General features: G+C 42.9%; 1 protein-coding gene and 1 pseudogene across 1 annotated transcript; both read left to right on the forward strand.

Moving 5' to 3' along the window:
- The first annotated feature begins 5,345 nt into the window (after nucleotides 1-5,345).
- Nucleotides 5,346-55,457, forward strand: LOC147462395 (polyadenylate-binding protein 2-like). Its single transcript, XM_086483803.1, has 8 exons — nucleotides 5,346-5,500; nucleotides 5,601-5,732; nucleotides 54,137-54,239; nucleotides 54,339-54,409; nucleotides 54,516-54,619; nucleotides 54,688-54,775; nucleotides 54,859-54,980; nucleotides 55,061-55,457. The coding sequence occupies exons 2-8, from the start codon at nucleotides 5,613-5,615 to the stop codon at nucleotides 55,107-55,109; spliced, it is 657 nt and encodes a 218-aa protein (XP_086339929.1). The 5' UTR covers nucleotides 5,346-5,500; nucleotides 5,601-5,612; the 3' UTR covers nucleotides 55,110-55,457.
- A 27,496-nt stretch (nucleotides 55,458-82,953) lies between these two features.
- On the forward strand, nucleotides 82,954-84,210 carry LOC147462396 (uncharacterized; annotated as a pseudogene).
- Nucleotides 84,211-144,179: the final 59,969 nt, after the last annotated feature.

The raw sequence follows: 144,179 nt of genomic DNA on the forward strand, positions 1-144,179 counted from the left end.
GAACTTACATTCGTATTTCCACCACTGAAAAGAGGCAACAAAGTGTCATAAATGTCCTGTGAGCTTACATTACTGTCTCTAGTACATGACAGCAAGGGTTGAACAGAATCTTCCACAAACACTACATCCCGTGAAACCAAAATACGTTTTGTTTGCGGATGATACAACCTGTAACCTTTGCTTTCAGCACTATAACCAACAAAAATACATTTGACAGCCTTATCATCCAATTTTCTGCGCTGCACTTGTGGCACCAAAGCATATGCCAAACAGCCAACAACACGCATGTGCTCAATAGAAGGTTTTCTATCATGCCATGCTTCATATGGAGTAATAGACTGCAAAGCTTTCGTAGGACACCTGTTAAGTACATAAGTGGCACACATGATGGCCTCAAGCCAAAAAGAATGCGGCAAAGCTTGACTTTTGACCATACATCGTGCCATTTCCGTTAGTAACCTGTTTTTCCTCTCAGCAACACCATTTTGCTGAGGTGTATAAGGCAATGTACATTGGTGTTTTATCCCACGACTAGCCAGAAATGCATTAAATTCATGAGACATATACTCCCCCCCTCGATCAGAACGGAGGGTGCCCATAGTACATTTTGAGACATTTTCAGCCATAGCCAAAAATTGTTTGAAGCACATAAAAACTTCGGACTTTGCTTTAAGCGGAAATACCCATGCATGCCTGGAGTAATCATCAATGAAAGTCACGAAGTACAGGTAATTGCCCAAGGACGGAGTTTGCATGGGCCCACAAACATCACTATGCACAAGTTGCAACCTGCATGTGGCCCTAACTGAACCATCCTTTGGAAACTTAGAACGCTGCATTTTACCCAGAATACAACCTTCACAAACATGTTTGATAGGTGCTTCAAGAGGCGGCAAAGAAGCAACCATATCAGATTTCTGCAAACGCAGCAAACTGGCAAAATTCAGATGACCAAAACGTGCATGCCAAAGTTTTGCATCTGAAATAGCCCTTGAATCTGCAACAGCATTTGCAAAATTTTGTCCACACTTGTCATACAAAGTGAGCTTATACAGCCCACGGCACAAAAGCCCAGATGCAACAATTTCATCACCAAAACTGAGATCATGAACTGTACATCTGTCATCCACAAATTTGACTACAAGTCCAAGTCTAGCAAGTGCGGATACAGACAATAGATTCTTCTTGATCCCAGGTACATAAAGTGCATCAACAAGTGTGAAGGAACTGCCATTAGCAGCAGTGAGCACAATCTTTCCAACTCCCTGAACTGGATAAGAGGCGTTGTTGGCACAAGTGACTGAATTCCCATGAGGGACAGACTCGAGAGAGGTAAACAATTCACGATGTGAGGTAATGTGCTTTGTAGCACCACTGTCGAAATACCACACATGTGAATCTGCAGCAACTGACAAGCATGCATCATGGACAGCAGGATTGTAAGTGCACTCTGCGCTAAAAGCCCATTCTGCATCAACATCAGCATCACAATCTCCTTTCACAGAAGACTCAACAATGGCTGCATTTGTAGTGGAACCAGCATTTGCAGTGGAACCACCCTCTTTCTTCTTAGCCTCTTTGGCCTTCAACTTAGGACACGACTTGATCAAGTGATCATTGGCTTTACAATAATGGCAACGCATTTTCTTTTTGCCCTTATCACCAGAATTGCCAGACGAAGTGCTGCCAGCAGAAGCATTAGGAACAGAAATTTTGCCACTCGCAGCAGAACCATAAGAAGTGGCTGCATTACTGTTACCACCCTTTCTTTGAGAAGCAATAAAAGCCTGTTCAACTGCACGCTGCCTAGTCCTGTTTTTTCTAGAAAGTGACTCTTGCAATAGCAATGTGCATAATGCATCAAACTTGACAACTTCAGGATTTCCTTGGGTCATCAGTCTCCAAGTACTAGCAAAAGTCTGGTAGGAATCTGGTAAGGCATCAAGAACAGTCTGCACAAGGGAACTGTCAGAAATGACTTCACCTGCAGAAATGAGTTGCTCATTGATATCCTTGACACTAGCAAGGAAAGTGTCCATATCATCTTCCTCATGCATAATCTTCGACTCTAGCTCTTTACGCAGCAAAGCAATTTTAGCCTCATTGCGGCTTGCATAAAGACCTGCTAGAATATCCCAAGCCTGTTTTGCAGATTTTGCTGAACGGATGTGAGGAATAATGGTGCGCTTCACAGACAACGCAATCAATGCATGAGCCTGCGCATCCTTAACATCCCAACGAGCTTGTTCTGCTGTAGGCAAAACAACTCTAACAGCTGCAATCCTTGCAGCAAGACCTGCAACATCCTCAATATCGCCTACATCTTCAGAACCAGGACGTACATCAATGCCCTGCACAATGTTCCAGACACCTTTTGACACAAGAACGTGTTGCATCATATAAGCCCACATAGGGTAGTTGTCCCCATCCAACCTGTCCTCAGCAGCAAACATCTTGAACACATCTGTGTTGTTGTTGTCAGCCATGGTAAATGCTGCACCTGATGTGAAAACTGCCCGAAAATAGGAGAAATGGAGCGGGAACAACTTGTGCTATATAGCACAAAACGTAGAAGACTATAAGGCACCTGTTATGCAGAAAACAGCACTGACAGAAAATCTGCACAAAATGACGAAATAGCCTGTGCAGTACTGCCCGTAGTGGAAACGGAGGCCGAAATGAGCCCAAATCAAAATTCTGAGCAGACGACCTGCGAACGCTTGCCAAAGCTCACTGAAATCGGAGAAAGTGAGCAGGCGTGTGCTGGAGCAGCTGGCGACTAAGCCCGGGAGGACGTGACCTGCTCTGATACCAATTGTTGGAATTAGGGTTGCAGAGAAACACACACAGCTTGGAGAAGACGAAGGAAGCTCAAGGCACACAATAGAGAGTGTATTACTTAGTGTGCAATGGAAAAAATAGATAGCCCTAGAGTGATGGGCGTATATACAATGCACGGGGGAAAAAACCTCCTAAAGAGGGAAAAAATGCCCCGGCGGTCCTAGTGTGTTCACACACATCACTACCACATGTATATGGTAACAAATACACACACACACACACACAAGCTCCCTTTACACAAAGGGAATGAGGGACACATGTTAGCTCCCTAGGCCAGATGCCCACAAGGTGTACCCAATTCCTATTGGATGGCCTTGGAGGTGGACCAATGAGAATTAGGCTAGAGTAAATCTAGTTTAATTAATTTAAAAAACACTTAATAAAAGAACCAATGAGAATTAAGTCCTCTAGAAGACTATTGGACAGTCTTCCAAGGGGTCCAATGAGCATTCAACAGCCCAATGGCTTGCCTGATTCCTATTGGCCAGGAGGCAAAGGGGTCCAATGAGAGTTTAGTTGAATTATTAAATTACCTAAAGCTCTCACAAAAGGGGAAAGGGGGACACATGTCAGAAGGCTATCACTTATGATGCTTAATTGTTTTTGGCTAGTCCTAGGGAGGTCCAATGGGAGGATAGCAAGAGCAAATAGCAAGAGGGGTCGCCCAAAGGAGAGAGGGGGCTGATTTTTGGAAGGCATTATCACACACACACACTCTCACACAGTCTATGTGAGAAGCAAGAAAAAGACTATCTCTTCCCAAGCTTTAATGGAGAGCTCATCACCTACTCCAAGATTGTGAAATAGAAGCCTACATCGACACACTCTTGGCATGTGGATGCAAATCCAACCAAGAGCCAAGCTCCAATGCATGCTCATCTCCTCTACCAAGCTAATTACTAAGCTAAGCTATGCTAATATGAGTGATTATGTGAGGAGATGTACATCTTTCTCGTAAGATACTCCTTCTTCCTCTCAATCTACTCTCATACCCTGCTAGCTCTCACCATCTTTGAAGGTGTGTGAGGTCTTGGGTCTGAGACCGGGGATAATTGATGTTGTGTTTGCTAAGTGTTTTGCTTAGTGCATGAAGCTTTCATCTTCATTGCACTAGCTAGTCTTGAAGGAACACAAAGAATTGTATTGTACAATGTCTCTCTTGATGGGAGAAACCATAATACAAAGCCTTTTGGAGGGGGGACCGGCTCCATGCAAATCTGGTCCTCAACTGTTGTCAATAGCTTAATTTCTCTCTCTTTTGAAAGTATTGTTTATGCTATCTAACTAGGTGTTATGCTTTTTGTTGCTCTCTCCACCCAAGCACTCTTGTAATTCTCATTAGGAATCTATTCTAATGAAATGCCCACTATATTCATGTTAATTTCCGCTACACACAAGTTTTTAGGCCATTAAATGTTACACACTGGACCTTCAAACTCAAATATCTTGGGCTTTGTAGCTCTGTTTGATGAGCCGTTTAGACCTGTTCCTTCAACACTTCAAGCTCTACACTTTTAGGCAAAAAGATTGCACCTTGACCCTCATTTATTTGCCACCCAAATCAGCCCCTTTTGGAGCTCTTCTTGGCCTATAAACCCCATCAGCCATACACATCCGCTGCTACCTGTTTGCCCAGGATCTTTGTAGCTACTCTGGCCCTTTGCCCTACATCTGCTAGCCTGCACATACCTGCCCATATCATCTTCTATGTCAACCAACTTTGTCTGCACCAACGTCTATCAAATTTGCTTGGGACGCCCTAAAGGCCATCCCCAATGGCGAAGCAACATATGGAAAACAATGGTTCAAGCAAGTTGTCAATACAACGGTGGAAATGTATGGCCTTTATCGAATGCGCATGGAGCTAAAATACACTTGTTACAAAGCTCGAATGAAAAGGGAAAATTTGCCATCAATTGTTGGAAGAGAACTGGATCATCGTAGAGGAGGATGAAGAGAAATTGAAGGAGCAGGTAGGGCATGCTCTAAGTGATTGATGTATTGAAATTGTACTAATATGCTTAGCTAGAAGACAATTCTTTTGATCACATTTGTTGTATAAGGTATATATCTTCTATATCTTCTATACTACAAGATGGTGCATTGTAAACTCTAAGAATGACACATCTAGCATAAGTAAAATAACGTTGTAAATTAACATGTATATGAACACATTCATTCATAAACAATTTTTAATCTATTGCATCATGTGACATAATGTCTATAGGAAAGTGTTGATGTGGGCAATGTTATAATATCAAAGGGTCTTGAGACTATTGAGGCATCGTGGAATAATTAAAAGACTTCAACACTTGAGTACAATTTTGTCCCTCTTCAACAGGTGTGATGAGAGCACACTGAAACACGCCTTGGGTGATATTGAATCGTTTAGTTATCTGCCAAAATTGCATTCTAACATTCACTTCTGTTTTAATTGCAGAATTTTGATAGTTTTAGAACCCTAAATTACTGATTAGGATCGTACCACATTAACCTTGTAAGAATATATGAATGACTGACAACCCTAGAATATTTAAAGGACACGCTTTTGGTTACCCGGAGTTAAAAAAGGAGAAGCAAGCGACCTCTGATTACAAGGATAACTTTTCCGCAGGCTAGGGTTTTTCGCGACTCAGGGATTCTTGCGTATTCCGTGGAGGTTTGTCCTTTGTAATTGCAATGGGCTGTGTATGTAATCGGGCACTGAAGGTTGTTTGTATGCATTTTCTGTAATATTTATCTTCTGGGCCTACACACAGCCTTGAAAAAGAATGGACGACGAGCATGAAGTGTACGGCGGAGAGATTCCTGACGATGCAGAGGACGCGGACATGGATGCCCATCATGAGGAGGGGATCGACAAGGGCGGGTCTGATGATTTTGCTGCTCAGGTTGGGCATCTTTTTGGGCTGTGTGTGGTCATTTTAAATATCACAGTCTATGTTCACATATCTGTAGATACACTGTTTTTGCCTCTTAAGGGAAAAGTTTTTTTTTTAATATGGCACCATGAGATTCTCAAGAACACTTAGACAACAATTTATTAAACATGAATTTATCAAGGCCTGCAAGCAATTTTACCTTGATGCTGGTGAAGGTTATTATTAGAAGCTTACTGATATGAACCACAAGAAACGACATTATTTGTTGGCATGCACCTATTATCAAGGTTTTGGCTTGTTATATAGAACTAAAATAAGGTCATAGATAATGATTATTTTACTAGAGTTAAACAAAACTTTGACTCACAATCATGAGTCTATCATAATCTTCTTTGTCTGGCTACAGTATGTGTCGACACTTGCCACTCTAGTGCAGACTAGTCATTTGAAACGTCATTTGAAACCTTACATGTAGGAAATGAGCGTGGAAGAGTTGACACACTGCCTAATCTCTAGAGTGCCAGAACCTACCTAGATTCCAGCTTGGTGCTATAATCCATGGAGTTGTGGACTGCACCTCTATGCTGCCAAAATTTGGTGATGGTTTTCATCTTTTGTTTCCAGCCAATCATGACTGACTTAGAGAACTTTCATTGAAAATTTGCATGTGCAGGTGTGTAGCCATATTTAAAGGTGTTCCACCCGCCATTAGTAAATAGGTTGCCATGCTTTGGGCACCCTTTTTTTGCATAACGGAGTGTGTGCAAACATACTGATTTACAAGTGAATGTTTATGTTTTACCCCCATCTTGTCAAAACAAGTTTGTCCTTATGTAGACTTGGAGTCATGACAAAAACTCAGTATGCTGAACTTTGTGTTGATATATGCTCATGTGTGTGTGCGACGTGCGTATGTGGTGTATGTTGTGTTGGGAGCATATGTATGTATTTCTACCATTAGTCCCCTGTCGGATGTATCCTCCACACATGACATGACACAAGCCAGACTCATGCATAACGATTGTAGAGAGCGGACATGAGACTCACCTCACGTGATAGGCTATTTTGGCATCCACTGGGGATTACATTGTACTCAGTAATATACAGCCCTCACTTTTTCCGAGAGAGAGAGAGAGAGAGAGAGAGAGAGAGAGAGAGAGAGAGAGAGAGAGAGAGAGAGAGAGAGAGAGAGAGAGAGAGAGAGAGAGAGAGAGAGTCGACACGAAACGGTGGAGTTTCGTTCGGTCAGAGCTTCTGGGTGTGAGTGCTTTTGGATCAGATGTTGTTGGGACTCTGCTTTTGGGCATCCCTTGTAAGTTTATAAGTACCCAGAGAGCCTCACTTTAGAGTGTATCTAGACGTAGTCCCAGAGAAGAGGACCCTCGGGGAGTTGTACCTTGGCGAATGTTGCACGACGGGCACCACGTGCCAATAGAGAAGAATAGACTGAACAGACTTTTAGCACTTCATTAACAATTGAAGAGAGAGAGAGAGAGAGAGAGAGAGAGAGAGAGAGAGAGAGAGAGAGAGAGAGAGAGAGAGAGAGAGAGAGAGAGAGAGAGAGAGATGACATGCGACATGGAGTGGCGGAATTCCACCCTAGAGAGTATTGGCCCTAAACCTTGGCGCCCCTTTCGGTATTTCTTTATATTGCATCAAGACAGTATAAGCTAGTACTCCAGACTCCGTACCTTCTCCAGGAAGCATGCCATATAATGAGCCCTAACCCCATATTTAAAGGCCCTAGGTCCCAAAAGCAGTTTACAGTATAAAGCCTTCAAACTCAAAAGCATCTGGTGCAAAAGCAAAGCCAAAAAGTTGTCAGTGTAAATCACGAAAATCCGTACAGCCTGCCACGTCATCAGCCAACGCAAAATGCGGAAATCCGTACAGCCTGCCACGTCATCATGTCAGCGCAATTTTTGGAAATCTTCCAGGTCATCAATTTGTGTGTGTGTGTGTGCAGACCCTGCTTTATTTTAATCCTTTGTCACTTGGCGCCCCATCGAACGGGGTCCCCATAAGTTGGTAAGACTTCTTCTGTTACTCGTTCTTCTTAGGGTTTAGGCCCCTTGGCCCACATCTGCAAGTTGGCTCCATTCTTTAGGCTTTGACACGTCAGCAGTTTGTTACAGCGAAGTAATAATAAAGAAATACGAAAAGGGGTGCCCAAAAGCCTTGCACAAAATCTATCAAAACCAGCCGCGCAGATCGTGGAAATCCGTACAAGAGTGTCACGTGTCAGCCAACCAGCACAATTTATGGAAATGAGCCCAGAGTTCAAGCTTTTGACTTTTCAGGTTTTAGGCCCCTCGGTCTGTGCTCCATAAGCTGGGTAGGGTTAGTTTTTATTAAAAACCCTAACCCCTTCTCCTTCAGCCTCTCAGCTATACTTTGTAGGTTTAGATCTTCTTGTGCTCTCGGCTAGTTCTTTCCAATTGTGTCACGTGACACATCCAACCCTATGTGTCCGTGGACAAGCTACAGCATGACCAGGGTTCAATTCAGTCAAGTCAGTCTAGAATAGGAAGTGATTTGGCACTTTTGTGAGTCTGTTTGCAGATGGTGTATGTCCAGACACACTTAGAGTATCCTCTGGTTGCACACAACATGATCATTAGATTACCATCAAAACATCAGGAGCATTTTTACAATGCATAGACCTATTTTCCCTATTTTTTGACATTTTTCACTTATTATTTTAAGTGACTTTTGTTGGAAACTAGGTAGGGCAATTTTGCTAAGATAACATATAAGCAAACCAGAGCTAGCACTTTCTGGCAGAAGAGGCAGCAAGAGCATTGCTCAACATGCCAATTCTCAAGCAAGACCAACACAAGGACCTGGCATTTTCACCCAAAACTCCTAGCGTTTTCAGCCCTTGGAGACTTGGCGATTTCAGCCACAGATTAGAGATTCCCTCATTCATGCTAGCGTTTTGGACAACCTCAGGCCAGTGTTTTCAGCAAGGGATTTACAGCAGCTATTCCACAGCAGTTTGATAGCGTTTTCAGTAGCGATTCTACATCAGTTTGACAGGGTTTTCAGCAGCAGCATATCAGCGTTTTGCATTAGCAAATTCAACGGTTGAAGCCTTCCAGATTCAGCGTTTTTCATAGACAGCAGCCAACGTTTTTAGACATCATAACTTCAACGACTCCAGTAGCAGGAACAGTAGCAGATCAGCACCGTCGTCCTCGGCATATCAGTACTTAGATTCATTGCAGATTTCAGCCCCTTAGCATTCTTAGATTCAACTCGTCTCGTCGTCGTCGACATCGTCGGCAAGTCCAAAGCATTGTATCAGGTTGTGCAATCAATAGCATAGACCACTCGTGCCATCGAGAGTGGGGCCCTTGGAGGAGGGTTTGACAGCGTTGTCTTCTAGATAGGTGTAAATGTACATGTCTCCCTCAAGTGGGAACAATGTATTTGTTAGCAATGCCATCTTATATACCCATCATTTTGAATCCTTATGGACAACTAGGTAGCATTGATTGGCGTACACTCTCCTAGCAAGAAGATGTGTGTAGGTAGGATATTCCCTCATCCATTTTTGTGTTGCACTAGGTGCTAAGAGTGAAATTGGCTCTTCTCTCTCTCTCTCTCTCTCTCTCTCTCAGTCTAAGCACCTGCATTCACAGTGTTTGTTTGTGTCCATTGCACTCTCTCACTAAAGGAACGGAAGGCTCTCCCTTCCGTAAGTAAAAGGAACCTTGAGCACAGTTCGGAGCACTCATCTTGAGCAAAGTTCAACATTCACTTCCGTTGCACCTTACATTGGTATCAGAGCTTTGGCAGTGTTCTGTATCACTAAAGGAAAGAACCACAAGAATTTTTTTTGCTTGTTGCGGTCGCACGTAATCCAAGTTCTCTTGGGCGTTTCGGTTCCTAATCTTGTTTTTGAAGAGTGACAGGAAACCCAAGAAAGAAGGGCTTGTCCAGCCTCCCCTTGTGCCTCTTTTCACTCATTGAGAGCGGACCGTGCACTTAGCGGCCGGCCAATCGACGTGAGGTGGGAAAAAGCAACCTTGGTGTGAGCGCAAGGCCGCCAAGGGGTGTGCCCGCGGAAAAGAGTAGAACTCGGGTGAAGAGAAGATCCTTCTCTAACACAAATTGCAAGCGAAAGAAGAACCTCAAGAACCTCACGAACCTCAAGACCGTCAAGAACCCCAAGAACCAAGACCCCCAAGAACCTAAGTTCCTCGTGAACTTAAGAACCCAAGACCACAAGAACCCACAAGAACTCAAGACTTCAGTGGATGGTCATCACTCGAAGCGGAATGGATACTTCGCTTGGGAGGTGATGAGCCTGAGAGAGGCGAAGAAGAATTTCCCCACCAGGAGGTTTTTCCAACCCTCCCCAGGAGGTTTTTCCAACCCTCCCCTTCCCCATCTACGCCAAGGATTGCACTAACTCCTATGGAGGAGTTGGAATAGATGTTTATGGACAACAAGTTAGAACGCAAAGTAAGAAGAGCAGAAAGAAAGGCAGAAATTGATCGTAAGTACCAAGAAAGAATGGCAGCCATAGCGCATGAGGGCGAGTACTCACGCTTGGAAGCCAAAGTAAGACAAGCCGAATTTGATCGTGAGCGCGAAGAAAGAGAAGCATAATTTGATCGCGAGAACAAAGCAAGACAAGCAATGAACGACCGGCACATGAAAGAGATGTTGCGACTCTTTTCTCAAGTTCAGGCACAGATGCAAGAGATTCGGGAAAAGGAGACTCTCGGTCTTTTCTTCTCCAAAGCATAATGATTTGAATGATAATGACAAGCATGATGAATTGCATGATAATGATGAGCATGATGATTTGCGTGATCAAGATGTAGTTTCTCACAAGTATGATGATTTGTATGATCAAGACGTGATTGTTCACAAGGATGATGGTTTAGTTGATGCTTTTTCTAGCGAAGCTAACCTCGTTGCCGATTTGATCAAACACGACGAACCGATCTTGGTTCTCGAGCCTAGGTCCAAAGAACCCTTGCAGGAAGTACTATGTGTTCGAATGATTAGTAAGCACGCATTGTTCGAGTGTTTCATTCGTGATGGTTTCCTGTATTTTAGTCAGCGTCTTATGTGATCCCTTTCCAAAGGCATGACATATTGTAAGGTGCAGCGGAATGAATGTTGTATTTTCTCAAGATTAGTGATCTTTATTGCTCAAGGTTCCTTTTAGTTCTTAGGGAAAGAGAGCTTTTCGTCTTATGGAGAGTGCTATGATCACGAACAAAGTGAGTGGATATTGTGCGTGCAAGTGAATGAGACTGAGAGAAGAGATACGACACCCGAGAGGTTGTAAAAGCCCCACTCTCGTCGGCGAGAGTGGTCTACTTTGATTGCACAAAGGTGTACAATGCGTATGCAATGGACTGACGCAATGGGACTATGCCGATGACGACAATGACGGTGGTGACGACGACGATTTAATGGCTGAAATCTGGGATCTTCTAATCGCTGAATTTCGGGACTGTTTCGGTGGCTGAAAATGACTGTTTTGGCTGCGTTTTTATGGCTGAAAATGGGGGAACATCTGCAACCATCTTGGGGCTGATCTGCTACTGACCATAGGGCTGAAATCGCTATGTATCTGCTGCTGGTTTGGGCTGAGAATCAAAAACGCTGGCTGGATCTGTCTCTTGCCAAAAACGCCTAATGGGCTGAAATAGCAAAAACGCTAATGTTGATGAATCTCTGGCGATGGCAACAATCTGCTAACGCTATGGTGCTGAGGGTGATGGTGATGACTGCCAATTTGGAAAAACGCCAAGTAAAGGTGCTTAATGGCGAGGGACTGCTATGGAAGGAAAAAGGCTGAGGATGAGAACTTGCCTGGCGAGGATGGGATCCAAAAACGTTGGGGGTGCTGGGGGGTACTGCTGAGAAGTTGCCTGTTGAGCGGGAAGCTCCTGTTGTCTCTTCTGCTAGAAAGTGCTAACTTGGGTTTGCTCATATATTAACTTAGCAAAATTGCCTTACCTACTTTTGTTGGAAAGTCACTTAAAAATAATAAGTGAAAATAACCAAAAATAGGAAAATAGACTAAATGCACTGGAAAATTACTCTAACTGATGCTAAAATTCCGATGATCATGCTGTGTGCAACCGGAGGATATGCATCTATGCTAAGTGACTGGGCATGCACGGTCTACGAATAGACTCACAAAAGTGCCAGATCACTACTAATCTAGACTTGACTGAACTGACTGAACCCTGCTGTGGTGTAGCTTGTCCACGGACACATAGGGTTGGGATGTGTCACGTGACACATTGTACGTTGAGCACGATTCACTCATGAATGAGCACGGATGTATGCGGATGATTCATGAAAAGCTGCAAAGTATGCATTCAAGGAAGTCACATTCCATGTCTCTTCCTTGGCACGACTGTAGAAAGAGCACAAGAAGGAATGAGCATCAAGCATCGGCATTTCCATTGTGATATGCCACAATTGATTGATTTAGATTTGAAAGACGAGTTTGGATTTCATGTTTTGCATGTGTTTGATGTACGATTTGGCACTCCGTCTCTTTGTTCATCTACATTGCATACACAGTCTTTTAGGAAGAGTATATTTTTTCCAATCACTTTACATGGAATGGGTATGTTCATGTTTTTGTGTTGGAAGTGGATTCAGGAATTTTCATCCTCGGAGATTCTTGAAGAAGGTGGACCTACGTCTATAGACAAAGTTGAAGCATGGAAGGAGCTACAACAGACTTTGTCGCTTTCGGCGCGGCCCATAGAAGCAAGCGTTGCAGACCTTTATGAAGTTCAAGTATCTCATGACCCACGTATCAGAGTAAACCGGCGAAGAGTCCTTTCCAGGATTCCAGACGTTGCTGGCGATCTCCCTCGACGCCCTACAGTTCGGTACCAATACCTCACTTGAAAAGGACGGGATGTCACGTGACACATCCAACCCTATGTGTCCGTGGACAAGCTACAACATGACCAGGGTTCAGTTCAGTCAAGTTAGTCTAGAATAGGAAGTGATTTGGCACTTTTGTGAGTCTGTTCGCAGACCGTGCATGTCCAGACACTTAGAGTAGATGCATATCCTCTGGTTGCACGCATCATGATCATCAGATTACCATCAGAACCCATCAGGAGCATTTTTCAATGCATAGACCTATTTTCCCTATTTTTTGACATTTCACTTATTATTTTTTTTTTCGACACACCAGAGGGCCCACAGGGGGAGGTGCTTATCCCTTCCAAATATTAGCCATGCTACATGGTCGGGCAAGGGCCGCGTACCATCGGGCAAGAGCCACGCGTAGGCATCACCATGGCCACCTAATTGATGCACCACATGCTGGGAACGACGGAGAGAACTCGTAGCAACCAGCTAGGAACCTCCTCCTCGGGTGACCCACCCCAGGAGGAGGATGCACTCGAGTGTCCAAGGGCAAGAGCCCTAGCAACGTGAACACCAGGTGAGCACAAGGTGTCCCTCTAGAGTGTGACCCAACAGGGGATTTGAACCCACAACCCGTAGGTTGAGAGGCCAAAGCCTTACCGTTAGACCAACTCTTTGGGGACCATTTCACTTATTATTTTAAGTGACTTGTGTTGGAAACTAGGTAGGGCAATTTTGCTAAGATAATATATAAGCAAACCAAAGCTAGCACTTTCTGGCAGAAGAGGCAGTAGGAGCATTGCTCAACAGGCCAATTCTCAAGCAAGACCAACACAAGGACCACGCGTTTTCACCCATATCTCCTAGCATTTTCAGCCCTTGGAGACTTGGCGATTTCAGCCACAGATCAGAGATTCCCTCATGCATGCTAGCGTTTTGGACAACCTCAGGCCAGCGTTTTCAGCAAGGGATTTACGGCAGCGATTCTACAGCAGTTTCAACAGCGATTCTACAACAGTTTGACAGCATTTTCAGCAGCAGCATATCAGCGTTTTGCATCAGCAAATTCAGCGGTTGAAGCCTTCCAGATTCAGCGTTTTTCATAGACAGCAGCCAACGTTTTTAGACAGCATAACTTCAGCCACTCCAGCTGAAACCGCCCCACAGAGCACTTTGCAAAGGTATCCTGTAACGGGGATTAGCACTTAAGTACACACGGCTCGGAAGCTAGAATGCTCCGAGCAGACGCCAACAACTTGTAGGCCCCAAAATTGGCGCCCCTTTCGGTATTTCTTTATTCTTTAATAGAGGGAATAAAACCTATGATCTCCTACGAGCTGCCCCGCACAATCTAGGCTAAGAAACACTTGTTCTGGCCCGATTTCGGCAGCATAACTGTACTAGGACGCTTCTGTTGGGTGCAACGGAATGATTGTTTGCGCTTTTGCTCAAGATGAGTGCTCCGAACTGTGCTCAAGGTTCCTTTTATTCTTATGGAAGGTAGAGCTTTCCGTTCTTAATGAGAGAATGCTATGATCACAAACAAAGTGAATGGACACTGTGCGTGCAAGTGTATGAGACTGAGAGATACAGAGAGAAGAGAGATACGACACCAGAGACGTTGTAAAACCCTCCTCCAAAGGCCCCACTCTCGTCGGCGAGAGTGGTCTACTTATGATTGCACAAAGTGGTACAATACGTATGCAATGGACTGATGCAACTTGGGACTATGCCGATGACGACGACGGTGATGACGACGACGACTTTAGGGCTGAAACCTGTGATCTTCTAACTGCTGAATTTCGGGACTGTTTCAGTGGCTGAAAATGACTGTTTTGGCTGCGTTTTCGAGGGCTGAAAATGGGGGTTCTTTTGCATCCAATGGGGCTGAATCTGTTGCTCTGCTATAGGCTGAAAACGCTGCTGTCCTGATGTCGCTAAGGCTGAAAAACCAAAAACGCTGATGCTTGCTGAGCGTTAGTAAAAACGCTGGGCCTTTGTGGATGATTGGCTGAAAATCAGAAACGCTAGGGCTGCCTGTTGATGATGGCGATCATGCAATGGAGGGAAACGCTAGGACCTTGTGATGCTGACTGACGATGGTCTGCAAAAACGCTACACAAGCTGTGGTGATGGCGATGATGCACTGAGAAAAACGCTAGGGCTAATGTTTGCGGCGAGGATGGAGGAACCAAAACGCCAAGGATCTGCTGAGGGTTCTGCTGAGAAGGTGCCTGTTGAGCATGTGCTCTTGCTGCCTCTTCTCCAAATAGTGCTAGCTCTAGTTTGCTTATATACAAACTTAGCAAAATTGCCCTACCTACTTTTGTTGGAAAGTCACTTAAAAATAATAAGTGAAAAATGTCAAAAATAGGGAAAATATGCTAAAATCACTGGAAAATTCCCCTAACTGATTCTGATGGATTCTGATGGGAATACTAATGATCATGCTGTGTGCAACTAGAGGATATGCATCGACACTAAGTGACTTGGCATGCACGGTCTACGAATAGACTCACAAAAGTGCAAGATCACTTCTAAATCTAGACTGATTGGATTGATTGAACCCTTGTCGTGCTGTAGCTTGTCCACTGACACATAGGGTTGGATGTGTCACGTGACAGCTTCACAGTTAGTATCCCCACGCAATAGATGACTTTCCCAACGCATACGGACACTTTGCAAAACCTGGCGAGAATCTGTAGCACGCTGAATTCTCTGTTTTCTGACCCGAAAATGCGCCAGTTCACCTGTACAGCGGTCCCCTTGCGTCCCCGAATCTCCTGGGGGTATTAGGGTCCGTTTAGGGCCGAAACCCTAAACCTGCAAAAATACACAGCAGGCTGTAATTCCCTGTTTTGGGCTCCGTTTCGCATGCCGATCGCATCTGTAGCCTGTAGGGCTACTTTCCCTTTGAATCGGACGAGATTTCTCACATGAAACCTCTCCGAATTCACCTGTATTTGTGGGGGATTAGCCGCTAGCTAATCGAGTACTTGTGCAAGAGGCTCTTGCCTCGGCAATCGCGCATGAACCCACATAACTGTACATTGGTCAAATGAAAAGCCCACTAGAGGGGCATAACATATTGCTCATAGGGGGGAGAGAGAACAGTGTGTTGCGTGTAGGGCATCACTCCTGGCACCGTACTGTACATAAGAGGGAAAGGAAGCACTCCCTAGCTCTTAACCTGTGAGACAAAGAGCAAATGAGGCCTCTTCCCAGCTAAAAAATCAGTGCCCTTTTTTTTGTAGGAGGAAAGTGCATGAAAAATTGACACTTGGCGCATTTACAAGCATTTTCCCGTTTCGGGCTCGTCGCTTAAAAATCTCCCGACTGGTCGCCTAGTTGACTTCGTGGCAGAGTTGTAAAGTGTTCCCCTAGTCATACCGAAGGTAATGACGCGAACACATTTCGTGGCCCAAAATAGCAGTTCCCTAAATTTTAGGAAATGATTCTGTTGGGCTCCTTGTGGTCATCTGACCATCTATCCTCATTGGGACCGTATCCAAAAGTGCAATGTGGCCCAACTGTCGGACACTTTCTGTTGGTAGTCACACCTTGACTTTAGGCCTTTATTGAGTTCACTTCCTAGTATCCACCAACTTGCTAAGTGCGACGGGGGGACTTATATGATCTTGCTCTGAGCCTAGACATCCTCTTACCATACGAATTCCAGTGCCGACCACTACCCACCGTTCACATTGGCCATGCAATGTCCGACCATTTGCTACTTCAAAAAGAGGGTCTCAAAAATAAAACAAAACCCATTGGAAAGAGACCAACAACTAAAGTTAGCAGTTGCCACGTCCTCGTGACATAGTTAACAGTTGCCACGTCCCCGTGACATACCCCCCTGTTGAAATCACAAACGTCCTCGATTGCATACCATAAATACACGCCCCTGATGATCTTGTGCTATCAACACTCTTTTATCATCGCATGTATCCACAAGAAAGGTCGTAACACATGGATACAAATGGCTTAATGAGACCTTCATACTTTTGTCATTTCCATCTATTACACTGAATTCATATGTACATTTGATGTACTAGCTCTATCATTACCCCTCCTTTACACACGTTGGGTTGGGGCATAAGTTGGATGTAACCCAAAGGCTTCAAGGTAAAGCTGCAATACATTTGGTGACTCTGACAGTTCATGCTCTTCCATCGACTTTGCATCCATAGGCGGATAGTTCTTGAACTTCACCAAATAGCGTCTGGCAACTTGTCCTTTAACTTTTTCTGTCCTTATGTGCCAAAACTTGCTCAGGTACCAGGATCTCATCAAGTTCCTCAACTTCTGGCTGATCCTCATCTGACATATCTTCTGGCACATCACCCACGAAGGGTCTTAGAAGACTCACGTGAAACGCATTATGAATCTTCCATGCATCAAGCAATTTCAGCCTGTAAGCCACATCACTGATCTTGTCAAGCACTTGAAAAGACCCATAGTAACGCATACTGAGCTTAGGAAACAACCATTCCTTGCCCTTCATTTTCTTTAATCTTGCCTTTTCGATCCTTAACAGAACCCAATCACCAGGTGATAACAGCAATTTACGACGGTGACGATCAACGGCCTTTTTCTGCTTTGCCTGAGTCTTCTCGAAGGCAACTTTAATTTTCTTATACATCTCATCCATGTTCTCAACATATCGATCTGTCTCAAAGATCTTGTCCTTTGTATGCAAAATGGGAGGAACTTTTTTGCCGCCTTGAACAATCTCAAAAGGTGCTTTGCCAGTAGACGAATGCACCGTATTATTGTACGCATACTTAAGCATAGGCAAATACTGTTCCCACTTGCCTTTATTATCTGACACATAGCATTTCAACAGATCTAAGACAGTAGAATTAGCCTCTTCTGACTGTCCTTCAGTTTGTGGATGAAACAAAGATGAGAACTCGAGCGTAGTGCCCATGTTCTCAAACAATCCTCTCCAGAACAAACTGGTCATGCGAGGATCACGATCACTGAAAATCGATTGTGGCATACCATGAAACTTAAACACAGTGTACATGAACAAGCGTGCCATCTGATCAAATTTTATCTTCTTCCTGACAGGGATAAAATGGGCCTGCTTGATGAACCTGTAAATAATGGTCCATATACCATCATTCCCTGTTGGCGTTCTTGGAAGATCAAAGATAAAGTCCATAGCAATGCTTTCCCATGGCTTATCCAGAATTGGCAGTGGTTGTAACAACCCTGGTGCCTTTTGCCTATCAAACTTGACCTTTTGGCAAACTATGCATGCTCGCACAAAGGCATCCACATCTCTCCTCAAGGTAGGCCAGTAGAAGAATGTCTCTACTGCTTTAACTGTGGCATAATGCCACGATGCCCTGCATACGGTGGGACATGACTCTCTTCCATGACCTTATGTCGCAGTGGCCTAGTGACACAAAGTCTGCCATGCATCATCATAAACCCATCTCTGAGGAGGTAGTGCTCGTGATGTTGCCCTTCTTGTAACCGTTCAAAGATCCTTCATCAGCAGTATAGTGTTCCTTCATGTCATCTAGCTCATGATGATAAGGAATTGTCACAGCTGAAATTTGTGGCTTTCTTGATAACGCATCAGCCACAACATTCTTCTTGCCTTCCACATGCATAATCTGGAAGTGGAACATGGAAAGAATGTTTGCCGACTGCATATGCTTTTCGGATAACTTTGATTGTGTCAAGAAGTATCGCAAGGTCTGATGATCTGCTTGGACAACAAAATCAGCAGCTAAGAGGTAGTGCTTCCAACTAGAAAGCGCATGAATCACGGCCAAGAGCTCTTTCTCATAGACTTCCATAGTCCTCTCTGGCTCTTGCAAAATTCGGCTTTCATAAGCTACTACCCGTCTATCTTGCATTAGCATTGCTCCGATGCTACTGCCACACGCATCACACTGGACCACAAATGATTTCGTGAGATTTGGCAAAACAATAACTGGATCTCAAGTCAACTTTTCCTTTAAGAGACTAAAAGCTGAAATCTTTTTTTGGGTCCATCTGAAAGTGACCTCTTTCTTTTGCAAAGCGTGAAGAGGCGATGCTATCTCTGCAAAATTTTTGATAAACCTTCTATAGTAGGAACACAATCCCAAGAAGCTTTCAAGTCTGGCCATGTCTTGATAGCTTCGACCTTTGCGGGATCCATTCTAACACCATCCTTTGAGACTATGTGGCCAAGAAAGTGGATCTCTTCGAGGAAGAATTCACTTTTCTTAGGATTGACAAGTAACCTGTGGCTGCGTAGCTCTTCGAACACAATGGTCAAGTGACGCCTATGCTCCTCTTCATTCTTCGAATACACTATCATGTCATTGAAGAACGTCCCAACAAACTGTTGATGCGAGTGGAAAATCCGGTCCATCATTTTGTTGAACGTGGCAGGAGCATTTGTTAGCCCAAACGGCATCACTAGAAACTCATAAAGACCAAATGTCGTTCTAAACGCAGTCTTGTGCACATCCTCTGGCCTTATACGAATCTGATGGTACCCACTCTTAAGGGCTATCCTGCTGAAAATTGCAGCATCCTCTAAACGATCGAGAATATCATCAATTCTAGGAATAGGAAACCTATTCTTGATGGTATTCTTATTCAACGCAGAGTAATCAATACACATGCGCCATGAGCCATGGCCCATTCTTCTTCTGCACTAGGAGCACTGGGGAGCAAAAGGGTGAAGAAGTAGGCTGAATCAGCCCCTTCTCTAATAACTCCTCAACTTGGCCCATAATCTCTTTTTGCTGCGCCGCACTAACCCTGTAGGGAGGTCTATTTGGTGGGCTACACCTTGGCACCAAATCTATCCGATGGTCCTCAGGTCTTTGGCGGCAATTGCGGCGGTAATGAATCAGAAAACGGTCACTAAACTTTTGCAAAAATGCTGACCTTTCTTTATCTAACACAGATGAATTTGACTGATCACTATCTGAGACATCACGTGCAAAAATCAAGTACACAGAAAGATGATTCTTTATTATAGAAGTGATAGCAGAAGCAGATACAATAGGGACTGACTCTCCTTTAAGCTTTACATCCAAGATGTGAGTTTTGCCCCTATGATGTACAACGATCTTTTTGTTGTAGGCATCCAAGACTCCATGCACTCGGAACAGCCACGGGATCACCAACAAGGCGTCACAACCTGCCAGCGGCATGATGTAGAACTCTTCTGTATCCACATACGACTGAATATCTTGATGCAGTTTTCCAATGATGGGAGTAACACACTATGAGTAGCTAGGACATGCCAACCGTGCCTCTGTTGTGTACCCCATCTCTTCAGCTCTGATGCCTAGCTTCATAGCTAACTCTGGTGAGATAAAGTTGGCTTTGGCACCTGGATCAAAGAAGATGAGTGCCGTCTGATCCCTAACTTTACCCCATGCCCTGCATAACTCACTGCCATCTGTGCTGGGTCTGTTACCCACCATGTTTGGCACTAAACCTGCCGTGGGTTTAGGCTTCTTGCCTTTTTGGTCTTCTTTATCCTCTGAGTCAGCTGGTCTTTTCCTTTGTGGACAATTAGTAGCAAAGTGACCAGGCTGCTCGCATATAAAGCATTTGTTCTTAGCCATTAGGACCTTCTTTTCCTTGAGCGACTTGCGCACAAAAGGCTTGCTTTTCTGTTTCTTTGCCTACGCTCCAGAAGTCCTGGCTGAATCCTTGTCTTTGGTGGCCTTTTCTGACCCCTGTGACGCATCAGGAGCCGTTTTCACAAAGGGCTTCTTCGCTGAATTTTTCTTTTGCTGCCCTCCTTTCTCATTATTGGGAAACCCACTGTTCTCTCCTTTCAACAAGGCAAGACCAGTGTTCGGAACTTCTATAAGCTGAGTGAGGGTAGCCACTTTGTTCTTGGTACAGTAATCGCGAAGCCCTTTAGGTAGCCCACACCAGTACTTCTCTATCTGCTCTGTCAATGGCACAAATCTGTAGGAGGTCCTTGAGAGTAACGCTTTACAAAACCTCCTATTGTACTCCAGCAAGCTCTTGCACGAAGCTGGAGTAAGCTGGTGCCAATCTGTCATGACGTCGGCTTCAAATTCATTTGACAGCCAAGCAGATGCAAACATTTGCTTGAAGTAAACCCAAGTGGTGGGTGCGTGTCCTTGCATTAACAATGTCGTCCACCATGTGAGCGCATCGTCCTTTAAGAAAGTGGCAGCTTTCCTGACTTTTGAGGCCTCTGTAAAATTCCCTCCCGCATAAGCTTTATCAAACTGTTGGAGGAAGGTAAGAGCCTTCGTCTTATCCTCGAAACCACTGAAGGTACTGAGCTTTACAGTTGCACCACCTTCTTTGTAAGCCTTTGGCTTCTCTAGTGCCCCCAAGTTGTCATAAGGGATGGTCTGCAACATGGGCACTGTAGTAGACATGATCGACACATCTTGACCATTGACATTTTGCGTCAGAGGTGCAATATCTAGGTGCTGTCCAGAAAAACCAGCCATACCAAAATGACCCTGTGGCACCCCAAACTGGCCGTGGTTGCAGTGAAAACCTTGCTGCATGCCGATACTACCATACATGGGGTTTGGCATGATGCCTTGCATACCCCCGAACACTGTTCTTGGCATGTACGGTTGACTTCCAGGCGCATAACCAACCATACTTTGGAACACTGATCCATCCCCGAAATACCCAGGATGTACCGTGGGTGGTGGAAAAACTGGGTGCATAGCCTGGTATCCAGTTCCCTGTCCATTCAAGACAGCATGTTGGCTCTGAAAGGTGGCGGGCTGAACTGGCATAGTCTGTGGAATAGGCGCTCTAGCCACCTGTTCAAGGATGGGAGGAACCTGTTTTGGAGCCCCTGACTCCGCAACATGCGAGTGTTCCCTATCCTCCTGAGCTGCATGAAGTACCCCTCAACAAGCTCCATACGCGGCGTAGGTTGCCTATTTTGTTGTTGCACTGGTGGCGCTTGCAAGAACTCCATAAACCTTGCATTGTGCACCAGCTGCGAAAAGACATTCATCGCGGCAACTAACTGAGTCTTGAACGCATCATCCTCAGGTTGCCCAGTCATAAAGCCCTGTACTACTGGAGGGACATTCACATTGACAGGAGGTACAGACTGACGTGGCCGTGAGCTCTCGCCAATCTCGAAAACCATAGGGATCTCTTGCCTGTCCTTTGAAGAGGAACCCTCTTCCATAATGCCCTTCCCCTTGTCGGCCATAGTGTAATCCCGCGTTCCTGCACTCTGTGTCTTTACCCAAAACAATCCAGGCTCACTCTTTAAGGAAAAAGTGATTGATGTCCCAGCAACGGAACCATGAAACCGGCCCGTGGGGCAGTAGGCGTTGGCTTTCACCCGAAATTCTTTACTTTAGACACACACAGAGCACTTTGCAAAGGTATCGTGTAACGGGGATTAACACCTAAGTACACACATGGCTCGGAAGCTAGAATGCTCCGAGCAGACGTCAACAACCTGTAGGCCCAAAATTGGTGCCCCTTTCGGTATTTCTTTATTCTTTAACAGAGGGAATAAAACCTGTGATCTCCTACGAGCTGCCCCGCACAATCTAGGCTAAGAAACACCTGTTCTGGCCCGATTTCGACAGCATAATTGTATAGGACGCTTCTCAATCAGTATCCCCACGCAATAGATGACTTTCCCGACGCATACAGACACTTTGCAAAACCTGGCGAGAATCTGCAGCACGCTGAATTCTCTGTTTTTTGCCCCGAAAATGCGCCAGTTCACCTGTACAGTGGTCCCCTCGCGTCCCCGAACCTCCTGGGGGTATTAGGGTTTGTTTAGGGCCGAAACCCTTAACCTGCAAAAATATACAGCAGGCTGTAATTCCTTGTTTTGGGCTCCGTTTCGCGTGCTGATCGCATCTGTAGCAAGACCTCGAGCTCCTGCACCTGTAGGGCTACTTGCCCTTTGAATCGGACGAGATTTCTCACGTGAAACCTCTCCGAATTCACCTGTACCTGCGGGGGATTAGCCGCTAGCTAATCCAGTACCTGTGCAAGAGGCTCTTGCCTCGGCAATCGCGCATCAACCCACATAACTGTACATTGGTCAAATGAAAAACCTAGTAGAGGGGCATAACATACTGCTCATAGGGGAGAGAGAGAGAGTAGTGTGTAGCGTGTAGGGAATCACTCCTGGCACCGTACTATACATAAGAGGGAAAGGAAGCACTCCATAGCTCTTAACCTGTGACAGAGCAAATGAGGCCTCTTCCCAACTTAAAAATCAGCGCCCTTTTTCTTGTAGGAGGAAAGTGCATGAAAAATTGACATTTGGCGCATTTACAAGCATTTTCCCGTTTCGGGTTCGCCGCTTAAAAATCTCCCGATTGGTCGCCCAGTTGACTTCGCGGCAGAGTTGTAAAGTGTTCCCCTAGTCGTACCGGAGGTAATGACGCGAACACATTTTGTGGCCCAAAATAGCAGTTCCCTAAATTTTAGGAAATGATTCCGTTGGGCTCCGTGTGGTCATCTGACCATCTATCCTCATTGGGACCGCATCCAAAAGTGCAATGTGGCCCAATTGTCGGACACTTTCTGTTGGTAGTCACACCTTGACTTTAGGCCTTTATTGAGTTCACTTCCTAGTATCCACCAACTTGCTAAGTGCGACGGGAGGACCTATATGATCTTGCTCTGAGCCTAGACATCCTCTTACCATACGAATTCCAGTGTCTACCACTACCCATATGGGGGTGAAACTACCGTTCACATTGGCCATGCAATGTCCGACCGTTTGCTACTTCAAGAAGAGGGTCTCAAAAATAAAACAAAACTCATTGGAAAGAAACCAACAACTAAAGTTACCAGTTGCCACGTCCTCGTGACATAGTTAAAAGTTGCCACGTCCCCGTGACACCACGAGGAGGAACAGTAGCAAATCAGCACCGTCGTCCTCGGCATAGCAGTACTTAGATTCATTGCAGAGTTTAGCCCCTTAGCATTCTCAGATTCAGCCCGTCTCGTCGTCGACATCGTTGGCAAGTCCAAAGCATCGTATCAGATTGTGCAATCAATAGCATAGACCACTCTCGCCCCTGAGAGTGGGGCCCTTGGAGAAGGGTTTGACAACTTCCCGGTGTCGTATTCTCTTCTCTCTATCTCTCAGTCTTAGCACCTTCATTCATAGTGTTCACTACTTTGTTTGTGTCCATTGCACTCTCTCACTAAAGGAACGGAAGGCTCTCCCTTCCGTAAGTAAAAGGAACCTTGAGCACAATTCAGAGCACTCATCTTGAGCAAAGTTTAACATTCACTTCCGTTGCACCTTACAAGTTGGACACACCATGTCATCACTATATGACATACCCCCCTCTTGAAAGGATTGTAATCGCTCTCGATAACTTGCAAAGCAACGAAAGGTGAAACAAACTTGGACACTCGAAGTCAAGATTCTAGTATTCTACAGCGACATAGCAAAGATTCACTTCAAAACAGTTCACAGTTCACAATTGATTCGACACGCCCTGACGAGTTCCGTGCCTAGAGATATTGGCCTCAAAGACTGGCGTCCCTTTCGGTATTTCTTTTTGTATTAATTTGTGTTCAAAGTACAAGAGAGCGGGAGGGTTCTCACTCTCAGACTCTGCGGCCAGATGCTCTGAGTTGAGAGATCCTGCCCACGTATTTAAAGGTTACATGGGATGCCCAAAAGCAAAGCCCCAAAAGCTCTCACTGAAAAGCCTTGCAAAAATAAATCAATTTGACTCAAAAGTTGCCAAAAATAAGTCACTCAATTCAGCCAGCGTAGAACTGCATTTTTTTTTTGTTTTTTTTGCAGAGCTTTTTCCACGTCAGCTTGTTGTCGCTTTTTCCCGCCGCAATTCACGGTAGTCCGTACGGCACTGCCACGTCAGCACATGAGCGGAATTTTCGGGGTATTGGTAGCTGGGGTGTGTGTGTGTATCTGTTGCCCACTCAAGGTGTGTCCAAGGACTAGCCACGCCACCAATTTGTGACTTATCCCCCTCTTGAAAGCATTGTAATCGCCCTCGATTACGCCTGCAAAAGAGACAGAGGCCATAAACTGTCTTAGCAGACACTGACTGTTAGTACCGACGCACTAGGAACAACACATCTAGCACATGTACCAATCGACAATCACATCATAGTACATCTCTTGACATCATAGGACATCACATGACAAATCACATTCAAAAATCATTCTAATCTCAGACCATGATTAATCGGCAATGTATTTAGCAATCGCATCTAGATCCAGTCGGGACCTCTGAGATGTCCGATTGACTAATCCTTATTGCAATCATGTCTATAGAGTTTTATTAGATCGAAATGCTGCAATCATTTCGTCTATCAGTTCCTGCACTCAAACAAGTCAAGTACAAGTCAATCAGTATTGTTTTCATTATTGGGAATTCCAGTTCATAAAGTCATACAGCAGAATATTGTCAGCTCAACAGTATCCTTGAAACCCAAAGGGACATCAATGACTCTATATCAAATCAAGGTATCGGGGCAATCTGTCGACAAAGGAGTGGAGTAACTCCCCTCTTGTGCATACCCACTGCTCTAGATTCGCCCATGCTGAAGTCGGGGTTCTATCGGAGTAGACTATGCTAAACCGAATGCTTCAAGGTAAAGGTTCACAATTTGAGGAGTATCTGCCAAGTCCTCCTCCTCAATGCGGGATAGTTCTTGAATTTAATCAAGAACCGCCTTGTCACTTTACCTTTTATCTTTTTATCTTTATATGCCAGTATCTGTTTGCTTTCCTCCACTCCGGGTTGCTCATCTAGCTCCCCATCATCGGGCACATCGCCTTTAAAAGGCTTCAGGAGACTCACATAAAAAGCATTGTGAATCCTCCAAGTATTGGACAGCTTCAGTCTAAAGGAGACATCATATATCTTTTCTTTCATTTAGAAAGGTCCATAGTATCTTATGCTAAGCTTTGGAAAAAGCCGCTCCTTTCCCTTTTTCTTTCTCAGGCGTGCCTTCTCAAAACGTAAGAGCACCCAATCGTTCTCCTTTAATTTCAAATCGCGACGATGTTGATCTGCTGCCTTTTTGTGTCCTTCTTGAACTTGAACACTCCAAGTCAAGATTCTACAGCGACACAACAAAGATTTACTTCAAAACAGTTCACATTTCGCAATTGATTCGACATGGCCTGACAGAGTTCCTGCCTAGAGATATTGGCCCCAAAGACTGGCGTCCCTTTCGGTATTTGTTTTTGTATTAATCTGTGTTCAAAGTACAAGAGAGTGGGAGGGTTCTCACTCTTAGACTCTGCGTCCAAATGCTCCGAGTTGTGAGACCTTGCCCACGCATTTAAAGGTTACAAGGGATGCCCAAAAGCAGAGCCCCAAAAGCTCTCATTGAAAAGCCTTGCAAAAATAAAGCAATTTGACTCAAAGTTGCCAAAAATCAGCCACGCAATTCAGTCAGCGTAGAACTGCTTTTTTTTTTGTATAGCTTTTGCCACGTCAGCCTGTTGTCGCTTTTCCCCGTTGCAATTCACGGGAGTTCGTACGGTACTGCCACGTCAGCACGTCAACAGAATTTCCGGGGTACAGCCAACCAGGGGGTGTGTGTGGATCTGCTGCCCACTCAAGGTGTGTCCAAGGGCCAACCACGTCACCAATTTGTGACAAAAGGACAAAACTTTCTTCAGTAGACACTGTCTCCAGAGTCCAGACCATGTTGATCTTTTCACGGATGTTTTGATCTACTATATCTTGTAACTATGAGATTCATATGTAAGGTGCAACGGAATGAATGTTTGAACTTGGTTCAAGTTGAGTGCTCCGAACTGTGCTCAAGGTTCCTTTTGTTCTTATGGAAGGTAGAGCCTTCCGTTCTTAATGAGAGAGTGTTATGATCACAAACAAAGTGAATGGACACTGTGCGTGCAAGTGTATGAGACTGAGAGATAGAGAGAGAAGAGAAATACGACACCAGAGACGTTGTAAAACCCTCCTCCGAAGGCCCCACTCTCGTTGGCGAGAGTGGTCTACTTATGATTGCACAAACTCGTACAAACTGAATGCATGTGACTGTTGCAAGTCTAGGCTATCGACGACGACGACGGGGATGACGACACCGACCTAAGGGCTGAAATCTTTTATCTGTTGTCCAAAAACGCTATGGGCTGAAATCTGCTACAAATCCAAAAATGCTGGTTTTGGGGCTGATTCGGCTGAGATTTGTCGCTGAAATTCTGCAGGTCTTAGGGCTGAAAACTGATGTTCTTTAGGGCTGAAACTGCAGGTTCTGTAGGGCTGAATCCGATCTTGCTTTATTGCTGGAAAATGTCAGGCAATAGGGAGGGCGATCTGGTTTGAAAAACGCTAGGGCTTCAGTTTGGAAACGCTAGGTGCTGGGAGTGTGTGGGCGATGATCTCTTGATGCAAAAATGCCAAGGGCTACTGTGCTAGGGCGATGATGCTTAATGAGAAAAACACTAGGTGCTGAGTCCTTGCTTGGAGTGGAGACCACCAAGTTCTTGCTTGAGAAGTTGCCTGTTGAGCTTGGCTCTTGTTGCCTCTTCTGCCAATTAGTGCTAGTCTAGGTTTGCATGTATACAAACTTACTCAATTTGCGCTACCTACTTTCCAACAAGAGTCACTTAAAAATAATAAGTGAAAAATGTTAAAAATAGGTAAAATAGGCTAAATGCACTGGAAAATTCCCCTGAAGGATTCTGATGGGAATGCTTATGATCATGTTGTGTGCAACCAAAGGATATGCATCTACACTAAGTGTCTGGGCATGCACGGTCTGCGAACAGACTCACAAAAGTGCCAGATCACTTCTAAATCTAGACTGACTGGACTGATTGAACCCTTGTCATGCTGTAGCTTGTCCATGGACACATAGGGTTGGATGTGTCACGTGACATCCCCTCCTTTTCAAAGTGAGGTACTGGTACCGAACTGTATGGCGTCGAGGGAGATCGCTAACAACATCCGGAATCCTGAAAGGGACTCTTCGCCGGCCCACTCTGATGTGTGGGTCGTGCGGTACTTGAACTTCATAAAGGTCTGCAACGTTTGCTTCTCTGGGCCGCGCCGAAAGCGAGACAAAGTCTTCTGTGGCTCCTTCGATGCTTCAACTTCGTCTAGAGTCATGCTTCGTCCGTCTTCAAGAATCTCCATGGCTGAAAATTCCTGAAACCATTTCCAACACAAAACCATGAATATACCTATTCCATGTAAAGTGGGTGGAAAAAATCTTGTCTTCCTTAAAGACTCTACATGCAATGTAGATGAACAAACAGACGGAGTGCCAAACCGTTCACCACACACACGCAAACAATGAGATCGAATCTTTCTCTTATGATCTAGAGCAATCAACTGTGGCAATTCACAACGGAAATGCCCATGCTTGGTGCTCATACTTTCATGTGATCTTTCTACAAATGTGTCATGCCAAGGAAGAGACATGGAATGTGACTTCCTTGAATGCATACTTTTCAGCTTTTCATGAAAATCCGCATGACATATTGTATGTTGAGCACGTTTCACTCATGGATTTTCTTGAAAATCCATGAGTGAAACGTGCTCAACATACAATATGTCATGCCTAGGAAAAGGGATCACATAAAGACGCTGATCAAAACATAGGAAACGACCACGAATGAAACACTCGAACAATGCGTGCGTATCAATCATGCGAACACATAATACTTTCTGTTAGGGTTCTTTGGACTTAGGCTCGAGAGCCAAGATCGGTTCTTCCTGAGGGGGTTTTTTGGACCTAGGCTCGAGAGCCAAGATCGGGTCTTCGTGACTGATCGAATCTGCAATGAGGCTAGCTTCACTAGAGAAAGTATCAACTAACACATCATCCTTGTGAACAATCACATCGTCTTTATGCAACTCATCATGCTTGTGAGAAATCACATCTTGATCATGCAAATCATCATGCTTGTGAGAAATCACAGCTTGATCATGCAAATCATCATGCTTGCGAGAAATCACATCTTGATCATGCAAATCATCATGCTCATCATTATCATCCAAATCATCATGCTTATCATTGTCATTCAAATCATCATGCAAATCATTTGCATTCAAATCATCATGCAAATCATGTGCGTCATGCTTGGGAGAAGAGACTGAGAGAGTCTCTTGTTCCTGATCTTGTGTAAACTGGGCCTGCACTTGAGAAAAGAGTCCCAACAACTCTTGCACGTGTCGCGCTTGCTCATGCTCACGCTCTATGGCTGCCTTTCTTTCTGCTTTTCTTTTTGCGTGTCTGCGATCCATTTCTGCTTTTCTTTTTTTGCATTCACGATCAAATTCTGCGATTCTTTGTGCTTGTCTTGCTTCGCGTCTAACTTCCTTTCCATAAACATCTGATCCAAAGCCTGCTTGAGAAGTTACCTGTTGAGCTTGGCTCTTGTTGCCTCTTCTGCCAATTAGTGCTAGTCTAGGTTTGCTTATATACAAACTTACTCAATTTGCCCTACCTACTTTCCAACAAAAGTCATTAAAAAATAATAAGTGAAAAATGTCAAAAATAGGTAAAATAGGCTACATGCACTGGAAAATTCCCCTGAAGGATTTTGATGGGAATGCTTATGATCATGTTGTGTGCAACTAGAGGATATGCATCTACACTAAGTGTTTGGGCATGCACGGTCTGGGAACAGACTCACAAAAGTGCCAGATCACTTCTAAATCTAGACTGACTGGACTGACTGAACCCTTGTCGTGCTGTAGCTTGTCCACGGACACATAGGGTTGGATGTGTCACGTGACATCATATCCTTTCTTTTCACACTTCAAGCAAACTATACCCATGACCATCCCCACAAGACGATACATTCATTGAACATGTGGTTCACAAATCACACACTTAGTTCACACTTAACATTGTGTTTCAATCATTCAATGTAGACATCTCATCCTGTCTGTAACTCTTGATGCACATAGATCCCTGTCCTTCCGAAACTCTTGATGCACTCCCAACATTCTCCAATCTAGATAGAAATGTCGACGCACCAGAATCACATTCAGTTCTCATTCACCTAGCCATCATATCCAAAGGTACCTCGTCGTTGACATCATGGTTACACATAGAAGCTCGCAGTACCTCAGTACCCCACTATTTCCCTCAGTACCCATCAATACCTCAATACCCCAAAATACCTATCAATACAAGTACCCAGCATGAGTAGCATCAGTACCAGTACCCAGCATCAGTACCCATTAGCATCAACATCTCAACATTTAGTCATTGTATCAGCATTGTGCAAGAATAAAGAAAGTACTTGCTCTGGCAACAGAGCACGGGGGCCCTTGAGGGTTGGGACTCGACGTCCCGTGTCGTCTCTCTCTCTCTCTCTCTCTGTGCGTCTCTCTCTTTCATTCCGTTCAGTTCTTTCAAGTGAAGTAAAGTGTCCCTTGTGTTTGTGCGGAGTACTAGATTCGACCTAAATCCAAAAACACTTCCGTTGCACTTGACAACCATCTCCGGACGTGAAACATCGTGCTCTCGTAAGCAATGTGTCACAAATTGATGACGTGGCATGACCCAGGACATTAAAGGCTATAAAGTTGTGACAACTTATGGGAAAGTGTCGAGGGGTCAAAGAGACATATAGGATAAAACAAAAACGCAAGACCTGCTCATGTGGCTGGTTGTATGGACGTCGTAGATTGCGTTGACTGTTGACGTGGCAGAGCGTACGAATTTTCGGGATGTGCGTTGACAGTACGAACCTGGTCATTTACGCTGACTGTACGGATTGTCGCATATTGCGTTGGCTACTTTTTTGGGGCCATATGCTTTTCAATTACTGCTTTTGGGGGCTTTGCTTTTGGCATCCCTTTGTAAGAATATAAGGGACCCAAGGGCCTCACTCTGCAAAGCATATGAACGTAGAGTCTGAGAGCTGAGGACCGCGGGAGTTATACTTTGCTCAAAGATTAATACAAAAAGAAATACTGAAAGGGACACCAGTCTTTGGGGCCAATCTCGTCGGGCCGCGTCGACTCAATTGAATTGTGATTTGTGTTTTAAGTGAATCTCTCTCTCGTGCCGCGACAGATTCTATACTTGGGGTGCCCAAGTTGGTTACAGTGGTATGAGAGCCTGACCGATTTCTCTTCTACCAGTAAAATCCTATCCTTCTTCTCGTGGCACATATGGATTCCGAAAAGAATTAGACGACTCCACCTGCCACCTCTAGAGTGGGAGGGAGTATGAAAAATTCAAGTGGATTAGCAGAGAACCAGTACGGGCCACCTCGGCCTACGCAGCATCAATGCATGGAGATGCAACCTCAAGAGCAGGTTGACGAGTGTGCAAAGTAGATGCTCTAGTTTACCAAGGATCCACAGTATACCAATTTTTTGACTCGACACTCGATGGATCGAGTGCATACTCATTGGCAGAAAGCCATTGAGTCACCAATTAAAATGGCAATCAAGATGCAACTACACGAAAACAGAAGAAGCATGTACGTTTCGAAGGACTATCCAGTTCTTCTTCTTCTTCTTTTGGCAGTTCTTCTAGCTCTTCCTCTTCCGACTCGAGCTAGGAGGACCGAAAAGGCAAGAAGCGAAGCAGGATGTCACGTGCACATCTAACCCTATGTGCAGGTGGACAAGCTACTTCATGACTAGGGTTCAGTTTATAGCTTGTGGAGTGTTCTGGCACCTTTGTGAGCCTATTCGCAGACCGTGCATGTCCAGACACTTGGAGTAGTTGCATTTCCTTTGGTTGCACACAACATGATCATCAGATTACAGTTAGTACCCATCAAGAGCATTTTACAGTGCATAGAACTTATTTTCTCTATTTTAGCCATTTTTCACTTATTATTATTAATAAGTGACTTTGTTGGGAAACTGGGTTATAAGAAAGCTAGCGCTAGCACTTTTTGGTAGAATAGGCAGCAGGGACCCAGTGTCCAACAGTGCACCTTCTCAGCAAGACCTCCCTTCCCGTTCACAGTGCTCTCGTCATTACTTTGAATGACGCACTAGGAATACTCCGTACTCAGACGTCTCCAGTGAGAAAAACCCTCTCACTTAAAATTCCAATAATTCATTTAGAATTATTTTCTTGGTGTTCCAAGCGAGAAAACCCTCTTACTTATAAATCCAATAATTCATTTAGAATTATTTTTCTGTCAGATAAAGCCAATTTAGCAACATCCCTCTCACTTATAAACAGTTGTCCTCAACTGTAGAGGTCCAACTGAACTGCCGGGGAGAAATCGGAAAATTTCAAATCTTGCTCAATGGTGAGTTGAACTAGTCCTTTCTCAAGAGAGAACTTAGAAATTAAATTAAACAAAAAATCAATAATTCAATACTTACCTTTCGAGTTCATGTCCTTCCTCTAGTATCTCGAGGATATCCTTCACCATTCATTAAACTTACGAGCCATGTAAGAACTCGTCATTCGCGTCTTTCCGAGAATCTGTTAACTCAATTCCACCTTCTCAATTCCGAGAAGAATCATCCTGCTAAAAATCAATTTAGGTCTATGTCCTCGCGCATAACCTTGCGCTATTAGTCTTGAGGATATTAAACCTCTTCTGTCCTCCCGCATAGGGCATGTCGAGAGCATTAAGCTCATGTGAATCTTCCTGTGGCAGACAAAGTGTGTCATCTTACCAAAGTAAGTTCTTATTCCGCGCCTTTGCTTTAAGTAGGCCAATTGTTCTGATCCAAAGTTTCCTTGTCCGAGACTCTGTTAACTTTATTCCGTCTTCTCAAATTCGAGAAGAATAATCTTCCTAGAACTCAATCTAGGTATCTGTCCTTGCGCATAATCCTGCGCTGTTAGCCCAGAGGGTATTAAACCTCTTGTGTCCTCCCACATAGGGAATGCCCAAGTCATGGAGCATTAAGCTCGATGTCTTTCTTTCACAATTTGCGATCACTTTAAAGAAGGTTCTTGTTCCCGGCCGTCGTTCAACGTAGGCGGACGGTTCCAATCCGAAGATTCCTTGTGCACGGCGGCACTTCCTTCCAATCTTTTCCTCTTGCGAGTTATTACCACCAGTAGTGTTTTCCAGACGCTCATTGGAGTCTCTTCCTTACATAATCATAAAAAATGATTCACCTTGCGAGCATCAATGACGCCTTGCAAAATCTCAGGCAGATAGGATTCTAGCCATAGCATTTTCTGAACGTACGTTCAAACCCGGTTCACAATAGAGCGATCCCTCTTTGATTCGCAGGGATGTTCTCCCATATGTAATTCTTACCATTTTGAAACGGTTGGCGGATTATATTCTTACGAACAGAATAGTTCGAATTTATTCCAACAATGTGTAAATGCTACTTGACCTGCTCATGGAGAAACATATACCGCAACCAAAAGTTGCTACTGTAATGGGTAAAGGCACATAGCGTACTCAATGATCAACGACCATCAGAAAACCTCTTCTTCGTAGAGAAACTCAAATTCCTTCTACCGAACACATCTCAAATAGAGATTCTCATGTCTGATTATCCTTGCGCGCAAAAAGGCGCTCAAGAGAGTATAACAAACTCGTCGAGTTCCTTGGCATAGGTCTGCATCTTCATGTGTTATCCTTGTACTCAAAAAGTGTACATAATACTTAAGCTGTGTTAGAAGTTTTGGTGAACCTGGGAATTGCCTTCCCTTCGTAAGATCCTTAGAGCGAAGACGCTCACCTGACGATCCCTTGGCTCGACCTTAGAGCAAAACCCGATCATGAAATAAACTAGGATTTCAATCCTTGGAGTCCTTGAGCACAAGCCGTAGCAGTCTCTTGCTTCTTTACTCATAAAGAGAGTGTCCATTCAATTGTGCGAAAAGCACTACCATATCTTCCCATGTAAGGAGTGTTGGTTCATAGGTACTCAAGCTTAGTGAAAGCTTTTCTTGCTTGAAATCGCGGAATGGTTCCTTTCTTTCTGCCGTCCTACCCGCAATAGCAGGTAATTTGTTGGAGAACTACCGGATACTAGATCAATAGTTGACCTCTCGGCTAGTTGAGCAAGCCAATTCATCTCAGAAAACAATGTTTCAAATTGATCCTACTCTCATAAACACTCGAGTGATCAATCCTGGTTGGACATATGCATATCTCGTGCATAAAAGCAATACGCAGTTTATGGGTTCCTCAAAGATTTAACTTTGATCAAACACCTCCCTCTTACTTAAAGTTTGGGGGTCTTCCTTTCAAAAAACGCAGGAGTTAGATTGAATTCCCTTACTCCAAACTTTCTCCGGATAGCTGTCACAAAGCAGGCACGTGGAGGGGGGCACCACGTGCCAATAGAAAAGAACAGACTGAACAACTTTAAGCACTTCAAATAACAACTGAACTGAAATGGAGAGAGAGACGACACGCGACACGGCGTGGCGGAATTCCACCCCAGAGAGTATTGGCCCCAATCTTGGCGCCCCTTTTGGTATTTCTTTATATTGCATCAACACAGTACAAGCCGGTACTCGAGACTCTGCACCTTCATACTGAAGTATGCTAGAGAATGAGCCCTAGCCTCATATTTAAAGGCCCTTGGCCTGAAAAGCAGTTATAGTAAAAAGCTTTTAAAACTCAAAAGCTTCTGTTTCAAAAGCAAAGCCAAAAAGCTGTCAGCGCAATTTACGGAAATCCGTACAGCTTGCCACGTCATCAACCATCGCAAAACGCGGAAATCTGTACAGATTGCCACGTCATCATGTCAGCGCAATTTTCGGAATCTGTCTGTTGCCCTTAGGGTTAGGGTTAGGGTTTCTGCAATTTTAGGGTTAGGGTTTCCAAAATTAGGGTTTGCATGTTTTAGGGTTAGGGTTTTCAGAAATAGGGTTTGCAGGTTTTAGGGTTAGGGTTTTCAGCATTAGGGTTTCAGCAGTTAGGGTTTTTGGCAAAAATTAGGGTTTAGGCCCCTCGGCCACATCTGTAAGTTGACTCCATTCTTTAGGCTTTGACACTTCAGCAGTTTGTTACAATAGCAATGTATCCTTCGAGGAGAGGTAACAAAAATTCGTTGTTTTTGTGTTCAATGGTTCTTGTCCCACTGCGGGGATTGTATTCTATGTACACTAAGGTGTACACTTTCAGCTTTTATTGCTGACTCCACTATCTGTTGCAAAGTATCTTGCAGACGGGTTTACAAAATTCGGGCAAAAGTCCTTCGTTAAATTTGTTCATCTTTCCTTCCTCAGAGAGGATCAAGAATGGAGCTACCTTGGCAAGAGTGAACCACTACTTTCTTTGACTCGCTCGTGTACATATTGGGCAAACCGATCCCAATCTTCTTGGATGCCTTCCTCAAAGCTTAGAGGAAAAAAATTTGTCGAAAAATTTAGCCTTGATTTGCTGTTTTAAGTTCTTTGCAGAGCTTTGGTATACCACCAAGTACTTGCTATCCCCTTGAGGTGTTTGGTCACATGTCTCGCTTCTGAGAAATTGCCATTTGCAAAGGCAACTTCAAACTGTCGAATTAAAGCGGTAGCTTTCGGGGCATCTTCTCTTCTGTCAAAAGTGTGAAACTTGACCGGAGTGCTGTGAGGTCTAAAGACCTTCTTCATATCCTTCCCGGAATGACAGGATTTCATGGCTATGGTTCTAGATTGACGTTCATGGATATTTTTTGGATTCTGAAGGATCTCGAGCATTCCGCTCCTTGGATTCTCTAGGTTCTTGAGCATCATGCTCTTGTTGCCTTCTCAGAGAATCCCAAGTCTAGGTTCTTGAGCATCATGCTCTTGTTGCCTTCTCAGAGAATCCCAAGTCTTGTGTCGACTTCTTGCAGAGAGAAAAACAATTCCAACTCTGCGAGCTTTTTCTGCAGGACTTAGGTTTCCGCCTGCTTACTTCTCTCTTGGCTTGTCATGGCTTCTTCCCGTATCTTCCCAGAGTCGTCCTCCTTTACAGAGAAAGAGAGGAGACCACGCTCTGATACCACTGTCACAAACGGGAGCGCATAACAATACAAAATACATAGAATTTATCACTTAATACTGAAGCCAGAGTATATAGAGAGAAATAGATAAAGGGAGAGAGATAGAGAGTGAGAAGATCGACACAATACTGGGGACCAGAAGATGGGCTGGTCCCCCCCCCCCCCCTTAAAGAGAATTCTTTATTAGAGAGAATCTTTTTACAAGCACAAGAACCGGAGAAAACCCCTCCGTTCTAATTTTGGTGACTCGATGGTCGTTCCTTCGCGTAAGGGAAATCCGAGAGACAAGCTCTCAATCCTTTTTTCGTATGTACTCGGAGTTGAGACGCCGCAGACAATTTCCAAATTCCGTTTCCAAAATTCCCAAGCGTAGGCCGAAGCCTTCTCGCTTCTCCTTCGCGATGAAGTACTTGCAAACACACACGCAAACACGCGACAACAATTCGTATGGCGAATCCACAATAGATACCTGTCGCTCTTGCGCGGGAAAAGCGACTTCCGAGCTTCGTAGTCTCGCGATCTCTTGCGTTATCTGGCGGCAGAGTCTTCTCTTGCTAACGTTGGTAACTCCTCTTTCAGTGAGGGCATGTGGTGCTTTTATATCTCCTTGGCCACGACACGAATAGCTGCTCGCGTAGAGATCGCGGCAGAGAATTCGCTGGCTGGTTTTGTTGCTTCATTTTCTAAGTGGCTGCCCACTTATTAAGTGGGTGGCCAACATATTTTACAATTGGTCTGAACCTGCCCAAAAAACTCAATAAAACCTTATAAGTTAAAAACAATGCCTTTCACAACACTTCCCAGGTGTCCTTGGATGCAACCACATGCACGTATGCAATGCAAACATAGATTCCTCGCGGGAAAGCGTCTGCTCTTTCCGAAAAACTCGTTAAAATATTCCGCTTTTTAAGAAAAGCTTCTCAGAACCCATTTTTATTCTTGTGCTTGCGTCTTTACGCGTATTCCTCTTTCCAGTTCGGATTTTCTCTCGACTATGGATATCCCCTTTGCAATGCAACCGTCACCCACCTTGTGATGCATCAGGAATACCCATCACCTAGTCCTTTCCTACGAAACTTACGGTACAATCCCCTTCACGATGCTCTATGTCACCCATCCTACGATGCATCAGAGATGTCCGTTCCCGGATGGTCGGATACTTCTTTCCAATGGTCTCTGTCACCCATCTGATGTGATGCATCAGAAGTACCCGTTCTTGGTGGCCTTTCAGATATTCCCGTTCACAGTGCTCCTGTCATTACTTTGAATGAAGCACTAGGATGTCTCCAGTGAGAAAAACCCTCTCGCTTAAAATTCCAATAATTCATTTAGAATTATTTTCTTGGTGTTCCAAGCGAGAAAACCTTCTCACTTATAAATCCAATAATTCATTTAGAATTATTTTTCGGTCAGATAAAGCCAATTTAGCAACAAGAACCCTTGAGCATAGTTCGGAGCACTCATCTTGAGCAAAGTTCAACATTCGCATCCGTTGCACCTTACATAGGAATCAAAGTTTTGGAAAGAACAAGAAAAAGGCAAAGAAGATCAGATTTCGACCCGTTTTCGTCAGTTCTACTGAGGAGTCATCCTTTGACAGTTCGGACTTCGATGATCACATGTTTTATGCAAAGAAGAAACACTTTTAAAGAGCCAACCAATATGATTTCCTTGAAGATAAGAGCAAAAAAGACTAAGAAATTTAAAGAGGGTGGACAATCAATGAAACTTGAATCCTTTTCCGGCTGCCGAGATGCTCCCAATGCTTTGGCTTTTATTCAACAGTTTGATATAGCATTCTTGGGAGGGCATTGTTCAGAGCACTCTTAAGATCAGGAGGGCAGTATGGTTCTTGAAGGCAAATGTTCGAACATGGTGGTCCATTCTTCTTCTGAGGAGAGAAGCTTCGACCAAGTGGTTAAAGTTTAAACGGGTCTTTATTTCTTCTTGGTTGACTCATGAGTACAAACAAAATGTGAGAACCGCTTGGAACCATCTTCGAATGACCAAGGGTGACACTTTGGATGCATATTGTGAAAGATTTTGGGATTCTTTTCTATTGACCTCTTCGTTTAAGAAGGTCACTTTCAAAGAGCAGATTGAGCGGTTTTTGCTGCGGACTCCCTAAAGAGATCCGAGATCATTGCTCCATACAACAACTGATTGGACATGCTAAGTGGGGATTCTCGATACTATCCCACTGATGAAGTTTTGACACAAAGGACCGGACATAACTCGATAAATGACAAAAAAGAAGAAGAACTTCCAAAAAAACAAGGATGCACGACCCCGATTGATTGCGAAACAGAGAGCTGACTATCTCAAAGAGGGGAAGTGTTTTGGTTGGGGGAACAGGGATACATCTCCGCAAAGTGTCCCAAAAAGGCACAGCGAGATAATCAGAAGAAAGTCGAGAGAGTTCCAGGGTAGCAGAAGAACGTGGCAGAAAACGCAAGATGAAAGCAAGATTGGTATCGGATTGCATGGGGACTGAACCGAGTTAGATGGACGGAAGTACAGAACTGTGCCGCCCATGGGGCAAAGTAAAAGATCAAGAAGCCCTCATTTCTTTGATGGAGGAGCCAAGTAATTTCATTTCACTTGAATTGGCGGCTCGACTTGAGGCCACCGACGAAGGCAGTCCTAGTGGCACCCGGACGGCATGTGGCCATTATACCTGATATTGGCAAATAAACTTCGTTTGCATTTTCAGGGGTATTTAGGGCACGAGGACTTTTGTCACAATCTTGGTCACCCCCAAGACGAGTATCCGACACAACACACAAGGAAATCACTTAAAATACTTCACAACTTAAAAATCATAGTTCAATTTGGTCGACACGACTCGGTGTAGTTCTGTGCCCAGAGGTATTGGCCCCAAAGATTGGCGCCCCTTTCGATATTTCTTTTATATTAATGCTTGATCAAAGTACAACACTGCGGGTCCTCGGCTCTGCATCTAGATGCTCTGAAGAGCGAGGCCCCTGGGCTCCTTTTATTCTTACAAGGGATGTCAAAAGCAGAGCCCTAAAAGCAGTTAAACTCAAAAACAATTGGTCCAAAAGCAATAAACTTTAAAGCAAATAGGTCCCAAAACTGGCAGAAAAGCTACCAGTGCAATTTGCGAAAATCCGTACAAGTTGCCATGTCAACACTGTCAACGCAAATCACGGAAATGCGTACTGTTTTGCCACGTCAACAGTCAACGCAAAATCCGGGTGCCACGTCATTAGTCGTATTGCTCGTGCTCGTACCACGTCATGTGGTCTATCCGTGGTGGTTGTTAGGTGCAGCGGAATGAATGTTTGCGCTTTGCTCATGTCACGTGACACATCCAACCCTATGTGTCCGTGGACAAGCTACAGCATGATCAGGGTTCAGTCAGTCCAGTCAGTCTAGATTTAGAAGTGATCTGGCACTTTTGTGAGTCTATTCGTAGACCGTGCATGCCCAGTCACTTAGTGTAGATGCATATCCTCTGGTTGCACACAGCATGATCATCAGTATTCCCTTCAAAATCCATTAGATTCAGTTAGGGGAATTTTCCAGAGCATTTAGCCTATTTTCCCTATTTTTGGTATTTTTCACTTATTATTTTTAAGTGACTTCCCAACAAAAGTAGGTAGGGCAATTTTGCTAAGTTAATATATAAGCAAATAGCACTTTCTGGAGAAGAGGCAGCAGGAGTTTCCCGCTCAACATGCATTTTCTCAGCAAGAACCCCTCAAGCACCTTCCCGCACCAACACCTAGCCCTAGCGTTTTGGTTTCCTCTCAGCCCTGGCGTTTTTGCATAGCCTCAGCACCTCCACAATCCTGGCGTTTGCAGTTTCTCATCGCCAGCACAAGCCTGGCGTTTGCAGTTTCTCATCGCCAGCCCATCAGACAAGCCAGCGTTTTCACTAACGATAGCATATCAGTTCAGCGTTATTTTCAGCCATGATCGTCAGCAAGTTCCCAGATCTGCCAGGGTTCAGCCCTTGATGCAGCAGAGTAGCAGCGTTTCAGCAGGCATTAGAAGCAACAGATTCAGCCCTAAATGATTGCAAAAGATCTCCATTTTCAGCCCATAAAAACGCAGCCAAAGCAGTCATTTTGAGCCACCGAAACAGCCCCAAAATTCAGCAGTTAGAAGACCACAGATTTCAGCCCTAAAGTCGTTGTTGTCATCATCGTCGTCGTCATCGGCATAGTCCCAAGTTGCATCAGTCCATTGCATACGCATTGTACCACTTTGTGCAATCAAAAGTAGACCACTCTCTCCGACGAGAGTGGGGCCTTCGGAGGAGGGTTTTACGTCTCTGGTGTCGTATCTCTCTTCTCTCTCTATCTCTCAGTCTCATCGCATCTAGATCAATTGACCTCACGGATGCCCGATCAACTTATCCTTATTGCAATCATGTCTACAGAGATTTACATGTCTATAGAGATTTATATGACTGAAATGTTGCAATCATTTCCTCTTTCAGTTCTTGCACTCAAACAAGTCAATAACAAATCAATCATTTTCATTTTCGGGAATTCCAGTTATAAAGTTGTACAGCAGAATACTATACAGCCCTTTAGTATCCTTGAAACCCAAAGGAGACATCAGTGACTCTATTCAAAATCGGGGTAATCCGTTGACAAAGGAGCGGAGTGACTCCCCTCTTGTGCAAACCCGCTGCATTAGATTCACCCTCGTTGAAGTCGGGGTTCTATCGGAGTAGACTATGCTAAACTGAATGCTTCAAGCTAAAGTTCCAAAATCTGAGGAGTATTTGCTAGGTTTTTCTCTATAATCCACTTCACATCTAATGAAGTATAGTTCTTGAACTTAACCAAGTACGCCTAATCACTTTACCTTTTATCTTTTTGTCTTTGTGTGCCAATATCTGTTCTAGAACGAGTATCTCCTCGCTTTCCTCCACTTTGGGTTGCTCATTTGGCTCCCCATCATCGGGCACATCGCCTTTAAAAGGCTTCAATAGACTCATATGAAATGTATTGTGAATCTTCCAAGATATCGGGCAGCTCGAGTCTAAAGGAGACATCATTTATCTTTTCTTTTATCTGGGAAGGGCCATAATACCTCATGCCTAATCTTTGGAAAAAGCCGCTCCTTTCCCTTTTTCTTTCTTAGGCGTGCCTACTCAGAACGTAAGAGCACCCAATCGTCTTTCTTTAATTTCGAATTGCGACGGTGTCGATCTGCTGCCTTCTTGTGTTGTTCATGAGATTTCGCTAAAGCCTCTTGGACCTTGGTAAATGCAGTGTCAAGTCCTCGTGTACTCGTCGACTTCTAAAATTTTATCTTTCGTGCTAAGGAAGGGTGGCTCCTTCGGAGCACCTTCAATGATCTCAAATGGTGCCTTCCCTGCGAAGAGTGAATGTGTTGCTGTAGGCAAACTCCTTGGTGCAAACTCCACCAAGGGTAATTTTTTTTCCCATTGAGTCTCCTGATAAAAAATGTAAGACTTCAATAAATGCAATACGATTGAATTTGCAATCTCAGATTGTGCGGGTGGAAAGATGATGAGAACTGCAATCATGTGCCAATGTTCTTCCAAATAGCCCTTCAAAATAAACTTGTGAATCGGGGATCTCTATGAGAGACTATTGCCTCCGGCAGGCCATGTAGTCTGAAAATCTGTGCAATGAACAGTCTTGCTAAATGATCCGGCTTGATGAAGTGAGCTTGCTTGCTAAATCTATCGATGACAGTCCAAATGCCATCATGCCCACTCTGTGTCTTCGGGAGATGAAAATGAAATTCATAGCAATACTTTCCCAAGGGCGAGTGGGAATGGGTAAAGATTGTAACAATCCTTGTGCCTTTTGCCTGTCGAACTTGACCTTCTAGCATATCAAACAACTGCGTACAGAGTCGTCCACATCTTTCTTGAGTCTCGGCCAAAAGAAGTAACGCTCCACACCTCTCAAGGTGGTGTCAATGCTGCGGTGACCCGTAATAGGTGGACAATGGCACTCAGTCAAAACTTTTCCCTTAACGGCTGTGTAACGCACAACATCGTTTTCTTCATCAAGTAGCCATCCCGTATGGAATATCTCGCTACTACCTCCCCATTCTGTATTCGAGTGAATACATTGGAAAAATCCGGATGTGTGGCGTATTGATCAACCATATCCTCAAAGCTTCTATATGATGAATCGTGAAAATAGCCAAGACTAGCGGCTTTCGAGACAAAGCATCTGCCACCAAGTTCTTCTGTCCTTGAACATGGACAATCTGGAAGTGAAACTGTGACAAGATGTTAGTTCAACGTATCTGCTTTTCCGAAAGCTGCTTCTGTGATCATAAGTAGCTTAAACTCTGATGATCAGTCCATGAAGTTGGCTCCAAGTAGGTAATGTTGCAGAGCATGGATTACTGCTTTCTCATAAATCTCTGCTGTCAATTCTAGCCTTGAAAACAATCGGCTTTCATAGGCAATCACATGGCCTTCTTGCATTAAGACCGCTCCCAGACTACGACCACAAGTATCACTATATACTTCAAAACACTTTTGCAAATCCGACAAAGTCAGTATTGGTCTAGTAGTCAATTTCTCATTCAGTGTTTGAAAGGTAGTCACCTTTGTGGGTCCCCACGAGAAAGGGACTCCTTTTGTGTCAGAATGTGCAAAGAGGAAGCTACTGTCGCAAGATGGGCAACACGTGCCAATAGAAAAGAACAGACTTTTAGCACTTCATTAACAACTGAACTAAAAGAGAGAGAGACGACACGCGACACGGAGTGGCGGAATTCCACCCCAGAGAGTATTGGCCCCAAACCTTGGCGCCCCTTTCGGTATTTTTGTATATTGCATCAACACAGTACAAGCCACCCTCGCAAACTGCAGCAGCAATAAAGGGCCCACAAGACTCTGCATCTTCTCCAGGAAGCATGCCAAAGAATGAGCCTTAACCTCATATTTAAAGGCTCTTGGCCTAAAAAGCAATTACAGTGAAAAGCCTTTAAAACTCAAAAGCTTCTGGTCCAAAAGCAAAGCCAAAAACTGTCAGCGTAAATCACGAAAATCCATCAGCTTGACAATCATCAGCCAGCGCAAAAAGCGGAAATCTGCCCTTAGGATTAGGGTTAGGGTTTTTGCAGTTTTAGGGTTTTTGGCAGTAGAATCAAGGTTTGCAGGTTTTAGGGTTAGGGTTTTCAGAATTAGGGTTTGCAGGTTTGAGGGTTAGGGTTTCCAGAATTAGGGTTTTTGCAGTTAGGGCTTTTGGCAAAAATTAGGGTTAGGGTTTTTGCTCTCAGGCAACCACGTCATCACTTTGTGACACTTCTTTTGTTACTTGTTCTTGTTAGGGTTTAGGCCCCCCGGCCGGTAGCTCCGCTCTTCAGTAGGTCGACACGTCAGCAGTTTGTTACAACTACCTTTGCAAACTTTCGAATGAACCGCCAGTAGTAAAAACACAAACCCAAGAAGCTTCTAACTTCATGAACATTCTTCAAATATGGCCGGATCCATCTGTACTCCTACTGTTGAGACGATGTGTCCCAAAAATGTATCTCTGGCAAGAAAAATTCACTCTTGTTGGCATTGATAACTAACATGTGATCTCGCAATGCCTGAAAAACCTGTAGCAGATGGTGTCTATGTTTTGCTTCATCCTTGGAGAAGACTATAATGTCCTCAAAGAAAGTGCCAACAAATGATCTATACTCTCTGAAAATCCTATCCATCATTCGGTTGAAAGTCGCTGGAGCATTGGTATGGTCAAAAGGCATCACCAAAAATTTATATAAATCGAAGCTCGTCCGAAAGGCTATCCTGTAGACATCTCTCGGCGCGATTCGGATCTGATGATATCCGCTTTTCAAATCAATCTTGCTAAAATAAGAGGATCCCTGTAGTCGGTCAAGAATACCATCGATCTTTGGAATCAGAAATTTGTTCTTGATGGTGATTTTATTAAGAGCTTTGTAATCAGTGCACATTCCCAACACCGGAGAGCAGTAAGGTGCAGTATTCACTTGGTTCATAATCTCTTCATTCTGAGCTCGGCTAACACAATAAGGTGGTCGGTTCGGTGGTGTGCTTCCAGGAATGAGATCGATGGTGTGATCCTGAGGACGAGATGGGGGCAACTCGCTTGGCAGGCCCTCAGAGAAACAATCAACATGTGTGTGGAGAAAATCTTGGCGTTCTCTATCGAGTTCAGACATGTTCGTTCTGTGTCCATCATCTAACTCTTTCAAGTAGATCGAGGAAACAAAGAGTCTGGATTTGATTAATTTGGAAAATGGCCGAAGCCGATACAATAGGAACAGACTCGCCCTTCAGTTTTACATGAAGTACAATTTTTCGGCCTTCATCATTTGTCAACATTGCTTTCTTTGCCCGATAATTGACCACAGCGTTGTTTTTATGGTACCAAGGGACTTCTAAGAGGACATCACAACCTTCCAAGGTCATTATGTAAAAGTCCTGGTTATGTAAAAGTCCTCGTGTCCTAAATACCCCTGACAATGCAACCGAAGTTTGCCAATGACAGGTGTAATGGCTGTCCGGTCCGAATGTCGCTAGAACTGCCTCGGTTGGTGGTCCCATCCTGTCGGGTGTAATCTCAAGCCGCGCCGCCAATTCAGGTGAAATAAAGTTGGCCTTGGCTCCTCCATCGAAGAAAATCAGGGCTTCTTGATCTTTCACTTTGCCCCAAGCTCGACAAAATTTTGTACTTTCATCAATCAGGCTTGGGTCAGTACCCATGCAATTTGGTACCAGTTCTGCTTTCATCTTGCCTTTTCTGCCACGTTCCTCTGCTGCTCTCGAACTTTCTGGCCTATCTTCAGTCTGTTCTTGCTGTGAAAAGCGAAGCAAAAAGCAAAGCTTCGGAAAGGGCAAAAAAAAGGCAAAGAAATCCAGATTTCACCCAAATTTTGATAGTTCTATAAAGGAGTCATCTTCTGATAGTTCAAACTCCGATCATCATATGTTCTATGCAAAGAAGAAGCATTTTTTACAGACTCTCTTGGGATTAGAAGTAGATATCTATGATAAGCGTTTTGAACTAGAATATGCCAATCTAAATATCATCCGTATGCCTCACATTTCTTCGAACATTTCTCTTTTAGCTAAGTATGGTGTCATTTGCTCTCAACTATTTAGATTTTCTCGTCTTTGTTCTAGTAAATCTGCTTTTGTTGTTCAATCTTGCCGTCTTATTTCGTTACTAGTTGAAAAAGGATACTCATTTAAAAGAGTCATGAAAAACGTTCGTTCGTTCATTTTTGCATCGTAGTAAGTTTATTTTTAATGTTTCTTCCTTTGGAATGTTCAAGAAAATCAGTAGTAAATTAGTACCTAACCTCCTCAAGAGAATTAAAGGACTCCTTTTTGCTGATGACCTGGTTCTACTTGCTAACTCTCCTGAAAGCCTACAAACGAGCCTTGAGAAGGTAAGTGAATGGGCAAAGACCTGCGGCATGACCTTTGGAATTGACAAATGCATGGTCATGGTGTTCCACGGAGACCTGCAGGATCTCTCTATGAGGATCTTTATTCTGGGTGGTGAGATGGTTGCAATGGGTGAAAGGTACAAGTACGTTGGCATCGACGTAGACTCGACCTTTTCCATTCAACGCATCGTCAAGGAGCGAGCAAACAAGGGGAGGAAAAGTCTATTCGCATGCTAGCACCTACTAGCGCACGAGCCATCCCTATATGGTCTCGACTGACTGTTTTTAAGGCGTGCGTATATCCAGTGATTTGTTATGGAGCGGAAATTATGGGGGCCCACGATCAGCGTGTCCTTCACTCTCTGCAACGCCTCGTCGCCACCGGGATGCGAATGTTACTCGGAAAGAGAGAAGGTCAACCTCTGAAGGGACGACAACTCTCCATCACGAGTTTAACATACCAACCGTACCTGTCTTTTGTGGGGGACAACGAGCAAGGGCTTTTGACAAGTACCGCTCGGTTTCATCTACCTGGATAGGCTCCTTGGTAAACAAGAAGCCTAAGAACCAACCGTACAAGAAGTGGACTTGGACGACAAGAACCCAGAATTGGATGAATAAGTATATCCCAGCGGCTGACTTTAGCTCAGTTCGCTACCACGCATGGGACAAGTGGGAGGAGAGGCATTCGTGCTTGGCGTTGGAGCCCTATAAGGAGGCCGGCTTTGAACAAACACGTGGATACATGCTGCAGCTCAATAGGAGCACTATAGTGAATAGGAAGGAGGAGAGAATGCTGGCTCTTGCGAGAGTAGGTGGGCTCAAACTGGCGGATATCTACATGCGCGGACACAGCATTTGCACGCTGTGCTCCCAGTTAGAGGGTTGTTCGCTTTCGCATTTGCTGATGAACTGTTCGGCGGTCGATGAATCTAGGGGGAGGTGGCTAGACCGATTCAACTCCACCTTCAATGTAATCGACCCTTCGTTGGACCCTGAAGAAAGGACCGTTATCCTCCTTGGTGGGGAGGCTCGCGGGAAGCGGATGTCCTTCTCGGTACGTCATGATCCGCACTCGAGGGACGGAACCGTAGGGCACGTGCCTGTGGCGAAGTTCCTCGGTGAAGTTGTACCCCAGTATTTGGGTGCTCTGCATAGGCGGATGGGGAGATAATGCTCCCTCTCCTATGTTGTTATTTTGAATCTGATCCCTTCCGAGGGAAATGACGTAATTCTCCCCAAGCGAAGCCAGATGAGCTACAAGAGCGCCCAAGTGCCATCCCCTCCCGAGGGGGTCAACTTCACCTAAAAGGGGTTGGGAGGTGCAAAAGGGAGACACCACCAACCTCAGCGGACGCCATTTGTGAGCTGACGCCCTTCCATCCGGGTATGGCATTTCCTAGGGGAAAACCGTCGGGTTTCAAAGGTTGTTTAGTGAGGTGAGCGATAAGTTACCTGGGGGAGGCAACTCCAAAGGGAAGACCGAAGCAAGTCCCGCAGCATATGGGCCTCTGAACAGAGGTACTTGGTCGCTGTCACGCCCAAATCAAGTTGGCAAAATGGGTCTCTCAAGGGACAAGTCATGGCCCTAAGAGTGTAGATAATTCTGACCTCTCGTAGTCCAGAGGAAACTAGTGACAAAAGCGTCTGCCTTCGGTTTCTGGGTGCATAGTCCTGGTCGTTCTTCTTGTATACTTTTTTGGTGTATGAGGGGAGCGGCCAGGCGTGCCCTACCCGACTCCAAAAACAAAACAAAAAAGTAGTAAATTCAATAGAAGTGGGGAGCTAAAAAGCCCACTTATTGCTTTACTTAATAACACCTTATGTCGTTGTTTTGATCTCTAGCGCTCCTAGTATTTTTACTATAGCTTGACAAATGCTAGCCTTTATCATGGTTGAGTATGCCCATAACCTCCGGAGGGTGATAGAAACTCAGCTCGTTGGTTTTGTAGAGTACGTTCAAAGCATGAATGACGTGTATACAAACCTGCACCTACTCTTGGGCACTGACAACGTGCGTAGGGATTTCATAGCTGTTGTCCAAGCTATACATGAAAAAGGTGATAATCTTATTCTTCCTGGTTGGACAAGTAGCGAAGTTGAGGTCACAAATTGTCAAGTTTGGATCTTTGCTCTTCGTAGGTTTGTAGTAGTATTCATTTTTCGATTTCGTATTAGCTTATGTGAGGACTTAAGAATGTGTTCCTTTAGAAGTTGTGTGAAGTTTGATTTCTAGGATTAAGTTTCTAAGCATGCTTTTTCTAAAAACATTTTTAAGTTAATAATGTTTTGTTTTATCTAGTTTTGTTTCGTAGCAAACGAAGTGATTTAGTTTGTGGTTTTTGTTTTTTCTTTTCTTTTCTTGCTCGCTTTTTTAGTTTTATAAGTGCTTTATTCCCTCTTATAATTCATGAGTTCAGACTATTTTGAACTTATGAAGGTATATACATTTTTACAGAGCCAACCATTATGACTTCCTCGAAGACCAAAGCAAGAAAGCAAAAGAATTCAAAGAAGGTGGACAGTCAATTAAATTTGAATCCTTTTCTAAGATGCTCCGAGGGCTTTGGCCTTCATTTAGCAGTTTGACATAGCCTTCTCTAGAGGCACTACTCAGAGCACTCCAAGATTAGGAGGGCTTCATCTTTCTTCAAAGGAAATGCGCGAACATGGTGGTCCACTCTTCTTCTGAGAAAGGAAGCTCAAGTCAAGTGGGTGAAATTCAAAAGGCTCTTTATCTTCTTGGCTGAGTTGGGAGTTCGAAGGAGATATACGAACCGCTTGGAACCGTCTTCGGATGACCAAGGGAGATTCTTTGGACGCTTATTGCGAGAGATTTTGGGACTCTTTCTAACCAACCTCTTCATTTAAGAGGGTCTCTTTTAAGGAACAGATTGAGCGGTTTGCTGCGGTCTCCCTTCAAAGATCCGAGACTATTGCTTGGAGCAAAAGTCAATTTTTTTTCAAGAATTAATGGGTCATGCGAATCGGGGTTTCTCGATACATTCGGGAAATTTAACTTACCCCACTGATGAGATCTTGACTCAGAGAACCTGACAGACCTCTAACAATCAAAGTAGAAAGCGAAAGAATTCCCAAGAAAAGAAATACACGACCCCGGCTCACTCTTCGAGAGAGGGCCAATTACATCAAAGAAGGGAAGTGTTTTGGTTGTAAGGAACATGGGCACATCTCCTCAAAGTGCCCCAAGAAGGCTCGAGTCAGAAGAGCTAGAAGAACTGTCAGAAGAAGAAGAAGAAGAACTGGGTAGTCCTTCAAATCGTACACGCTTTTTCGGCTTTCTTGCAGAAGATTGACGGCCCAAATAACCAGGGTAGATAGTCTCCTTGCGCTTTTTCACTTGCTTTTTGGATTTATTGTTCGTGTCCAAAAGCTTACTGATTTGCGTCTGAACCACCTCCTGTAAACATCCTCGGAGACTGAGGTTTCTTGATTGTCGGTTTGATGGGTGGTTCTCTGGCTTTCTGCCATTGGGTGTGCACTTCTGCGATGGATTGCTAAGACAAAAATTTTGCAAACTGAAGATTCTTTGCAATTTTAATCATCTGCTTTGTGCACTCATCAACCTACTGTTGACGTTCCATCTCTTGAAGCTCGTACTGAGTAGGCCGAGGTGGCCCGTACTCTTCCTCTATTAATTCGGTTGAATCTTCTTCGTGATCTGCTCCCGCATCAGCAGATGCAGAAGAAGTCGAGTGATTCTTCTTGGAATCCACAAGTGTCGCAAGAAAAGGATCGGATTTCCCGGTAGAAGAGAAATCGGCCGCGCTCTGATACCACTGTAACAAACTTGGATACCCCAAGTCAAGATTCTACTACGACACAGAAGAGTTTCACTTCAGAACAGTTCACAAAAGACGACACGGCCTGGCGTAGTTCCGTGCCCAGAGGTATTGGCCCCAAGCCCCTCTCGGTATTTGTATTTATATTAATCTGTGTGTAAAGTACAAGAGCCCGTGGGTGCTCACTCTGTCTTTGCATCCAAATGCCCAGAGAAGTGAGACCATTGGGCGTATTTATTCTTACAAGGGATGCCCAAAAGCAGAGCCCCAAAAACTTTCAAACTCAAAAGCCATTGATCTCCAAAAGCTGTAGCACTAAAAATTGCCCAAAAAGCTGTCAGCGTAATCTGCGAAAAAACCGTACGGCTTGTCAGCACAAAAAGCGGAGCATCCTATTGTTGTCCGTACGGCCTGCCCCGTGAGCCTGTCAGCACGTTCTGCGGGATTCCGTACGTTGCTACCACGTCAGCCTATCGGCACATTTCTCGAGATTCCATATAGTCAGTCGTGTGTGTTTCTCTGGGGGCCTGCCACGTCTCCAATTTGTGACAGCCCTAAAAGCAATTAAATTAAAAAACAATTGGTTTAAAAGCAATAAACTTAAAAGCAAATAGGTCCAAAAGCAACTGGTAGAAAAGCCACCGTCGCAATTTGTGGGAAATCCGTACAGGCTGTTGGGCGATCATAGATTGGTTATTAATGCCATAAAGAGTGAGTTTTTCTTGCTGGAGATACATTTCTTGGGACACATCGTCTCAGCAGTAGAGGTACAGATGGACCCGACCAAAATTGAGACTATCTGCGGTTGGCCTGACCTAAAGAATGTTCACGAAGTTCGAAGCGTTCTGGGTTTGTGCTCTTATTATCGGCGGTTGATTCGGAAGTTTGTAGAGATAGCTTCACCTTTGTATTTATTGACTCAAAAAGGGGTCCCCTTTCACGTGGGGACCGTTAAGAGGTGACTGCCTTTCAGATGCTTAAAGAAAAATTGACTACCAAATTAGTCTTGGCTTTGCCAGATTTGCAAAAGCCGTTCGAAGTTTATTGGGATGCTCTTAGGAAATTTCATCGTGATTTTGTAATTTCTTACGTAGATAAATGCTCTAATAACTTTGTTGTCACGTACAAAAAGTTCTATTTAGAATGTTTGCTAGGTGAAGTAAACTCTCAGACTTACAATGATTGTGATCTTTCAATTCACGAGGTTATCTTGAAATATCAAGACTTTTGTAAGTCTTTTGGTTTCAAGTGCCAGCCTAAATTACCTTTTTTATATACCGTTTGGAAGTTCCACAAGAACCTTATAAAGCCTAGATTTATAGCTGCTTCTTGTAACACCTCTTTGACCGAGGTTTCCAAATGGCTTAGTTATTGTTTCAAAGCTATTTTACCTAGCGTAAATGAATTGTGGAAAAATATGCTAAAGGAAGCAGACGTACCTACCGATTCAAGTTGGATTTTAAATGATTCAGAAGGTGTGATTCCTGTTTTAAAGTTTTTGAACTCTTCAAGAAGCCTTAAGGAGAAATCTTCTCCTTTATGTCTCCAAACTTTTGACTTTACTACGCTATACACGAAGCTAAATTTGGAGGACCTTAAATTTAGAGTCAAGTCTCTTATTTCAAAAGTTTTTGCGTACAAGCTTGAGAAGGATGGGTACAAGGCATTGCTAGTAGAAAAGTCAGCCTTGAACTTTGACTTTTTATGGTTGAAAAGTAAGAATGTAGATGTAGACAAAGGAAGAAAGAGATTCACCCATAGTTACCCGGAACGCGGAACGGGAACGGCGACGAGATCCCCGCGGAACGGGGGAACGGCGCGGAACGGGAGGTATAAAAAACACCCAAATAGTGCATTTTTTAGCTCCTTGTGTTTAAATACAAGCAGTATTAGAGTGCTTTGACTCTAATACTCACAAAAAACTCGTTTTGAAGACCATTCAACCTTGCTATGACTAGATGATGAGAGAGAGAGAGAGAGAGAGGGGGGGAGAGACTCGAGAGAGTGAGAGGGAGAGGGAGGGATTTGAGAGAGTGGGAGGGAGAGGAAGAGAGCTTGAAGGCTTGAAGCCTTGAGCCTTGAGAGAGTGAGTCTTGAGAGGGAGAGATCTTGAGAGTGTGAGAGGGAGAGAGCTTGAGCCTTGAGGATTAGCTTGTGGAGAGAAAGGGGAAGGGGGGTCCATTTTATGAGTCCTTGAGGCCTTGCACACTTCAAAAAGAAGCCCAAACATTTACTTCAATTTTTTCAATTTTTACCAAATTTGTTTGTAGCCGTTGGCCGTTCCAGGGGCGTTCCGGAACGTTCCGGGGGCGTTCTGGAACGTTTCGGAACGGCCGTTCCGGTTTGAACTGGCCACTCGGAACGTCAGACGTTCCGGGACGTTTCGGAACGTTCGAGAAGGGAACTGCCCCCCGGAACGCTGGATCGAGGGCTAGGGGGCGTTCCCCGGTAACTCTGGATTCACTAAGATTGTAGATGACATGGATATCATATCTTGGTTAGATTTTCTTTTGGACAATTTATATATAACCATCGGCGACTCTCTTTTCAAGCATACAATTGGTATCCCTATGGGCACCAATTGTGCTGTTTTTCTTACTAATTTCTATCTTTTTACTTATGAGTTTGATTTTATGGAGCGTCTTGTCCTTGCTAACACTTGCCGAATATTTTTACACAAGTTATGCAATGTAAGACGCTTTGTAAATGATCTTTTTGTCCCTGACGTTGCTTTTTTTCAAGCTTTTATGTACTTGAATTCGAGTTCTGTAGGCGGAAGAATTTATCCCAAGGAGTTTTGTGAACTCAATTGTACCACAAATAGTGATTGTTGTGCCTTTTTAGACCTTAAGATTTTTCAGACTCCCTTGGGATTAGAAGTAGATATCTATGATAAGCGCCTTGAACCAAAATATGCCAATTTAAATATCATCCGTATGCCTCATATTTCTTTGAACATTTCTCTTTTAGCTAAGTACGGTGTCATTTGCTCTCAACTATTTAGATTTTCTCGTCTTTGTTCAAGTAAATCTGCTTTTGTTGTTCAATCTTGCCATCTTATTTCTTTACTAGTTGAATAAGGATACTCATTCAAAAGAATCATGAAAAACATTCGTTCATTTTTGCATCGTAGTAAGTTTATTTTTAATGTTTCTTCCTTTGGAATGTTCAAGATAATCAGTAGTCAATTCAATAGAAGTGGGGAGCTAAAAAGCCCACTTATTGTTTGACTTAATAACACCTTATGTTGTTGTTTTGATCTTTAGTGCTTCTAGTATTTTTACTATAGCTTGACAAATGCTAGCCTTTATCATGGCTGAGTATGCCAATCACCTCTGGAGGGTGATAGAAACTCAGCTCGTTGGTTTTGTAGAGTACGTTCAAAGCATGAATGACCTCTATATAAACCTACACCTACTCTTGGGCACTGACGACGTGAGTAGGGATGTCATAGCTGCTGTCCAAGCTATGCATGATAAAGGTGATAATCTTATTCTTCCTGTTTGGACAAGCAGCGAAGTTGAGATCACATATTGTCAAGTTTGGTTCTTTGCTCTTCGTAGGTTTGTAGTAGTATTCATTTTTCGATTTCGTATTAGCTTACCCGAAGACTTAAGAATGTATTCCGTTAGAAGAAGTTGTGTGAAGTTTGATTTCTAGGATTAAGTTTTTAAGATGTCTTATTTTTTTTTTGCTTAAAGTTGAGTACTTGTTTTAAGCCAAGTAAGTTGCATCAACATATTTTACACATGCTTTTTCTAAAAACATTTTTAAGTTAATAATGTTTTGTTTTATTTAGTTTTGTTTCGTAGCAAACAAAGTGATTTAGTTAGTTTGTTTGTTTGTTTTTGTTTTTCTTTTCTTCTCTTGTGTCCCTTGCTTTTATAGTTCTATGAGTGCTTTAGTCCCTCTTATAATTCGTGAGTTCAAACTTTTCTGAACTTATGAAGGTATATTTATTGTGATGCTTGTGGTTGTAGTGTGGGAGCGGTCTTGATTCAAGAAGGCTATGTGATTGCTTATGAAAGCAAAATGTTTTCAATGCCATAATTAGTAGCACTATGAGAAAGAGCTATTGGTAGTGATCCACGCTCTTACACAGTGGTGACACTTTTTATTTGGAGCCGACTTCACAGTTTTTACAGATCATTAGAGTCTACGCTTCTTCTTGTCACAGAAGCAACTTTCGAAAAAGCAGATGCGGTGGGCTGACATCTTGTCACAGTTTCACTTCTAGATTGTCCATGTTCAGGGACATAAAAATTTAGTGGCAGTCTTGGCTATTTCCGAGATTCATCATAGAAGCTTCGAGAATATGGCTGATGAGTACGCCACAGATCGTGACTTTGCGGACATTTTTACTTGGATACACAATGGGGAGACAGTTCTAGGGGTTTTCCTTTCCCTCAAAGGTTGTGTAACACACAACATTGTTTTCTTCATCCGGTAGACATGCCGTATGGAAAACTGTGTAGCCTTTGAGGGAAAAGGTCTCGACAGAGTGCCATTTGTCCACCTTTTACGGGTCACCGCGGCATTGATACCACCATGAAGGGTGTGGAGCGTTACTTCAGAAGTGATCGCTCCCACCTAGAAGAGCTAGAACGAGACAGACAGCCATTTCTCGCTACACGTACATAAAATTTCAGCTATTGGGCTAATGATTAACACGCATTCTCTTGCGTCAGAATAGTTCCAAGACGGAAAACAATGCAATCTGCTCTGGTTCATGTAATTGTAAGAATCAGTTGATTTACTAATAGAAAAATCTCGTGAAAAAGGGGGGGGGGGGGGGGACTAGCCCATCATTTGGTCCTCTTGAGATCAGGGCCACTTGTATTTGAAATCACTCTAGTAGAGAGGTAGCATCTCTTCTTGTATGGTTTATTAGTAAACTTTAAGGGCCTTTTATGTAGAACAGCTGCTTTTTTCTCTGAATTCTATCCAGCATTTCTGGTCATAATTCTAATTTGTATGCTTGTCTTCCAAAATGTCTCCCACTATGATTGGCAAATTTGTGGTTGAAGTACAACGAATTAAACTGTGAAATTTTCAGCCTGGTCTGTATATTGGTGCTTTTTGGTTTGGTTTGTTACTTGAAACCTGTCAATAAAATTTCAGCAATGCTACTAAAGTGGCTGATCCAGGTTCTCAACCGGTGTCTGAAACAGAACCTATGTCATTTTCAAACCTGATTGCTTGTTTAAGAGATGTGTCTCCTAGCTTGTACCTCCCTATTGTGTAGGACATCGACTAACATGTGATTCATGGTCGCATTAAAACTATTCTTTGGATTTTTTTTTTCACAATTTGTGCTGGTTCACAGTCGAACTCAAACTTTCTATACAGCTGCTCTTATGCTTTCTAGGCTGCATGGAGGTCGCCTATTGCTCCTCATAAAATTTAATGTAGCTGACCTTCAGTATTTTAGACAAGCACAGCATGTGTGCGTGTTTCTTATCTTTCGAGGATTGCATGTCCGCAGGAGCTAGAGGAAATGAAACGGCGGCTCAAAGAAATGGAGGAGGAAGCAGCAGCTTTACGGGATATGCAAGCAAAGGTTGAGAAGGAGATGGGCACTGTTCAAGGTATGGTTTCGCATGAATCTTGTCTGAGATCTGCTTATCAGTGTGTGCTCTAGCTAAGATGCAAACTAGCTAATAATGCATATCTTTACTTGTCTGCAGACCCTATGGGTGCTGCACCCAGTCAAGCTAGTAAAGAAGAGGCAGATTCACGCTCAGTGTTTGTGGGCAATGTATGTTAACAGGCTGAAGAGATGATATAGGCAGGATTTTGACATGGTTAATTTGTCTTAGAACAAGCAATACAACGTTGATGTGCTTTTGCTTTTGATGCTTCAGGTTGATTACTCTTGTACCCCTGAAGAAGTGCAGCAGCATTTTCAATCATGTGGGACTGTGAACCGTGTCACCATACTTACTGATAAGTTTGGGCAGCCAAAAGGGTATGATGCTATGGTTTTAGTGGACAGCTTTTTTCTTGGTGGATGCTTCATGTTCGATATGTTTGCAGGTATGCATATGTTGAGTTTGTTGAAATGGAAGCGGTTCCAAATGCACTTCAATTAAATGAATCGGAACTTCATGGGCGTCCATTGAAGGTGGGGGTTTGTGTGAATACACGTACTTTCTAGAATGGGAGAGCTGCAGAAGCTGATATTTGTTGGATTTTATGATCATGCAGGTAACTGCTAAAAGAACCAATGTTCCAGGTATGAAGATATTCAGAGGTCGGCGTCCCAATCCATATTACGGATATATGCCACGCAGGCCTTACATGCCTACTTATGGTTATTCTCCATATGGGTAGGATTTCTCTCAAACCCCTTTTCTTTTTCCTTACCTACATAGAAAACAGCGACTTAATATTTTGACACGTATTGCAGGAAATATCCACGATTTCGAAGACCTTTTCGGTATCGACCATATTATTGAGCTGCTGGGCTGAGGGCTCATTTGTATCACTTAAGATTGTTGTAGGGGGGAAGAAATTTGTGGGTTGAAGCCAAAACCTTCCCAATTGCCTGTTCAAATGATTGAATCAGAAACCTCTATACATAACACCGGGAGATCAAACATGTCTTGCGTTGAGATTGTCCAGAAAGGTTGAATGTCTGGTCTAGGACTTGCAGGTAGAGATTGTAGGGAAGGGTTTCATTCGAGTTGGATGTTTGAGTAACGACTCGAAAATGTAGAAAAGTGGAAATTTCTTTTAGTTTTTTTGGGTATGTGCTGCTAATCAAGTTTTGAGAAGAAGCTTATGAAATCATTGATTTTTTTCTATTGCTTTTCTAACGAAGCTCTCTGGAAAAGTTTGATGTCTGTGTGGAGCAGGGATTTCGTGTTTTGAAGAGGAGCTATTTTTTGCAATGTGTAAGTTTCTGGGATTTGGCTGCAGTAACTTTGAACCTAGCTTGTACGGGGGGATTTATAAGTGCGATATAAGGCAGGTAATCAACGACCTTCCTATTTTTAGTGGCGCTTAAAGGTTTTTGACACAAGGCAGATGGACAATTTTACAGTTTATTACTGTGTTGGGACCTTGTTCGTGCAGCTATTCGATTTATTCAACCACTGCTGCACCCATCCATCCTGTCCAGTTCGAAGTACCTAGGTACATATTGGCAGTTTTACCGAAATTATCACTTCAAGGAAAAGAAAGAAGCGCTTAGCTGTCATATGTGACCGGTTCTTGATCAGACTACCTGAAACATAGGCAGCTTGAAGAAGAGGGGCGTTTTGGTATCATCATATGAGGAGTTGTCTCTCAGCCTATTATAGGAACCTTGTATGATTGTGTCCTTAGTATGTCCTCACATCATGGTATAAAAAAAGAAGCTTATAGTCATAGAGAGGCTGGAAAATGATTTTAAAAGGGAAAAAAGGGATGAGGAAAAAAAGTCCAAAGAAAGAAGATGAATTAGAAAAAAAAAGCGAAAAGGAAAAAAGATTTGAATTATGAGAAAGAAAGAAAAAAGTTTTGTGAAGGAGTTAGAAAGATTGAAGAAAAAAGAGATGAATGAGGAAGGAAAAAAGCCATCAGGGAAAAAGAGTGGAGGTATAAGAAAAAAAGAACGTGTCTCATAAATAAGATAAAAGAGTTGATTAAGAAAGACACAAGAAAAAAAAGGTCAAATGGAAGAGGACGAAAAGAGTAAGGATTACGGATGTTTAAGGAAAGGATCTGGAAAAGCCAAGAATAATCAATAACCTGCGATTTTACTTTTCCGTGTGGGGATTGTGCAAGACTTGTATATGTGCAATGCTTGTTGTTCTTTTGAAGAATAACAAGACTTGCCTCTTATGTTCTCTATTGTAAGAACCTTTACTGTATCTATAAATATTTGAATTGAAGCTAACTGGATGTACATTCTTTACAATTTGTTGTTGCTTATGTGATTTTTTTTTCTTACCAGTGTTCTGTTTCCTCTTATGACTATCGATATATTAGCTACTTGTTTTTCCCGCAGAAAATAGAATTGTTTATGAGGTTTTGTTGCAGACAATTGATGGTTTGATTAAACATCTTGGACATGAGGCAAGCAACTAAGGGTCAGGAATGGGTTGGGTAGTAAGGAGAGAGAGGTTCCATGAGCTCATAGTTGCCAAGAAACCTGTTTCCTCCGCAGAAGATCTTGGGGAAAAGTTTCTGAAACCTCATGTTTCCGTAGCTCACATTTCTTTCGAGACTGAAAGTTTTGATTGTGTGGCTCCCATCCGTTCTGTTTGAAGCTTGACCAAATCCAGTTTTATGAGTAAAAAGACCAGGCATAGGAGATGCTGCAATACATTTAAGCACATTCTTCCGGCACATTTTTTTGCTGAGGAGGATGGGCATACTGTATGTGGTGAAAGGTTCGGTTGTGGGACATATTCAAGGAATATGATAATTTTCTCACTATTAGCACTTCGAATGGCTTCTTAAGAGCAGTTCAGCACGTATGAAAATAGTCAGAGATGTTTACTTAGTTTCAATTTATTAGGCTATCTAGTAAGCTATTTGTTGTACCTGCGATTGTAATGTTGTCAAACATACTTGGGCAGTGGGCATATCCTCACATGTTCCCTACCTTTTAGGTTTGTTGCATGTTAGCAGCAGCAAGTACATCCAATTTTTACCTTTTTGGGGTGTAATTCCTTCTTTCAAGTACATCTTATTGCTAGGCTCTGAATCTTTGTACGAATATATGTTTTTTTTTTTTTTGGTGATGGGTGGGGGGCAGGTATCGGTACCTGGTTCTCCACTTATAGCCATTGATGGTGTTGATGTGATACTTAGTTATGCACACAATATTGGGCAATGGAAGAAATGCCCTCTGGACCTGGCGATCATAGTGTTATTTTCACCAGATCGTTTTCAGCTCTCGACTTATAAAAGGGCAAATTTGGGCAGTCTTTGGTTTCCTTCAGTTTTTTAAGTACAACTAAGTTAAAAAATGCAGTAGACAGACCTGGTGGTTGATGTTCATTATTTACTGCAAGGTTCATTACGTTATATTATTCACAAAGAAATACTATGTTAGGCACCCGTTCCTTATTTACTTATATACCGATATCAAGTCAGGTACTGTAATTGTTATTCTCTCGACTGTGTATGGAAGATCGAGTACTTTAAGCAGGAGTGTGAGTCTTGATGCAGTGGAGCAAAACATGAGTATTCATCGGGGTCCATTGTTGAAAAGTACTGGGAAGAACAATAGTTTAATCTTATTGCCTTTCGATAAGTGCAATAAAAAAACAATTTTGGGCATGCACATTTTTTTTGGCTGAGTTTGAGGCAATTTTTCTGTAGAGCTTGCGGCTTTTGCTGCATTTTATTTTTCCAAGGCCTCCTTTTGGAGAAAATTTTGAGTTTGAACATGTACAAGAAGGTCAAAAGGTATGTGGGACGGGTTGTTGATGATCTGCTGATCCACAGGGGATGGCCATTGTTAAAGTGTTATAAATACCCTACAATGGTAGATACATTCTTTTTGTTTGATTCAAAAAACTCCTTATGGAATTCAGTGGAAGCTCCTATTAGCGACTGTGGCTGAGCCCTGGTGCGAGTGCTGCTTATGAAGTCTCCAGTACATTCACCTGGGAATTGCCACTAGTGCTTGAAATAGAGAGGTGTCGTGAGGATGTCTCTCGATAAGAGAGCCATAGGTAAGGGGTGATGTGCAAGAGGGTGGTGGAATGATAATATTAATACTACTGTGGTGAAGCAGGAATGTTTGTTGGCTGCAACCTTTAAGGGATCGAGATGAACTTTATTTTTAGGTGAAGATGGTGGATTTTGATTGCAGGTATCCTGGCTCATTACTTCCCTACGCTGGGTTACCTTGTTTTGATTGGTGATTTGGAAGAGGGGTATAGTGGCAGCAAAAAGCTTTGTAGAGGGTGTTGGCTCACGGTAAAACAGAGGTGATTGTCTTTCACACTCTACATCTGGCGGGCAGTGCATGCAAGCTGATATAGACATAGTAGTGTGGGTTGTCAGCACAGGATTGGAGACAGATGGTGAAGACAGGAGTCTGCTCTTCACAAAATGGTGAGAGCAGGCTTTGCAGTGAAGGCAGTCGAAGGTCCATCCAGAAAACGAGTTTAATTGATGGGTTAAATGCATAGCAACCAAGAATCATGTTTCTGGGCTTTGAAACCTCAAAAACTTGAAGCGCCTGAAACGTTTCAGAAACGACTTTTTGAACTAATTGGCAAAAAGGCAGGCTACTTTCGTCTAATAGTTTTCTTACCAAAATGGCTGTTTTCTGGTTTGCTGTGAGGTTTCTAGGTTGCACAAGCTGTTATTTCTGATGGGTGAAGTGAGTGACGTTTCTCTCTCTTGCACAAGTTCTTGTGGCTAGCTTCAGTAGCCGTACGATTGCTTTTCTTGTTCCTCTCTCTCTCTCTCTCTCTCTCTTCTTTGTGGATTTCCCCAAAGAGTTTGACGGTCCCACGGGAGAGGCTCTTTCAGAGTTTGGGGATACCTTCATAGATGATACGTGCCATCTATGCTCTCTATGAGATGGTGATTGGGAGAGTTCGTTACGTGATATGTTCTAGCACCATTGGTGTTAAGCAAGGATGCCCCATCTCCTCGACCCTCTTCGGGCTCTACATCGATGAGATCTCCAACCACATCCTACGAGCGTGAGGGATAGGAGTTGACCTAGCAGGTACTCCAATCTACATTATGCTATATGTTGATGACATTGTATTGATCTCAGAGTCACCAGACGGTCTACATAGCCATCTAAGAGCTTTGGATGAGTTATGTACAAAAAGGGGACTCACAGAGAACCTTGGGAAAACCAAGGTCGTGATCTTCCACACCAAGGAATGCGACTCCCAGGTAGATGTAGGAGGTGACCACCTCTACTGCTCCTCCTCCTGTTGTAAATGTGGTTGCTCGTTGGACTGATTGGGAACCCTTTTTCCGTGGCACTGGTCGCCTTTGACACACTCGAGGATCTGCAGCATTGGCCATGTTAGAGTGGAGATGCCATTAGGCACACTTTCAGGAGTCTTGCACGAAGGGGTGGCTATTCAACACAGCAGTAGTGTGATTGAGAGACCATAGATCGATATGATTTCTCGCCCAACTTCTCGAGGCAAGCACACAGTGCCACATGACATCATCAAGGTAGAGCTTGCCACCCCCCCATGGTAGTGGGAGGCACTCTTCCAAACGGTCTGCTTTATAGAGAGAGAGAGAGAGAGAGAGAGAGAGAGAGAGAGAGCAATCGATCACATGGCGAGAATTTAAGTCATCTATACAGATAGCAGAGTCTGGGTACGATAGAGCATGGTACAGAGATTGTTCGGAGCACACGGCCTTGACCTTGAGAGTTTGCCACCTTTCGAGTACGACCTCGACTCCCCCCAGCTTCATCTCTCACGTATTGAGAGAAACATAGTGATCCGACATGATCTATAACAACTCCATATCAGACATACTTAGATCACATCACCCCTCCAGCAGAAGATGTCGCACTACAAAGATCATTTTCTTACCATACTGGAGGACGGGTTCATACAATGCCCACGCTATATAGACGCCTACATGCCACACAACTCATGGGTGGTGATTGTTCAGCTCAGAGTGTCATTAGATAGGCTAGAGATTGAGGTGGACCGATTCATGACATTCCTAGGGAGGAGAGAGTGTGTAGAGTATGCAGAGAGAAAGTGTAGAGTGATGAGCATTTTGTTTGTAGATGCAGAGCTTATGCGGATATAGGCAGATACAAGCCACTATTCATAGGGCAACTTACCCTCTGCGAGATCATGCACTCTCGAGATCAGATAGCTGGGGTGCTATTTGCTAGTGATATAGAGGCACAAGACTTCTGCAGCTAACTATTGAGACTCGAAGACAATCACAACTTACAAATTTCTTTCAGAGAGCTACACCCCTTCAACTTTGAGACCCATCGAGAGGAGTGACCCTTCGTAGGCTGAGGTGAGCCGGGCCAGACGATGCCCGCGTGCTACTAGATGCCAGGCCCCACGACTCCACCGTAGACAAATTGAGGAGAGCCACATTCGAGCACATTGAGTTGCTGAGGAGAGACGAGCCCAGATGATGGCTCACCGTGTGGCGTTCATTAGGGCAGCCATTGTTCTCGACCTTCCCATATGCTACATTTTACATCCCGCCATTAGCACAAGATGGAGCTGGTTAGATTGATGCATTTGCATGGTTGTACTATGCTAAGCATATAGACATGCACATATCCGTAGTACTAGAGCTCCACTTATCCCCACATATCTGTGTCTTTTATTCTGTACCAACTTGAACTATTTTGTCTTTTCTGATAGACAAAAGACATACACATGTATACTTGATTTGTCTCTTCGGCCTCACATAGACGTCAAAAAGCTTTCTTTCTTTCTCTCTCTCTCTCTCTCTCTCTCTCTCCCCCCTTCCTTTTCCCCTCTTCACATTTTTCTCCTCCTGTAATTCTCTAATCCTATCCTCCTATTTACCTTATATTTTAATAAGAGTCTAATTTATTGCTTGGACAATTTGCTTTTTTTTAAAAAAAAAACGTTAAATTTGTAGAAGTTTGCAATCGACAGAGTCAATTTGTCCACTTTTTCGGCTTATGAAGGTTTTCCCAATTTGTCCAATGGTGGCTATCAGAATAATATCTACGACATGCAACTCCTTTTGTGCAATCCAGTAGAAAAATCTTTTTCTGGTGCTTTGCCTACCATGAGAGCAAAGGGAGAAATTTGTACGTTATAGAGGTGGATGAAGTATCCGTGAGAGGCATAGCTTACAAGCACTCGCCTAGAATGACGCTAGGCTCCTAAGTGTGATAGAAACTCAGTTCGTGATGCATGCTCTTGTGAACGTGTGTGTGTGTGGCGTGTTGTTTGGGTGGGGGGGGGGGGGCGGCGGCGGCGGCGGGGGGGGGGGGACAGCAAAGGGAGAAATTCGTACGTTATAGAGGTGGATGAAGTATCCGAACTTGAGGTTAGAGGCAAAGTTTACAAGCACTCGCCTAGAATGACGCTAGGCTCCATTATGACTAAGTGTGATAGAAACTCAGTTCGCGATGCATGCTCTTGTGAATGTGTGTGTGTGTGTGTGTGTGTGGGGTTGGGGGGGGGGGGGGGGGGGAGCAGGCATATACTGGTACCTAGTTCTACACCCACTATTGGGCATTGCCGAGGTTAGTGGGGATGTCGTGGTATTAGTCAATACTATGCATACGGTGTTATTGTCTTGTGGGTGACTAACATGAGTCTATACCTTGCACTTCCTTTTGTAAATTTGGGCTTATCTTGGATTCATGTAGGTATATTTTTAGTCCTATAGTGGGCATGTGGACTTCACTTTGTGAAGTTTACATCCGAGTTATGACCAGTTGATATTGTGCCAATTCTTTCTATCCTTTGTGGTGCGTATGCCTTGTCATTTAAAGCTTCTAATGCTAGGCTCCATTATGACTGAATCTGCCTTGCATCTCTAGAGTTATGATAGAAACTCAATATGTAGATCTTTGTATTTATGGCGCGTGTGGTGTGAGAGCATATATTGGTGTTTTAGAACCACTATTGAGCATCGTGGGAATGTCGTAGTATTTGTTGGAATTAGGGTTGCAGGAAATCCCACACAGTTGGAGAAGAAGAAAGAAGCTCAAGGCACACAATAGAGAGTGTATTACTTAGTGTGCAATGGAAAGATAGATAGCCCTAGAATGATGGGCGTATATACAATGCACGTAGGAGAAAAACCTCCTAGTGAGGGAAAAATGCCCCGGGGGTCCTATGTGTGTTCACACACATCACTACCACATGTATATGGTAAGAAATCCCCCCTCGGAGTGATGCGGTGAACGAGAGCTGGCACATAGAGTAAAGGGAAGTGGAATGGCTTGAGGACATGATTAGTCCACAAAGGGGAGTAAGCCCAAAGCTTTGCGGAAAGCTTTGAACGAGATAATTCCTTTGTGAAAAGATTTGCAAAGGTCCTCTGTTGGCACATAAGCCAAGCTGATCTCTCAGGCTGAGGGCCTCTCCTTGACATAGTGGTAATGCATCTCAATGTGCTTTATGTGAACATGAAAAATTGGGTTCTCCGCAATTGCCAATGCACTCTCACTGTCAGCGTAGATAGTGTTGGCAGTGTCCTTTCCAACACCTAAATCAATCATAAGGCGTCTGAGCCATACACACTCAACCGTAGCTGTGAAGACTGCCCTATACAACAACTAGAAGTGGCCACAGTAGGTTGCTTCTTGCTCAACCATGATATACATGAACTGCCAAGCATGAAACAAAAACCACTTGTGGACACTCGTGTTGCCCAATCTGAGTCCGAAAAAGCATGTTAGTTTGGCGACAATGATCCCCCCTTGGGATAAAACAAGCCAAGATGTAAAGTTTCACTCAAGTAGCGTAAAATCCTCTTGATAGCCTGCAAATGCTTAGACCTTGGGCTATGCATAAATCTGCTGACCTGTGAGACTGCAAATTGAATATCCGGCCTCGTTGGCATACATAAATGACACATCCAACAATAGTTTGGTAAAGAGTGACATCTATAGGATCACCAACATCATGAAGACTTAATTTCAAACTTGTTTCCATGGGAGTGGCAATAGGTTTGCAATCCTCAAGTCCAAACTTACATAGCAATGTTTTTATGTAACTTTTTGGATCACATTGCTTAAACTGTATACCCAAGTAATGATGCAACAGTCCCAAATCTTTCATCTTGAAAGTAGCATTCAAATCAGCCTTAAATTTAGCAATATGTCTCTCATTTGGTCCAGTGATCAACAAATCATCCACATAAAGAACCTTAATGAGAAGTACATCACCCTCACGCTTTACATACAATGTTCTTTCTGTTGGATTGTTACGAAAGCCTCGTTTGACCAAATGAGCGTTAGCCTTCTCATACCAAGCACGAGGAGATTGATTCAACCCATATAAAGCTTTCTTACATCTGCACACTTTGTCCTCTTGTCCTTTCTTGACAAAACCCTGAGGCTGCGTTACATGAACTTCCGCAAATATGTCACCGTTCAAGAAAGCAGTAACAATGTTGGATTGATGTACATCCCAACCAAACTGAGCTGCTAATGCACATAAAAAATGCACAGTAGTCATACGACAAGTGGAAGCAAAAGTCTCTTCATAATCTATGCCTTTTTGCTGTGCATAACCTTTTGTAACAAGTCGAGCCTTATGGCAATCAATCTCACCATCCGGCTTGCGTTTCAACTTGTAAACCTACTTCGTACCAATGGTCTTTTTTCTAGGAGGCAAATCACATAAAGTCCATGTGTCATTTTTTATAAGTGCATCATATTCTGATTGCATGACAGCCATCCAAATTTTTGGATTCTATGCTTCATCAAAAGACAGAGGTTCCTCAACATCATGTAAGCTAGACACAACCAACGCATAACAATCTGATGCATAAGATGCATGGAGAGAACTTGAACGAGTATGCTTAGACAAAGGTGCATCCAATTTACTGTCACGCAAAGTATTCATCAGCCATTTAGGCATACCTTTAGCCTGCTCATTGTCAGCCCTTTCCTCTTCAAGTACATAATATACATTTGCATCAGTAATAGGTTGATCTATAACATTTTCAGAAACCCCCATAGGCTGTACATTTGTCTCATTTGAATTTACATTTGAACTTCCATCGCTGAAAAGAGGCAAGAAAGTGTCATAAATGTCTTGTGAGCTTACATTATGGTCTCTAGTACATGACAACAAGGGCTAAACAGAATCTTCAACAAACACAAGTAGGATACCTGTTAAGTACATAAGTGGCACACATGATGACTTCAAGCCAAAATGAATGTGATAAAGCTTGACTTTTGACCATACATCGTGCCATTTTCGTAAGTGACCCGTTTTTCCTCCTAGAAACACCATTTTGCTGAGGCGTATAAGGCACTGTACATTGATGTTTTAATAGCCGTTGCAATTTCAAAAGCTTATTCGCAAGCGTGAGTTGGTCTCATAGATCACGTGTCCCTATTTGTTGGGTGGACTTGCATCCTCATCAAGTGACTTTTCTTCTTGAGATGACACCTTGACCTTCTTGGTTCTTTCCTCATATGCTTTGCGACGTACATTTTGTTGCATAAGAGTGCGATCCTCATATACATTACAACCCGTTCCTTTGAGGTAGATCCAACTATTGTCAAGGATGATCTTTCTCTTTACCTCATCAGCCATGGTACATACAATAGGTCTTTCTCCCGAGCGAGGGACTCCTTGTTTTCCAACTCGATGTGCACCATAAGCCATGATTCCAGACATGACAAAGTCTGTATCAATAGCAACCGCAAGAGATTGGGGTGTCTCCATGCTTTCCTCCTTGATTCCACGAATGACGATGTTCTTTGAGCGTTTTTGCCATTCTTGCAATTCTTGAGTGTCCACATTCTCTACATTCTTTGCTTGCACAACGGCTTGCATGATAGGAGATGTAGATATATCAGCCCATGATTTGGATGCATTTCTCATCTCACATACATCATGTCGTATTGTATCTATTGTTTCCTCTTTCAATACATGATCACTCTCAACTTTGCTCAAGCGCTCTTTCAATACATTCATGTCCACAAGAGAGCGCTTATATTCTTGAACTTCCTTCTCAAAATGCACCAAGCGTGTTGTTTGCATTTCAAGAACCTTCTTGAGGTGCTCATTCTCCACAACAAGAAATTTCAAAGTACCATTCTCCATTGCAAGTGCACGTAACTCTTCACCTTGCTTGTTGACGGTTTCTTGTAATGAGATCAAGTAAGCCATGATCATTGCTTTCGTTGTTGTAGACGATGTGGTTGGACTAGCATCCAAATTCCTTGGAGATTTTGCATCATTCTCCATGGCGAGTGTGGATTTTCCACCCTTGCGAGTTTTGTCCGACATTGCCTTCAAGTCGGCAACAAAAACGCAAAGTTTTGACAGTTTTTTTAGTTCTGAGATGTTGTTACAACAAAGCCTTCCATTGCTCTTTTTTTTTTTTGTCTTTACATCAATGCGTGGAGGGCTTCGTGCTCTTCGATTGAAGCTATAGATCACCTAAATCGGGATTCAAATGAAGAAGTTATGGTCAAAAGAGTGAGTGTAAGCCAAGGCATAGACAAACTAGTGTAAACCCAGGCGGTTAAGGGCAATAGTAAACCCATGCATTAGTGGTGGTGTGTGGGGGGGGGGGAGAGAGAGAGAGAGAGAGAGAGAGAGAGAGAGAGAGAGAGAGAGAGAGAGATAGTTCTATTATCGTCCTCGGAGGTCAAATATGACCTATGGGACCAAATGAACATGTCATGTGGTGTGAGTGGAGGTCATAAGTGACTCGATGCTCAAAAATGGCTGAAATGAGCGTCACAATAGAGAGTCCACATCGTGGTTGGGAGAGGAAGGTATATAGGGAGAGCTCATGGTTGAATATATGGGGAAAAGAGGACCTAATGTGGTCAAAAGCTGAGCACTCAAGTGGTGTGTGGTACTCACTCTCTCGCACTTGAAGAAGAAGAAGAAAAAGAAGAGAGTTTTAATGTCGTAGGAAACTATCCCAAGAGACCTTAAAGATCTAGCCGACGAGAGAGAGAGAGAGAGAGAGAGAGAGAGAGAGAGAGAGAGAGAGAGAGAGAGAAAGAGAGAGATTTAGTGCCAAAGAATTCAAATATGGTCAATTTACCTCTCATTTACCACCCATGTGTACATTACCAGCTTCTTAGAAAAAAGTTCATTTTGAGTGTTCATAGATGGGAAAGAAAAGGGAGATGCAAGGCGGAGAGCTAGTAGCTATGTTTGGTAACATTGGGACATAGGGAAGAATGACATTGCCACAAACATTGCCGAGTTTTCATATAAAAGCTAGCTATATGCCGTCTTGAAGAAGGGGGCACAAATAAAACAAAGGTGGGCAATACACATCTTGTCACTCTTGTCAATCATAACTAAGAATTATTTAAGCTTGAAATTAATTGAATATTGCCTATCAATCTTAGAGAGAGAGAGAGAGAGAGAGAGAGAGAGAGAGAGAGAGAGAGAGAGAGAGAGAGAGAGAGAGAGAGAGAGAGAGAAGAAGAAGAAGAAGACGGTTTTAACGTACCCGGACACTATCCCAACTGACCTTAAGGATCTATCCTGTGAGGAGTTTTGAACTCAATGAAGTCGCGGAGCGGAGCGTGGATCGACTCTCTCTCTCTCTCTCACACACACACACAGAGATACACAGAGAGCTTACACAGTACACAGTGAAGTCTGTTTGAAGGGTTATCTCCCAGAAACCCTATTATCCACAAAAGTATAAGTGAGTATATACAAAGAGTTAGTGATAAGTGAGTTAGGTGGGCGGGCGGCCATATCCGTATAAGAGGCTACTTGGGCTTTAATCCCAACAACCTCCCACTTAAAGTCCAATGTGGCACTTTAAGTAACTGTAAATCTATGAACATAAATGTACAAAGATTTACATGGCTGCCATCTATCCAATGCCCAATAACTCACGACAATGCACAAAGCCCTCTCTTGGAAGTCCCTTTGTGAGTAGATCAGCAGGATTGTCCTTGGTGTGGATCTTCAGCAGTTGTATCTGCTTGTCTTCAAGTACTTCCCTAATGAAGTGATATTTCACATCAATATGCTTAGTCTTTGAATGGAACATTGGATTCTTTGCCAATTGTATAGCACTTTGACTATCACAATATAACTCTGGCATATCTACTTTGATTCCCAAGTCTGCTACCAATCTACCAAGCCAAATAGCTTCTTTGCATGCCTCATTTGCTGCAACATACTCAGCTTCTGTAGTAGACTGCGTAACACAATCTTGTAATCGAGATCGCCATGATATGGCACCTCTAGCCAATGTAAAGACATAGCCTGATGTAGATCTCCTCTTATCCAAGTCTCCTGCATAATCTGAGTCAGTGTATCCTCTGACACTCAAATCCTGACTACCATAGCATATGCGCATACTCTTTGTATGTTTTAAGTATCTCATGATACCTTTCACTACCTCCCAATGTTTCTTGCCGGGATTTGACATATATCTGCTAACCATTCCCACTGCAAATACAATATCCGGACGTGTAGCAATCATTGCATACATCAAACTACCCACTGCAGACGCATATGGAATCTTATCCATTTCAGCCTTTTCTTCCTCAGACATAGGACAATCTTGTTTGCTAAGTTTCACATATGGTGGCAATGGAACACTCAATGCCTTTCCCTTCTCCATATTGAAACGTTGCAAAACCTTGTCACTGTACTCTATTTGAGATAACCAAATCAACTTCTTTGATCTGTCTCTCTCAATGCGCATACCAAGTATATGACTTGCCTCACCCATGTCTTTGTTAGGATTTGGATCGTGCTAGCTATGGTGGATGAAAGAGAAACATGGTGCAAGTGTGTGAGTGTGTGTAAGCAAGCTCATCACTCAAGTGAATTAGGTTCCAAGATATGCACTCATAAACACAATCTTGAGTATTGACTTAGCTTAGCACAAGCTCACCATAGACAAGCATGTAGTGCAAAATGAGTTGTTGTTTATTGATTCAAGAAGTGAGCTTTAAGTAGCTCTACAGCCTTGCTCCACAGTATGTGGGATAAATCCACTCTCCTCTCCTTGACTCACACCTTAGGACAAAGCTCACACTTTACAATCCTCCCCTTGAGGTTTGGACTAAGACAAGATACTGAAGATGCATGATCCACACATGCTAACAAAATCCACACAGGATGGTGATATCCACACAGGAAAATAAAGTCCACAAAGGATGGTGATATACACACAAGATGGTAAAATCCACACAAGAACAATCCACAAAGGATGGTGATGTCCACACAGGATGTATCCACACAAGAAAAAAGTCCTCCCCTACAAGTAGAGAGTCCGCATCTTCAAAATGGGTCTTTCCAAATGCTACCTTCGTCTTCGTCCTTTTTGTCTTCTACTATGTGAGCTGATCCTCTGTCAGGTCTCTTGCCTTCATTGCTTCTATTGTTGCTTTTAACTGCTTCATGGTCTGACTTCGTATCCTCCCCTCGAATGAGTACTTCTGTCCCCTTTTTTGTGTGTGGTACAATCAGGCTTTATTCCATGTGTCGTAATGACATGCAACAATATGCGAAAATATCCTATGAAAAGGTTTATGCAAAAATTAATGCTCTCTTCCATCTTGGTCATACTCCGAGAGCCCAAGCATGCGGAATTTCTCATACAATTTGTCACAAATTCTTCACACATCGAGAGATTTTAGCGATTTGGAGACTCTCCAATGCCAATTTCTATCCCATCACAAAAGCACATAATGTCATCCATGTAGACAAATACTATTACAAACATTGCAAGAAAGTGTTTTGCTTGGCTGCAAGGTTTCAATTTGTACTTTGGATTTTTTCCTTCAATGTGAAGCTCCTCTTCACTGTCGGTGAAGCCCCTCTTCACAGATAGGGAAGATAACCTTTGTCTTTTTGCTTTTGATGCTTGAAAGAACTTTCTCTTTGAAGCTGTTGAAGTGGGTGTTCAAGCTCTTTTGAGCGCCCTAGAGAATCTTGATGAAGCCTTAATAGTTTGAATTCTTCGACTTTATGCCTGGATGAGCATTCGGTGTTGCAGTGAGAACAGACTCTAGTGGCCTTGGAGACTTTTAACTTCTTGGAGGTTGGGAGCAGCGCGTGAATGGGGTTTTAAGTGGGCTTAAGGCTTCCAGCTTTTGGGGCCGCGGGATATGGGGCTAAAGCCAGTGAGCTAAGGCCTTTGAGGCAAGGGGAATTTTGGGCATGCGGGGCAGCCCGTCGAGCAAGTGGGGCAGGCGCGGGCAGGCCGGGTGGCGGGCAGCGCTCCCGGGCAAGCGCGGGCAGCAAGGCAGGAGGTTCGGGCACGGCGCCGGTCGATAGTGAACAAATGGTGTCAAGAGCCGCTGGATGCCGTAAGCAAAAACCAGTCGGCCGGCCTGGATCCGTTCGGACCCGAAAAGTCCATGCAAGACAGTTTGGCGCAGTTTTTCAAATCTGCCAGGGCGCCCAAAGTGTGGGTGGCCCTTTGCCTTTAAAAGGGTCAAAGGCCCCCCAAAAATAGGAGGTTCCCACGTGCTGCTTTGAGGGCTTTTGAAAACTCCTTCAAAAAATTCTTTTGTGCATTAAATGCTTCCCTCTCATACACACACAACTCTTGAGTTGCTGCAGGACAGAAATTCTAAAGAGTAAGTGGAACTACTAATCTTGCAAAATTAAGTGGACAATTAGGTACAAATTAGAAACCCGATTATAGAGAACAAATAGTCGTCGGATAGCTCTCGAGACGGGCTACGCACACACACTAATTGCAAATGCCAATTAACCTAAAATAAGGAGCAGCCGTTGAATGTAAAATGCAAGTTCTTGATGGAAATTGAATGCAATCTAATGCTAATTCTCTCCCTAATCAAGTCTACCTAGCCATGGAGGGTAGTGGCCTCTTGGGTGTGCCAAGGACATGCCCACACATAACTAGATTAAGGCCTAATTAGTGAGATGCAACTAATCATGAAGAATGTTAATGGGCCGTGATAATGAAGTGCAAATTGATCTAATGGAGATGCTAATGATTAACACACACTAATGCATAGTGGAAATCCTAGCTAGCACACCATAGCTCTGATACCAAATGTTAGGATTTGGATCCTGCTAGCTATGGTGGATGAAAGAGAAACATGGTGCAAGTGTGTGAGTGTGTGTAAGCAAGCTTATCACTCAAGTGAATTAGGTTCCAAGATAGGATTAGCTTGGACTCATAAACACAATCTTGAGTATTGACTTAGCTTAGCACAAGCTCACCATAGACAAGCATGTAGTGCAAAATGAGTTGTTGTTTATTGATTCAAGAAGTGAGCTTTAAGTAGCTCTACAGCCTTGATCCACAGTATGTGGGATAAATCCACTCTCCTCTCCTTGACTCACACCTTAGGACAAAGCTCACACTTTACAGTCTTTCATGTCAAACGATTTTGCCATCTTTGACTTCAAAGCTGAAATTTCTTCCAAGTGTTTGCCAGCAATCAACATGTCATCCACATACAAAATAAGGATCAGCCAACTGCCATCCTTAGCCTTTTTTGTATATAGACAGTGATTGAACTCACTATGTTTGTAGCCTTGAGAAAGCATAAACTGGTGGAACTTATGGTACCATGCCCTCGGTGATTGTTTTAAGCCATAAAGACTCTTTAACAACTGGCATACCAAATCTTCCTTGCCTTTCGCAACAAACCGTTCTGGCTGCTGCATGTAAATTTCCACATCTAAATCACCATGCAAGAACGTTGTCTTGACATCCATTTGGTGCAACACCAAATCCAATATAGCAACCAATGCAAGAAAGCATCTCAATGTAGTGATCTTAACCATTGGAGATAGACTTCATCAAAGTCAATGCCTTGTTCTTGCTTAAAGCCTTGGCAACAAGCCTTGCTTTGTACTTTGGTTGACTATCGTGAGCGGTGATCTTATACCTGTAAACCCATTTACAAGGTAGAGCCTTTTTGCCCTGTGGTAATTTAACTAGCTTCCATGTCTGGTTTTTATGCAGAGCCGTCATCTCTGATTGCATGGGCAACTGCCATTTCTTCGAGTCAACCACTTGTAATGCTTCCTTGTAACAAGATGGTTCTCCGCAATATGTGAGCATGACATAATTTAGAGATGGCACATAAAGATCAGGTGGTTTGGAGACACGCTCAGAATGTCTAACCACAACTGACTTTGCCTCTCTAGCCACTATAGGTTGTTCCTGAGCCTGACCATGCTTTCTTGATGTGCTAGCACTAGGTCCATCTTCCCTGAAGACAACTCTTCTGATCTCCTCTGTCTTCTCTGGCTTAGCGTGAAACTTGGCTTCATTGAAATGCACATCATTGCTACGAATAAGTTTTCTGGACTCAGGATCCCAAAGCCGGTAACCCATCTCGCCCGATTCTCCGTAGCCAAGAAATATACACTTCTTGCTCTTTGGTTCTAACTTATTCCTAAACTCCTTAGGAATATGGCTATAAGCTTCACAACCAAAGACTCTGAGATGCTTATACGAAGGTACCTTGCCTGTCCATAGCATCTCGGCCACTGCACTCTTATCCAGAACCCTACTAGGACACCTGTTGATCAAATGGACTGCTGTAGCCACTACTTCCGCCCAAAATCCATTAGGCAACTCAGTATTTGACAACATGCTTCTGACCTTCTCTTGTATGGTCCTATTCATACGTTCTGTAACCCCATTCTGTGAAGGATTATATGGTGCAGTAAGTTCCCGCTTAATCCCTTTTGCTTCACAAAAGTCTTGAAAAGCTTTGGAAACGTACTCTCCACCATTGTCAGTTCTCAATCACTTCAGCTTCTGACCACTTTGATTCTCCACAAGCTGCAAGAATGTCTTAAATACCTTGAGCACATCATCCTTGTGCTTCAAGATGTAAACCCATACTTTGCGAGAATAGTCATCTATGAATGTACAAAAGTACGCTGCTCCCCCTAGTGACAAACTAGGCATTGGTCCACATAGATCACTGTGCACAAGAGCTAACCGTTTGTCCCTATGATTCCTCTTTGATCTGTGCGGTTCCTGTGTTTGCTTACCATAAACACAATGCTCACAAAACTCGAAATCTTGAAATGAAAAGCCAGGCAAATAACCATAATGAGAAAGTATTTCCATTCCTCTTTTTGACATATGTCCCAACCTACGATGCCACAGTGACACACTTGGCTGCTCAATCACATTAATTACATGGTTTTTAACGGCTGAAACATGTAAAGTGTACGGAGTTCTTGACTTGCTGCCATGTGCTACAGTCATCGAACCTTTGGAGATCTTCCAAGCGTTGTTCCCAAAGACTGTCACATAACCCGCATCATCCAACTTCCCTGTACTGATCAAGCTCTTTCGAATTGCTGGAACATGTCTGACATTCTTGAGCCATTCTAAAACTTCAACTGCACATCTCCCACTCCAAGTATGTCACAAACCTGCTCATTGCCAAGTCTGACATAATCTTTAGTAGTCACATATGATGTAAACCAGTCTTTGTGCGGAGAAACATGTAAAGATGCCCCTGAGTCGATAATCCAATCACTCATAGCATGTCCATCCTCTGCAGTCAAGAAAACAGAATCAAGATTGCTTGTGAGGAAGATGTCACTAGCTGCTATACCAGAATCACTGTCTGAGCCAGATCCTGTGACATTCACCTCTTCAATATTCACTGAACTCTTCTTTTCATCTTGCTTAGAACTCTTTGTTTTGCCTTTTTCTTGTTTCCACTTCGTACAGTCTCTCTTCATGTGACCCTTCTTGCCACAATGGTAGCATTCTATGTCATCCTTTGACTTCGAGTCACGAGACTTACTTCGGTTTTGTGCCTTCTTACCCTTCTTCTCTTTAGACTGTTGTCTCCCTCGCTGACAGTCATCACACCGTTTAACGTATTCCTCAGCGTCCATATGTAATGTTGGCCACCATATTCCCGCGGCTAAGACAAGTTTTGTTGTCTTATCACCTGAGAAATGGCCTCCACCTACTCCTCCATGAGCTTGCTCCAGGATTATCACATACTCAGACTCTGATGCGCAAATCCTAAGCTGGTTGTCTTTACCTCTCTTATAGAGTTGATCTCCTATTAAAGCGTACTCTCTAGCTTCTGTCTCTACAGATTTCTGACGAGCTTTTGACGTTCCTTCTGGGAAAGTTCTATTTGTGAGATATTCAACAATATACTGACTCCATTCTGGAGCGATCATTATCTGATATAATGTCGAATACTCGGCTGGCGGTTTTGATGAACATACAATACATGCAGTGACATATTCATGTACGCTTTCTTTCATTCCTGGCCAATAGACTCCCAATTGTAACAAATTCCTATATGTGTTCCTTCTTGAACAATGAAATGCACATTCCTGAACATGTGCTTCGCGCAGATATATACTATATTCCTCAGGATTGATGTATAGTCGTAAAACATGATCATTTCCCAATCGATACAGCCTTCCTGCAACCAATTGAAGATTCTTGGATTGCTGAATAGCAATATGTTTCAGGTTGTATTCTCTTCTATCGAACTCTCCTCCATAGGTTAATAGATTAACGACATTTTGAGACCACCTCGGTATCATTTCTATGTTGAACAAGTACGCGTCTGGCATGTCGTCATCTACTCCTATAGGGTCTTCTCCATTCGTCAATCGCGAAAGATGATCAGCTCTAAGATGTGTTTTTCCTTTCTTTACTACTACCGTGAAGTCGAATTCCAGTAAGATAATGAACCATCTCACTATTCTCCCGGTATTGCATGGTTTATTCACTAGATAGAGCAAGGCTTGGTGATCCGTAAAAAACACAAACTTGTTGGCTAGAAGATAATGCCGAAATTTCTTCACAGCATAGATCATTCCTAATCCTTCTCGCTTTGTTGTGGTGTAATTCTTCTCTGCATTGTTGAGCTGTCGACTGGCGTAACAGATAGGAAAATCCATGTTTCCTTCTTCTGGCTGAGCCAGAATACATCCTATTGCATATGCCGAAGCATCTATATGCACATGGAATATCTTCTCCCAATCTGGTGATTTCAAGACTGGAGCAGTAATGAGTGCCTCTTTCAATTTCTTGAATGATTCCTCACACTCCTCTGTCCATTCAAAGTTCACTATTAGCCTGTAAAGTGGTTGGCCTATTATAGCGTACATGTAAATGAATCGTCTATAATATCCGCAATGTCCCATAAAGCTCTGTACTTGTTTCGCATTGGTTGGTCTAGGCATATCCACTATAACTTTTATCTTCTCTAAATCCGTGGATATTCCGTTTTGTGAGACAATATGTCCCAGAATTCTGCCCTGTCGGACCATAAACACACATTTCTCAGGATTGAGACAAATGCGATATGTCCTACATTTCTCAAATACTTTTCTTAGGTGTTCTAGATGCTCATCTCTCAGTAGAGAATGTACACATAAGTCATCCATGTATATTTCGAGAAACAACCTTAAGTATTCTTTGAAAGCATGCGTCATCAGCCTCTGGAAGGTTGCGGGAGCATTGGTTAGACCAAAAGGCATAACCCGATAAGCATAAATTCCCCACTCCGTTGCAAAAGCTGTTTTATGTTGATCTTCCAGTGCTATGGCTAGCTGGTTATATCCTGAAAAACCATCAAGAAAAGAGTATGCTGTTTTCCCTGATACACGCTCTAGAACATGATCAGTTATCGGCAGGGGATAATTGTCCCTGATTGTTGCAGCATTCACTTTCTTTAAGTTGACACACACTTGGAGTTTTCCGTTCTTCTTAGGTACTACCACAATCGGAGATACCCAATCAGTGTGTTCAATCTCGTATATGAATTCAGCTTCCATTAGCTTATCTATCTCTTCCTTGATTCGCTTAGCAAAAGTATCATTATATGTGTATGGTCTCTGTCTGCTAGGCTTTGCGTCTTGTTTCAGTGGGATTGAGTGTTGGCATATCGATGGGTCAACTCCCTTTAAGTCCTTATAAGACCATGCAAACACATCCCTGTACTCTCTGAGAAGACTCAAAAGTCTCTCTTCCTCGCTTGGAGACAAATCTGTGGCTATGTACACCGGTCTAGGCGTCTCACCTGGAGCTGCTAAATCAACTTTTTTTGCATCCTCCGGTCCGTCATAAGATTCGTTCTCCTTCCTCTCTCGAATAGGTGGGGTTAATATCACCTTCCTATCCTCTATTGTGAATTTCCTATAGTGAGAGGGAACATCCATGTTTTCCTTGATTTTGACGTTTTCGTCCTCTCCACTCTCAATTTCTGTCGTCCAAACTTCCTTCAGAGTTTTCTTGAGCTCTCTGTACTTGTTTCTACGTTCTAACTTGGACTCCGTGTATTCTCTGTTGCGCTTGTTCTTTTCTAATTTTTCTGTTTCAGTTTTCGTTCCATTCTTTTGAACTTGATTTCTTGAGCCTCTTTTGTCTTTTCGTAAGCTCTTTTGATCACTGCCTCTCATTCTTCCAGAAATCTTATCCTTAACACAATCTTCAGCCTTTACTAGCATTAGGAATTGATTTTTTCCTCTTATTCTAGGCATCGGATTGGTTCTAACCCCTTTTGTTTTTTTCTTTGCTCTACAGTGTTTCTGGCGTTGTTTAGTTTGGTTCGGAAAATCATAAAATCGGACATCCGTTATAGTTTCTTCGTTTCCGCTTGAATTGTCCGTTGACTCGTTGTCTGCTTCATTTCCCCACTCTGGATGATTGGGAATGTCGTGAAACACCTCTTCTTCATCTTCCCTTTCCCGTGTATCATTCTTCTCAGTTTCTTTTTCGAGTACAGTTCGCAACATGAAATACGGAACCACGTCGTACCCGTCCTTATCGCAAAATTTCATTGTGGGACCATCCGGAATTGCACAAACATCTAGGGTTGCTAGAATGTGTGTCCATTCTAATGGTTCAAACGTGTCCTCTGGAAAGGGTTCTCCTACATAAGTTTCGTCTTCGATAGCCCTTTCTAAAACACATTCTTCTCGTTTCAGACTTCCACATTTCGAAGCTCCACACATCCATAACTCCTTGGGTTTACTTAACCAAGCTGGAAATTCGGATCCTGCCAAAGTAGCTGAATCAAACTCCTCTACCGGTGTTCGGTTCACATCTTTGTAGCTATGGTCTTTCAGGTTCACACGTGTAGTGGTTTCCATATTTCTCAAGTATATGTGATCGTAGCCCCAATCTTGGACCATTTTCAACTGTCTCATGAATGGTCTTCCCAATATGATATCATAGTTATTCTCCTTGGCAAAATCGACAATAGCAAAAGTATGTTCGTATTCAATGCCGCAAGAAGTCACTACAACTTTCTCTAATAACCCCATAGGTTTCTCCATGTGTCCATCTGCTAATTGGAGTTTCAACCTAGTCTTCCTTATTGCTGGTTTCCCCCATTTTTTCCAGATTTCTTTTGTAGCAATGGCTACCCCAGCTCCGCTGTCTAGTATTGCCATTGTGTTCACTCCTTGGAATTCAACTGGTAAGGTTGTATTCCCCTCTTCACCTTCGCAATACTCTCCGACCTTGTTTAAGGGTACAGGCTTAGCGTTCTTTTGTGGCTTGCTCAGCTCCTCTATACTCTCTTGCAATCTCGATGTTGGATCTTTTATCCCGAATTTCTCCAAGCATTTTCCTACAGTGGTCCACATATGTGGTCTTAGCCTCAAAAGCTCAGCTAGAGTGATAGTGCATGTCACTGGTGTTGACAAAATCTCTATCAATCCTTGCGAGTCCATGACTTTTTCTGATGAGATTTTTCGTGAGGGAAGTGCTCTAATCTCGGATTTTGCTTTATACTCTCCTAAGTATGAAGGTAAGGTTTTCAGTGAATGAGGTTTGCTCTCCATTGTTCTAACAGAGCCCCCATCTCCCCAGTAAGATTGCAGATCCAAGTCCACTTGAGATCCTGCCTCAAATTCCACTATGGGAGGATTCCTGATGTCCTTTTCCCAATTTGTCTGATTAGCTTGGCACCTTAGCTCGTTTGCAAAGTTTGCCTCTCTCACTTGTTTCCAAAATTCATTGTAATCCTCATCTTTTCCGTAAATCCTCTGTATGACTGGATGAAAACTCTCTATTTCCTGATCGGTTGTGTTCAATACTATGCGGTCATCCTTTTGTGTATTTTCAGGCTTTTGTGCACTGGGAGTCTTTTCAGCTACCCGTGAAACGATAGTATCTTGCTGAATTGGGTTTTCCTTTCCACAATTCATTGTTTCTTTTGGTGGTTCTAATAAGGCTTGTGCAGTCTCGATCATTCTCTGGCACATTTCAAGTCTCTGCTTTTCCAATTCCGCGTTTGGGTATGTCATCCACCTCTGTTCTTGTGTTTGGTTGTTCTTTAACCTAGCTTCGTAAGCTCTCATCAGTGCGTCCAATGGTTCGTGTACTTTGTCGACTAGCACTGATCCCCCTGAGCTTAAGCTCGTTGTTTCTTTGATACTCTTTTGTTTCGTTCTTTCCGGGCTCATCTCTCGTTTCCCGTTTTGACTCTCAAGTTTTTCTAATCTAGCTTTGGTTTGCTTTAGTTCCTCAGCTAGAATAGCGTCTTCACGTTCTTTTCTCAACTTCATGCGTGCTTTTCTAGCTTTCCATGTGTTTTTCTGACTCCGCGGTCCTTGACTAACCACTTCAGTCGCTAACTTTCCATTCTCAGGTTCTCTAGTGGTTTTCTTAGCTTGAGCTCTAGTAACAACTTGCGTTGGTATTAGAGTTTCATTTTCAGACCCACTGCTGGTAGGAATAGTTTCTAACATATTCAATGTCGTCTTTTGAACTTTGTTTGGATTCTTTGAACAATCCTCAATGAAGTGAGTAACCCCACACTCAGTGCAATAAGCGTTAATTCTAATGATTTCCGTATGTGGGCAAACATTCATCAGATGGTCACCTCCACACTTGTAACAGGGTCCTAGTGCTGGTCTTGGTCCCATTTGATTCGTTCTTTGTGGATAGGATGGTCTTTGTCCTGTTAACCCTCCATGAGCTATGGACATCAATGTTCTTGCGTCCAAATTGTATCTCTCTTCATCAGAAGCACTTGTAATTGTTGGTATTCCAACATTCCCAATCATGCCCCATGGTTCTGGTTGTTTGGGTTCTTCTGGTGGGTAATACATAGTTGGAGACATGTGTGCACCAGATTCTTCATAATAGGCTTGAACAGGCACTAAGGCTTGTTCTTCCTGATTCTCTAAGGTTGGTGCATATCTAATGCCCACTGGTCATGCTCCTGGTAAAGGTGGTTGTTGTCCCAATACCGGTTGCGGTCTTTCTATCCCCATAGGTCCTGGTACATTTCCCGTTGGATATCGAGGTACTGGATGTATCTGAGGTGGTGCTAATTGAGCAGGAGGTGCGTACTGGCGCTCCCTTACATACCCTTTGTTGTAATAACACTCCTCTGTTGGATGATTTGTCCATTTTTGTTCAATAGCACACCATTTCAGTGTTTTTGGCAATGGTTTTTGGTATGGTGCCATCCTTTTTAGAGCATCTTCTATCATTTGCTCTACATTTGGCATGGTTGTTGTTTGAACATTCTTTTTAGTGGTAGTCTCGCTCGCTACGGAGGAGGAGCTACTGGATGCAAAATCTGTATCCGCTGACACCTCTCCATAAACCGTACAGTTATCCACTAAGTACAATGCCTCTCTCGTTACTTGCCCGAAACTTGTACAAGCTTTCAAGTGCAAGTCCTTCTTGAGAGTGTCGTTCCTCAGTCCCTCAATAAAGAGAACAGATAGTCTGTCATCTTGTGGTCGTTCACGTACTGGACATCTCTCAATGTATTGTTTGAAGCGAAGTGAAGCTTCCTTCACTTTTTCGTGTTCTCTCTGTTTAAAAGCATATATTTGTGAGACCGTATTGTGCTTAATCCCTCGTTTTGAGAATTCCTCAGCAAACTCTCTTAGCAAATGGTCAATGTCATGGAGTCCCCCTATGTTCATTGGTTGAAACCATGTCAATGCAGTACCTTCTAGAGTAAGACCAAATCCCTCGTATTGTGTATGGAAATCTGTTATCTGCTCAGCTCTTAAGACTTGCTTAAAGAGTGACACATGTGCATATGGATCTCCTGAACCACCATACTTCTTTGGCATACACTTGGCTACTTGAGATGGTCTCATACGTCTATGATCTGCTACCAATCTCATTGCTCCTGTGTCTCGGCTAAAGCTTTCTCTAGCATCATGGACTTCATGGGTTACCCTTGTCGGTTCCTCTGTCCTGAATCTACTACTGGGAGGTAAATGTGATGGTTCCGCTTCAAACCTTGGACCTGGAGTGGTATAGGTGGGGATTGGAACTGCACTACCTCGATTCGTCTCCATTGACTCTCTGGAATGTAATGATCCCATTGGTCCGAGCTTCGAGTCCCAAGGTTGACTGAAAGAGTCAGCAACCTGAGTTCTTTGTCCTCCTATTGTCATTGAGTTTTGCACTCCAGTTGTTGGTGCTGGTCTATGTGAGCTAGAAGTAACATAATACTGATGTAGTGGTCCCCCAAAGTATGTATATCCTTCTAATTCTTTCTTGCCCATTGTTGAGTATTGCCTGCCATACTTATCGTAAGCGGAAATTTTCACTTCCGATCCCTCTGTGTAGGTAAAGACATAGAGTCTTTTTTTGTCTGTCAACTCTCCGGTGTAGGGTTCTTCACATCTATAATAGAGATCTTGCTCCCCATTATTATATTTGTATAGCCCCACATAGATGTTATCAGTGTTGATCCTTGTAGTTTCATTCTCTCTTCTTAACCTCGCATTAGGGAAGTTCATTATTGGTGCTTTCTCCTCGAGTTCTTCATCTATTTTGGCTTTGGTGCCCATCAATCCCCACTTGTCCACAATGTTAGGGTTTAGGACTACCAAGTACATGGTACCCTCGTCATCTAGATATCTATCTCCGCTATAGCTCACAGGCACTAAGTCCTTGAACTCACTAGGTCTATCTTCTATCTTTACACAATAGCGGTCCATTCCATCTTTGTAGATCTTGGCACCTTGCTCATTGTCGTACTGGTATTTTATGAACAATAGCTTCATGGTGGCGGAAGGGTTTGATGATCCTGCTGCCATATTTTCTCTGTTGTTCCTGTTCGAGTGTTCGGTGAAAATCTCGTAAGACCTCTCCGAAGAAGTATCAGAAACACTTCCTTCAAAGATCGGCTCTAATGGTTGCACCCAACTTTGGTTTACACTTCCCTCGGTTGATATGACACTTGCTGGTTCCCCTTGTTTTGGTTGATTATTCCGGAGATTCCTGCCCGATCTCAAATTCATCAATTCCCCTAAAGGACTGTAACTTTTCCGTCTCGGCAATTTGTTTTCCCCAAGTTTTTGTGGTCAGAATTGATCCAAACTGACTGATACTTGGTCAATTGTTTAATTTTGTCAGTTGGACAACTTCTGTTTCATCAAGTGAGAATTTTGTCGCAGTTATGCTGAAAAAGACATTATACGCGTATGATGTCTTTTTTCACAGATTTTGACTATTTTGGTTATGCTCACTCTCAGTGGCCCCTTTATGCTCTGTTCACTCACAAAATTCAGTTTGAACTCTGTTTGAGCAAGTTATGGCTAATTTAGGCTTTTCTTGGCAATTTTCTGCTTTTGACTTGTTTTTTGGGTCAATTGTGATCCAAATGGGATGAAACTTGAAATATAACCTCTAGACAGCTATTACAATGGATCTGTGTTAGCAAAGTATCAAAATATGTCCAAAATTAGGTCAAAGACATCATACGCGTATGATGTCTTTTTCATCAATTTGGGTCCAAACTTGATATTTATGCTTCCTACAGTGCCTGTAACAATCTTGTCAGGTCAGATATCAAAAATAAGCAGTGGATGTGCCAAAAGACATTATACGCGTATGATGTTTTTTGTCCCAGATTTTGACTATTTTTGGTTTTAAGCCTTCTCCAATGTTTATAATTGAGTTTCAAGTGTTTTTGTCAGGTTTGAATGTAAAAACAAGATTTGAATCCAAAATTTCCTATTCTTTGCGTTTCTTGGACTCCGACTTGTCTTTTTGGGTTTCTTTGAGTGTTAATGCTCTTGTTTTAAGTTGATCTTAGGGTAAAACCCCCCTTCTAAACACTCTGGCAATGTCAAATTTTCAATTTTAGTCTCTGTTTAGGTCCTAAGACATCATACGCGTATGATGTCTAAAGTTGCAGATTTCCAGTTTTTCAGCACAGAACTCTTCCAATAGCTCTTTTAAGTGCTCAGCAACAATCAGTTACACAGAAAATTTTTCTGAACTTTGTTTATTGCATATTTCACTACCAAAGCGACTTTTTCAGTGATCTAACATGCAATCAAACACATCAAACAAATAGAACACCAATTGATAGCTCTAGATCAGGATCAAATCAGGCCCTACCTAAGCTACTTCTAATCATAAAATGGATTTTTTGCAATTGAAAATATAAAGAGATTTACTACCACACAAGGAGTAGCAAATCCTTTTTATGTCAACAACCACTTAAACACCATCAAAAACAATCTAATCTAAGCTAAACTAAAAATACTGTCAACACGGAAGACCCAGGAATACCCCACTTCCTAGTATCTCTCGAGACCTTCGGAGTCCACCACTCCTAGATCTTTTCTAACTAAAGTATACAAAGTAGTTTATACGACTCACCTCGTAGGATTAGTCTAAGGTCACCTACTTAGGGCTCTCATCCCCGGCAGCGGCGCCAAATGTTAAGGCGGTTACGCCGCTAGCGGAAGCTAAATAGCGAGAACTCAACCAACAACAGAATTTGTCAGACGAGGACGGAGCTTGACCTGCAAGCGCATGGAAACAACTAGGTGGGTGTCAAATCACCTACTCGACCTTCTAATGACAATCACTACTAAGGAAATCAAATCTAAGTTCTAAAATACGCAAGTGACTGAAATCCGTACTACGAACGAATGCTATACGAAACAGGATCTAGAATCATTGAATTGATCTCAAACTCAAGGGGAAGTCTATACACTAGGTAAGAACAACACCCTAAAGACTTGAACTGCAAAATCAACCTATAACCACTCCGTGCGGAAAACGCGTATGAAGAAAGGCCGAAAAATACAGGTGACCGAAACTTGACCCCGGTGGTACTAATGCGTAGCTCTACTCGTTGTGGTTCTATAGATATGCTGCACGCTCTATTCCGACACACGAGTTGGAAGAAAACTCGCACCGAAGCTCGTAGGAACTTACCACACATAGAAGCCGATAGCGCGCACTCTTGGTATCTATGCGTAGCTCTCACCGTTGCTAACACAATGGCGGTGTCGCTTCTCTAATGGCGGCCCCGTAGCTCGCGTAGCAAGAAGATAAGACTCTCTCTCTTTCTCTCTCTCTCTCAGACACAGTCACGGCGCTCAAAAAACTCCCTTTGATTAATCATTGAATCTCCTTTAGGTTACAAAACTTTGGCTTATATACCTCAGCCTTGGAGGTGAGAACATCTCTAATTATTTACATCAATAGGTGAAATTACTTCGGGATTACAAGCTGGAAACTCAATTGAGTCCCGTTACTTAATGAATGGCTCAAATCAAAATTAATGTCGGAAAGACATATATTACAATCAATGGTTACAAAATGATGGGTGTGAGCAAAAATGTGGGTGTGATCCTCTGTTGGCTCAACAATTGCACAAGGCCACTTCCAAAAAAATGCAGGTATGTCCGGGTTTCGCCTAATCATGGCCATTGGGGTGCGCTCTAACTATTGCTCTTTATGCAATGTGTTGAGAAGGGCAAGAAGACAGCCATACCTCCGGACAGGGACGGGTCTCAAATGCCACATGAGGATCCCGCTATTGTGGAGTTGGCGACAAAGGGAGGGATGCACGTATTTTCACCTTCTCCAACTCGGGTTTTCCTGGGTTTACACGTTGGGGCCATGTTTGCACATCGGGCTTGCCCAGGTTTTCATGCCATTCGAGAAGGGCAAGGTTTATCTGTCAAGTCCATGGTGCTAAAAGGTTGCTATTCCGGCTTCTCTTTATAAAGTGGGTTGATCATAAGGTTTTGTTTGTGGGCAGAGGTTAAACCTGAAGGTTGATGAAGGCCGGGATGGGAAGAGGCTGCTTGTGAAGCCCAAAGAGAAGGTCCAAACAAAGGGTTCCGATGTGACGAGGCCCATTATGAAGCCCAAGGAGGAGGTTCCAATGAAGGTTCTGAAGCAAAGAAGGCTCTTGTGAAGCGCAAGGAGAAAGGTTCAGATGTGGTTGAAAAGCCCTCAATTTTCCACTTGAAGGGTCGTGAGGTAGAGAAACAATCCAAGGTGGCGAGTGAAAAGGGGAAGGGAAAGCCTCAACTGCAAGAGAAGCCCGAGCGAAATGTTGTAATTGCCACCACAAAAGAAGCCAAAGGCAGTAAGAGAAAGCGAACAAAGGCTGGAACCTCTCAAGCATTGAGCGTTGGTCTTGTGAGTCCCTCTCTGACCCGGGTCTACATTTAGTCTCGGGCATGCCCGGGTTTATATTTGGGTTAACAAGGGTTGCCTACCATTTCTAAAGTTATGCAGGTATGTTCTTTTATACAGGTGCAGAGAGCCGACTCATTGAAGTCATCTCGGCCATATGCAGAGCTTTATTTTGATGGGAAGCTCGTTCAGATGTGTCGAGCAGATCCGGCTTGCCCAAGTAGAAACACGCGGATAGACAAGCGGCAACGTATGGTGGACCACCTTTGAAAGCAACATGGGCCGAGGGTAGAGATTCCACATAGAGTGGGAGGGAGGGTGACTGGTGCTTCTTTAAACCCCATTCCAAAGTCTACACAAAGAGATAGGTTACGTGAGATAGAGCGATTTGAAGGTGTGGACCGCAAGTACAAGTTGAGTCGCAAGGCTATTCAAGGAAGGGCCCTCATTAGGGGCTTGGAAGCCTGGGATTCTATCAACAAGACGAAAGTACGATGCACCAAAGATGACTTTCTCCTTGACTTTGTGGCGGCTGTATGCGGAAGGATGAAGTTGTCCAAGAGATGAAGAAAAATGCTATAATGAAGAAGATACGGCAAGGTTATGAACACCATGAGAGTCTCTCTCTCTCTCTCTCTCTCTCTCTCTCTCTCTATTTGTTGCCCATCAATGTCCGGGTCTACACTGTCTAACATTGCCCGGGTTTACATAATCTGTTTGTGCAGCAGCGTGTTCGGAGCTTGAGTCCTATAAGTGAGGATGAAGACACACGGAGGAAGATGGCACCAATGATGGTGATGGTGGGGATGATGAAGAAGTTGATGATGACCAAGGGAGTGAGCAAGGAGTGACAAACAAGGTCAAGAGGATCATGAAGAAGGGGGAGATGGGGACGTGAGTGATGAAGGATTGAGGGCAGTGGGGAAGATGGAGACAGTGGCGGGAGTGAGAGTGGTAAAAGCGACAATGATGGTGGGGATGATGGGGAGGATAGAAAGGATGATGGAGACAGTGCGGATGAAGTGATGAAGGGGATGCTATCGGTGCTCAAGGCGAGGATGTACCAACAGATGGGGATGGGGAAGGTGAGGCACGCGAGAAGGTGTCAATGGATGAGGACTCCACATCACACCTGAGTGGAGATGGTGGCACCCCTGGGGCAGCAGCTGTCCTTGCGTTGTTGAGGTCGATTTAGGCCCGGTGCATTGATAGAGCTTTTTTGTATTACATCTCTCAACTTATTGCTATGTAAATTTTGGATGACATGAGTTTTGCCCTGTTTTGAATGATAATGTCTTTGCCCCAATGCTGTATATAACTGTGTTGAAACTTCTAAACAGCTAAGGAGTTTTTGTTAATGGCTTTGTGTAAAATCTCTCTCTCTCTCTCTCACTGGGTTTACACATGCCCTTGAATGCCTAAGTTTATATTTGCATATGGCATGCAAACCACCCCCCTCCCTCTCACTCCCTCCCCCGTTGACGGCAAAAGAAAGTCTTGCCTTGAATTGCCTGAGTTTACACTATGCTAAACAATGCCTTGGAGCACACTTGCACATGGTATACAAGGTCTCTCTCTCTCTCTCTCTCTCTCTCAATGCCAGAAGATACTCTTGTCCTAACTTGCCTGGGTTTACACTAGGTTAACAATGCTTTGGTTTACTTTTACACATGGTATACTCTCTCTCTCTCTCTCTCTCTCTCATAATATGTCTTGAGTGTTGGGATTAAAGCCCAAGTGGCCTCTTATACGGATATGGCCGCCCGCCCTCCTAACTCACTTATCACTAACTCTTTGTATATACTCACTTATACTTTTGTGGATAATAGGGTTTCTGGGAGATAACCCTTCAAACAGACTTCACTGTGTACTGTGTAAGCTCTCTCTGTATCTCTGAGTGTGTGTGTGAGAGTCGATCCACGCTCCGCTCCGCGACTTCAATTGGTATTAGAGCCGAGGTTCAATGCGTATTTGCGTAATCGCGCGCGTGCACTTTTCAGGCAGATTCTGGATCCGAAGTCCAGCAGTCGTCCTGGGGTTTTATCCCCCTTTCGAAGCCGTTTATGCCCTCAGAATTTCGTTCTGAGCACTACAGCAGAAGATAGATTTCAGCCGCAAAGAAATCCGTCTTGTGTAGATTGGCAAGCAGGAGGTGGTCGGCATCGACATACATCATTATTCGTCTTCAAAGCATCATCTATAGACCAGGTACACATATATATCATCAGATATATATATTGCAGTCTGCATTGCTATTTCTTGTGCTTTCCAGGTTCCAGGGGAGGTGTGGCCATACGACGGCTTGACACCACTGGCATGTATTGCAGATTGATGTACTGTGATTGTGGGTCTGCTAGTTGTGAGTCACGCTAGCAGACAGACCGCCGCAGCGGTCATAGGACAATGATTGGTCTATTGTAGGATATATGCTAGTTTGCTGAGCCATCTATGAGGGTCGTGTGTGAGGTTTTTTGAAGCCAAGCACTGGGGGCTGGGTTACCTAGTGTGAGGTGGATTAGGTTGTTGGAGTTCCCCTCTACACGCATCCTCTTCGGCGACTTTTATCCCATAGGATGTATGACTTTGTGTAGACACTGGATTGCATCTTATGCATCAGGCCGTTGAGGCATTGTTCAGGGTTCAGTCTTGAGACAGATACAGGTTCTGTCATCGCCCAGACAGGAGACAGTGCATGCTTACAGGATAGCATATTACAGAGATTTTCAGATTTGTCACTGGTCAGCTATTTATGGTTGTTCTTTGAGCTATCTTTTGGTTTCCAGAGCTCAGTTTATAGAGGAGACTCTGTCAAAATTTTTCCAAAATACTGACAGTTCCTGAGTAGAGGTGTTCAGCTTGTTATTTGCAGCTTGTTTACTGTGTATAGAGGCCAGTTTACAGGGGAAACTCTGCCGGATTTTTCCCAGGAGTAAACAGTTTGGCAGATATGGCATCTTCTCAAAGTGAGACCCTTTACAACATAAAGAAGCTGGATGGAACAAACTTTCCATTCTGGAAGAAGCAGATTTGGCAGGTTTTGGTGCAGAAAAAACAAGTGAAGCCACTGAAGCTCAAAGGGGAGAGACCAGAAGATATGGCTGAAGATGAGTGGGAAGAGCTTGACGAGTTAGCTTGTTCCACAATTATGCTGACACTGGCAGAAAATGTTTACTTCAACGTAGCAGAAGAGACTACAACATATGGCCTATGGAAAAAGCTATGTGGTATGTACGAGAAACAAAGTGCTGCTTCTCAGATTTATTCGCTCAAGAAATTGGTGGATTTGAAGATGAAGGAAGGGACAGCCATGTCAAATCATCTCAATGAATTTCACACAATTTTCAGCCAATTAACAGCACAGGAGATAGTCTTTCGAGATTCAGTGAAGGCTATGTTTCTCTTAATCACTTTGCCAGACAGTTGGGATACTTTTCGCACAGCGTTAAGTAATGTTGTCGCGCCAGAAGGTCTTACAAGTGCCAATGTAGAAGGTAGCTTGCTCACAGAGGAAGTGAACAGGAAGAACATTGACAAAGGCAAAGGCAATAGTGCTTCCTCAAAATACATCAAAAAAAGCTGCGTGTCTAGAAAAAGAAAAAGATTGAGGAAGAAGTGCAAGCCGAGGCGAAGGAAAGAATGGAGAAAAGAAGACTACTGCGTCAGAAACAGCGCAATGAAGGAGCAATACGAATAAACGCAGTCAGTATAAAAGAAATGGGGAATGACAAAGAAGAACCCATCATTGAATGCAAAGTAGGGACCAACCAAATCAAAGCCAGAGCACTATTGGATTCAGGAGCTCAAGCTAACCTACTTTCACTCAGTTTGTATAGACAATTGACAAATGACACGAAATTACAAACTGCCAAGCAAGAGTTAAAGAGTTACTATGAGAATTCAATCAAAACTATCGGATGCACAGTTTTACATATACAGATTAACCAATATGTGTATCCTCATATGTTTTACGTGGTTGAAGACCAAGCTACACAACATCCATTATTGCTAGGACAACCATGGCAGAAGCAATATAATGCAATGATTGACTGGAGTTCTAATTCAATGCTTATCAAATACGAAGGTGAAAGTCAATCAATTAAGTTCACCAAAGGAGAAGAGCCAACTCCAAAGGACGAATCCAAAGACAAAGATAAACAACAACCAGAGAAAAAGAAGAAGCAATGGCAACCAAAAGTTTCTATACAACCGGATTACTCTTCGACGAGGAATTCTCAACAGTGGATAAGGAAGACAAGCAATAATATAACAGCTCAACCTTGGAAAAAAACGGAGTCAAAGTTGGTATGGAGACCAAAAAAGGCTGTGCCAGAGAACACAAAGGTGGAAAACAGAGTCTTCAATATCAGACAACAGAGTGATTCCAGACAATCAAGGACAATGAAACAGATCTGGATTCCAAAGAAGTTCATGACGGCACAAAGCTATAGCAAGCAAATTTGGATCCCAAAGATTTGTAAACAGGAACTCCCTTCAATACAATCAACGGAAACTCCTAGGTATTTCAAGGCGAGGAAATCAACACACAAAACAAAGCAGGTTTGGGTCGCAAAGAGTTTGTGGCAAACACAAGCAAAGCGGAAGCAGATTTGGATTGTGAAAAAAGACAATAAGGTAACGAAGAATCCATCTACTGATTCTACTACCGAAGTGCCAAAACCAACCCAAAACCAGACAATAAATCCTTCAATCAAACAAAGAGCAGCTTTATTGGAAAGACTGTTGTATCATCGCTCTACAATTGCATTGGGAACTTATGACCAAAACAACTACAATGCTTCACCCACAGACACTTCATAGTCGTCTGGGAGGACTCAGACTAGGAGGGGGGGAGGTATACAGGAGCTACAAAGCAGCTACAAGCGAGAAAAACAAAGAAAAACAAAAATTATATTACAAGGGTAGTGTCTTACATGATTTTGCAATTTTTTATGTTTGATTGCGGATATTGATAATATTTATGCCCTTATATACCTTGTTTTGCAACAAGAAGAGATCAAATGATGAATTTGGGTCTCTAGATGTGTAAATATCACTAAATAAGAGTGTTTTTGGAGCTAAAAAATGGAAAAAAGTGGTAATCCAAGTCCAGAAATCACAAAGAAGTGTATATTCATATACACAGGGTTACCAGCTATTTATCATGTATGTTTGGAATTTTTTGGCTTCAATTTGCTATTTTCCTTTATTTTTTATAATTTTCTTAATAAAAATAAAAGAAAAATAAAAAAGCAGGTGAAATGAGATCGGAAAAAAGAAAAGAATAGACGGTGATGATCCTAATGACAAGGGCAACCCATGGTAAAAATGGGGTACAATTCTGAAAAAGTTGCGGAAAGCCCGAAATGACAGAATTTTGGCAAAGTGGACAGATTTCTCAGAAACAGGTCAAACGGAGTCCAAATTGAGAAATTTCAAATCCTAAAGTGCATTTCACGACGAGATAGGATCACATGTCAAATTTGGTAACAAGTGATCCGGGAAGCCCGAAGTTAAGTATTTTTCACTTCACTATCAAGCTCATTTCCACTATTACCTTCTTGGAGAGAGCAAAGAGCACACAGGAGCATCCGACCGTCTACCGCCTTCTACGACTGCTACGAGAGCTCAGAGGACACCAGACATGAGAGGTAGACTCGTTGCCATAAGCTTTTGATGCTTATCGTTAACTTTTGTCGCGAAAACTCACCAAAACCAAGAAACAAGAGCAGACGGGGAATGGGGAGGAACGCTAGGTAGGGGCACAACCGCCTAACCAAACCTTGCAAGAACTTAGAGGTGGGTTACCCTAGTATAGGAGATGAGTTTCTAGCACTCAAAGCTCGAGAAAGAACGACTGAAAAAACCCTAGGTCAACAGAGCCTGCAAGAGGCAAACAGAAAAAAGTTGTCGGAACGACACAAAACTTCTCAGAAAGCTTAACAACATCGAGGGCAATGCAACCATGGAGTATCTCCGGGTTTGGATCACCAAAAGTAGGTCGGAACAACCGATTCGGCGGCGGACACACAAAGCGTCATTTTGGCATAACGGCTAAAATTGACGACCAAATGACATGAAACTTCACAAGCAGCTTCAATATACATGGATGACTTATGTTTGCAAGCAAAACCCAAAAGAAAGCTGATTCACTTACCGATGGTGAAAAAGACGCTTTCGGGCAACCAAATGGAGAAAGATGGAGAACGGGGAGCCAAAGTCAAGTTCAACCAAATAGGTGGCTTCACAACATATCCAATGAGCTGGAAATGCAACTCTCGAGAAGAAAAGTTGAAGAAATTCAACTCCAAGGCAAAAAGACGACTTCGGAGACTGAAATGCCTATAAGGGGGCTTTTTAGCTAAACTGATGACTTTTTAAGTTGAAAACTAGTTAGCAGGGCTTATGGCACTAGCACAAAGCATTCTTTGCACAAAAGACCAACATTTCAAGAAAAGACATCATACGCGTATGATGTCTCACAGCATGATTTTCACATCCATTTCAACATTTGAGTGCATAGCCTCATTCCACATGTTAATCACATCCTATGAACCAAGTATCATGAGAATTGGAGTTAGAAAACCCAAGGAAAACCAAAAAGACGCAAAGTAGGCCATAAAATTGATTTTTGGTCCTAATTTTGTCAAAATAACTCCAAACTCATTGAAACTTTGTAGGATTGTTGATTAATACATCTACAAGCTATCTGGAACCAAAAAGCACCATTTTGACATAAAAGACATCATACGCGTATGATGTCTATTTGCACTTACAGAGCCAAAAATGCTCATTTGTCATCATATATCCATTATATATATCTAATACATGCTAGATATGAAGTTTGGAACGATTTGGTCAAGTGGATCACCCCATTAGCCCAATTAAGAGAAAATCCTTCATACAAAGCCTATTTTTGTCCCAAATCCAACATATTCAAGTCCAAACCAAGATTTGAGTATAAACAGTCCTTCACTAGCACATGGAGAGTTCACAGAACCAATCCCATGAAAAATTGATGAAAAAGACATCATACGCGTATGATGTCTCCAGAGCCATTTTTAGTTCAAATTCTATCCAAACTTGATAAATCCACTGAATAAGCCTATCTAAAGCCAAAACCAAGCTTATAGAGAAAATTGGTCCAAAAATGCACTAAGAGACATCATACGCGTATGATGTCTCACTATGTGATTTTGGCACCTCAGGGCTTCAACCACCAAACAGAAGTGATCTACATGCCATTTGAAGGTGAACCACCAAGTTTTATCCAATTTGGATCATAAAATCCATTTCCCTTTCAAAATTTTGCCAAGAGCCTGAACTAGACTAAACTGGCCAAAACTTGACCAAATGGGATCCAAACTCAAATCCAAGCATATGATACTCATGTATACACTATCAGCTACAAGCACAACCAATATGAAGTCATTCTGACACAAAAGACATCATACGCGTATGATGTCTCAAGCATGTTTTTGAGCCCAGTTTGCATATTTTTTCACCTACATTGCATCCTTAGGCCCTGAATAGCTCATGTTTCAATTTTCAAGTCATTTGAATAGTTAAAAGCTTCATTTCGGCTTTCAGTACTAAAAAGACGCTAACTTCTGAAATTGGAGTTACAGGATCCATGGATTCCGCTAAGTCATCGGCAACTAAGAGAAAAAGACCAACCATCAAGGATGCTCTTGCAGAAGCAGAACCTTTTGATATTCCAACAGAAACCCTCAAGCCAACCAAGACTTGGGTGGAGGAAGCAGTACTAGAAAAAGAGGGAATAAAGATCTACCAGGGGACTTTCAGAGATCCTCAAGGGCAATTGGTCGATGTACCTATGATCCCACGAGAATTAGTGGATTATAGCAGGTCAGAGAACATCAACAGGTACCTGGAAAGGGCAGACTTGCACAGATTCTTCACCTCGAAACCATCAGGTGTGGATACAAGAAGAGTGTACGAGTTGGAAACATCCATTCAGAAGGATGGGAAAGCCACATTGACAGCCATGGATGGAGAGAAAGTAGAAGTACAGATCACTCCACAGCTCATTGCAGATGCATTGAAGCTGAACAACAAAGGGAGCTCTGTCAGGGAAAGAAGTGAGGCTGTAGAGGTTTATGGGTCCAAGAAACAGAATGCAACTTATGGAGATATGGCAGACCAAAGAGCGGCAACCCTTTGCCGACTGTACAACCAATTTCTCCATATTTGCAGTAAAAGACCGCAAAAGTATACGACACCGCCCCATGCTATTGCAACTACCATCATATGGGCATTGAAGAGCAATATGCCAAAAGAGGTGAATTACGCTCAATACATCCACGAGCAAGTAATCGCCATGCACAACGAGAAGCCAAAGTATATAGGAGGAGCTGAAGTTCTGACAAGAATAGCTTATGAAGCTATTGGAGCCAGAGATCAAGGGCCACGGGTTCCCTCCCAGAATGAGTGGCTTAGAGAAGCCGATGAGGAGGAAGAACAGCAAGAAGTATCCAAGAGGGCGTCCACAAGAGCACGCCAAAAACTAGAAATAGTTTCAGAACCTGGAGAGGCTGTGGACGAGCCGCTCAAGAAGAAAGCGAAGAAGAAGGCTGATCCCAAGCAAACCAAAAGTCAAAAAGCGGCAAGAATGGAAAGGCTGGTGGAGCAGTGTAGAGCGGAAAGAGCTCTAAAGGGGGACTTTGAAGAAATGTGGGTGCCAGACCCCACTAAAGTCGGAACTAGCTCAACCAGGCCACATGTTGATCAATATGATCAATATATTAGAGCTTATGAGGAGTCGGAGGCCATACTGGAGCAGCAACCTGTCGAGCCTTATACTAAAGAGGAAGTACAGCTTTTAAAAGCTGAGCTGAAAAAGGACGACAAGGAGAAGAAAGAAGTAGATGAGTCTACTGAACTTCGAGAGAAAGACGGGCAAGCAAACAAAGGGAAAGCCAAGATGACTGAGGACAATCAGCCCTCCTTTACTGATGTACCAAGCCCGAAGAAGACGGAAATTATTGTGGAGGAGACCACAATAGAAATAGAAACAGAAGTTATGGAAAAGTCGGACGCCGGGACCAAGGAAAAGGAGATAGATCTAGTTCAGCAAAAGAAAGATGATTATGAGGATCTGGTAGCGATTGGATATAGTGAAGAAGAGGCCCTGGAGGCAGTTTATGGGATATCCCTACGAAAACAAGATGATCGGAAAGGGACGAAGCAAAAGACAAAGGGTACAATGGAGAGTGAAGAGAAAATGGACGAACAGAACATACTAGAAGAGCCGAAGCCATTGGAGGTGGTGGCAAAAAGAGCTGTCAAGTTGACAGATGAAAATGAAAAAGACATGCACATGATGCATGAACTGCTCAGCAAGATTAAAGAAAGATCCAGAGCAAAGGAAGTAGCAATTGAGACAGCAAAACAAAAGGAAGCAGAGTTGCAGAAGAAGTTAGAGAATGCTATGACTGAATCTGAAAGTCATAAAGCATCACTCTACGACGCAGAAAACGAGAGAGACGGCTTGATACTCCAACTAGCCGAAGCTTCAAGAGAGGTAACAAGTTCACAGGAAGCAAAGGAGCGAATAGAAGATGAGCTGGAGGCAGCCAAGGATGAGCTCATTGAGCTAAGGGAAAGAGTCGAACTTCAAGAAAGGACAATCACGAGACTCAGGACCACCCCTAGAGCTAGCAGAGCAGGAACAGAACAAGAGGGAGCCCTCGTACCAGCTCTGGAAGATCAGGTCAGAAGTTTGCAAAGAGAGCTAAGGTTAGAGCAAGTGCAAAGATTGCACATGGCGGAGGGATCATTGGCTGCAGAGGAGAGGCTCACATCAGAAAACCAAACACTAAGGACAGAAAATGAGGCCCTCCGCAAACAGCTCCAAGACCTCCAAGAGCAACAAAGAAGAGAAACAGAGACACCACAAGAAGAAGCAGGGGGAGCAGCCATAGAGCTACCAGAAACTGGAGAGGCAACCACAATTGAAGATCCAGCCCCAGTTCAAGAAGTGGCCTCAACTTCAGGAATCTCTGAAGAAGAAGAACAAAGGCTCCAGGACCAAATAGAAAAGTCAACAGAGGAAAGTGCCAAGGCGGAAATGGAATGGGAAAGGAGACTCCTCATCTCCATTAGACTTCAAGGTTTAGACACAAGAGTGCTCCATGAAGAGTGGATGCAACCCAGCCTGCCTTTCCCTCCGATGAAATTTGAAGTGATAAAGACGAAAAAGAGAATAGAGGAGGAGTAGTATGTCGCTCTTTACGAAGGCGACATCACAAAGGATGAACAATCAAAGAAGATTGTAGATTCTCAACCTAGATGGAGGAAAGGTTGGCTGAACAAATGCCCAGCCTACCTCATCTACTTGGTAGAGGCTCCAAAGGAGATTCGGGAGGATGCAACCTTCTGCCCGGTGCCAAGAGTCAGAAATTGGAAAGAGCATGGCAGGATTGCAGAAAAGAAGCCAAATTGGCTTAATTATCCCAGGATGCCAGGACCAAAGGAAGGAGAGAGAATAGGTAAAGCCTACATGGTGAAAACCCTAACGGGCACCATCAAACTCTTTACTGGCTCTCCTGACCTTTTGTGTCAAATGCTAAAGAAAATCTGCAGGACTCTCTTAGCATGCATTGAAGTGTTCGCGCCAGATAAAGCCACGACCTCGAGTCTACTATCGACGGCCGACACAGTGACGGATATGATGTATGATCTTTCATTGCAGCCATCACCAAAGGTGTTACATCTCTTATACCAAAGAATTATGTTTTTGCCTAGCTTCCACATGCAAACATTCGAAGAAGCTTTCTACACCGGCTTTTTCACTCACGAAAGCAAAATATTCGGCCCAACCTTGACCATCGGCAACCTACGCTACGAATCACATTTGCAGATGCTTAAGACGACAGGACTCTATTGACCAAGCCTAAAAGTCATGTCAGGGACGACATGAACGCGGAGGGGGGGAGTGTTGAGCCAGCAGAGGATCACACCCACATTTTTGCTCACACCCATCATTTTGTAACCATTGATTGTAATAAATGTCTTTCCGACATTAATTTTGATTTGAGCCATTCATTAAGTAACGGGACTCAATTGAGTTTCCAGCTTGTAATCCCGAAGTAATTTCACCTGTTGATGTAAATAATTAGAGATGTTCTCACCTCCAAGGCTGAGGTATATAAGCCAAAGTTTTGTAACCTAAAGGAGATTCAATGATTAATCAAAGGGAGTTTTTTGAGCGCCGTGACTGTGTCTGAGAGAGAGAGAGAAAGAGAGAGAGTCTTATCTTCTTGCTACGCGAGCTACGGGGCCGCCATTGGAGAAGCGACACCGCCATTGTGTTAGCAACGGTGAGAGCTACGCACAGATACCAAGAGTGCGCGCTATCGGCTTCTATGTGTGGTAAGTTCCTACGAGCTTCGGTGCGAGTTTTCTTCCAACTCGTGTGTCGGAATAGAGCGTGCAGCATATCTATAGAACCACAACGAGTAGAGCTACGCATTAGTACCATTGGGGTCAAGTTTCGGTCACCTGTATTTTTCGGCCTGTCTTCATACGCGTTTGTCGCACGGAGTGGTTATAGGTTGATTTTGCAGTTCAAGTCTTTAGGGTGTTGTTCTTACCTAGTGTATATACTTTCCCTTGAGTTTGAGATCGATTCAATGATTCTAGATCCTGTTTCGTATAGCATTCGTTCGTAGTACGGATTTCAGTCACTTGCGTATTTTAGAACTTAGATTTGATTTCCTTAGTAGTGATTGTCATTAGAAGGTCGAGTAGGTGATTTGACACCCACCTAGTTGTTTCCATGCGCCTGCGGGTCAAGCTCCGTCCTCGTCTGACAAATTCTGTTGTTGGTTGAGTTCTCGCTATTTAGCTTCCGCTAGCGGCGTAACCGCCTTAACAGCAATACTTGGACCTCTATCTCCTTTGCAGCACCCTATAGTAATCAGAAACAGATTTGAACGAGCACTCCCATGAACATGCCTTTGTGCAAGTGTAAACCCAGACATACCTGATTTTGACGGACAGTGGCCTTGATGTCCCCTCCAGTCTGCCTATCCTCACGAAACTTAGATCTTTTTTTGGATTGCACCAAGTTTTGAGCTCACGCGTTTCTTTGTTGTGCAGGAGGTTGCTTCTCACCCTTACCCCCCTTGACAAGGAGCTTACTTGGGTTCTTTTTCATAGGAGGAGTGAGAGGGGGATCATCCTCCTCCCTTTCCTCGGACACCACCACCTCTGTCGTGACCTGCAATGTAGTTTGTGCAAGGGTGAGAATCCCATGTCTGCCTCGTGCCCTAAATCTAGGCTAATTGAGCAGCACCCTAAACCCTTACCTGTTTACTATTTGGCATGCCTGCCTCCCCTCCTTGTGAGGAAAGGTCGTCCTCCTCCTGCAGTGTCACCTGCAAAAAGTAAGCCCATGTCAAGGGTCAAGCCTTAATCGCAACCCCATGCCCGTGAACCCTCTCCTGTTCCCTACGGTCGTGGGCTTTGCTTCTCCCATTGTGGGTTCCTCTGTTTGCAGCCTTGGGGGGGGGGGGGGGGGGGGGCGTGGAATAAACACCCCGCATGCCGCCACCCTTCCCCTTCCTTGTCGTCTTTCCACCCGCCATGCGCAACTGCACTCAGCCCAAGGCAACAACCTCCCACCCCCTGACCCTGCATGGTGCCTTGCTTGCAACCCCACTTTGAGCAAGGGAGCCCCGAGAAGAGGAGATGAGGAGAAGCGCTGGCGAGGAGCGTCAGAAAGAGCGAGAGTCAATGCCAGCCCCGTCCCCGAGGGTACGAGGTACTAACTAAGGTACCAACCTCGAGGCTCAATAGCAGTCCCTTACATCCCCTAATGATGTCCAGACACGTGGACGCGGACCGCCCCACCTCGTCCACCGTGGCCTGCCTCGTCACCCCTCCACGTTGGCACTCCGCAGCCCCCCGTTGTGCCCGGGTTTATGTCTTGCAACGGGCAACCCCGCCCCCCGCCATGCGGCTCGCCACGCGTCCGGCCTAGATTCCCTCACTCCCCGCGCCCCACTCGCGCACCCTCGATGCATCAATCGAGCTTGTCACCATCCAAGGCAGATAGTCCCGAGGCTTGCCTATATGCACTATCTTAATAAATTTATACACGTACCCATGATAGGGTTGTTCGCTACCCTAAAAGGACCTCTTGGCTTCTGATATCTATGTATACATAGAACCTTTTGGTAAGGTGCCCCATGTAAGGGGACTTGCACATGTAACTGGTTATTTGTTGTGTTGCCCCTATACGGGGCTTTGCATTGTAAATTCATGCTATTTTAAATGATGGTTGCTTTTATTAAATACATGTCTGTAGCTACCTCTCAATATGTTGCCAATGTGAATGGAACCTGTCAGCACGCGGATGAGACGTTCCATACATCTGGCTATTGATAAAAATACTAACAACATCCTGATAACGTGTTGTCGATGGATGCACCATACATCTCCAGAGTGTCTTTGTCTTTCCCAACTCCATCCCACGTCCCTCGTACGGTGTGACCGATGATGAAGAAGGATAGTATTTTCCGCTTTTAAGCATTTGGTGTAATGTTGAGAGGAAGTCGTTACCTAGTGGGTGTCGTAGTTTAAATTTCCAGAACATGAAGGCTCTATCGAAAATATTTATTGGTGTCAAACAAACTTTGTTTTTCAGCTCATCAACACCATATAAGCTGTATAATTCAATCCCTTCGTTCACATCATCTGCTTCGATATTGTGCATGAGTATCCGAAAGTGAGGTTGATCCTGGTCCTTTAGGCAATACCCGATCATGTCTTCAAAGGTATGCATGTTGCGTTGTTTTAATGCCCGACAAAGGACAATAACTCCGGGTGGCGACAGTCTATCCCAACCCAGGTATTCCCTTTTGTTGGTAGCTATCATAGACGTTGTGCACAATCGAACCACCAACGAAAGTGTAGGTGAAAGACAGCCCCTCCCCTTTCGACTGCACAAACTCCAGCCAATGTCTCATTTTCAAGAAACGATTGCATCGATGGCAATAGCCCTAGATCTATGTCAATCCCTCCCATGGAAACAATCACACTAACTTTCATCAGTTTAGACAGTCTTTCCGCCCTCTTCGACGAACTCGCCTGTGCATCTCCTTTCGAACAGGTTCAGATGTCCCATCTTAAATCACAAAATAGCAATGCAATAATGGACACAATTCAACAGCGTTAGCAGCAGCTACTGCACACAGCTGCACACGACATCAGATGCTCTGGAAACAAAAGAACAGACTTCGCTCTGCTGTTGGCTGCTAAGGCATAATGCACATAGGTCCACAACGTTAGCAGCAGCTACTGCACACAGCTGTACACGACATCAGATGCTCTGGAAACTTAAGAACAGACTTCACTCTGCTGCTGGCTGCTCAAGCATAATGCACACAGGTCCACAGCGTTAGCAGCACCTACTACACACATCTCTACAACACATCAGATCCTCTCAAAACAGAGCAGCACACTTACCTCTCCTGTTGCTCCCTCCTCGAGGTGTCAATACAACTGTGCACCTCTGGCAGCGCATATAAAATAACACGCCCATCTGATCTGCCCCGGCCACTTGACTTCTGCCATTGCAACACGTGCCTTCTTATTTGCATTTCTCTTCACACACCAATGCTAATCGCCTTGGCATCTTGTTGGATTCCCGCTAAAACAACCGTTGGCACTACGTATTTTGGTGCAAATGGACATTTGAGCATTAAAATGTTGTATTGTAGGAAATACAAACCCATAGGGAATTATATAAACTAGTAAAACGACACCGCCTTCAGCAGCGGCATGGCCCCTTTTACCCCCAAGCTCCTCAGTCTTGACAAATTTCACAAAAGAACATCAAGAAAATTACTCTCACTCACTCTCTCTCTCTCTCTCTCTCTCTCTCTCTCTCTCTCTCTCTCTCTCTCTCTCTCTCTCGGCATGCAGCCTGTTTGGTGCGCTTTCTATCTCCAACTCTCTCTCTCTCTCTGTCTCTCTCTCTAGCTTTGTGTCTCGCTCTCCTTCTTCCTCTCTCTTTCTCTATCTCTTCAGTGTCTCTCTCTCTCTCTCTCTCTCTCTCTCTCTCTCTCTCTCTCTCTCTCTCTTTCTTTCTCTCTAGCTTTGTGTCTCACTCTCCTTCTTCCTCTCTCTTTCTCTCTCTCTCTCTCTCTCTCTCTCTCTCTCTCTCTCTCTCTCTCTCGTCACGTAGTCTCCCAAGTCCTATCGCCGGTGTACTGTCACCTCCTGTGGGGAGTCCTTGGTTTCGTGAAAAATGCGTCTCAGCTTAATATCGTGCAAGTCTCTCTCTCTCTCTCTCTCGCAACATTTTCTCAAGCTATCGATTGATCTATTGCTGAGAATATGCGTAACACGCCTGATAGAGAGCATAGAAGTAAGGCAGTACAAATAGCCAAGCTCACACAAAAATTTAGTGGAGACGGGGATGTGAGAAAGCATATCGAAGTGTTTGAACAAATATGCGATTCTCTAGGAGAACACAATGACCTGCATAAGAGTAATGATTTAAGCCTAACCTTAAGTGGGAAGGCAGAGGATTGGGATAGAACCCTAAGAGTGGAAGAAAAAACGATTTACCCTACTCTTAGGAGACTGTTCTTGAAAGAATACATACGAGAGGGAGTGCTTTGAGGTGTAGCCTCTCAGCTCCAGAAAGCCCAGTGAGAGGAAGAAGAGTCGGTGAAAGACTTTATTAGTTGCTTGAAGCTTTTGAATTCTCGTTGTAATCCAAATGAGCGCTTCAATAATAATCAATTGCTTGATAGATTCATTAGGGGGTTATGACATGAGGATATCTACAATGGCCTAGTCATTAGAGGTATCACCACTTGGGAAGCAGTCACCACCAATGCGATCCAATTGGAGGATAATTTAATGATTCAAGGAGAAAGAGTGTCTGTTGAGCTTAAATCTATTAGCTCGCAAGCATCAGGGCATCAACCAATGACCCTAAAGCCTATTGCTAAGGAGCCAAAGATATCTGAGATGACTTTAGCAGATCTCACCAAGGCTATTCAAGAGAGTCTTAAAGACAATCGTGCTCCGCAAAACAATCATATGTATCCAAGAAGGGAGCAACAATGGTGCTCAGTATGCTATGGACCGCATAGTACCAGTAAATGGCCTACTTTTAGAGTAAAATTCAATGGGAAATGCAATGCGTGTGGGAGGTATGGTCATCAAGCTAAGGATTGCATAGTATTTAAGCGCGCGATGGCCAATAGACCAACCTTAGCATGGACATACACACCTCGAGTGCCTGCATTGATTCCAGCACCACCTCTTGAACAAACATCACAACACATGGTCCCTAGGGCCCGAAATGTTGTTCAAACAACACCCTTACCACCTCCAGTGCTAGGACCGCAACCACCACATCTGAGAATTACTTCTGTGAATCAAGTGGGTTGTGAGTCATCTATTGCTTGTTTGGAAGGCTGTGAGGAAGATATGGACCCTAATATTGCCTATGGGATGGATGTGCTTGAAGAGCGTCCACAACACTACATGGAGGACTATTGGGGACAAGTCAAACCTGTATATCAAGTAGCTGCTCTTGCTGCAAGAGGCCAAAATATGAATTACACTGCTAAGAGACCACCTCTTCAATGCTATGAGTGTGGAGGTCCACATCGTGTAGCCGAGTGTCCTATTAGGCTACAAAATAACGCCACACTAATGCAAACCAATCAAGCGAGCACGTCTACAATGCCAATACTCATGTGTAATCGATGTGGCATAGATCATTTGATTGCACCGAAGATCATGGCATTAAACTTGATTGAGCTTACCGAGGAGCCATCACAAAGTACACCTGTGATACCAGTAAACGTACTCACATGATTGATTCTCTAAAAACAAAATTATATTCTTGAGGAAAGAGACACATCATCAATTGCCATAGCAACTCACAATGATCTATCTTCTATGATAGATGAGTATGCTACTGATCTCGATTTTAGAGATGTGATTTCAGCCCTTGCAATAGGGAGGAACCATTTACCATACATGATGGTTATCTTCTCTATGGAAATAGACCATGTGTTACTAACTCACTACGTGAGAAAGTAATGTATGAATCTCATGCTCCTCCCTATGTGGGGCATAGAGGGATTCAGTCTACCCTAAAAGGGATTGAAACATATTTCTATTGGCCTACCATGAAAGCAAACATACAAGAGTATGTTTCTAAATGTGTGGTATATCAAAAGACGAAGTTTGATAAAGGGAAGCAACCTGGATTGCTTCAACCTTTGCCAATTACTAATTCACAATGGGAGAGATATCCATGGATTTTATCTTTGGATTACCTAAGTCTATCCATGGTAATATGGGAATATGGACAATAATAGACAGGTTCAGTAAACAAGCTCATTTTATACCTGTCAAAAAGACTATCAAAGCACATCAAATGGCAACCCTCTTCATATCACAAATCTTCAAGTACCATGGATTACGGATGTCCATGTTGTCGGATAAAGATCCTAGAATGACCAATAATTTTTGAAAGGGTCTCTTTGAGGATTTAGGGACAAGGCTAAACTTCTCTTCGGCCTACCACCCCCAAACGGATGGCCAAAGTGAAATAGCTAACCTAACAATTCTTAATCTACTAAAAGCCTATGTAATGAAAGTAGATCAAAGGTCCCAATGGGAGAAGTACTTACCCTTAGTGGAGTATGCCTACTACAACACTGTACATACTTCCATGGGAAAATCACCTTTCGAGGTAATTGAGGGAAGATCCAAAAGTCCCTTGCTACTTAAAGTACATGGGAAGATCTTTGCTGTAGATGAGTATAGCTGAGACCTACAAAAATATTTCCAAAAGATTAAGGATGCTATCTCTATCTCACAGCAAAGGCAAAAGGCTGTTGCTGATAAGCATAGAAGAGCCCAAGCCATTAAAGAAAATTATTGGGTCTTGCTTAAATTTCCCAAGGCTCGATTAAGGCACACCACGGGCAAGAATCCTACTGGACACCAAAAGTACTATGCTAAGTTAGCAAAAAGGTATTATGGTCCCTTCGAGATTCTTAGACCAATCAATGAAATGGCCTATCAACTCAAGTTGCCCAGTCGTTGGCTCATACACAATGCCTTCCATGTGAGCCTACTAAAGCCTTATAAAGGAGAGCCACCTCAAGAACCAACTATTGAAGACCCACCGGAGATCGAGGACCAAGAAGAGGTGCTGCAGCCCGAGTCCATTCTCTGACATGAAGACAAGGTATTAAGAGGTGGTAAGACTATCCAACGGTATGTTATTAAGTTTAAGAATTATCCTTTTGAAGATGCTAGATGGATGCAAGGCATACAAGTAAAGGATAACCTAAACCTTGTTAATGCTTACAATGCTGCCCTAGAGTAAGCAAATGTAAAAATGTTTAAAATGAACAAAGTTTTGTCTTATAAGACTCTCTTTTTCTTTATTGTGCACAAATGTTAAGTAGTATGCATACATAGAATCAAGTTTGTGGAGACGATGTCTTCCAAACACCAAGTAGAGCTTGTCACTCTACTATGGAAGATTGATAGGACTAATACGCAGACATGCTTGTGATAACTTAGGCTCTCAAGGACAAATGGATTAGTCATCCATTCTGGAACGATGTCGTAGGGTAACATAGGGATCCTCTACCCGCTAGAAAAAGGACTAATGAATAGGCTTTATCTTCTCTACCCCATAGTCAAGGACGACTATGATTTCAAGAGAGAGGTAATGTCATAATAACTAATATCTAATTCTCCTAAATGATTTTCTCATGTTAAACTGATCATTTAATATGGGGAAGTACTAGGGGAGAAAAAGCTAGAATATTGATTAAGCTGGCAGACCGGCCACAATAGGGATCCAAAGCAGGGAAAATAGGGATCCAAAAGGGGGGCCATCTGCAAAAGAGCAATGTGCAACAATGGGCTTCAATTACCCTAAGGTTCAACCCATTAAGACTTCCAAAATGCTAAGGCTCCAGAATTCAAAGGTGATGTCCAATGGTCCAACCCCAGGGAAAATTGGATGCTTTGTAGTGTGCCAAAAAGTCTGTGCAAGCTCCTACATAGGAGGGGACGAGCCGTTTTAGTAGTGGATGAGAGAGAAACACACACACACACACACACACACACACACACACACACACACACACACACACACACACACACACACACACACACACACACACACACACACACACACACACACACACTCACAAGCTCCCTTTACACAAAGGGAATAGGGGACACATGTCAGCTCCCTAGCCTAGTTGCCCCCACGGTGCACTCAAATCCTATTGGATGGCCATAGAGGCGGACCAAAGAGAATTAGACTAGAGTACATTTAGTTTCGTTCATTTTAAAAACACTTGATAAAAGAACCAATAAGACCTAATCTCTCTAGAAGACTATTCGACAGCTCCCAAGGGGTCCAATGAGCATTCAACAGCCCAATGGCTTGCCTACTTCCTATTGGCCAGAAGACAAAGGGGTCCAATGAGAGTTTAATTGCATTATTTAATTATCAAAAGCTTTCACAAAAGAGGAAAGGGGACACATGTCACAAGGCTATCACTTATGCTTCTCAATTATGATTGGCTAAGCTTTGCAGGGTCCAATGGGGTGCCAGTATGAGTAAGTTGGAAGAGGGGTTAACCAAGAGAGAGAGGGGGCTGATTTTGGCAAGGCATTATCACACACACACACACACACACACACTTACACAATATCATGTGTAAAGCAAGAAGACTCTCTCTCCCTCTCAAGCTTTAATGGAAAGCTCATCATCTGCTCCAAGCTTAGAGAAGGGAGGCCTACACCAAAAACTCTTGGCTTTGTGATGCAAATCCAACCAACAGACAAGCTTCAATGCATGCTCATCTCCTCTATCATGCTAATTACTAAGCTATTCTAAGCTATTATAAGTGATTATGTGAGGAGATATACTTCTTTCTCGTAAGACTACTCCTTCCTCTCAATCTACTCTCATACCCCGCTAGCTCTCACCATGTTTGAAGGTGTGTGAGGTCTTGGGTCTGAGACCGTGAGGGAATTAATGTTGTGTTTTATAAGTGTTTGCTTAGTGCTTGAAGCTTCCATCTTCATTGAACTAGCTAGTTATTGAAGGAGCACAAATAATTGTATTGTAAAATGTCTCCCTTGATGGGGAAAACCTATAATATAAAGCCTTTTGGAGGGGGGACCGGCTCCATATAAATCTGGTCCTCAATTGTTGTCAATCGCTTAATTTCTCTCTCTTTTGAAGTATTGTTCATGCCTATCTAACTAAGTGTTATGCTTTTTGTTGCTCTCTCCATCCAAGAACTCTTGCTATGCTCATTAGGAATGTTTTCTAATGAAATGCTCACTATGTCTATGTGATTTTTTGCTACACACAAGTTACAAGGCCATTAAATGTTACATGAAGTGCCGGTAATCCAGGTAGACTACAAAGTCAGGAAACAATGGGAGCTGCTATCCGCTGTCATACTGGATGGAGGGGCAAGTGTAAATATCCTGGGGACACATCTTCAACAAAGACTAGGCATCACAGATTTGAAACCACTGTTGGGTGGCGTTGTAGCAACGACCTAATCGTAACCCACACAAAATTATCAAATAAATCTGTGGATTGGCAACCCGGCTAGGGTATGGAAGCACGAGCATCGAATGAATAGAAATAGAGGATTCAAGAGAACACCGCTCCAATGCAAGTAGAGATTAGCCATGGCAATACTAACTCTAAACATACTCTAATCTCTAATCAATCAACTCCTACACACATCAAGCCCACCAAAGTCCGACTTACCATAGACTAGAAATCCCAAGCACACTAATGATAAGCACGCACTCATTACATTGGTGTTGGCCTCTCCAATCACCACATGTCAATCACGGAACTTCATCAATAGCTACACACACGAGGTGAATGGTGCTAGAGTTTCATAAAACCTATCTACACACAAGCAAACAATAGGGCACACAAATTAATTATAAGATTAAGACCCAACTTAATCAACCTAATTAGTGATGCTAAATATCACAAATCGGATGCTTATAGAAGAATAGGAGTGGTTAATAGCAAGAAGTACATACCTCTCTCAAATCTAAGAATTATGAGAGTGTAATACTACTTCATGACTTAATAAAATGTAGAGAAGAAGTAGACTAATGAGAAAATAGGAATTAGATTAATCAAGAAGAACTTACTCTAATTACAATGGATTAACACTAGCCTCTTAAGCATGGACATTAAGCTCAAGGCTAAGCCATAAAGTGAACACTCAAGAGAGAGGGAGCTCTCAAAAGTGGATCCTCAAGAGTGGATACTCAAGAATGAAGCCTCCTTGCATAAAGGCTTCCTTTTAAAGGCTTTCACCACAATCCCTTCTACTATGGGTTTAAGCTTGAGCCCTCTAACTAGTATATACAACTTTGTAACTCCCAATGAGCCCAAGACTTATACAAAGTGAGTTGGAAATATTATGCACAACCATAGCATATCTCCCGCTTGATGCATATTTGGTGTAGCATGTGTTAGCCGTTGCTAACATTCCCCCATTCCTAATTTGACGCACATCCTCGTGTGCCGGTGAACCCCCGGTGAATCAAAACACGGTGACATGGTAGAAAGTAAGTCCATGGAAGAAATGTTGAGTTGCAAAACATAAGAACAAGTAATGGGCATCAAAGGCCAACCAAGAATAAATAAAACATGAAGTACAATGAACAATCATGGAAAGTGATTTTTTTGCTTCTACAAGATGGATGAATCATAAGTAAAAACTAGACAACATAAAGCAAAAAAACACTCAAACTATTGTGAAGATTAAACCACTTGAAATTTCAGTTTTATGCATGAAACACAAGCAATCAGTTAAGACCCTAGGCTAATGCAAGTTCATAAACCTATTAGACTAAAAACTATGTGACCAATATTAATAAATCATTCAAGTCTAGCATGTCTACGGGCTATAGAAAAGATCCTAATCTATTAGTACATTGTCACAGCTTTTTGAAGCTCATGGAAGTTTTGTTTTTTGTCATTCATTGAAAAAAGTAAAACACAATAAAAGCTACCACCCTAAGGCAAGTCTAGGTGCGACTCTCGGCTCCTTGAACCCTCAAAAAGGTGTTCCAAATGCCTACTAGCCTACCAAGGCAACGGCTAACCCTTATCAGCCCAGGGCATCGGTTTAGGGCCTTGACTAAGTGAGCCAAAGTGATTCCCCTCACCTGCCAAGTGCCAAGAAGGCGCTAAGTCTCACAAGACACAACATAACATTGAAATTTTCTTTTCATGTGTCTAGTAGCATTTTTTGCTACTTTTTCTTGACACTTATTTGCTTCATTGTTTCATTTTTAAACACTTTTTTATTGCTTCCAACATGAGACGCTAATGGAAATTGGACTAGAGCCTAATCATAGCCCTAGGTCATGTTAAAAATGAATGGAGTATTAAGACTATCACTAAGAGTCTAGGACTAATGAGAAATGAACCTACATTAACCTAAGGTCAAGGCCAATTACCTAAAATTAGCACACATAACATCTAATTTTTTGATGAGTTAATATTCACAAAGAAAATTGTTGAAACTTTAGTATGGCTGGCTTTTGAACATGAAAGAACCATAGCTTAGAAGCAAAAATTACTTAAGCCAAGCATAGAGAATGGAAAGATGAACAAAAGAGCAAAATCATGGAAGGATTACACCTATTCATGCTTGTGCATCCTTGAGCAATCATCCACTTTGTGTAGAGAAGCCTCTTGATGCTTTTATTCACAATCCAAGCTTCTTGAAGCTAAGTGTAAACGGTTACCATATACATGTGGTAGTGATGTGTGTGAACACACTACGACCACCGAGGCAATTTTTCCCTCTTTAGGAGGTTTTTCCCCCCGAGCATTATATATACGCCCATCACTCTAGGGCTATCTATCTTTCCATTGCACACCAAGTAAGACACTCTCTATTGTGTGCCTTGAGCTTCCTTCATCTTCTTCAAGCTGTGTGCATTTCTCTGCAACCCTAATTCTAACAATTGGTATCAGAGCAAGTTACGTCCTCCCGGGCTTAGTTGCCAGCTGCTCCAGCACACGCCTGCTCACTTTCTCTGATTACAGTGAGATTTGGCAAGCGTTTGTAGCTCAAATTTCTAATTTGGGCTCATTTCGGCCTCTGTTTCCACTACAGGTTGGTCTGCACAGGTAATTTTGTCATTTTGTGCAGAATTTCTATCAGTGCCAATTTTTGCATAACAGGTGCCTTACAGTCTTCTACGGTTTGTGATATATAGCACGTGTTGTTCCCACTTTGTTTCTCCTGTTTTTGGGCAGTTTTCACATCAGGTGCAAAATTTACCATGGCTGACAACAACACATATGTCTTCAAGATGTTTGCTGCTGAGGACAGGTTGGATGGGGACAATTACCCTATGTGGGCTTATATGATGCAACACGTTCTTGTGTCAAAGGCCATCTGGAATATTGTGGAGGGCATTGATGTACGTCCTAGTTCTGAGGATGTAGGCGATGTTGAGGATGTTGCAGGTCTTGCTTCAAGGATTGCTGCTATTAGAGTTGTTTTGCCTATGGCAGAACAAGCTCGTTGGGATGTAAAGGATGTGCAGGTTCATGCATTGAATGCGTTGTCTGTGAAGTGCACCATTGCTCCTCACATCCGTTCAACAAAATCTGCAAAACAAGCTTGGTATATTTTGGCTGGTCTTTATGCAAGTCGCAATGAGGCTAAAATTGCTTTTTGCTTAAAGAGCTGGAGTCGAAGATTATTCATGAGGAAGATGATATGGACACTTTCTTTGCTAGTGTCAAGGATATCAATGAGAAACTTATTTCTGTAGGTGAAGTCATTTCAGACAGTTTCCTTGTGCAGATGGTTCTTGATGCCTTACCAGATTCTTACAAGACTTTTTCTAGTACTTGGAGACTTATGACCCAAGGAAATCCTAAAGTTGTCAAGTTTGATGCATTTTGCACATTGCTGTTGCAAGAGTCACTTTCTAGAAAAAACAGGACTAGACAGCGAGCAGTTGAACAAGCTTTTATTGCTTCTCAGAGAAAGGGTGGTAACAGGAATACAAACACTTCTTATGGTTCTGCTGCGAATGGAAAAACTTATGTTCCTAATGCTTATGTTGGCAGCACTTCGTCTAGCAATTCTGGTGATAAGGGCAAAAAGAAGATGCGTTGCCATCATTGTAAAGCTAATGATCACTTGATCAAGTAGTGTCCTAAGTTCAAGGCCAAAGAGGCTAAGAAGAAAGAGGGTGGTTCCACTGCAAATGCTGGTTCCACTACAAATGCAGCCATTGTTGAGTCTTCTGTGAAAGGAGATTGTGTTGCTGATGTTGATGCAGAATGGGCTTTTAGCGCAGAGTGCACTTACAATCCTGCTGTCCATGATGCATGCTTGTCAGTTGCTGCAGATGCATATGTGTGGTATTTTGATAGTGGTGCTACAAAGCACATTACCTCACATCATGGATTGTTTACCTCTCTCGAGTCTGTCCCTCATGGGAATTCTGTCACTTGTGCCAACAATGCCTCTTATCCAGTTCAGGGAGTTGGAAAGATTATGCTTATTGCTGATAATGGCAGTTCTTTCACTCTTGTTGATGCACTTTATGTGCCTGGGATCAAGAAGAATCTCTTATCTGTATCCGCACTTGCTAGACTTGGACTTGTAGTCAAATTTGTGGATGACAAATGTACAGTAAATGATCTCAGTTTTGGTGATGAAATTGTTGCATCTGGCCTTTTGTGCCGTGGGTTGTATAAGCTCACTTTTTATAACAAGGTGTGGAAAAAATTTTACAAATGCTGTTGCAGATCCAAGGGCTATTTCAGAGGCAAAACTTTGGCATGCACGTTTTGGTCATTTGAAGTTTGCCAGTTTGCTACATTTGCAGAAATTTGATATGGTTGCTTCTTTGCCGCTTCTTGAAGCACTTGTCAAACATGTTTTTGAAGGCTGTATTTTGGGTAAGATGCAGCGTTCTAAGTTTCCAAAGGATGGTTTAGTTTGGGCTACATGCAGGTTGCAGCTTGTGCAGAGTGATGTTTGTGGGCCCATGCAAACTCCGTCCTTGGGCAATTACCTTTACTTCATGACTTTCATTGATGATTACTCCAGGCATGCATGGGTATTTCCGCTTAAAGCGAAGTACGAAGTTTTTATGTGCTTCAAACAATTTCTGGCTATGGCTGAAAATGTCCTGAAATGTACTATGGGCACCCTCCGTTCTGATCGAGGGGGGGGGAGTATATGTCTCATGAATTCAATGCATTTCTGGCTAGTTGTGGGATAAAACACCAATGTACAATGCCTTATACACCTCAGCAAAATGGTGTTCCCTCTTTAGGAGGTTTTTCCCCCCGAGCATTATATATACGCCCATCACTCTAGGGCTATCTATCTTTCCATTGCACACTAAGTAAGACACTCTCTATTGTGTGCCTTGAGCTTCCTTCATCTTCTTCAAGCTGTGTGCATTTCTCTGCAACCCTAATTCTAACAATTGGTATCAGAGCAAGTTACGTCCTCCCGGGCTTAGTTGCCAGCTGCTCCAGCACACGCCTGCTCACTTTCTCTGATTACAGTGAGATTTGGCAAGCGTTTGTAGCTCAAATTTCTAATTTGGGCTCATTTCGGCCTCTGTTTCCACTACAGGTTGGTCTGCACAGGTAATTTTGTCATTTTGTGCAGAATTTCTATCAGTGCCAATTTTTGCATAACAGATGCCTTACAGTCTTCTACGGTTTGTGATATATAGCACGTGTTGTTCCCACTTTGTTTCTCCTGTTTTTGGGCAGTTTTCACATCAGGTGCAAAATTTACCATGGCTGACAACAACACATATGTCTTCAAGATGTTTGCTGCTGAGGACAGGTTGGATGGGGACAATTACCCTATGTGGGCTTATATGATGCAACACGTTCTTGTGTCAAAGGCCATCTGGAATATTGTGGAGGGCATTGATGTATGTCCTAGTTCTGAGGATGTAGGCGATGTTGAGGATGTTGCAGGTCTTGCTTCAAGGATTGCTGCTATTAGAGTTGTTTTGCCTATGGCAGAACAAGCTCGTTGGGATGTAAAGGATGCGCAGGTTCATGCATTGAATGCGTTGTCTGTGAAGTGCACCATTGCTCCTCACATCCGTTCAACAAAATCTGCAAAACAAGCTTGGTATATTTTGGCTGGTCTTTATGCAAGTCGCAATGAGGCTAAAATTGCTTTTTGCTTAAAGAGCTGGAGTCGAAGATTATGCATGAGGAAGATGATATGGACACTTTCTTTGCTAGTGGCAAGGATATCAATGAGAAACTTATTTCTGTAGGTGAAGTCATTTCAGACAGTTTCCTTGTGCAGATGGTTCTTGATGCCTTACCAGATTCTTACAAGACTTTTTCTAGTACTTGGAGACTTATGACCCAAGGAAATCCTAAAGTTGTCAAGTTTGATGCATTTTGCACATTGCTGTTGCAAGAGTCACTTTCTAGAAAAAACAGGACTAGACAGCGAGTAGTTGAACAAGCTTTTATTGCTTCTCAGAGAAAGGGTGGTAACAGGAATACAAACACTTCTTATGGTTCTGCTGCGAATGGAAAAACTTATGTTCCTAATGCTTATGTTGGCAGCACTTCGTCTAGCAATTCTGGTGATAAGGGCAAAAAGAAGATGCGTTGCCATCATTGTAAAGCTAATGATCACTTGATCAAGTAGTGTCCTAAGTTGAAGGCCAAAGAGGCTAAGAAGAAAGAGGGTGGTTCCACTGCAAATGCTGGTTCCACTACAAATGCAGCCATTGTTGAGTCTTCTGTGAAAGGAGATTGTGTTGCTGATGTTGATGCAGAATGGGCTTTTAGCGCAGAGTGCACTTACAATCCTGCTGTCCATGATGCATGCTTGTCAGTTGCTGCAGATGCATATGTGTGGTATTTTGATAGTGGTGCTACAAAGCACATTACCTCACATCATGGATTGTTTACCTCTCTCGAGTCTGTCCCTCATGGGAATTCTGTCACTTGTGCCAACAATGCCTCTTATCCAGTTCAGGGAGTTGGAAAGATTATGCTTATTGCTGATAATGGCAGTTCTTTCACTCTTGTTGATGCACTTTATGTGCCTGGGATCAAGAAGAATCTCTTATCTGTATCCGCACTTGCTAGACTTGGACTTGTAGTCAAATTTGTGGATGACAAATGTACAGTAAATGATCTCAGTTTTGGTGATGAAATTGTTGCATCTGGCCTTTTGTGCCGTGGGTTGTATAAGCTCACTTTTTATAACAAGGTGTGGACAAAATTTTACAAATGCTGTTGCAGATCCAAGGGCTATTTCAGAGGCAAAACTTTGGCATGCACGTTTTGGTCATTTGAAGTTTGCCAGTTTGCTACATTTGCAGAAATTTGATATGGTTGCTTCTTTGCCGCTTCTTGAAGCACTTGTCAAACATGTTTTTGAAGGCTGTATTTTGGGTAAGATGCAGCGTTCTAAGTTTCCAAAGGATGGTTTAGTTTGGGCTACATGCAGGTTGCAGCTTGTGCAGAGTGATGTTTGTGGGCCCATGCAAACTCCGTCCTTGGGCAATTACCTTTACTTCATGACTTTCATTGATGATTACTCCAGGCATGCATGGGTATTTCCGCTTAAAGCGAAGTACGAAGTTTTTATGTGCTTCAAACAATTTCTGGCTATGGCTGAAAATGTCCTGAAATGTACTATGGGCACCCTCCGTTCTGATCGAGGGGGGGGGGAGTATATGTCTCATGAATTCAATGCATTTCTGGCTAGTTGTGGGATAAAAAACCAATGTACAATGCCTTATACACCTCAGCAAAATGGTGTTCCCTCTTTAGGAGGTTTTTCCCCCCGAGCATTATATATACGCCCATCACTCTAGGGCTATCTATCTTTCCATTGCACACTAAGTAAGACACTCTCTATTGTGTGCCTTGAGCTTCCTTCATCTTCTTCAAGCTGTGTGCATTTCTCTGCAACCCTAATTCTAACAATTGGTATCAGATCAAGTTACGTCCTCCCGGGCTTAGTTGCCAGCTGCTCCAGCACACGCCTGCTCACTTTCTCTGATTACAGTGAGATTTGGCAAGCGTTTGTAGCTCAAATTTCTAATTTGGGCTCATTTCGGCCTCTGTTTCCACTACAGGTTGGTCTGCACAGGTAATTTTGTCATTTTGTGCAGAATTTCTATCAGTGCCAATTTTTGCATAACAGGTGCCTTATAGTCTTCTACGGTTTGTGATATATAGCACGTGTTGTTCCCACTTTGTTTCTCCTGTTTTTGGGCAGTTTTCACATCAGGTGCAAAATTTACCATGGCTGACAACAACACATATGTCTTCAAGATGTTTGCTGCTGAGGACAGGTTGGATGGGGACAATTACCCTATGTGGGCCTATATGATGCAACACGTTCTTGTGTCAAAGGCCATCTGGAATATTGTGGAGGGCATTGATGTACGTCCTAGTTCTGAGGATGTAGGCGATGTTGAGGATGTTGCAGGTCTTGCTTCAAGGATTGCTGCTATTAGAGTTGTTTTGCCTATGGCAGAACAAGCTCGTTGGGATGTAAAGGATGCGCAGATTCATGCATTGAATGCGTTGTCTGTGAAGTGCACCATTGCTCCTCACATCCGTTCAACAAAATCTGCAAAACAAGCTTGGTATATTTTGGCTGGTCTTTATGCAAGTCGCAATGAGGCTAAAATTGCTTTTTGCTTAAAGAGCTGGAGTCGAAGATTATGCATGAGGAAGATGATATGGACACTTTCTTTGCTAGTGTCAAGGATATCAATGAGAAACTTATTTCTGTAGGTGAAGTCATTTCAGACAGTTTCCTTGTGCAGATGGTTCTTGATGCCTTACCAGATTCTTACAAGACTTTTTCTAGTACTTGGAGACTTATGACCCAAGGAAATCCTAAAGTTGTCAAGTTTGATGCATTTTGCACATTGCTGTTGCAAGAGTCACTTTCTAGAAAAAACAGGACTAGACAGCGAGCAGTTGAACAAGCTTTTATTGCTTCTCAGAGAAAGGGTGGTAACAGGAATACAAACACTTCTTATGGTTCTGCTGCGAATGGAAAAACTTATGTTCCTAATGCTTATGTTGGCAGCACTTCGTCTAGCAATTCTGGTGATAAGGGCAAAAAGAAGATGCGTTGCCATCATTGTAAAGCTAATGATCACTTGATCAAGTAGTGTCCTAAGTTGAAGGCCAAAGAGGCTAAGAAGAAAGAGGGTGGTTCCACTGCAAATGCTGGTTCCACTACAAATGCAGCCATTGTTGAGTCTTCTGTGAAAGGAGATTGTGTTGCTGATGTTGATGCAGAATGGGCTTTTAGCGCAGAGTGCACTTACAATCCTGCTGTCCATGATGCATGCTTGTCAGTTGCTGCAGATGCATATGTGTGGTATTTTGATAGTGGTGCTACAAAGCACATTACCTCACATCATGATTGTTTACCTCTCTCGAGTCTGTCCCTCATGGGAATTCTGTCACTTGTGCCAACAATGCCTCTTATCCAGTTCAGGGAGTTGGAAAGATTATGCTTATTGCTGATAATGGCAGTTCTTTCACACTTGTTGATGCACTTTATGTGCCTGAGATCAAGAAGAATCTCTTATCTGTATCCGCACTTGCTAGACTTGGACTTGTAGTCAAATTTGTGGATGACAAATGTACAGTAAATGATCTCAGTTTTGGTGATGAAATTGTTGCATCTGGCCTTTTGTGCCGTGGGTTGTATAAGCTCACTTTTTATAACAAGGTGTGGAAAAAATTTTACAAATGCTGTTGCAGATCCAAGGGCTATTTCAGAGGCAAAACTTTGGCATGCACGTTTTGGTCATTTGAAGTTTGCCAGTTTGCTACATTTGCAGAAATTTGATATGGTTGCTTCTTTGCCGCTTCTTGAAGCACTTGTCAAACATGTTTTTGAAGGCTGTATTTTGGGTAAGATGCAGCATTCTAAGTTTCCAAAGGATGGTTTAGTTTGGGCTACATGCAGGTTGCAGCTTGTGCAGAGTGATGTTTGTGGGCCCATGCAAACTCCGTCCTTGGGCAATTACCTTTACTTCATGACTTTCATTGATGATTACTCCAGGCATGCATGGGTATTTCCGCTTAAAGCGAAGTACGAAGTTTTTATGTGCTTCAAACAATTTCTGGCTATGGCTGAAAATGTCCTGAAATGTATTATGGGCACCCTCCGTTCTGATCGAGGGGGGGGGAGTATATGTCTCATGAATTCAATGCATTTCTGGCTAGTTGTGGGATAAAACACCAATGTACAATGCCTTATACACCTCAGCAAAATGGTGTTGCTGAGAGAGAAAAACAGGTCACTTACGAAAATGGGACGATGTATGATAAAAAGTCAAGCTTTGCCGCATTCTTTTTGGCTTGAGGCCATCATGTGTGCCACTTATGTACAAAACAGATGTCCTACGAAAGCTTTGCAGTCTATTACTCCATATGAAGCATGGCATGATAGAAAGCCTTCTATTGAGCACATGCGTGTTTTTGGCTGTTTGGCATATGCTTTGGTGCCACAAACATAGCGCAAGAAATTGGATGATAAGGCTGTCAAATGTATTTTTGTTGGTAATAGTGCTGAAAGCAAAGGTTACAAGTTGTATCATCCACAAACAAAATGTATTCTGGTTTCACGAGCTGTAGTGTTTGTGGAAGATTCTGTTCAGCCCTTGCTGTCATGTACCAGAGACAATAATGTAATCTCACAGGACATTAATGACACTTTTTTGCCTCTTTTCAGTTATGGAAATACAAATGTAAGTTCCAACGAGGAAAATGTACAGCCTATGGGGGTTTTGAAAATGTTACAGATTAGCCTATTACTGATGTAAATGTACATGATGTACTTGATGAGACGAAAGGACTGAAAATGAGTAGGCTAGAGGTATGCCAAAATGGTTGGTGCACAGTTTGCATGACAGTAAACTGGATGCACCTTTGTCTAGTCGTACTCTTTCAGGCTCTCACCATGCATCTTATGCATCAGATTGTTATGCTTTGGCTGTGTCTAGCTTACATGATGTTGAGGAGCCTCTATCTTTTGATGAATCACATAATTCAGAAAATTGGATGGTTGCCATGCAATCAGAATATGATGCACTTATAGAAAATGACACATGGACTTTATGTGATTTGCCTGCTATGCTGGCAAAAAGGCCATTGGTACGAAGTGGGTTTACAAGTTGAAACGCAAGCCGGATGGTGAGATCGATTGTCATAAGGCTCGGCTTGTTGCAAAGGGTTATGCACAACAAAAAGGCATAGATTAAGAAGAGACTTTTGCTCCCACTTCTCGTATGACTACTGTGAGTTTTCTATGTGCATTGGCATCTCATTTTGGTTGGGATGTACATCAATCAGACATTGTTACTGCTTTCTTGAATGGTGACATATTTGAGGAAGTTTATGTAACAAAGCCTTACGGTTTTGTCATAAAAGGACAAGAGACAAAGTGTGCATATGTAAGAAGGCTTTGTATGGGTTGAAGCAATCTCCTCGTGCTTGGTATGAGAAAGCTGACACTCATTTGGTCAAACGAGGCTTTCGTAATAGTCCAACAGAAAGCACATAGTATGTAAAGCGTGAGAGTGATGTACTTCTCATTGTGGTTCTTTCTGTTGATGATTTACTGATCACTGGACCAAATGAGAGACATATTGCTGAATTTAAGGCTGATTTGAATGCTACTTTCAAAATGAAGGATTTGGGACTGTTGCATCATTACTTGGGTATACAGTTTAAGCAGTGTGATGGTGATATTGCCTTGTGTCAGAAAAGTTACATAGAGACATTGCTATGTAGGTTTGGACTTGAGGATTGGAAACCTATTGCCACTCCCATGGAAACGGGTTTGAAGTTGATTCTACATGATGTTGGCGATCCTGCTGAGGTCACTTTTTATCAAACTGCTATTGGCTGCCTCATTTATGTATGCAACACGAGGCTGGATATTCAGTTTGCAGTCTCACAGGTCATCAAATTTATGCATAGCCCAGGGTGTAAGCATTGGCAGGTTGTCAAGAGGATTTTCTAGTACCTTAGTGGCACTTTACATCTTGCCTTGTTTTATCCCAAGGGGGGATCATTGCCGCCAGACTTACATGCTTTTTCAGACTCAGATTGGGCTGGTTGTTTTGACACATAAGTGTCCACAAGTGGTTTTTGTTTCATGTTTGGCAGTTCATGTATATCATGGTTGAGCAAGAAGCAACCTACTGTGGCCACTTTGAGTTGTGAGGCTGAGTACAGGGCAGTTTTCATAGCTACGGTTGAGTGTGTATGGCTCAGACGCCTTATGGTTGATTTGGGTGTTGGACAGGACACTGCCAACACTATCTACACTGACAGTCAGAGTGCATTGGCAGTTGTTGCGAGGAACCCAGTTTTCATGCTCGCACAAAGAACATTGAGGTGCATTACCAGTATGTCAGGGAGAGGCTCTCAGCAGGAGAGATCAGCTTGGCTTACTCCAGGGGGGATTTGTTACCATATACATGTGGTAGTGATGTGTGTGAACACACTACGACCACCGGGCATTTTTTCTCTCTTTAGGAGGTTTTTTCCCCCGAGCATTGTATATACGCCCATCACTCTAGGGCTATCTATCTTTCATTGCACACTAAGTAACACACTCTCTATTGTGTGCCTTGAGCTTCCTTCGTCTTCTCCAAGTTGTGTGCATTTCTCTGCAACCCTAATTCCAACATAAACACAAGCTCCAAAGGCTATTTATTGAAAGAAAAAGCTCACAAAAAATGAAAACCTAAAGCTAGGGTCTTGCATACCCGAATTTGCCAAAGGAAAAAACCCCAAGGGAAAAAAGTGCCTTTGGTTATGCACATGATGCTTTTTAGTAGCAAATTTATACATACACTTCAACAATGAGAGATAAAATGCTTCTACATAAGCAAATTTTATAATTTTTATCACCTGTCATGCACGATTCAAAGTTGATTAATTTCTAGCTCAATGAAATATGGAATAAAAAACAAGCCAAGAATTGAAAAATAATGCAACTTTGATGAAGTGAAGCGGCTCTCAATAGCCAAAATTTACAATTTAAATCTTTTCAAAAAGTTGGCTAACAACTAGCTCACATGAAATTTTACAATTTTTAGAGCAACCTATGAGCTAGAGATGACTGCAACTTGTTGAAATGAAAATGAATGGCTCCCATTAGCCAAATGTTGTACTTGAAAGCTCTCATAAAAGTTGGGTAAACACTAGCTCAGATGGAAAAAAATTCACTTTAAACCAAGCTATGAGCTAGCATATATACAACTTTTAATCCCAAGAAATGGAATGGCTCTAAATAGCCACATTTTGCAATACATTGCAATGGCAACATCCCGTATTTGCAATGGAATCCCATTTTGCCACGACTCTTCAAAATGAAGCTCAATTGTTAGTGCTTTTAAATATTTGGTCATTCAAAAAAGCACTAAAAGCATGTTCAATCACAAGCCCAAAATTTTACTTCTCTCTCTTGATCATTCAAGAAGCTCAAATTTTAGTGCTATGTAATGATTTTTTACATTCAATTCAAGCACTGAAAATGTATCAAGCAATGCCAAGCTCAAGCATAAAGCACCACTCGTGATCCACAATGTTACTCTCACATGAAATTCACATGCATTTCAAAAAGAGCTTGCCATTTAGTGCAATGAGAACTTCAATCAAACAAAGAACTAGAAGAATGCTCATACCAAAAAAATTGTGCGTTGAAGATCATTTATGCATGGAATTCCATATACAATCATCACAAACACTACCCATGTCCACATCCTAGCTCTCATACAACAATTATGACATACAAAGCATGAGAGAGAGAGAGAGAGAGAGAGAGAGAGAGAGAGAGAGAGAGAGAGAGAGAGAGTGACTTTTGAACTCATTTCACCAATAAAAAACTCAATGTTGGATTTTTGTCCAACGAAAACTCCATCATTAGTGCAAGGATAAAAATTCTTCCTCAATCCAAGCACTATAATTGCATAAGTTTCAAGGTTTTAATGCAATCTATTCAAAAGAATTCATTTTGATTGACAGTGGATGCACAAAGTTTATGATCCCATGCTCTTATGTAGCTATAGACAGACAACTAGTGTCTTTCATCACAAAAAAACGATCGATTGGATTTTTATTTTGAGCACTTCCATTGTTTGGCAAGGGAATGGGTGGGAACAAGCCTCAAAGTCTCCCCCCCTTTTTTTTCCTTTTCTTTTTTCTAATATTACAAATTTTTTTTGTCTTCTAATGATGGCGGGCTACTGTTCGCATGTGCCAGTGGGACGTGTCAGAGGCACGATGTGGATGCATTTGTTAGCAGCGCCGTGAAGAGATCCCGCATTCACAGTGTGTGTGAGTGAGAGTTATCTTTGATCTTGCAACAAAAGCAGTGTGTGACCCGTGGGTGATAAAAACGGCTCGTGTATGGGGTGCATGAGCATGTGCCTTGAAGGCAACTCGCACGCTGCAGCTGCAGGAATCAACAATAGAGGTGCAATGTCAACACGAGTGAGTGTGTGTGGGGTCTGACGACCAGGGACGCATGTGGGTGTGTGTGGTGATAATGGTAAGTTGAATTACTACAATACCGCAAGTGGGGAAGTGTGTGTTGCTTGATGCGCCAAGCCAGGCAGTTTGGTAGCCGACACAAGACTGGGAGCATGGCAATAAAGTGGATAGGGGCATGGGTTGCTGATTTCAGGCAGTTGTGGGGTCGGCACAAGAAAGAGAGAGAGTCTGACTCAGGCAGCGGAAGCCGGGGTGTGTGTGTTTTATGGGGTGCGAGCCAGGTTAGGGCAGTAGCAAGGCACGCGCTTGGAGGAGACTCGACGTGGAGGAGACTTGACCATAGCTAGCTCAATTACCGCCGTTTGCTGATTTGGTGAGCTCGATTACAAATTACACTAGTGATGCCTGGTTTGACGTTTTATTGTGGTTGGGCCCAAGATGGCGAGGCAAGTGGCTTAGAACTCAGGAGTGAGGAGGGTCGCACGTAGACGATTTGAAGGGTGTGTGTGTGAGTGTCATTTTGCTAGCGATAAAAGTGGCGAGCCAGCTGGGAGCCAGAATCGGGCCTTTTGTGAGTGTGTGGGCTTTGGGGCCTTGTTCCCACGTGGATGATGACAAGATTGTAAGGGTGAGACTGGCTGAGATTGGCATGAGGGAGGGAATGCGAGTGAGGTTATGTATGTGTGTATTTTAACTTGCATCAAGAGCGACATAATGAGGGAGCCAAGAGCATTCCCATTATATTAATTGGCCATGTTTAATTTTGTCATTCATCAAAATCAATGAAAGTTTCAATAGTTTCAATTTCACCCATTCGTTCACTACTATACTCTCACATATGAAGTTTAATGCATTTATCCTTGCAAACTCACGTCCAAATTCTCTTCTCATGCTACATTCAATGAAATGCTCCCTTTTTTTTTGTTTTGAAAATCCATGAATCAACAATTGAACTTCAAAAATCCTCCCTTGATAGTGCACATAATACACATTTATATAATCCAAAACCTATGCATAATTTCTTTTCATAATCTTTTACGATTCTTGATCCAATTTTAGCATGTTTATTTGGATGCACGTGGGAATCATGAAGAATGCAACATACCCAAGTTCTCATTCAATTTGATATACCATTTTTACTCTATTGGGGCCACAAAAACTCAAACGTAATTACACTAATCCTTCCATTTATTAATCAAACCATCAAGCATAGTAAATTGAATTGCTCATATTGAAGATGTCAATCATTCAAAGCCAATAGGATTTGTCATTTGGTTTGTATGGCATTGGCACATGCACAACTCATTGAAATCTTTACCTTCTCCGATGAAATTGGCACACTCATCATAATGGTAATGCACATAAATCATTTTCAATTGAGTGTCAATTGAATAATTCCAAGTCAATCAATCACATCCACACCAAATTTTTAGGTTTTTAATCATTATGACTAGTGATCAACACCAATCATTCATTCCAAATTGGATATCAAGCACCATTGCATAGGCACACACATTAGTGTATTTTTTCCATGTTCAACAAATTGATTCATCATTAGCATGGTAATGCACTAAAATTCTACACAATTGAGCACCAATGGATTGATCTATGGCAAGTTTCAAAGACAATTGTGACACTCACATCAACTATTCGGCCAAATTAATCATCATAATTGATAAAAAAATACCAATTATTCATTCAAGCACCGGATTGCACATGCCATTGATTGGCACACGCACACAAATTTAGGCCAAAATTTTATGCAACTGTTCTATCAATTTTACATTCTAATGCTCAAATTGCAAGCTCAATCAAGCATAAGTGAATGCATGCATGCTTAATTTCTCAAAAAATAACACTATTTTGACCCAATCAAGCAATGCACACACTAAAAAATTAAGCACAAAAGTTCAAATTTGGCTCAATTGGCAATGCATTTAAGCTTACACTTAATGATTGCACATACCTTTTATGAACATTGCACAATGAAAAATCATTTAGGTGCCCTAATTGACCATCAATCATAGAAAACCAAGTGGTCTTGGATAAACACACACACTCAATCTTTGCTCAATTTTTTTTGGCAATTAGCCTTATCCAATGGTTGAATTAACTTAGCATACACATCAATTACATGATTTCATACTCATGTATCATTAATTTTATCAATTTGTATGCATGCACACACTCAAGATTATGTGCACACACACTTGAATTTTTTCACAGTTTTTCTTTCCCTCTTTGGTGCATTACACACACAATGATTTTTATACACACACATGAATTCTTGATGAGAATTAAGCATTATCTTGATACACACAAAGTTAATTAGTCAAAATTTGACCATCAATTCCATTCCAAGTGAATTAAATTAGGTGCAAAGTGTAGGTCAATTGAATTACACATCTAATTTTAGCAAATAATTAGCATATATTGAATCACATTAATCAATCAAGAATTGACATGAGAAAGTGAATGCACTTACATCGTAATCACACTCCAAACTATTCCTTTGCTCCATGCAAAGACACATCATTGTACACACAAGTGTGTGCACCATCAAATCGGCTCCAAAATTGACCATTGTAGGCCAAAAATCAAACATCAAATCATCAAATTAGGCATAAATTAGCAAAATTAACTTGATTAGAGTGATGATTCCACCTCTTTAAAGGGCATAAATCATACATTACACTTCCATTGTTAGCGGTTGGATTAGCAAAGTTAGTCAAAATTAGTAGAAATTAGCATGAATTTAGTACAATTAGCATGGAAATGAAGCGAAATTAGTAAGGGTTAATAGAAATTAGTGAAATTGGGGGTGGAACTGGAGGTTTGCGATAATCATAACTCAACAATTAGCTTTGATTTATGCACAACATCATCAACTCAAACCAAAATTGAGTTACACACACTCAAAAACCAATGAAACTAGTAATGAAATTACTCTATTCTAAACTTTCTAAACTCACTCGCTTAGGTTATCGATGCCCGACAATGGCGCCAAATGTTGGACGGCGTTGTAGCAACGACCCATTCGCAACCCACACAAAATTATCAAATTCGTGGATCGGTAATCCGGCTAGGGCATGGAAGCATGAACATCGGATGAACACCTCTCCAATGCAAGTAGAGATTAGCCATGGTAAGACTAAATCTAAACATACTCTAATCACTAATCAATCAACTTCTACACACATCAAGCCCACCGAAGTCCCACTTACCATAGACTAGAAACCCCAAGCACACTAATGATAAGCACACACTAATTACATTGGTGTTGGCCTCTCCAATCACCACATGTCAATCATGGTTCATCAATAGCTACATACACGAGGTGAATGGTGCTAGAGTTTCATAAAACCTATCTACACACAAGCAAACAATAGAGCACACAAATTAATTACAAGATTAAGACCCAACTTAATCAACCTAATTAGTGATGCTAAATATCACAAATCGAATGCTTATAGAAGAATAGGAGTGGTTAATAGCAAGAAGTATATACCTCTCTCAAGTCTAGAATTATGAGAGTGTAATACTACTTCATGACATAATGAAATGTAGAGAAGAAGTAGACTAATGAGAAAATAGGAATTAGATTAATCAAGAAGAACTTACTCTAATTACAATGGATTAGCACTAGCCTCTTAATCATAGACATTAAGCTCAAGGCTAGGCCATAGAGTGAACACTCAAGAGAGAGAGAGCTCTCAAAAGTGGATCCTCAAGAATGAAGCCTCCTTGCATAAAGGCTTCCTTTTAAAGGCTTTCACCACAATCCCTTCTACTATGGGTTTAAGCTTGAGCCTTCTAACTAGCATATACAACTTTGGAACTCCCAATGAGACCGAGACTTATACAAAGTGAGTTGGAAATATTATGCACAACCATAGCATATCTCCCGCTTGATGCATATTCGGTGTAGCTTGTGTTAGCCGCTGCTAACACCAGCACGCTTTAAGGTTCAAATGGTCGATCATAGGGTTGTTCAGGCAACTAGTGTGATCGAAAATATGCAAATAAGAGTGGCAAAAGAAAATTTTAAAACCAGCTTTTTGGTATTGGATGTGCAAGGAGCATATGGGATGCTACTGGGACACCCATGGCTGCGGCGGACAACACAGGCTATTCATGACTATGCCAATCAGACTCTGACAAGACAGGGCACTGGTAGGAGAATTGAGATCCAGATAAATAATAGCGGAAGCTGGAAGAAGGCACTATGACCAGAAGACCTTTGCGAGAAATATGGGGTAAAGAAGATTGAGAGGATGCTAGCAGCAATGAATATTTTTCCATTGGTCGAGATAGACTTAAATGCAATATTATTCAACAAAGATCAAGATAAAAAGCAGTGGAAGCAATTTCCAAACCAGTTCACTGAACTGAATCCTGGAGAATGACCAGTTCAATTAAATGGATGGCCAGAGAAACCAGTTGACTTCAAAGAAGAATGCTCAGATTCCAGTACACCTGTTAACCCTCACGGCACACGGACACCCTATCACCTACAATGGACGCGTATTATGTATTTGGTATGTGCGCTCCTTGCCACACTGTCGAAGCAAGGGACTTGCCAATACACCGTATGCGAGCCACAAACGGCTCCAAGCACACAACAAGCCTAAACTAGCAAGCTCAAGAAAACAAAGGGTGTGTCACTCACCGCTCTACGCTCGCCTTCGTGGTGGATTCCTCGCCGCGATGAAGAAGAAGCTGCAGTCGTGCCGCGCTCAACCGCTTCGCCGCCGTCGTGTCTTCGCAATGCTCGATCGCACACACACTCTCCCTCTCTCTCTCACACACACACACACACAAGGAGGTGAAGAAGAAGAAGAAGATGGAGATGGAGCAAGAGCACTCTTCAATTGCACAAATGAGAGAATGAGTAAAAATTAGGTTTAGTTGGCTTTTATAGGAGCTCACCCCATTCACACTTGGGCGCCCATGCTTAACCAACTAATCCCTTGAATGTCCAAGTTAAAGTGCGCCTCTCATCGGCGATCACTCTACCTTTCCCTATTGGTCCGACAAGCCCGGTACCTGACTCTACCAAATACATAATACACGTCCGTCGTAGGTGATCAGGTGTCCGTGTGCCGTGAGGGTTAACATGCCCCCCTTCCTGATGTAGATTCCGTCCTCGGAAGCTATTGAGTTGAAGCTGGTTCGTCGAGGTGGAAGAGCATTTGAGATGAATGTCCTTAGCCTTCTTCAGTCACTGCAAAATCAAACAACATTGGCACAGTAATTGCATTCTCTTAAAAAGCATATGCAGTTTTAGGTAGACACATTGATTGGTAAAAGAATTTCAAACAATTTGTTAGCAATGAACATTAAATTGCAATGTAATCAAATGCATAAACTGATGTAAAGGCAAAAAATTAAACAAGTCTGGGGTCGCTAATTTGACGGTCGAAAAGCACTAGAGATCGAATATTAATACCATGGGTAAGCTTCTTAATTTTCTGTGGTCAATTAAGTTGTTTAATCGCGAGAGCCAAGTATTCATGTTCAAGGGCTGACTAGAGGCTATATCTAGAAAACCTTGTAGTTAAGCTACCATAAAAGGAATTTCTCATGAAATCATCGCCTGACTGATTACTTTTTCTTTGACCCCCCAAAGTCTTTTCACATTGATTCAATTATGATGTGTGTGCTTATTTTGTATGCCTTGGGTTTTTTGCTTTTCAAGGAAAAGCGCCCACACTGGGAACCTCTAGGGCTCTAGTACCATAGGCAATACATGTGAGTGAAGTACCAAATCAAGCTGAGATTTCTCTTCCAGCTTAAAATTTTACATTGTGGCACTTTGATTTTTTGTTTGTTCATTTTCATCATTTTAATTTTGTAACTTTGGGGGGTCATATAACACTGTTACCCTCCCCAGGCTCATCACATTAGTAAACTCCCTTTATAATACTTAAGCTAAAGGTCAATAGGGTTAAGCCCACTAGAAAGCCCTAGTACATTTCATACAATGCTGCCTAAATCGGATTAAGAACCTAAGTAACCATTGCTTATTAGGAAGGCATTCCCCATGGTATTAAGAGAAGATTTCTAACACCTAACTTGGTCAAACTAGCTTAGTCGGACTGCTTGATTTTTACACCTAAACAAGTGATTATGACAAAAGATTACATTGAATTAAATGTTGGTTACTAAGCCAATGCGCTGAATATTATGCTACCAATCACAATCAAAGCAGACAAACATGGATGCAAAAAAGATAAGGGCAATGCTAATGGACAAGAAACACCTGTTTGTGTTGATGGTCGCGCTTGATTTGAAGGTTCCATGAAGATCCAAATCCTATCAATAGCAACACGCTCCTGTACACACTATGAAACACAAACAATACCTCTAGGAGGCACATCAGTGGGAAAAATTAAAACTCCTAAAAAACAAACTCAAAACACAATCTAGACCCCTAACCTACCTATCTGTCACCCCTTTTAGAATCAAGGAAAGAGGATATTATATAAACCGGGTGGCCACCCTAAGGCTAGGCCTCTATCCTCATCATCTAGATAAATAAAATCGTTGTCCGTGAGGCCATAGTCTTCCTCGGTCTCTATTAGTTCCTCTTCATCATCCTCTTGTGCAAGCATGCTAATCAAGAACCTCGTGATGCGTGGATACTCATCTTGTGCAAAAGAATAAGCATGTGCCATTGGAGACACATTCGCCACTGGGTAGGGATCACTAGTTAGCCATAGACGTATCAGCCATTCTAACTCCTCAAAATTTCTCTCACATGCAAGGCTCTCTATCAAATCCCATTCGCAAGAAAGTATAGGGTAGCATACGTAGAATACTTGTTGAAAAGACAAGGGGTACCTTTCATCAAAAATAGAAGTGCATGCCTCTGGTGAAGTAGCCATTTCTGACAAGACAGATAGATTTGGTTAGGCCTTTAAAACATAAGAGTTGTTTTTGTGTGTTGCTTGACTTGACACGGTGAATTTGGACTTATATGTAAGATCTGATAGGGTGCTCTCTCATTGCTAGGCGCTCTTGCTCTTTACTATTTTTGTTTTTTTGTGAGTATAAGGCTATATATATACATTCCCTAAGATCGGAGATTAAGAGGTCAGGGAAAAAGGTTGAGAGGGAAGCAAGTGAATGATGGATGTCCACAAACACTCCCCCCTTCCTTGGGTAGATCATACCGTTTGAAATGAGCTTGTCACCCTGTGAAACCAATTGTTCCAGTTGGTAATAGGTGAGGATTTTTGCCAGTAGTTTTCTATTACCCTAGGTGCCTCGTCAAGTTGTAAGGGTGGTAAGGTACTCTCCCAGGATTTTATTTGCAACGTTGTTGTAGGTGGTGAACTTACCCCGGAAGGTGCAAACTCTTTCGTGCTTGGATGGATATGTACAGTGGTAGGTGGAGGTTGTGTCGAAGCTTCTATTTGCATATAGGAACTACATGAAGAGCAAGAAGCGTCATTTGATTTCCCTGTTCCTGAGCTAGGTGGAACAAATCGTTCTTTCTTTGGTACCCAAACTAGCTCTAGAACGGGTGTGTAACATTCCATGATTTTTTCCTTTCCGCGATTTTCAATTTGTTTTGGAGCCACAGGATTGGGTTTACATGGGCCAGGTGACAGGTAAGAGTACACTTTACGTTTGGGCACCCAGATTTGATCATTTCCTTCATAGTATCCTTGGGCTTCCAATAGTCGTTTAGGAATCCAACGCAGCGTTTCTTTACATTTCTTGGAGTGAGTGGTACGGTTCTTACTAGGTTTCCGTTTTTTTGCATCAACCATGCTCACTACAGAGGTTTTAGGGACCCACTTGTATGTTTTCTCTGTTATATTAGGATGGTTCTTGTGTGTCTCAAGCTTTCTTTCAACTACATTAGTTGAAGCTCTAGAGAGTTGGGCTATGGGGACGTATGGTTCAACCTCCTGGACATGCAATGTCTTGGGTTTTATTTCCTTGGGCAATATCTCAGGGACTATGGTTTGAGTGGTAGGGCTAAGAGTTGGTTTTTGCGTTGTAACACCCCCAGTCCCCCAATCAATAGTGCATTTGGTGGCTATCATCCACGTGCGGCCTAGGTTTATATTACCCTCCATAGTTCCAGTAGGCATGACCAAAAAGTCTTGAGCTACCACCCCATTGTCATAACTGACAGAAGTGTGCCAGATTCCAAAAACCGCAGTTTTTTTCTTGTTGACACCCTTGACTTGGATAATACTCTCAGATAGAGGTGGCTTCCCTAACTGACACCACACCCCATAGGATAGCAGATTGTATTTAGCACCCGTGTCCAATAAGGCGTTATATAGCACTTTTCCATAGGCACTATTTAACTCAATGGGGTATCGTAGAGGTGTGTCAGAGTCCAACCCATCCTCTTCGATTTCCACGTGGAATGCATTTGTGACCCCAAGGTTAGCCTCTCGTTTTTGTCTTATACGTTGTTGTCGCTCCTTAGCCTCAGCTTGAGCTTGTATCTTGTTTAACTCGGTTTGTGCTTTGGCGGCCTTCTTTTGATGAATGGCCCGTAGTTCTTCTTGGCTTAAAGGATCATAATATCTTTTGAATTTACTCCCATTGAGGAATCCAATGGTTTCAACTCCATCAAGAGTTTCCACACGAAGGGTACCTTGTGGGGTAATTTCACATACTCTATATGGTCCTTTACCAGCATATTTCAACTTTTTCTTCTCTTTACGTACTCCATACATAAGGACTTTATCACCAACTTTGATATCCTTGTCCTTCACATGGCGATCAAACCACTTCTTTCTCCTATCCTTTTCCACAAGAGCATTTTGCACAGCCAACTGTCTCTCTTCGTCTAGTTTTTCTAAGATAAACAAACGCTCAGTTAAGGGGTTACCATTCCATCCTTCTTGCGAAGCTACCCTAAGACTAAGAATGACAAACTCCCAAGGCATAACCGCTTCTTGGCCGTATACCATTTTGAATGGCGTACAATTAATAGCCACTTTATAAGCAGTACGATAAGCCCATAGAGCAGATGTCAACTTCAAATCCCAATCAGTGCGATGAGCTTCTACCGTCTTGGTTAAAATAGAGATTAGAGTCTTGTTGGTGCTCTCGGCTTGTCCATTAGCTTGCGGGTAATAAGGTGTAGACTTATGGTGGGATATCATAAAGGTCGTGGTAAGCTCTCTTATTACCTCATTTATAAAATGGGTACCATTATCACTAACAATTTCAAAAGGGCAACCAAATCTTGTGATAATGTTCTCAAAAAGAAACTTAGCTGTTGTTCTCGCGTCAGCTTTTTGTGAAGCCTTAGCTTCAGCCCACTTTGTTACATAGTCCGTAGCAACTAGAATATATCGAGATTGAGTGTTGCGAGCTGCGGGACTAATTGGACCTACAAAGTCTAAGCCCCATTTTTCAAATGGTTGGGTTACTTTAATAGGATGTAAGGGCATTCTGTCCTTGCGCTGTGTGGTCTTGTAACGTTGGCACTCATCACACCCTTTTGTAAAAAGTGATGCATCCTTAAATAAAGTTGGCCACCAATAGCCTGATTGCAGCACCTTTCTAGCAGTCAGGTCCCCTGAAAAATGTCCTCCTGCTATGCCCATATGTGCTTCTTGCAAGATATACAAATATTCATCCTCGCGGGCACAACGCCTAAGAATATCATCCTTGCCTAATCTATACAGGGTTCCGGCAATCAAACAATAGGGTTCACATTCTTTTACTAGCCTTCGAGCGATATCTTTACGAATTTCCTTGGGTGGAAAACCATTAACTAAAAAGTTAACAATGTTCTCACTCCATTCAGGCATAGTCTCAACTATGAATAGGGAAGTATCGGGTAATTCATCATCAACTCCTGTAGGGGCTTCACCATTGGGTATGCGAGACAAATGATCAGCCATGACGTGCCTTTTACCGGGTCTCACTACAATCGTGAAATCAAACTCAAGAAGAATTAACAACCATCGTGTGATTCTTCCTGTGGAGCATGGCTTGTTTACCAGATACAGCAACGCTTGATGATCCACATAAAATACAAACTTGTTTGCCAGAAGGTAGTAGCGAAATTTCTTTACTGCATAAACCATTGCCAAACCTTCTCGCTCTGTAGTGGTGTAGTTCCTTTCAGCATCGTTCAATTGACGGCTTGCAAAGCTAATGGGATAGTCCAATTTATGTTCTCCTGGTTGAGTGAGAACACACCCAATAGCAAAGTTTGATGCATCAATATGCACATGGAAAATGACATCCCAGTTAGGTGTCCTTAAAATTGGAGCACTTGCTAGTGTTTTCTTCAATTGTTCATAGGCCTGGTCACACTCTTCAGTCCATTTAAATTCAATGAGAAGCTTGTACAAAGGACGTGCTATCTCAGCGAAAAATAAAATAAACCGTCGATAATAACCCACGTGTCCCATGAACCTTTGAACTCCCTTGTAATTGGTTGGTGGTGGTAACTCTAGAATCACTTTAATTTTGCTCTCATCGGTTGAGATACCATTCTTGGATACTATATGCCCTAAAATAACTCCATGCTTGACCCAAAATTGGCATTTGAACGGGTTCAATGAGATACGATATAACCTACATTTTTCAAACACCTTCCGCAAACATGATAGATGTTCTTTCCAAGAAGAGTAAACACAAAGGTCGTCTAAGAAAGCTTCACAAAACTCTCTCAAATATTCTTTAAAAGCAGTGTTTATTAATCGTTGGAATGTAGTAGGGGCATTTGTTAAGCCAAAAGCCATCACACGAAATGCAAACACGCCAAATTCTGTGATGAAGGCAGTTTTAGCTTGGTCCTCTAGCGCTATCGTGATTTGGTTGTAGCCTGAGTACCCATCTAGAAAGCTATAAGCTTCCTTGCCTGCAACTCTTTCGAGTACATGTTCGGAATATGGTAGGGGGTAATGGTCTCTTCTAGTAGCTGCATTAACTTTTTTGAGGTCCACGCACACCCTGAGTTTCCCATTCTTTTTTGGCACGATAACTATTGGCGACACCCATTCAGAGTGTTCAATAGGATATATGAACCCACATTTGATAAGCTTTTCTAGTTCTTCTTGAATGATCTTTGCGTACTTAGGATTCATCGGGTAGGGTCTTTGTTGTACGGGCTTCGCAGTGCTAATCATAGGGATTGTATGTTGGACCACAGAAGGCGGAACACCTTTCATATCATGGTATGTCCAAGCGAATACGTCCTTGAATTCCTTGAGAAGCTCTTTGAGGACCGCCTCTTCAACTTCTGTGAGGTCTTGGGCAATAAAAACAGGTTTTGATTCTTCACCGGGGTCAGCTAATTCTATTTCTTTAACTATTGCCGGACCATCATAGATTCCATTATTCCCATCGATAGGTATTCTTTGGGCTTTTGTGTACACAACCTTTGCTTCCCCTGTGGTGTAAGATTTGAAATGTTCTGGTGCAGGATGCAAGTCTGTGGATTCGGGTTGTGCGTTGGTTTGTGCTTCCATTTCTGCTTTCTTGTGTTGTTGAGCTAACTCTTGGTTTTGACGCCTCCTTGCAGTGCGGCTCAACTTTGGCTTGTCTATGATCTCTAATTGGGCTATGTCATGGGGTCGTGGTCTACACCACATAACATTTTGGAGATATTCACCCCAATTGTCTACCAATTTTCGATGAGCATCACATGCTCCTATATAACTGAGCCATTCTGCTGAGGATCTCTTCTTGTTTATCCTAGCACGTACATTGGCTCGATATCGACGCCTCTTGAGGTTTTTCTTTTTCTTATTTGAGACCTGTTTTTGATTTGCATTTAGATCTGGCTCACTAAAGGAGTCCTCGTTGGTGTCCTCTTCACTCTCAGAGGAGCTATCATCGGTTGATGTGCTCGATCCTTCCGAATGTTTTGACTGTGAACTTGCTCCACTCTCTAATTAATGAGATTCAGAATCCGTTTCACTCTGGGAGTAAGTGTCCAAGTCGTGTTGGTCAAAGTCTTCTATTGAGCTATCAGTGTCACTGTCAGATTGGTCCACAATTGCCTTGCCCTTAGAAGATGCATGTATGGCACTTATCATGTTCAGAGGTGCAATTTGTGGTACCTCTTCCCCCTCTGGTGTGACCCAAGTGGTTCCTCTATTTCCCCAGGTATCTATGGTTGCAGCTAGGTGTACCCAATCCACATTGTCCGACTCAGTCATCCCAGGTAGGATATCCATATAAGGAGAATCTTGGCCAATGTCTGTATCCTTCTTACAAGTGTAACAATATTGTAGTGGGGCCGAGTGAACTGTGGTGTCAGAGCGATGATCAATAATGGTTTTACTCCCTAAGGGGTGTACCTTACCAGTCACCAAATCCACTCTAAGGACAGAGTCTTGGAATTGCAAATAGACATGATTTTTAGACCAATCGTGAACCATTTGTGCTTCCCTCATGAATGGTCGTCCTAAAATCATTTCATATGACATAAGGTGTTTAGAGAAATCCATTACAATGAACGTATGTCGCACCTTGTATCCTAGAACTTGATCTTAAGATCCTTGAGCATCCCCATAGGTTTGGCTATGGTACCATTTGCCATCTTTACCACAATGTTAGTAACACTGAGGCGGGGTTTTCCCATGGATTCCCAACAATCTTTTGTAACGATGCTAACTCCCGCACCACCATCAAGAATTCCCTTTATAGTTAATCCCTTGGTAGTGATGGGTAGGGTCGCATTAGACTCGTCGCCTTCAAAATACTGCCCTAATTCGTTAATGGGTACCTCGATCACAGACTCGTGTCCATCTAAGTCAAGTGATTGCACATGATTTTCCTCATCAATCATAATCGAGTCAGGCCTATTTGGTTGCGCAAACTGCGGTAATCCCGTTCGTAGCTCTCCGTTAAGGAATGCTCGAAGTGCAAGGAATAACTCAGGATCTCCATACAGCTTTGCTATGATCGTGGTTCGGACCTCAGAAGACATGAAGTCCACTAGTTTGGCAACATTCATTGGCGTTTTGCAGGGTGTAGGTCCTTGACTAGGAACTGGTGAGGATGGAATCTCATATTCCTCAATGGGATCAGGTATTCCTTCGTTAAACATCCTTTCCAACAAGAAGGGTGTATGCTCACTTTCTGATGTCCTGTCCTCACTCCCTTCTTGGATGATACTAGATATGGCTAACGGTCTATGGTTCATGTGGGGTGGATGAACTTGCGTGGGAAACACTGTGTCATGAATTTTTACATGCATGGGTTCTGGTTCTAGTTTCCTTTGAGTCTCCTCCACTAAACCTCTTAGATGTTTCACCTGCTTAATCTCATCTACTGGGTTTGGATACGTCCCAATCTTCTTTTTACGATTTTTCCCTTTTTGCCCCTGCGGTTTATCTTGGGGGTCTTGGATTGGATTTGGAAACACTTGTGGTGTTTTCAGAGGCTCTTTATGGTTTTCTCTCATTCGGTTTTCATTTGGTTCCATGTTACGGTTTTCTTTGTCGGTCTTTCCCTTTGTGGTATTGGTTCTAGTCTCCATTGTCTCGACTGAATCTGAATCATCCTCGAGGTCATTCATATACACGGGGTCATCTCCTGTTCCTATGTTTGTTTTGGAACTTGGCTTTGAATTTTCCGTATTCTGCGACTTCTTCCTTCGTGTCTTCTTTTTCTTTGCTTGGATAATTGACGCGGTATCTCTCTCTTCGAGGATATGTCCTGGCCCTTGAAGCATGGACCGTGTAATCGCATAAGCGGGTGCGACGGGTGGTATTGGCGATGTCACACTAGCAATTTCGACCAAATTCAGGGGTGTGATTTTAGGCGCATTTGGGTTATAGGGGCATTGGGCAATCAAGTGATCTATGCCACAACGATTACATGTGAGTATTGGCATTGCAGACGTGCTCCCTTGATTCACTTGCATCTGTGCAGCATTCTTTTGCAGCCTAATAGGGCACTCCGCTACTCGATGTGGTCCACCACACTCGTAGCATTGAAGAGGTGACCTCCTAGCCTGGGTGTTGATATTTTGACCTCTAGATGCGAGAGCAGCAGCTTGATAAACCGGCTTGACTTGTCCCCAACAATCTTCCATGTAGTATATAGGACACTCTTCCAATGTATCAAGTCCGTAGGCAATACTAGTGTCTATTTCCTCCTCACAACCATCTGCATAAGCATTTGATGGCTCGCAACCCACTTGGTTCATAGGGGCGACTCTTGGATGCGGGGGCTGCGGTCCTAGCACAGGAGGTGGTAGCGGTGTAGCTTGTACAACATTTTGAGATCTAGGGACCATGTGTTGCGGTAGTTGCTCAACAGGTGGAGTAGGCATCAATACAGGAGCTCGAGGCGCATCCGTCCAGGCTACAGGTGGTCTATTTGCCATCATACGTTTGATCATTAAACAATCCTTAGCTTGGTGACCATACCTACCACATGCGTTGCAAGTTCCATTAAATTTTACTCTAAACGTAGGGCACTCACTAGTGCTATGTGGACCTAAGCAAATGGAACACCATTGTTGCTCCCTTCTTGGATACATGTGACTATTTTGAGGGGGTCGATTATCCTTAAGAGACTCTTGGATTGCCTTGGTGAGGTCTGTCAAGAATGTCTCAAATACCTTTGGCTCATTGGCAATGGGCTTTGCGGTCATGGGTTCATACTCAATGGCTTGTGAGCTAGTGGATCTCGTGTCAGTAGACACCCTCATGCCTGCTATCATCAAGTTGTCCTCTAATTGGATTGCATTGGCAGTGACATCTTCCCAGGTTGTGATACCTCTAATCACTAGTCCATTATAGATTCCTTCATTCCTCAACCCTCGAATGAATCGATCAAGCAGTTGGTTATTGTTGAAGCGCTCATTTACAGGGCAACGAGAGTTTAAGTGCTTTAGACGACTAATGAAGTCCCTTACTGACTCTCCTTCCTTACGTTCGGCCTTCTGTAGCTGAGATGCTACACCCCAAAGCACACCTTCTCGTATGTACTCCTTTAGAAACAACCTTCGAAGGGTAGGGTAGATTGTTTTCTCATCCACCCTTAGGGTCCTATACCAATCTCCAGCCTTCCCACTTAATGTCAAGCTTAAGGCATTGCACTTATGTAGTTCGTTGCGTTCCCCTAAGGAATCACATACTTGTTCAAACACTTCAATGTGTTTCCTAGCATCTTCGTCCCCATTGAATTTTTGCGTGAGTTTGGCAATTTGTACTGCCTTACTTCTAGGCTCTCTATCAGATGCATGACGCATATTTTCCGCGATAGATCGACCTATGGTTTGAGAAAACGCTGCCAAGTCACCTATGTGAGGAGGCAGGGCCGGTGGAGGTACTCTTGGAATCATATGTGGGAGAGGGACGGGTACCGGTCTTGGCATATGTGCGGATGATGCAGGATATGGAACATAACCGGGCATAGGTCCACTCGGATAAGAGCTAGGGAGCGGCACTCGAGGAGCATAACAAGTGGTACAATTGGAGGTGTGGGGGCCATGTGTGCATAAGGGGCTAGAGGCACATATGGTCGAGGCCCCATATTAGGTACTACGACACTAGGTAGTGGCACTGCGCTAACCGTAGATGTCATCGGTACATTCTCTGTCAAACTTATCCCTGGAGTGAGCACTGTGTTTTCCTTGATAGAGGGTTGAGCCAAGTTAGGGAAGCTAAAGTTTTCGCTCGGAGGCTCAGATTGCATAGAGACCCCAGGTGAAATGACGTAAGATGGGTCCATGGGGCTCATTAGAGGAGTCTCCATTTGTGATAGAGTAGGCTGTTGAGCCTTGCTCGTATCCAGAAATATCATGGGGCCAGTTGAGAGTATATTTACCCCTCGATTTTGCCTTTCTGATTGAATAATGCCATGGATAACATTACAGATCATTTTCTGTTGATCTTCGATGCTCGTGGCACTAGAGGTGGATTGTACAATCTCTATCCATCCTACATGGTAGGCGTGGCCAGAGTGTAGATCCGTCAACACCTCAGTGTGGAGGTCGTATGTCCAATGATCATTAAAGAACAATCCTTCTAGAGTCGACGTGTTAACGGTTTCTTGTGAGGTAGAAGCAATGTTGCTCCCCGTGGTTTTACTTGCCACCAACGGTACTCTAGAGGGAACTTCTGAAGGAGGCAGCTCAACAGGGCCTTCTTGGTAAGAAGTTGGTAGGATATCCACATGGACACTCTTTGGGGGTGTGGGGTCCACGTGCGATGTGAAAGGAGAGTCCACTTCCCCACCCCCTTCGCGTGCTTCATCTGCATCAGGTTCCGAGCGAGTAGCTCTACCTAATGTTTCCATGAAACGGCTAAACATACTAGTACTAGGCTGTGGAGCTTCGGGAGGTGCATGGCCTTCTCTCTCAGTGTTTTGGGTAGGGTATGCTTCCATGATTTCTGAGTCGGAGGAGGAATCACTAGCGGCTATTTTAGGGTCTTGGGTGGTGCTACCTTGTGTCCCCGCTGAGGGTCTAGAGCTTATCGTGGATGGGTAATGGGTGTCCGTATGAACAGAGGCACCCTCAATATGCTCGTGTTCTAGCACCCGCCCAGAGCGTAAGTGCATGTGTTTTTGATACCCTAAGGTGTCAAAAAGCTGCTCTAGGAGGCCTTGTGACTAGTTTTTAGCGTGTTTCTTGTTTGTTTTTTTGCTAGATTTTTTAGAGCGTGTCGTGGAATGGGCCGTGTGATAGCTCAAAACGAGCGTATCGGTCAGAGGGTCGTGTCGTGCTTTACAGCCCTCCGTTTGGTCACTCTATGCCCTCGGAATCCCTAAAACTGTCAATTTCCAGTAGGGAACTAGGCCCAAACTAGAAAGTCTAAGGGTGCAAGTGGGAAGAGAAAGGAGGAGAGTGGAGGACTTGTCCCACATGCTCTCATTCTCTCTTGAGGGAGTAGGGTATATATATAAGAGTGAGTCTAGTATATATCATAAGACTGAGGACTGAGGCCTGGGCCTGGGCTTGGGATCCCGATCCCGATCTATCTTTTGTACAAACCAACCCGTCCGTTTTAAGAGTCGTGTTTTTTATTTTCGAAAAATTTCGCTGCCCACTCTCTCGCGTTTGTAATTTCCGAATTTTTTTTTTTTTTTGTTGATGCAGAAAATACAGGAATTGAAAACCGCAGAAATGCAGAGAATGCAGAAAAAACGCAGAAATTGCAGAAAATTACAGAAACTGCAGGAAAAAACGCAGAAAATGCAGAAAAAACGCAGAAATTGCAGCAAATTGACAGAAATTGCAGGAAAAAACGCAGAAAATGCAGAAAATGCAGAAAAAACGCAGAAATTGCAGCAAATGCAGAAAAAACGCAGAAATTGCAGAAAATTGAAAACGCCGAACTTGAAATTGCAGAAATTGAAAAAAACGCAGACAATAGCAGAAATTGAAACTTGACAGCAATTGCAGAAAACGCAAAAAACAGAAATCTTCCACACACTCCTTCCCTGCCTTTCCTATGATAGAAATTGCACCACAAGGAAGCGTAAAGTGCTAACCGAGCTTAGTGTAGGGCATATCCCCGGCAGCGGCGCCAAAAATGTGCGCTCCTTGCCGCACTGTCGAAGCAAGGGACTTGCCAATACACCGTATGCGAGCCACAAACGGCTCCAAGCACACAACAAGCCTAAACTAGCAAGCTCAAGAAAACAAAGGGTGTGTCACTCACCGCTCTACGCTCGCCTTCGTGGTGGATTCCTCGCCGCGATGAAGAAGAAGCTGCAGTCGTGCCGCGCTCAACCGCTTCGCCGCCGTCGTGCCTTCGCAATGCTCGATCGCACACACACTCTCCCTCTCTCTCTCTCACACACACACACACAAGGAGGTGAAGAAGAAGAAGAAGATGGAGATGGAGCAAGAGCACTCTTCAATTGCACAAATGAGAGAATGAGTAAAAATTAGGTTTAGTTGGCTTTTATAGGAGCTCACCCCATTCACACTTGGGCGCCCATGCTTAACCAACTAATCCCTTGAATGTCCAAGTTAAAGTGCGCCTCTCATCGGCGATCACTCTACCTTTCCCTATTGGTCCGACAAGCCCGGTACCTGACTCTACCAAATACATAATACACGTCCGTCGTAGGTGATCAGGTGTCCGTGTGCCGTGAGGGTTAACAACACCGCTGCCATTGAAGTAGTGCACTCTAAAGAAGTCACTAGAGTTCAGAATGACAGTTTACAACTAGCACGTCCATCATGGGATTATGCTGAGGAGTCAACCAAAAGGAAGGGAGGTGGGCAAAATTGGTTGCTTCCAGATAATCAAGAAATCGAAGAATGTAATTTGGGGCCTGAGGAAAGTCCTCATTTGATCAAAGTAAATAAGCATCTGAACCGAGGAATGAAAGAAAAAGCCCGACTTATGTTTCAAAAATACAAAGATGTATTTGCATAGGAACATACTGATTTAAAAGGTGTAGATCCAGAGGTTTGCCAACACAGAATACCTCTGAAGCCAGATGCTAGACCAGTGTAGCTGTAAAGGTACATAATGAATCCAAACTACACTAAGAAGGTTAAAGAGGAAATTGACAACCTTTTGAAGGCTGGATTCATCACAGAAGTTGTCGGTAGTGACTGGCTATTCCATATTCTGGTAGTAGCAAAGAAGAATGGAAAACTTAGAGTCTATGTGGATTATTGAAAGTTGAATGCTCAAACCATCAAAGATCCTTTTCCATTACCTTTTACGAACATGCTTCTTGATGAGATTGCAGGCCATGAGATGCATAACTTTATGGATGGCTATAGTGGTTATAATCAGTTAAAGATTGCTCCTAAAGATTGGAGTAAAACCACTTTTATTACTGAATGGGATGCACTCATGTATTTAGTCATGCCATTTTTTCTTTGCAATGCTCCAGCAACATTCCAATGTCACATGATGGAGATATTCAGTGAATTCCTGCATCGGTTTCTTGCCATATTTATGGGTGATTTCACTGTATTCTCAACCGAGGAGAAGTATTTGTTGTTTTTGGAAATTCTTTTCTAGAGGTGTAAGGAGAAGAGGATGTGTCTGAATCCATTCAAATATGTTTTCCTGGTCTGGAAGGGACAATTACTGGGGCATATAGTATCCAGGAATGGCATAGAGATGGCCAATGATAAAATCCAGTGTGTCCAGCAGGCCAAGGCACCCTGCACAATTGGGATATAGCAATTTTTATAGAAGGTTTGTTCATATGTTTGCTTCCAAGGCATACCTTTATATGAACTCACCAAGAAAACTAGCAAGTTCATCTGGACTGCTCGATGTGAGGAGAGCTTACAATGTCTTAAAAATACCATTATCAGTAAGCTAGTACTCCAACAATCGGATTTGGATGTTATATTCCATGTGCATGTCGATGCTTCAGGACTAGCAATGGGAGAAATACTGGCTCAACTAGAAGGGAGGATTGATTATCCAATGTATTTTGCCAGTTGAAGATTCAATCAAGCTAAACAAGGATATACTACCATGGAGAGAGAAGCCTTAGGAATGGTTTTCAGTGCCACCAAGTTCCAACTTTATTTACTGGGCAAGCTATTTCATTTCTATGTGGATCATCAGACATTATTATTTTTTATTAACAAAGTCATTATCTAAGGAGAATTGATTTGATGGATGATGTTCCTGATGGAATTTGAATTCTGTATATTCCACAAGCCCGGAAAATCTCATCGTAGTGCTGATTTCCTGTCCAGAAGTACTAAAGGCTACTCAGACATATCCTTGAGGGATGAGCCAGTTGATGTAGAGCTGTTTCAGTTGACAGTTGAGGAAAATACAGATCCAAAATGGTATGGTGTATATCAGTTCCTCTCAAAAGGAGGATTTCCAAAAAACTGGACTCAGAGTAAGAAGAAAGCTCTGATTATTATCTGAAGCTCACCATCATAGGAGGATTGCTCTATAGACTGGGAGTAGATGGGGTTCTTCAAAGGTGTGTGCCAATGGAAGGCAGAATGCAAGTTATTTTTGAAGCACACGATGGGGATTTTGGAGGACACTTCTCCACTGATTTTACTTATAAGAAGATTTTGCAAGCTGGATTATGGTGGCAAACTCTGATAATAGATGTCTGAAGTTTTTGTAAAACTTGTGATATATGTCACAGAATGGGCAGACCAATAGTAGCTGATATGACTCCACTGGCTCCAGTGTAACCACTGGGAGTATTCATGAAATGGGGTCTGGACTTCATGGGACCATTCAAGAAGGTCACTCCAAGGAAGAACTGGTATATTTTGATGGCTACCTGTTATGTCACTAAATGCGTAGAGGCCAAGGCTCTTCCAGATAATACTGCAAATTCCACTGCTGTCTTCCTATTAGAAAATATTATCTGTCGCTATGGATGTCCCATTGAGATTGTGTCTGATCAATGGACACATTTTATCAATGATACAATGGAAATTCTGATGGAAATGCTCTCAGTTAAGCACAAGAAATCAACTCCTTATTATCCTAGGTGCAATGGTCAAGCAGAGAGAAGTAACAAAAACATCAAGAATATTATCACCAAGATTGTTTAGAAGGAACCCCATCAGTGGGATCTTAAGCTCTAGACTACCCTATGGGCCTACAAAATAGCTTACAAAGTCACCACTAGAATGACACCTTCAGAATGGTGTATGGTACTGAAGTTGTAGTGCCTATTGAATTCGTGATTCCCGGTCTCACAATGGCGATGGAATATGGATTGGATTTTAATCATAATCTTAAACATAGACTGGAAGAATTAGGGTAGTTGGATGAGTTGCAATAACGAGCCATGCTGGAACAAGAGATTGTTTAGCAACGGAGAAAGCACTGGCATGATAGAAGAATCAAGGTTAGGGAGTTCTAGAAGGGAGATTTAGTTTTGCTTTATCAATCTAAATTGGTCCCTAAGAAACCAAATTTGAAGATAGCTTGGTCTAGTCCATATGAAGTTGACTGGGTATTATCCAATGGAACAGTAAGGTTAAAGGACTTATCTAGATTACTACTGCCAAGAGTTTACAATGGGCTAAGATCAAGCTATATTATTGTAATGAAAAAGAGACTTCCAAAGGAGAAGATACTGGTCTTCTGGGTACTGATGACTAGGAACTTTTAGACCCAGCCATTCTAAACCTCTTCCATGTACAACCAGTACCAGAGCCAGTGAAAGTGCCAAAAAAGTCTCAGCGTGATAAAACAGTGCCAGTAATAATAGAGTCGGTAAAGTTTCAGAGTCAGTACGAGTTCTTATGGGGAAAAGGGCCAGTGGGAATGCATGTGATAATCATTAAAGGGAACATGGGAAGGATTGGCCAATGCATGTGTGCCATGTCACCGACGGTGCACAAAACTCTAGGAATGGTAACTAGTGGAGCTTTTATGGTGCAAACCGTATAACAGTAAGATGGGTGGACATTGTTCCTCACAAGTCTCCTGCATGATGCCTACCTTCTGTTACACACTCGCCATTGCCAAGCTCTAAAGACTCTTCACTACAACCAAAAACATCCTCATCAGAAGACTCTGCTGATCCCTGTTCGTCCTTACCCAACACACCTTGCTGCGGCTTCGAATATACAAGTAAGTCTTCTTCCTCTACAGACTTACCGTCCTCAAAGTGTATGGGTAGAGGGAAAATGTCAAAGAAGATGCAGGATACAATCGCAGAGAATTCAACTATTATCAACTCTCTTCAAGCCTCTCTACCACTTATTCCACATAGCAAGTTTACCGAGCAGACAGAAGCGTTGCTGCAACTATGGGATTTGCATGTGGTCGTACAAGCTACAAGGCTAGATTTTGACATAGCCATTATCAAGCAGGTTCTTCATTCTTTTAATGCTGAGGAAGGTAGTGCCATGGTCAATGGTGTAAAAATCAGAGCAACACTTGACGACATTGCCTATGATTTCAAAATGCCCAATGAGACAAAGCCAACCACAGCAATTGTAGAGCACATAAGTCTGGCTCCAAAGGAGGATGATGCAGCCAAAAAGAAACGGAAGGCTGGTGCACAAGGGGTTCCAATATAGCACGACTAGACATCCCCTCAGCCTATAGGTTTGTTGCTGAGGCTGTCATTTTGAAGAATAATCCCACATATGTGTCAGAAAAGTTGTTGCTGCTCGCAAAGAGGTTAAATGCTAAAGCAAAAATTAATTTGTGCCAGATCTTGTCTCACAGTTTGTTACAGCAGACTGCTAAGCTGAAATCTCCAGAATGTATTTAAGGCTTAGTATGTCTAGCAATTTCTATATTGGGCAATTGCTCCAGAAGCCTCTTTCCAAGTAAAGATGGCTTGGAGTCTGAAACCCATTCCAACCACTAACAATGTAGAGCTATCTTCAGACGAAGAGGCTCGAGGCAATCAGTTGGCCCTAACTGGACAGAAGAGGAAGGCCACACAGGTGGAGTCCGGTCATTCAAAGAGACCAAGAATTACCTTGGCCAACAGCACTGCTTTACTAAAGCAACTGGAGAGTTAGGTTAAACCCTTGCCTACTAAAAAATCCTTAGCATACCAGACTTCAGCCATACCTGAAGAGTAGACTCCAGCAGACACCAGCATTGGGAAAGGCTAGCTAGCCAGAATTCCCTTCAGCGAATTGGTGTTATCCATAGCCAAGAAGGATCGATTGCAGCAATTACAACATAACCCTCTCAAAGGCCAATTGATTTTTCAAAAATCGGATTTGGCAGCATTACCATACATGGCTCCCATCATGGTTTATGAGCCAACTCAATCTGATCCAACAACAATAGTTGATGGCTTCTCGATGCTTATCCAAACATCATGGAATACCATTGTCAATGCTTTAGGACAGATGATGGATGCATCAACTTCCAATGAAGAGGTGTCTAAGATGAAAGAAGAACTGGAAAGCAGCCAGCAATAGGTTTAGAAACTCAAGAAGGATATCGGGGCACAATCTGTTAGGCATAGTATTGCTGAAAATCAGTCCAGCAAGAATAATTAAGGAGCTGCAAACAAAGCTATGCAAGCTTGAAACAGAGAATCAACAGTTAAATGAAGACAAGGCAAAAGACCCAAGAAATGTTGATAGATTTCAGAAACTATACTACAAATGAAGCGAGTAGACTTCAACACGCTGTTGACAACTCACATTGCATTGAAGGCTTCCCTTACAGAGATATATCTCTATAATAACCTTGCTGATATTTTGTCTCCACAAGGCAATGTAGCTATGGATATGGACAATTTGAAGGCACTCATGGAGACTATGTAGAGTGATATGCAAGAAAATCTCTCTGAGTATAACACAACCTTAGTAAATCAGGCCATCCTGGATTATATAGATAAGCAAAATGATCCAGATGAGGATTCTGAGAGGGAAGAAGAGCAGGATGAGGAAGGGGAGGACAACCCAACAGATAAACCTGATGATGATGATGATATTCCTCCTTCCCCACCCTCAAGCTCTAGAGTTAGTGGATCGGTTGTCACAGAGGGTAGTGAACCCAACAAAGACCAGCCAGACCAGTGCAAAGCAAATCAGCCAAACTAGTAGTCTTATGATCAGCAAGGTAGTGGAAAACACAGTAAGGGCAACACTAAAGATTCTCCAGTACACCAGTCATGGCACATTTCAAACATCAAAAGAAAAGCTAAAGCTGTGACTGATTCGTTTAAGGCTGATGAGCAACACTCCTTACAACTTATCACACTGAATAGAAGATTAAGACATCAGCAAGCTCTTGTGACTAGGAAGTATTTGGAGGATGACACTTCTATCTCTGACCTGGAATGCTTCCAAAGGCTGTATGTAGGAGCTAGAGAAATGATTCAACACTGAAAGTCAACTACCTTTCATGATCAGGACCTGTGTCAATTATCTAAGCATCCCAGCAGGATCTAGCTATTGGAAAGGGTACCTGAGTGGACACTGACTTCTGATGATATGACAGTCAATCCACATTGGCAATGATAGTCCACTATAAATCAACACTCTCTATCTCTTGAACTGGATCTACTGCTAGGAAATAGACCTACATACATATGTATGAAGGAGGTTAGGATTCAACTGAAAGAAGTATTGCTTTAGATGCAAATTTCTAGAGGAGTTTTGGATGAGAGGGTCCAAGACATCATTGAAGATCAGTCTTCTAGCAGTAAAGGACCCTACACTCAAATGACATAAGGAGAATATGTAACTTCTCTCTGAACACTCTTTTAGCTCGTTTGGATAACTAGGAAGATGATGCAGCAGGAGAACCAATCTGTTCTCAAATTTATGGAGTTTGTGCCTAATTCTCTAGTTCTCCTGTATGAATTACTTGCTAAAGAGGCTGAAGTACCTAGATTTTTCCTAGCTTTGTATCCTCAACATCCAGAACCAGTGGATCGGCTCACTTCAGCATCACTAATGAACTCCAGGACTGGTATGAGCGAGCCACTATGGAATGGAAAGCCTGGCAATCACTGATCAATGACGCCCTCAAAATGGATACTGTCTCAGGGATCTGCAAGGAGAGATGCAGAAGGTCAAACTCTGTATGGGATAGTGGAAAATCTAGCTCCCTGGATCAACAAAGATCACAAATTAGCTACTTCAAGTGAATGTGAAGTCTTCCAAGATTCTTGAAAAGAATATCACTGCAAAACTAGGACTGGAACCACAATACAGAGAGATGGCTAGATTCTCTTTGAAGCTAGAATTAAGACAAATCAGCCTCTTTCACATGGATGGATCCACACAGGCTCGCATTCTCATAAATTGGCCAAAACCCGTCTGACAAAGGGCAAGTGCAGTCTGTATGATCCCAACACCAAAACCTACAACGCCCTCACGCCTTATTAATTTGAGATGTCTATTGAAAAGAGGGATCAACTTGAGCACTAGGCCATTTACAGACTTATCTAGAAGGACAATGCTGGCACCGGGACTTCTTCCGCACTAACACAGAAGAAGGGCAAGAGGAAGCGGGTTCAGTGGAAGGACACTGGATAGTTCCATCTCAGAATCAGATGATGGATTTTCCCAGTTAGGCACTGGAATTTCCTTGGCTGGGTACCCTTGGAACTACAACCATAGGGGTGTAGATCACTCAACAAGCATGAAGTATAGTATAAAGCTAGCAATACCAAAAGAATATTATCATGAGGAACATTGGTCAACTCGAGAGCCAGAAGGGTTTAGGGTTTAGGGTTTAGGCCTAACCAAAAAACCAGATGGGTTTCTTAACACCAAATCAGAATCAAGTGGTGGATTTTTTTCAATTTTTTTTGGAATTATACCAAAATTAAAGAAAGAGGGGAAGGATGTAGAAGGCGACGATAGTCCCAGCAGGTCGGAACTGCCTCTTAGAAGGCTGACCAGCGGGCAAGAGCAGTCACACTGGCAATAATTATCGTAGGCAGTTACTACAGTAACTTCTGAGAGCTATAAATAGGACCTGCTACACTATAACCGGAATTCCTTAGCTTCTTGTCCTTCTGGCTTTTGGCTTTCTAAACACTTTCGGGTTTACGAGCTCTTAGCTTCTAGATTCACCCTGTAATCATTGCTTCTGTAATCATCTAAGCTTAAACCCTTTGTACACTGTACTGGTTATCCTTGAGCGATTAATTTGAGCCTACAAATACCATTTCCAGTCTTCACTTGTGTCTTTCATTTCAATATAACATTCTAGTTCAGTTCTCTATTTCAATTCAGTACTCTGTTCCAGTTCTCATTGACTGAACTGATGACATAACCAGTAGCTCTAAATTCTAACACTGGAATAAGCTGTTTGAAGAAAATACATAATCAACTATGCATGTTACTACTTCTTAATGCTTATATATCTTCTTTCAACCTTATTCTTGATTAATCCTTTCATATCCTGTCACCCACAAGGTGTTTAGGGGCTTGGGATCGAGTTCAAAAAGTTGTTTTAAGTGAAAAGTCTAATTGCAATCTCTACCAAAATTTAAAGCTTTCCTCTCTTCAATTTGTGCAGTTAAGATTGCAAATAGCCAATTGTATAGATCAGAAGCTCTTTTGAAGAAGAAG

This window comes from Adiantum capillus-veneris, chromosome 2 (assembly GCF_014529385.1).
Source record: "Adiantum capillus-veneris isolate H3 chromosome 2, ASM1452938v2, whole genome shotgun sequence".
In the NCBI taxonomy this organism is placed as follows: Eukaryota; Viridiplantae; Streptophyta; class Polypodiopsida; order Polypodiales; family Pteridaceae; genus Adiantum; species Adiantum capillus-veneris.

What these genes read in the sequence shown, in the direction of transcription:
- LOC147462395 (XM_086483803.1), top strand. Translation starts at nt 5,613, where the DNA reads ATGGACGACGAGCATGAAGTGTACGGCGGAGAGATTCCTGACGATGCA. An exon ending in GCTCAGTGTTTGTGGGCAAT is followed by an intron (nt 54,410 to 54,515) that starts GTATGTTAACAG and finishes TTGATGCTTCAG; the next exon opens with GTTGATTACTCTTGTACCCC. An exon ending in TATGGTTATTCTCCATATGG is followed by an intron (nt 54,981 to 55,060) that starts GTAGGATTTCTC and finishes CACGTATTGCAG; the next exon opens with GAAATATCCACGATTTCGAA.